The sequence below is a fragment of the Cucumis melo genome, chromosome 7 (assembly GCF_025177605.1).
Source record: "Cucumis melo cultivar AY chromosome 7, USDA_Cmelo_AY_1.0, whole genome shotgun sequence".
Classification (NCBI taxonomy): Eukaryota; Viridiplantae; Streptophyta; class Magnoliopsida; order Cucurbitales; family Cucurbitaceae; genus Cucumis; species Cucumis melo.
Window position 1 is genome coordinate 6,607,476 of NC_066863.1, and position 106,231 is coordinate 6,713,706.

The following is a 106,231-nucleotide window of genomic DNA, read 5'->3' on the forward strand; positions in this document are numbered from 1 at the left end:
AGACGGTATAACATGATGACAACAAATATAGCAAAGTCCATGAATTCTATACTGAAAGAACCTAGAGATTTTCCTATTGCTTCATTCCTTGAAAATGTTCGAGCTTTGCTACAACGTTGGTTTTGGGAGCGTCGAGAAGAAGGCATTAAAGTGACGTCTACATTGACCAAATGGGCAGAGTTAGTTATTCAAAAGAAACAAGAAGGAGCTTTGACAATGAAGGTCAACCCAATTGACTGTTACCAATTTCATGTCAAAGATTTAGATAAGGAGGAGATCGTAAACCTTCAGACTAAAGAATGCACTTGCAAGGAGTTTCAAGCTGAGCAACTACCATGCTCACATGCCATTGCTGCAGCACGGGATCGTAATATAAATGTTTATAGTTTATGTGCTAATTATTACACTAATGAATGTTTGTTGGCTGCATATGCGGAGGCCGTCTACCCAGTTGGGAATCAGTCAGATTGGAAGACAAGCGAAGACTACGTACATATGACTGTTTTACCTCCAAAAGTAGTCAAAAGAGTTGGTTGACCGAAGAAAAAGAGGATTCCAAGTGTTGATGAAGCTCCAAAATTGCATAAGTGTGGTCGGTGTAAACAAATAGGTCACAACACATTAACGTGTACCAATCCAATTTCATATACCGACAAGTCGAGCATACAAGATTAGAAATTTCTCTACCAATGTACTAAGTATTACACTAATTAATGAATGTTTGTTAATGATGTGTTTTCTTAATGATTTGTCCCAACATTCTTACTTTCTGTGCTTCCAGATGGATGAAGAAGACGAAAATAACAATTGACTTATTCATTTAAGAACACAAAAACTGGTTTTAGGATCGTTTAAAAATAACTAAATGTTCGTTTAAAAATATCTAAATGATCGTTTAAAAATAACTAAACAATCGGTTAACAACAACCAAATGATCGTTTGAAAACAACTAAACGATAGGTTAAACAAAACTAAACGATCGATTAAAAACAAGCAAAACATCGTGTAAAAACAACCAAACGATCGTTTGAAAAAAACTAAATGATCAGTTAAACAAAACTAAACGATTGGTCAAACAAAACTAAACGATCGTTTAAAACAACCAATCGATCGTTTGAAATTAACTAAACGATCAGTTAAACAAAACTAAACGATTGGTCAAACAAAACTAAACGATCGTTTAAAACAACCAATCGATCGTTTGAAATTAACTAAACGATCAGTTAAACAAAACTAAACGATTGGTCAAACAAAACTAAACGATCGTTTAAAACAACCAATCGATCGTTTGAAATTAACTAAACGATCGATTATAAAAAATTAAACGATCGTTTACAGAAACTAAACGATCTTTTGAAACAACGAAAGACACCCGCGAATTGTTTACAACTGCGATTCAACATTTCAAAAAAAGTACGCGAATTTACAATATTGCCCCTTTGGTAAAAACGACCGATATATACGTTCCGCCTTCTTCGTTCGTTTTTCGTCACTACGCAATACACAACCGCACTGATCACTCACCTTCGTTTTCTCTCAGTCCATTGTTCTCTCAGACCATTTTTGTCTCAGTCCATATTTTTCGTCAACGTTAAAAGGTATTTTCCCGAACTTTTCCTACTATAACGTTACACTTTTCCTTTCTTTATATTTCAAACGTTTCAACTTCTGTCTTCAAAAACTATCATTGGGTTCTTAAATTAAATTGTGAAGTGTTTAGGGTTTCGGATTCGACTTCTGTCTTCAATATAGTTCTCCAGATTGTTAAATTTATTACTTTTCGATTAACTATCATGCCAAGTGCACAAGATCGACAGTCTTATTAAGGATAAACTGACCAAGGACCAGCTGCAAATGTTCGAAAAAATAATTTTTGGTCCATTGCTGAATGTGAACATGGTCTTCAACGGCCAGTTGATCCATCATTTCTTGCTGAGACAGATACCTGAAGACGGTAACGCAGATGGAATCTGTTTCTCAGTTTTAGGGAAGAACGTCCGTTTTACCCAAAAGGAATTCAACATCATAACTGGATTGTGGCCAACAAACAATCCATTGGAGAAAGATTGCGATAGCAAGCGCCTACAAAGTCTTCTATTCGGATCAGAAAATAAGAAACTAATAACATGCTTGGAAATTTAGTAAATTTTCAAGAATTTTGAGTTTACAAATGATGACGATGCTGTGAAGGTCGCCTTGGCCGTCTTTATAGAAACTGTGATGGTCGGGAAGGATAAGAAAACACAATCTGACATGGATATTTTGGGAAGAGTTGATGATGAAGAAGCATTTAAAAGCTTTGATTGGTCAACTTTCTTCTACACTCGTCTGCTCAACAGTTTAAAGACAAGTCTCCAAGAAAAAAAAGAAGCATACGAGCTGAAGAAGACACGAAGTTCCAAAGCAGTGTCATACTACAACATCAAAGGCTACGTGCTTGCTTTTCAGGTGATTTTTATTTGTTCATACACTTTAAGTAAATGCCAATTGAAGATCAAAGTTTAACATATTTGTTTAAATGTTGTAGGTGTGGGCTTATGAAGTAATCTCAACTGCAAATGAGCACCTGGCCACAAGAAACAATAAGGGATTAATCCCTAGGATATTGAGATGGAATTGTACACAAGCTCCATCTTACAAAATGCTGCAAAATAACATATTCGACAACAAAAATGTAAGTAAAATCTGTTAGTCATCATTTAATATAATTACACAATCGTTTAATACAATTACATTGCAGACTGTTGTTCAACCTAAACTCAAGATGTCAACCCAAGAGAAGGCTTTCATGGAGAGTCGAATTGGAGGGGATGATAACATGCAAATGGAGGACGATGAATCCATTGGAGCAATGAACAACAAATCATTGGAGGAATCAGACTCATCTCCACAAAGAGAACAACTGTCACCCCAAAGAGAACAAAGTCAAACAGTGGCTGACAAGTCTGAAATGCATTCAATCACCAAGAAGAAACATTTCAGATCAAAGAAGTCCAATGACAAAGAAGAACAAAGTCATTCAAAATCCTACAAGAAACTGAAGAAGGAAATAAAAGAAGTTCGTAAGGATTTATCCACACTGACTTCTATAGTCTGTAGGATGGATGACACAATCACAAAGCAGTCATTGGAGCTGTATGAAATGAAGCAGATGCTGGAGAGATTGGTCCAGGTAAAATTTGTTTTCATAATACATTAGTTACACGATCGTATAACTTTGATAGATGATCGTTTATCAAAGTTACTCGATCATTTAACTTTGATAGACGATCGTTTATCAAAGTTACGCGATCGTTTACTTTTATATACACGATGGTTTAACAATACATTATTTTTTTAATTTTATGTTCGTTTTTATTTGTTTATTAAAATCAAACTGAAAATCAAGGGAATGATCATACTGATCAGAATGACAATGAGTATGTTGTTCAAGAACAACATACTGAACAACAACCTACTGAAGAACAACATACTGAACATCATGAGGAAACCCAAAGGTTAACATTTCATTCATTGTTTACTAGTTTATAAATACCTAACAATTGTATTTTTTTTTCTTATTCTCATGTTATTTCTCATTTTGTTTAGGGAACATCAAGAAGAATGTGGTAGTGATATAAGCATAGACGGTAGGGATGCAGACTTGCTAATGACTATAAGAGATATATCGGATAGTCTAAGTCATCAAATTCAGAAAGAAACAGACCTGCCACAAATGATTACTACCCTTCCATTTGTGAGCCAACCTCTTGCACTTTGTGAATTGACTCCATTGGATCAAACTGTACAAATTGTAAATGAAGAATCTCAACTGGTATGTATACACAACAAATTTGTAGTCGTTTGAATGAATAGTTTGTTACTTGTTTAATACGATTACATTGCAGGAAACAACAAAAAAACAGGTTGAGATTAAAAAAAATGATGAAGCAGTTACTTTGGTTGAAAAAGAACCAGTAACTATGTCTGATAAAGATGAACAAGAAAAACCAATAAAGAGAAGAAAGCTATGTAAAATAGCAAATAAAGAGGTGCAAGATGAAGATGAACAAGGTAATCCACCCACAACATCTGCTCAGATCATATCAGAATCTACAACACCTGTCCCAGATGTGGAAATCAGAGAAATAGATACATATAATCCGATGTGGAAAGTGGATCCAAAATTATGGAAGGAATACTTACAATGGAAAAGATCAAGAAAAACAACCCATGAACAAAGGAAAGTAGTCTCCACAACCAGAAAGAAAAACTTTTTCAGACAGCTTGAAGAAAACACATGGGTACATGGAGACGTAAGTACTCTTCCCAAACGATCGCTTATATTAACTAAACGATCGCTTCTATTAACTAAACGATCGCTTCTATTAACTAAACGATCGTTAAGTTAATATTACACGATCGCTTACTAAGTAAACGATCACATGTACATTTCTTAAGCGATCGCTTACTAAGTAAACGATCACATGTACATTTCTTAAGCGATCACTTATACTCTCCTTTCATTCACTAAACGATCGTTTATTTTTTCTTTGTAGACATTGGATTTGCTATTATCCCACTTGCAGAATAAAATGTTGCATCTCAAGCACCATTGCAAGCGTTCTTTTAGAATATTACATTCCTCGTTTCTAGTAAGTTGTTATTCTTTAATTTTTTTTTGTATAGAAGTTAAACTGCATCATTATATTCTGACTAAATTTATTGACTTGTTCTTGAAGCTTGGAATCAATAAATCAGACTGCATTGTTTGGAACCATATTTTCGATACTCATCTGGTGACACCAGATAATACGAAAGCTGAATGGACAGACCCAACAGCACACCTAACTATATGGACAGAAAAAGATGTGGAATACTATTTCAACACTGCTGTTGGTGATTACAACGACATACCAGGGTGGGGAGATGTCAACTACGTGATTACCTGCATCAACATAAAAGAACACTGGTTGGCTATTGCAGCTGATATGAGAAAATGCAGAATCTACGTGTTCGACTCAATGCCAAATTATGTTGAGCAGAAACTTATTGATGAAGCTCTTCAAATGCCTGCACGATGCATCCCCTCACTCGCGATTGCAATTGGAGTCAACCTCCATTCAGATCATTTCACATATGGCCCTTGGCCAATACGCAGATCGAAGGCCACATTACAGAAAGGGCGTTCATTGGATTGTGGAATTTTCTGTGCTAAATTTGTTGAATGCCTTGTAACTGCTAGTGACCTTGGTTGTCTAACTGTGCCAAACATGAAACTGTTTAGACAACAATATGTGCTGGAACTTTGGGCCAATAAATACTTTTGCTAAATAAAAAAATATATATTTCGTTCTTGTACTTTTGAGTTAATATTTGTATTCGTTTATATAATTTTTTATGTAATTTTTATAGAGAGAATAACATATTATAATTTTAAACTTTGTTATAAAATAAATACTTTGTGATATTTTCAATTAAACGCGACCAAAATTGAGAAAGAATATTTGAGTTAATATTTGTATTCGTTTAGATACATATCACAAAATATTCGTGTAGAGAAATACTCATCGCATACATATGTATAAACGATCTTCTTAATAAACGATTTCTAAACGATCTTCTTAATAAACGTCAAAATATTAAGCGATCGTTTAGTAAAGTCTAACGATCGTTTGGTAAAGTCTAAACGATCTTCTTAATAAACGATGTCTAAACGATCTTCTTAATAAACGTCAAAATATTAAGCGATCGTTTAGTAAAGTCTAAACGATCTTCTTAAAATCATAAAAAAATTAAGCGATCGTTTAGCTACAAGTAGTTTTGCAACATAGAGAATAATCGATACTACTAATTGAAATGTCAATTGATACTAATTGAAATGCAACATAGACAATAATCGAACAACCAATTGATACTTGTGATTTATGTTAATATTTCAATACATAGGAGTGTTGGTCCATAATTGAAATGCTAATTGTTTTTTAAAGTATGACATGTTTTCTTGACATAATGTATCTAAACCAACACCAGCAGCTATGTACTCAAAATACTTAATTGTGAATATGCCACAATCACTATTATTTCGTTGAAGTGGAATTGAGTCAACAATGACAACTGGCCAAGGTTCCTTGTATGTCGATGATCTACCTCTCCTATCAAAGAAGTCAGTACTATCTAACAACTTTGGCACCAACTGTCGAATGGGCAGTAATATGTTTGTCATCTCTTCGGCAGTTGTAAGTGACAGAAGCGAATCCCATACCTTCACTTGACAACTTACCAACCAACCTATACTCTTGCCCATGGACATTGAATGGAGAGTAAACGTAATCAACACTTGCCCAAGGATCTTGGAAGTCCTCTTTTGCCCGACAACATAGTCAACCAACCTATACTCTTCGTCCCAGTCAAACGGGCGATTCTCTTTAATACATTCTTTGTATAGGGGCCACTTCGAAACTAAAATGCGCTGCAAATAAAAACATACAAACGCAAATATCAGACCGAAAGATAAATATCAAACGCAAATACATACATAAAGTAACGCGACGATTCCAAACCATAAAGATTGTGTCTGCAGTTGTGAAGTTCTGAGAAGAAGGTATCCCGGCTGCCTTAATCTTCAAGCGAATGAAAAGAAAAAGTGCATCCAAATGCTAATAGAAACAAAAGTAAGCAGTAAATGTATAGAACCATAACAATGATAAAATTATAATTGCATAAATGATAAGATAATCCCATACCTCATCCGCCAACCACCGGCGACACATAAACAAGTCTCTGAAAAAAGCCTTCGATTTTTTCCCATGAAAGGTTTCACGCAGCTCATCGTCTGTACGCTTGTCTGTAATCCAAGCTCGAAGTCTATCTAAATGGACGTCAAGTATTTTGTGCATAGGATCATAAACAATTGCTTCATACTCAGAGGTGCTGGTGGTTGATGTCACTGACCGTTTAGGTAGAGTTGTGAATGGGGTTGATAGGTAAACACTTGCACGCTTCCTACGGGCGGGCCGAACGTGTGGTCGTTGAGTGAGAAATGGTTCTATCTCTGTGACGTCCTCATCGTCAACGACATCTATTGGCTCCTCTAAACCAATATCAACCTTCTTCTCCAACACATTTTCGTCGCCCTATGGAAGCTCATAATGCATTAGCGTGGATAATGATAGAAATTAAACATCAATATTAGCAAGAACATGGAATCAAACCTTCTTTTTAACTTCAATGTGTTCATCCTCCTTTGGCATCCTCAACCAATTAGGGGTACCGCCTGTGTCAACATCTTCGGTCTTAGCATTATCCACTTCTTTACTTTCTAATGTATGATCTACTAAGCCTTCGGACACCTTGTGGTCCCCTTCGTCACCCTATGGAACCTCAAAATGAATTAGCGAGAACATGCAACTTAACGTATGAGTAATTACCAAATATGAAACAACTAACGTCAATACACTTAACAGTTTCATTCCTAACCTTTCTTTGAAGTCCAATGTGCTTCAATATGGTTGACATCATGCCCTTCAATTCGTCAATATCTGATTTTATACTATTAAGTTGCCCTTCAACAACCGCTACTCGATCTTGGAGATTTCGAATAGCCTTTTTCATCTTAATCTTGGACTTCTGTTTCTTACTCTTTTTGAAGTCATCTTCATCATTAACAACTTCTCTTACTCTTTTTGAACCACCATTCTTCGACTGAATAATGGTAGATGAGCGGAAGTTTTCAAAAAGTTCACCTGAAGCAATTTTCAACTGCTCCTCTTCAGGTGTCATCTCAATGACCGCCTTAATTATAAACTGCAAATAGAAAAAGGCAAATGTATTTAGGACAAAGAAATAAGCACAAAATCACGCGATCCTTAAGTAAGTTACTATTGCTTGCTACTTACCATTGACGAGTCAAACACCTGGCTTATAGTTTGGGACTTTGGTGATTGTTGGCACACCCACCTCAGCATTCGTGGTATGGCATGATCGTTTACATTATTTACACCACATCCAATGATGGTTGGTATAGACTCATATGCCCAAACCTATTCGACATTTGACAAACAAGTTTAGGAAGTGCCACAAGATATATATAGATATATAAACAAGTGGTTATACAATCGTTTGAAAACAACTATACGATTATTTAACATAACTAAACGATCGTTAAAAAAACAACTATACGATCGTTTAACATAACTAAACGATCGTTAAAACAACAACTAAACGATCGTTTAAAACAACTAAACGATCGTTTAAAACAACTAAACGATCGTTTAAATAACTAAACGATCGTTTAAATAACTAAACTATCGTTTAAAATAACTAAATGATCGTTTTAAAGTTTTGAAGTAAGAAGTAAGAAGTCACATACCTGTAATGCATGCGGAAATCCATTGATAGTATATTTTTTTGTCTGTGTTGATTTCTTCTTTCCCTTGGCATATTGCTTGTCCAAGGCTCTTTTCAAGGCACTTAGCGTGCGTACAAAAACAATCCGACCCCAATCATAATTATTAAATGTATTCCAATCATCAGCAATCTTGAAAAAACCAATGTCCACTTTGGTTCGCCTATCTTTTCCCAACAAAGATATCTCTATAAAGTAGACTAAAGCTAATTTCACAATATCATCGTCATCACCCTCGTATTCCAAAAATATATCCTCTAAGTCGCTAACATAAACACACTCCTCATCTTTGAAAAACTTCTCCAACAGTCGACTATTCCCAACCAACTGAATATAGTCCTCTTTAGGACCCCATAGTCCAGTTATGATGTTAAACTCTCTCCTACCGAAAGTACAAACAACGCCCCCTAGTAAGAAACTTATAGAATCCTTTACTTCATCTTCCACCTCCCTTAACAGTAAGTAGTGGATGAGTGGCCCATTAAAGACAATATTTAGGTCCAAAAAGTTCCTAAATAAGGCTAATTGATCGGGTTTGAGTTTGGCCTTAATATTATGTGTTGTCTTTTCCAAATGAGACAAACAACTTACTAGGGAATAAAAATGATGGGAAGGATTAATCTTGTACAAGGATCCGTCGGTCGATGTCGAAGTCGATGTCATGATTGAAGCCTGAAGAAAAAGGAACAAATTCCAGCAAATATATTGAAAATGGGTTACAGATAAAACTCACTGAAATAAGAGAACACGCTCAAAGTTGATTCTTAGGTTCGAAAAGGAGAAGCGACGAAATGCACTGGAGGACTGACGACAGACGAACAATCAGAGTATCTTCGAAGAGCAGAGCGGGAAATTTCAAAAGCCAACGAAAGGAGATGTTTTTTTTTTTTACTTCAGGTGTTCTATGCGAAAGAGAAGGGAAAGCGAACGTGGGTAGGCGAAAAATCAATAGAGAGCGATAGAAATTTAATGAAGGGCATTTTTGTCCATTCACACCCAAATTGTCCTAAAAGTCTTTCTTTTGAAAACTTGTCCCAAAATTCATTTAAATCTCTTTTTTTAACCTATTTTTGGCAATTTCCCAAAGATTTTGTACCTGATCTAAGTGATCTTGTAGCTATCTAAATCATCATGTACCCTCGTACCCAGTCAAAACAATATTATACCAGTGTAAACGGTCTTGTAGATTTATTAGAGATAGTGATCTATCTATTTCTATCTCGAATAAACAACTGATCGTCTAGATATTGATACTCGATCTTTTGATCATATGCTACTGTTGTTTAAATCTTGTACCAAGAAGAAAAAAGAAGATGAGAGATGAAGAATAATGAAGAAATTATGTAATAGGAAACGAAGAAATCGCAAACAATAAGAAGTGGGAATATAAAAAAAAAAAGTAATACTATAAAGTGAAGAAGAATAAATTATTACAAATTAGAAGAAAAAGATGTGAAGTGAACTAAATTGTTATGCAATATTAAAAAACAACCAAAGGCAAATCTGAAATTTACGAAAAAAATAACGGTGGCTTCATGAATTCTAATTTTTCTATTACACGAACCTTAAATATTTTTTGGGTTTGTTATATTCATGTAAATTAACCCAACAAAAACTATAAAATTACAAATATAGCATAATATGTTAGGGGTTATTTGGCCCACGGAGTGAGCATTTATCGCACATATTATGCAATAACCAAAGGATTAGGGTTATTTCAAACATAACCCTAATCCTTCACTGTTCTCTTCTTTGTGACGTCGATTTCACTTCGTCTTCGTACTGTTCCTCACTCCCTCTCAACTCCACTTTCCACTTCGTCTTTCACGATCCACTTCATCTCCCTTCTCTCCTCCTTTTCGTCTCCCTTCTTCCAAATTGTTTTTGGGTTATTGTTCTATGATTCCCTTTGCCGCTCATTCTTCTTCGCGGCTCCAATTTTCTACCCAAAATATTTTCCTTTTGGCCATCATTCGGTTGTAGTCCTTCACGGATCCAACATAACTTAGTTGTTAGGGTTTGTGGACTTTTATTTGGAGCTTGGTAGGGATTTTGTGAGGATATGAGCAAGGTTAGGGTTCGAAGAGAGCATGGTATGGATGAAGATTTCCCATCCCTTTACGGTTTGTATCAATTCTCTTTGTTATTTTAGAAAAATCGATGATGAGGTCCATTTGTTTTTACTGATTTATTCATGAAATTTTGTATTCTTTGTATGTTCTTGAAGTCGATGATGAGGTCCCTTTCTTTATTTCACAGATTTATATTGTTCTTTATATGTTCTTGAAGCCGATTGGTGCCCGATTATATTTTTGATTGATTGGTCTATATTTTTTCGACCATGTGATCTGATTTCTTTTGCTTTACTTATTTTGTGATCATTGTGATCGTTGGTCTTCTACTGTAAATTTTTCTCTCCATGTATTATATTGTTGAAGCTGATTGATCTCTGTTTATTCTAATACATGACCATCTGAGGCTGATTTTTCCTTTGCTTTGTATTTTGTGACCAATATGATTCTTGTTCTTATATTGTAATTAATTTTCACCATGTATTTCATATGTTATATTGAATTGGTCTTGTATTGTAATTAAATTTTACCATTTCATTGGTTTCTCTTGGTTTTGTATTGTAATTAATTTTCACCATATATTTCATCTCTTGTATTGAACTGGTCTATGTTTTTCCTAATATTTGAACATATGAGGTTGAATTATTTTGCTTGTTTTTTTGTGATCATTGGGCTTCTATTTCATTCCGTTTTGTCATTCTTTGAAGAAAAACAAAGCATATTATTATCCATAAATAGAGAGGCACATGATCAGTACTTTTTTGTAACCCTTGAGCTATTGTGTGAACTAGTTACCCTATGAATTAGGTTCAGTACATCATTGTCATATCCCTTGTTTTTGGGATTAATATCTTGACTCATGTTAGGGTTGGGTTAAGACATATTCCTGTTTTCATGGATTTTTTTTATACTATTTTGATTCTCTGCAAAGTCACTATTGCACTTACAAAATTTTCAACATCTTCCCATGTACTTCATGGATCAACATCTTGAAGATGTGTTATGTACTTTTTATTTGGTAGTTTTGAGTCAACATCATGGACTTCTTCACCAAACCATTATAAATGATCTCAATTTAACTCAAGTATTATTCAACCTCATCCCATATCTATTTTCCGACCATTCCTTGGTAGGCTTCTTTGTTTTCCACTTATGTTTGCTCTCCAATTGTTTAGTATAAACATAATTACATAGCAACTTTTTTTGTCATTCTCTGTTATGCATTTGGTCTTTATCCCTCTCTGTTTTCTGATATTCCTTGCATTTGCTTGACACTAATTAAGGTTGGACCAATTCTTTTGTAGTTGTGTTCTACATTTTCTGTTTGTCTGTTCTATTTGTATGCAAAACATATTCCTCTATGTTTTACATGTTTTATTTCCACTTGATTCGTACCTAAAATGTCGTCAATTATACAAGAAATTCAAGTTCAAATAATCTAATGAATTTCTTACCTCTAAGGCTTGTCCAATTTTTTTTTCATCTTATATCCACTGTCCTACATTTATTCAAACTTTTTTTACCCTTCTTTTTTTTTAACCTTAAACGGGTGTACCTTGGGTTAAACAATAGTGGTATATCATCTTTCCTTCTACTTTTGTAATATTGTTAATGTGTATTGCAATTTGTTTAATGAATTTCGTGGCTAACATTTGTCTGTCTGACGTTTTTTTTGGTTGGTGAAGTGTAAGAGTTCGTTATTCGAGATTCGTACACCAATATTTTACATGGTTGAAATAGTTCTTCACCATCATTGGTTTGTCAAAAGCGTCTTATAATAGTAATTTTTTAGATGGCTCAATCTTGTTGGAAGATATGTAATTACAACCTTTTATATTCATTATAACTGCTGCTTTTCAACTTTATATTCATTTTATGTTGATATTTATTCACTTTAATTATTCACGAATGTATTGCTTATTTTAGAATCGTTGCCCATATTTTGCAAATATATTAGTAAATTTATGCAATTTTACCATGTCTTAAATATGTTTTGCAAATTGATTGAATTTATATGATAAAAAGAACATATCACACAATAGTGTGAATTGATGTTGTAAGTGCAATATCGAAAAATTGTGTATCGTCAACAATCGATTTAAAACTTTTATTATTATTTTTTCATTCGTAAAAAATGTATTTTTTTCATTCGTATTATAAATCCAATACACAAAAATTTGTATTGTATTTATCGAAATTTGAACTTTTTATCGAAAAACATGTTTCATTAGCTTCTATAAATACAAAGTTAATTATGAACGTTTTGTATGCAAGCTTTCCGTACCAAAAAATTAATTGATGTGTTATTGTTGAGTAATAAATTTTGACCAGTTAAATTCTGTCACGTCATCCAGTAAACATTGTGATAATTATAATTCGATTGGGTTTGGATAATTAAGTTTTCTCGTACCCGATCTAATTAAGCTCTAAATATAAATTAGGCCAAGAAATAATGGACCAAGCCCGTCAAACAAGTGGACCCAGGTATGAACCTAACAAGAAAATGGGCCCAAGCCCAGAACGCCAGGTGGGCTCAAGCCCAAGCTCAACAAGAAAATGGGCCAAGCCTAAGTCCAACAGACAGATGGGCCCAAGCCCAACAAGCAAACGGGCTCAAGCCCACCTAAAGCCCATAAAATTTCTCTATAAATAGAGACATCTACCATTCATTTAGGGGATCTTTTGGGGTGGAAGGAAGAATTGAAACTCTAAAGAATTGAAGACAAAAACTTCTGAAGGCTCTCAAGACGTGCAAGTTATCATCAACCTCAAAATCATCCTTCTGAAAGATCGAAGACTTGGAAGGTCAAACTTTCCTTGAATTCCAAAAGATTGAAGCTCGAATTGACTTGCAACTACAACTTCTTGAAGATCAAAGACCACGAAATTCTAAATTTTATTTTTTGTATTCGAGAGAAAGAATCAGAGGAGTAAATATTAGAGATTGTATCCACAACACCATATATCAATCAATATACAAAGTTCAATTCCACGAATTAAATTTCTCCTGAAATCTCGTGTGAACAATTTGACACGCCCAGTGGGACCATCTCTACCTTTCATCTCTTTCTCTTTTTTGAAGAACATCCAAAGAAAATCATGACATCTCAAGGCAACACTTCCAAAGCTCTCAGTGACATCGGCAAGCGGCCAAACACTCGTAGCTGCTCAAGGGAGATTCAATCATCTGAAGATATGCTTCCTTTTGAAGTTGCAAAGAATATTTGGGAGCAAATCTCTAAGCCACCAAAAGGTGGAATTGTAATCAAAGAGAATTCTGCAATTGACAAACACAACTCGTTGTCTGAGCACTCAAACGAGGAGGCGCCGCAACCAAATATAATGTTAGTTATGGTGACTGATGTGGATACAAGCGAAGCCAGAATGGTAGAGCTCGAAAAAAAGTTAATATGCTCATGAAGGCGGTTGAAGAAAGGGATTTTGAGATTGCATCGCTGAAGAATCACATCGAAAGTCGTGACACTGCTGAATCAAGTCACACACACCTATAAAAAATGTTAACAAAGGAAAGACAATTATGCAAGAAAGTCAACCATAAAATTCTTCCTCAGTCGCATCGTTGTCTGTCCAGCAGCTGCAAAAGATGATTGCAAACTCCATCAAAACTCAATACGGTTGACCTGCTCAAACCTTCTTTTTATATTCCAAGCCATATACGAAAAGGATTGACAATATGAGGATGCCACATGGATACCGGCCACCCAAGTTTCAACAGTTCGATGGAAAGGGCAACCTAAAACAACATGTTGCTCATTTCAACGAAACTTGTGAAACTGCTGGTACACGAGGAGATTTGTTAGTCAAGTGTTCGAACTCTCAAAGGAAACACCTTCAACTGGTACACCGACTTGGAGCCTGAATCCATTGATAGTTGGGAGCAGCTTGAAATGGACTTTCTTAACCGTTTCTACAGCACCCGACGTATTGTTAGCATGATAGAGTTAACTGCAACCAAGCAGTGAAAAGGTGAACCAGTCATTGACTATATTAATCGCTGGAGAGCATTAAGCCTTGACTGCAAAGATAGATTAACTGAATTATCAGCTGTTGAAATGTGCACTCAAGGAATGCATTGTGGGCTTCTGTACATCTTGCAGGGAATAAAACCCCGTACCTTTGAAGAGTTAGCAGCCAAAGCTTATGATATGGAGCTATGTATTGCTAATAGAGGAAAAAAATGATCTATTAGTCCCAGAAATTAGAAAAGAAAAGAAAGAAGTGAAGAGCACCCAGAAGGTATTGAAGGGTGCTACCAAGGAGGCCATGGTTGTCAGCACGACCCCTTTAAAGCTTGTCTCAAAGGAAAAGAAAATGGAAAAACGACAAGACGAAGGCGAAAAAAGATGTCCAACGTTGAAAGAGAGGCAAGAAAAAGTTTATCCTTTTCCAGACTCTGACTTATCTAACATGTTAGACCAACTACTGAAAAAACAACTCATTCAACTTCCCGAATTTAAACGACCTGTAGAAATGGGGAGAGTAAATGATCCCAATTACTGCAAATATCATCGGGTCATCAACCATCCCATTGAAAAATGTTTTGTGTTGAAGGAGTTGATTCTAAAGTTAGCTCTGGACAAAAAGATCGAGCTAGAACTTGATGATGTGGCACAAACAAATCATGCCACAGTAATCATACAGCCAGATAGTCGATTGTCTGTTGTAGGAAGTCTAATCCAATTTTGATCGTTGGAACCTGTTGTTATACATTCTTCACCGGAGGATTTACAAAATAATGACTTTCAGACTGATGGCCCCAAGGAAGAAGAAAAACAAGTAGATAATGTTGAAGAGGGATGGACGCTGGTAACGCGTCGAAAGAAACGCAAGCAAAGTTTTTCCCAAAAAAAATCTGGCTCGTACCGAAAATACAGGAGCAAGGGTAAGTCTCAAAGAAGAAACACAAGAAAGAACTCGAGAAAGTTTCTACCGATTATTGAAGAAAGTGAGGGGCTTTCTCAAACACGACGACCGATAACTCTAAAGGACTTCTTCCCTAAAAACTTTCCAATGAAAATAGTCTCGTGTCATACTACCAGTACGACGGAGGATGACGCTTTCCCCTCAAATGCGATGGAGGAAACACCCAAGCCAGAGGATTTGCTTCCTTTATGCATAAATTATTTGTTGACACTATCGCGAGAAGTTAAGGATACAATCATCGAGATATTAAAAAATGATGATTTCTCGACTATTGTTACATCACCAACGAAGGCATGTGATTCCTATTGTATGTCAATATCCTTCAGTGATGAAGATTTGCTACTTAGGTCAAAGCTTCATAATAAACGTTTATATGTGTCAGGATACGTTCGGGAGCAAAAGCTTAATCAAATTCTCATAGATAACGGTTCCGCCGTCAATATTCTGCCCAAGTCAACAATGAATCAATTAAGTATCTTAGTGGAAGAGTTATAAAATAGTAAACTGGTGATTCAAGGCTTTAATCAAGGAGCACAACGGGCAATAGGCACTGTTCGTTTGGAGATCGCCATAAAGGATTTATAGGCAAGCACAATATTTCATATGATCGATTCGAGGACTACTTATAAAATGTTATTGGGACGTTCGTGGATACATGAAAATGGAATAGTAACCTCCACACTCCATCAATGCTTCAAATTTTATAAACAGGGAATTAGGAAGGTTGATGCTGACTCTAGGCCATTTACAAAGGATGAGTCTCACTTTGTTGATGCAAAATTTTATACAAAAAGTGAAGACGTGAGTGAAGTCATATCAACTGAAGTTTCAGTGACTAAGGGCACTTTTAAGAACGAGCAAGAAATGATCACAAGTAAGAAATCAAATAAAGGGGATGCACTCAATGGTCAACAAAATGATGAACCAACGACCCAAACTAAGTCAAGGGCGTCAGAGGCTAAAAAGATAGCAACCTTATAAAAGGAAGTCTCAAATCCTCCTGTTTTACGTTATATTCCTTTGTCCCGATGTAAGAAGGGAGAATCGCCATTTGCACAATGTTCGAAAAATTTGACGGTAAAAAACACCGAGATATTAAAGGAAAATTTCACCGCGTCGCTTACCAAGATAGAGAAAGGAGAAGCGAAAAAAATTGAGAAAAAGGGCTTAGACGCATACTTTCTAGAAAGACGAACAGTGAAGGGATTCGATCCAAAGGCATATAAGTTGATGGCAAAGGCGGGTTATGACTTTATAACTCGTACTGAGCTTAAAAGCGTGAAAATATTTGACGAAAGGCCTGGGCTTTCCCCTACTCAAAAGAAGCTTCAGAAACAAGGATATTCTATACCTAATTCCAGAGCTGGAATTGGATATCAGTCTTCTGAACCAGTTCGAATAACTGGTAAAGGAAAAGCAAAAGTTGCTAATACATGCCACATTACAGTTGAAGAAAGCAAAGATTCTGAAGAGGGCGAAAAAGATAGAAGTCAAAGAAGTTCAGTTTTTGATCGCATTACTTTTTCTGCTATACGTCTTTCAGTCTTCTAGAGGGTGAGTACATCGATAGCGGAAGACAAAAATCAAGCTTCAACCTGCGGCTCCACTCGACTTTTTGCCTTTCAAAGGCTATTAAATATAAGATATTTAATTTAGCAATTAATTAATTGAGAGATATTCATTTAAATATGATTTAAATGAAATATTAGTTAAATATGATTTAAATGAAATATTAATTAAATATTAATTAATTAATTCAATATCCACGTTACCAGATTCTCTCTAACTTCTAGGAAGTTATAAGCACGACAAAAATCACATATGGTTTTTATAGATACTCTGCCTTTGCCTTTTTGTGTATTCTCTCGTAAGAAATCTCTCTAAAAAAAATTCTCCTTCCAATTTTTGGTTCCCACAAACCAAGATCTCTATCTCTTTATGAAGGTTTCCAAGTGGTGATGCTCTAATTTGGTGATTGGCAGATTCAGAGTCGTCAACGATGTAAATTCCCCTTTATTTCTTCTCTGTGTTTTTCAGAAGGATAACATGCTCAGCCTTACAATAATTTAGAAATTTGTTTATGTACTAGTACTTTTAGTTTTCAATTAAATTGAGTTTAAGGTATGCTCTCATCCCTTCAATCTTATCACCAAGTAATTTAATACTAATTATGTCATCCTATCGCTCCTCAACCTCTCTCAATAAGATGTAATGGCACAAAGGTCCATTGAACACCAACTTGACGTCCAATAAATGTTCAAAGATGGTTTCTCTAAATATATAAACATGCCTAGGTGTTAACTTATTTTTTATGTTTGATGCAATTTTCACTAAATGTGAACAACACGTCAAGCTTGTCAGGAAGAAGTCAGAACTGCGAATTCTAGTGGCAATAGGCATATGAAAAACAAAAAAGACATATAACATTAAAAATAAGTCTTATGTTTTAAATCTTGGTGCCATCTCGGGTCACCCTCAGCCAAGAATAACATGAACTCATCATGGTCTAAGAGCACCGAAATGTCATGAGATAAAGGTTCTATATGCATGTTGTGATGTATATCGGCCCAATCTCGGGCAAAATTGTCCACGAGATTACCTCACAAAATGCATATGAAACAAACAAATCTCTGAACTCATTCAATAAATCTTGAGGCAATTTCATCAATTTTGATCGATATTTTTCATCTACACGAGTTCAAATTGATGAAATTGTCGAGTTCATCAAATGACACCATCTACATTAAATTAAAATCTAGTTTTATATCCAACTACAACAAAAAAACTGATCGACTACATATTTTTCCATTTCTCTCATATGTCACCAAAAACACTATAAAACAAATTTATAAGTTTTTTGAAAGTATGCTACTCTAAGATGTAAAACTAAAAGTGTGTTACTTTTGTCAAGTTTTCTATATTTTCTCATATCCAATTTCACCGACAATATTAACCACACTCCAACATGAGATGAACTTGCATTCACCTACCTTGAGTTCAACTTGTGAGTTTTATTTTCTAGAACACAAAATTTTTACAAAGAAGATAAATGATTATAACAAATAATTATGTTACCCATAATTTATTAATAAATAACATGAGATTTAAATAAATTCGACTACTAATTTTTGACGTGGCGCAAACTTTGGTAATAGTTTCCAAGTTTTTTAGTCAAAATCTTGAATTCTAAAACAAATAAAGAAATAGATTGTGTATAATTATTTTTCGTTTGGTATGATGATGGCTGCATAGTGTCTTGAGTTCGATTGCGTTATAGAGAGATTACTCGAGAGGAGAGCCGAATCTGAAGGGCAATAAGGGAAGAAAGGTTTTATTTATGAACAAGTTCCAACATTGGTGGAGGCGTGACAACCATGACAAAAATGGAAAGGTTAACAAACCTCCTAATGAGTTATCCCCAACTTCTTTTGAATTTTATTTTCGTTAGATTTCTTGTTCTTTTCACTTCTAGAAATAAAAATTTCCAAACTTTCTAAATGTTTTATCCAAACAAAATTAAACGTTTTAAACAATACACATTTTCTCCCATTATAACTATTTGGTAATTGAAGGAAATGTATTAGATTTGAAAGTTTAGAAAATCACTGCCTATTTCAAAATATATAATACAAGAATTCGAAAATTAGAGTGACTAAATTTAATCTACTTTGAAGGCATTTGTTGCGCAAAGTGATTTATCGTAGTTTGCAAGTTATAATTAAATGTTTGTTGTTATAATTAAATGTTTGTTATTATAGTTTTTGTTTGAATAGCAAAGTATTATAATATGAATTATTATACTATGTGTTTGGGTAGAGATTATTGTATTCCAAATTATTGTAGTTTGTAAAATAAATATTGGATATCTTACCTCGTGTTTTTTTACTATTATTTTTTGTCATACATTTATTTAGTACATGAAATACTGTTTTTGAAAAACATAGTTCAAAATATAATTTTCATTAATTTATATATTTGCTACGTGAGATGCATTTGTTATGAAATTTTATAATATAAACCTTTTTTAATATTTTATAGATAGCCTCTTTTATAAATATTGATATTTGGTTTTATTAAACATTGTTAATTATGATGTTCGTTTAATAAATTTAATAATATATATGTGTCTGTATGTATTTATGATATTTAAATTTTACTAGGTAACATGCTTCCAAATTGAAATTATCTGGTATTTTAATCTTGAATTCAATGGTTGAAAACTACTATTTTCTTAATCAAATTATTTATATTTGAAGAATAAAAAAATCATAATTTTTTATTTTTTATTTTTATTTGACCGCTAAGTTTTTTACAACATTGTGACTTGTAAGCTTTATGTCTTTGAGCCACTTTAATTGACCAACAAAAAACCGAAAAATGCTATTATACTAAATTAAGGATTGTACATATATATAGCCTAAACGAATATACTTGATTTTATATATATAAATATATTAGTACAAAAAGAAGCATATATGTATGTGAAGTTTATTTGATATATATACTAGTACTATCCCCTAAAATGAAAAAAAAAACATCAGTTTTTTTTAAAAGAAAAAAAAAATTAAAAGAGATAACATAATAATAATTTATAAAAAATTTCAAAAAGAAAAAAAAAGATGTATTTTTCAAAATACTATTATAATTAAACTAAAAAAGTACATGGAGTGACCAACAAAAAGTTTTTCCAAAAATTCATTTTTGTCTAAACACATTGATAAGAAGTTCTTAAAATAAAAACACAAACGTGTTTATATTTTTTTTTTAAATATTTGTATACAAGTTTCTTTTATTTGTTATATATATACTAAAAATATATTTTTTAAAAAATTTCAAGGTTGATCGATAGTGATTGGAGGTTGGTTGTAATTGTCCCTAGAGTTGGTCGTTGGAAGTTTGCTGGTAGAGGCACTAAAGGTGGTGGTCAGTAGACACTACAAGAAGTAGGGGGTTGCCCGACGCACACATATGTCAGTAAAAATCATAAAACATGTCAGGAATGTTAATCTTGACGCCAAAAGCCACAAGGAGAGTGTCGGCAATATTGTGTCAGGATAGGCAAAACTGACGCGCAAACCCAACGACATCGGCAAAAGATTATTTCCGATGGGTGCTACGCCAAAAGCCTTGTCCAACGTCTAGTTAAAGCGTCAGCAATAGACGTCCATGCCCGACGTGTTTTATGCATCAGAAAAACTTTTTTATAATATATATATTTTTTAATTTATTGTCATTTAATTTTTCTTTTGGGATCGAATTCGATTTAAATTCAATCAAATTCTAAAAATAATTAACGTAAAATTAATAAAAAAATTATTAAAATACCATATCAAATTTATATTAAAATTAATTCAAATATTAAAAAAGTACACGTTTATAGGTTCATAAATTACATGAATAATAAAACCTAAAAACATAATGCTAAACGCCGCAGACGTCAGTTTTCCCAACTTCTACACATTGCCTCGGCATGACTGTAGCAGTCGTTGAAGAGGTTGTGATGTTCTTGAAATCATTAGACTCAGGAGAAAATTACATTTTCGAGGTGCATAAAACATTGCCAGAAAACACGTCGTGTGTGCATAAATTATCTCAACAAAGCATCCTCCAGTACTTAGGAAAGACAGGTACCTTGATCATGACATTCATATATTCATGACTAAACCTAGGTACTAAATGTCTTGGGATCATTTAAGCCACATTTATTTTAACAGACTGAATAGTAAAGCCATACACATACCATACCTGTAGTACGACATTGTGTCAAGTGCCACAAAAAACTCTATTTGCACATTTACCCTCCAAGATTGAGCATAAAAAAACATTGGTATAGTCTAATATTAGAAAAAGAAATTATATCAAGACTAAGGACTACTTAAATGCTATTTGACAATAAAATCTCTCGAGTACATGGAAGGAAGCATATATCAAAGACCAAATATGTTTACTGATCCTATTATAAGCTTTGTATTGAGTACGAAAAAACAAAGATGTTTTATCTCTCAAATTTCCTTGATTTGAAAGAGAATCAACTAGCTAGATCGAATCAATAAAGAATGCTAATATTGTTCATTTTCTTTTCTAAACAACTCTGAGCATGCTAATTAATAACAAACTAATTAACAGCTTTACTTAACATGGAACGTATAAGTATATAAGCAGAGTGAAGCAAACTAGCAAAGAAAAAGAATGGATAGCACTATGAATGTTTTTTTAATCAACCTCACAGCTTTTAAAACCAAAATGGTTATCATAACCCCACCTGTTACCACCAGCAGCTTTGGATCCTTGATAAATTACTAGAGACCTATCTTTAGCAGAAGTAGGCAATTCAATGCAAGAGTAAAGATCGTTTTTGTTTGAAGCAACCTCATATTTCCTTCGACACAACTCATAATAATGTTCAACTTTCCTACTAACAACACTTTAAATCGAATTTGATACTAAAACCCACAATTAATGCAAAATCTAAATACTAAAACTGATTTGAAATCTAAATATTAAAACAAAACAATAACTAAACTAAATTAAACCATTTACCGAAATGAAGAGTGGAGGCGGTAGATGACGATGAAAGGTGAGATAAGGACGACGCCGATTATTACGAGTTGCGTTGAAGGGAATATGGGGTGGCAACATATGACGAAAGTTCTCCTTCTCGGTCTCTCTCAACTCTATTGGCCTTCTCCTTTTTCAGTTCTCTGTGAATCACAGAACAAGGAGTGAGTTTTTATAGGGGAATTTCGACGCACTACAAAGACGTCGAGAGACACCCCCTATTTCCGACGTAATAAGTAAAACATCTGAAATAGTTTCCACCTCTCCCGACATTTTACTCATGATGTCAAGAATATGGTCCACCTCTTCTAATGCCTCTTGGATGGTGTCAGTGGAAGTTGAACAATTATTTTATTGTATAATTTTAGCCGACATAGTCAACATAAACGTTGGAAATGATTACACATTTCCCAACGCCATGCATAGAAACATCGAGGAAAATGCAAGAATGAAATATTAATTTATCTTCCCCGACGTTTTGAACCACAACGTTGGGATTACTTGTCTCTGCCGACATATATTTCTAGGTGTTGAGGATGAGCCTTTGTTTCGACGGTGCTTTCGCCGATGCCTATTTCTGCGTTGGGAGAGCCCCGATTTCTTGTAGTGAGAGATTGGCCTAAACCCTAAAAATGTTTTTATTAAAAATTTTCAAGGTTGAATCAATAGCGACTAGAGGTTGGTTGTCGACGATTGCATAGGGGTGGTGGTCGAAGATTGGTTGACGACAATCATCGAAGATTTACCTAAACTTTAAAAATATTTTTATTAAAAATTTTAAAGATTGATCGGTGGCAATATCCTTAGAGTTGGTAGTCGAAAGTTCGTCAGTGGAGTCACCAAAGGTAGTAGGGATGTTCAAATAACCCGAACAACCCAGACTATCCAACCCATATTATAAGGGTTGAGTTTTGGGTTGGGTTGGGTTGAATTTTTTATATTTTTTTGGGTTGGGTTGAGTTTAGGTTACATTTTTAAAAAATTGAGTGACCCAACCCGAATTTCTAATATTATTAAAAAAATATATTACAACTTATAAATATTATAATTCATACATATTATCATGATTTTTTTTTTTAAGTTTGTAATAGATATGTTGAATTTTGATATATAATATTAGAATTTCATTTGAGTTTTATGAAATTATAGTAATTAAAATATATTGTAGAAATGTATTTTAAGTTAGTAAATAATATACTTAAAAAAAAGAGAGATTTAGAGAAAATACCTAGTTTTGTTAGGAAATTTCACTAATTTCCTAAAATAAAATTTATTATCTTGATTAGGATTTCATATATTTTTAGGACAATTATAACATTATCATAATTATTAATTATAAATAATTTTTTAAACTAAATATAAAATATTTCCTTTTTTACATTGTATTGAATTTATTACGTAATTTATTACTCTCCTATTTATGTTAATAATTAAAATATAATTTTAATTATATTCAATATTATGTTATCGTTTATGGTAGATTTGCAATTATTATCAAATAAAATCTCTTTTAATATGGAAATACTTTATTTGTTAAATTTAACGTATAATAAATCATCAATGTTATTTTCATCACCACGTCAAACATCACCAATTTTCATCTAATTTTTTCACATTTTCATTCACATGTTTTATATTTTTGATATACCTATATTACTATATATTTTTTATAATATACTATATATTTTTTTTCATATACTCTACTATATATTTTTCATATACTTTAATTTGTTGACCGAAAACTACTTAATATACTATATATTTTTCATATACCCTAAAAAATTTCCGAAGCATGAACTACATAATATATTGTATATGTTTTATATATTCTAAAAAATTTTCAAAACATGAACTACGTAGTATACTATATATTTTTCATACACTCTAACAAGTTTTGTATCTAACCATAATTCTTACTCACCGAAAAAATTTGAAGGAGATGAACGGAATAAGAAACAATGGACGGAGAGATAGATCGGATGAAGTGAAGAATTTTTGAACAAAATCATCAAAATAAAAATAATTATAGACAATTTTTTATTATAATATTACCATAGTAGAATTAATCACATACCATATTTACATATAATATCTAATAAATGCAAATTTCAGTCCACTTTTCTTATTTCATTTAAATTTTTTTAATATATTATTGATAACAAAAATGGGTAGTTTAGTCTTTTGGGCTATACATTTGTGTAAAATTTAAGTTCATTGGGACATTTATAAAAAATTTGGCAATATTAGATCAAACTTGTAATAAGACATTCTATTTTAGGAGCTAAAACCCCTAAAAAAACAAATAAATAACCCTAAACTCAACCTAATCTGAATTTTGAGGGTTGGGTTGAATATCTTATTTGGGTTATTTGGGTTTGTCAATTTGACCAACCAAAATATTAAGGTTGGTCCAAAAAAAAATCTCCTCATCCCAACCCATCCCATTGACACTCCTAGAAGGTGGTGGATGGAGATTGGTGTTCGAATGTTAGTCGACAAACTTTTAATAACTTTAGAGTTGAAGATTAGTAAAGACGTGTGAGTTATTTTAAATCTCGATTCAAATCCCCAACTAAAACTAAATATTGTCCCAAACAAAAGGGCTATACCTCACTCCATTCAATTCTACTTCTATCCCTAAACATACCTATACTCAGTTTTTTCATATGGTTAAGTCTATTCGTATGAGTTTGATTGTTTTCTCAGCACATCCTTCCAAGAAACCAAATTACCCAAAATACTTAACCAAGATGAAATTCACAATTAAGCTTAAATTAATTTAAAAAACAACTATTTCGTAAAATTGAATCCCATTTTATCTCTGTTAGAATTATTAGAATTAGTGGGCTTAGCCTATTGGAAAGTTTTACCCTAAATATTCTTTCCTTTTTTATCTCTTTGTACTTTTCTATTTATTCCCTCTTGTACCTATTGTATGAATATCAGAAAAATAATAAAACAAAAAGCGTTGTGGTTTTTTTCCCGGTTTTTGAGTTTCCACGTAAACCGGTTTCTTGTTTATTGCTTTCAATATGGTATCAGAGTGAAGCAACAACGAAACCCTAAAAAAAAATTTAGGAATCACCCGGACCAAAACAGCCGCCACTGTCGCCTTCACGCACCGTGCATACCACCATGGAAAAACTACTCCAACGGATTCAGGCGTCGCTGATCTATCCAATGGGCCAAGCCTCGCTGCCGTCCGCGCAACCTTCCGGCCAGAAACGACTTCACGTGACGTCTCTGTCGAGCGCGTGGGCCCACGCACCGTTGTCCATTAATCTCACCGCCCATCCCATCTGTTTCTACTCCTCGTCGTCTGTCCAACCGTTTCACCCTTCCAATCATCCGCCGCCAGACAGAAACCTTTAAAACTGTCAAATCTGTACAATAGTGCAAATCTGTCCGTCGACCCTTTACAACAACCTTTCTTCTATAGGAACGAGGTTGATCAACACCATAATAGATCGGGGATTGCAGCTGGCGAGTCATCGGCACCCTCCGATTATGGACAATCATATGTTCGTGGTCTCGGGATTAATCAAACCTACATGAGAGCTGTTTTTGAAGTTAGTACATCCTTGGTACAGATCGATCTACCGATGTATTCCAAGAACCTGATAATTTTTCTTCCTCATGTGCCTTCAAATTATATAACTAACTCTGTTGCCTTTAGTGCTCAATCCTTGACCCATGATAATGGGAAACCAATTCTCGTTTGTAAGCACTGCAAGAAACAACGGCATACCAAGGATCAATGTTGGAAACTCCACCGTCGGCCCCCAAGAGGTAACAAATGCTCCTCTAACGAGCAACAGAACTTAGGGCGTACCGATGTTAAGGAGACTGCCAGCACTTCTCAGCCCATTAGCCTTACTGCTAGTCAGATTAGCTCTCCTACTCTAAGCGCCATTGCTTAATCAGGTATGTCTCAGTCCCTTAGCCTTATTAGTGTTGATGGGATAAATCCCTGGATTTTGAACTCGGGGGCCACAAATCACTTGACAGGTTTCTCGAAGCACTTTATCTCTTATACCCCCTGTGTCAGTAATGAGAAAATTTGGATAGCCGATGGCTCTTTAGCCCCAATTGCTGGAAAAGGACAAATAGTCCTCTTTGATGGTTTCTCCCTCCAAAATGTTTTTCATGTGCCTACGCTTTCTTACAATTTGTTATCTATCAATAAGATCACCCATGAGCTGCACTGTAAAGCTACTTTCTTACTAGAGTCTGTTTGCTTTCAGGACTTGAATTCGGGCAGGACGATTGGCACTGCCTGGCATAGCAGTGGACTTTACATCCTTAATGATGATACCTCCAATAGTAGTATCTCTATGACTAGTTTACTGTTTCTATTTTAGCACCTCTAAACATGACTTTATGTTGTGGCATTTTCGGTTAGGTCGCCTGAACTTTACATATATGAAATATTTGTTTCCCCATCTCTTTCTTAAAATAGATGTCTCCTCGTTATCTTGTGATGTGTGCATTCGAGCAAAACAACATCGTGTTTCTTTTCCTTCATAACCATATAAACCCACACAACCGTTCACCCTTATCCATAGTGACGTTTGGGGTCCCTCCAAGGTCACCACCTCATTTGGTAAAAGGTGGTTTGTAACCTTCATTGATCATACCCGTCTTACCTGGGTCTACCTTATCACCGATAAATCCAAGGTTTCCGCTATTTTCCAAAACTTCTATCACACCATTGAAACACAATTCCATAAAAAAATTGCTATTCTTCATACTGATAATGGTCGGGAATTCCAAAACCATAACCTCAGTGAATTTCTAGCCTCTAAAGGGATTGTTCACCAAAACTCATGTGCCTACACTCCTCAACAAAATGGAGTGGTCGAGCGAAAAAATTGTCACCTTCTGGAAGTAGCCCATTCCCTTATGCTTTCCACTTCCCTTTCTTCATACCTGTAGAGAAATGCTATTCTTACAACAACCCATTTAATCAATAGAATGTCTTCTCGTATCCTCCACCTTCAAACTCCCTTAGAATGTCTTAAGGAGTCCTACCCCTCTACTCGTCTTATTTCAGAGGTTCCTCTTTGTGTGTTTGGGTGTACCGCTTATGTTCATAGTTTTGGCCCTAATCAAACCAAATTCACCCCTCAGGCTCAGGCTTGTGAGTTTGTTGAGTATCCCCTTCACCAACGTGGTTATAAATGCTTTTACCCGTCGTCCAGAAAATACTTTGTCACTATGAATGTTACTTTCTGTGAGGAACGACCCTATAGGGAGAGTGTGAGTGAAGAGTCTAACAGCACCTTTGAATTTATCGAACCTACTTCTAGTACCGTGTCTGAAATTGATCCTCACCCTATAATCCTACCTACAAACCAAGTTCCTTGAAAAACATATTATAGGAGGAATCTCAGAAAGGAAGTCGAGTCCCCTACCAGTCAGTCACGGCTCTAGTCCAAGACTCCAAACCTCCTCGAGATCAAGGTATGAAAAATCCTACTGAGCCTTGCACTAATAATACAATGAATGAGAATGACAAGTCTGATGTTGCTGTTCTTGAAAATGTGGAAGAAAATAACAGTGATGATGAGACTGAGTTCAGAACAGAAACCAGTAACAATGAAGTTGAATAGGGTCATACAGGGAAACTTGACAAGTATGATCCTTCTCTTGATCTTCCTATTGCACTGAGAAAAGGTACTAGGTCTTGTACAAAGCACTCCATATCTAATTATGTGTCATACGAGAATCTCTCACCACAGTTCAAAGCTTTTACTGCCAGCCTTGACTCTACCACAATACCGAAAAAATATTCATATTGCTTTAGAGTTCCCTGAATGGAAGAATGTTGTCATGGAAGAGATGAAAGCTCTTGAAAAGAATAACACTTGGGAGATCTGCGCTCTACCCAAGGGACACAAGTCTGTGGGATGCAAATGGGTGTTCACTCTCAAATACAAAGTAGATGGAACACTTAACAGACACAAGGCAAGGTTAGTTGTAAAAGGATTTACTCAGACCTATGGTGTTGATTATTCAGAAACTTTTTTTCTTGTTACTAAGTTGAATACCGTCAGAGTCCTTTTTGTTGCTATAAACAAAGATTGACCTCTATATCAGCTGGATGTTAAAAATGCTTTTCAGAATGGAGATCTAGTAGAGGAGGTTTACATGAGCCCTCCGCTTGGTTTTGATGCCCAGTTTGGTCAATAGGTTCGTGAACTTCAGAAATCCTTATATGGTCTAAAAACCCAGAGCATGGTTTGACAGATTCACTACTTTTGTCAAGTCCCAAGGATACAATCAGGGACACTCCGATCACACTTTATTTACAAAAGTTTCCGAGACAAGGAAGATTGCAGTTCTGATAATTTATGTGGATGACATCGTTTTGTCTGGAGATGATCAGGTAGAAATCAGTAACTTAATCAGAGAATGGGTAATGAATTTGAAATCAAGGATTTGGGAAATCTGAAATATTTCCTTAGAATGGAGGTGGCTAGATCTAAAGAAGGTATCTCCGTGTCTCAGAGAAAATACACCCTTGATCTGCTAACCGAGACAGGTATGTTGGGATGTCGTCCCGCTGACATTCCTATTGAATTCAACTGTAAACTAGGAAACTCTGATGATCAAGTTCCAGTTGATAAAGAACAATATCAGCGCCTTGTGGGTAAATTGATTTACTTATCTCATATTCGTCCTGATATTTTCTTTGTTGTGAGTGTTGTCAGCCAGTTTATGTAGGCTCCCTATGAGGAACACATGGAAGCTGTCAAAAGAATTATGAGATACTTAAAAACGACACCTGGTAAATGGTTGATGTTTAGAAAGACTAACAAAAAGACCATTGAGGCATATACTGACTCGGATTGGATAGGATATGTTGTTGACAGAAAGTCTACCTCCGGTTATTGTACCTTTGTTTGGGGCAATCTTGTAACTTGGAGGAGTAAGAAGCAAAGTGTTGTGGCCAGGAGCAGTGCTGAGGTCGAATATAGAGTTATGAGTTTGGGAATATGTGAGGAAATTTGGCTCCAGAAAGTCCTGTATGATCTTCATTAGGAATGTGAAAATCCATTTAAGCTCTTTTGTGATAATGAAGTTGCTATTAGTATTGCTAACAACTCAGTTCAACATGATAGAACTAAACATATTGAGATTGATCGACATTTTATATAAAAAAAAGACTTGACAGTGGGAGCATATGCATTCCGTACATCCCTTCGAGCCGACAGGTTGCTGATGTCCTCACCAAGGGGTTTCTCAGACCAAACTTCAACTTTTGTGTTAGCAAGTTGGGCCTTATTGATATTTACACCCCAACTTGAGGGGAATGTTAGAATTATTAAAATTAGTGGGTTTGGCCCATTGGAAAGATTTACCCTAAATATTCTTTCATTTTTTATCTCTTTGTACTTTTTTTATTTATTCCCTCTTGTATCTATTGTATGAATATCCGAAAAATAATAAAACTAAAAACATCGTGGTTTTTCTCTCGATTTTCTAGTTTCCACGTAAGCTGGTTTCTTGTTTATTGCTTTCAATAATCTCTAATCTTAAATAATATATAATTATTTATTTATCGATTTAAACCATAAAATAATAGTTGCATCAATTTGGCTTTTGTTTAAATGGTTATTCTATATATATATGGATATTAGTTAAGTTAAGTTCATGTTGGTGGTATTCTATATAATATTACTCTAAATATATTCAATATTTAAAAGTGTTTACACATAAATTAATATGAAGTTTTTGTTACACGATTTTAAATTTGGTTGGTTTGAAGTACGACTTTATTAGACGAAATAGGCCATTTTTTTAGGAGGTTTGAGATAATGCCATGGACTACAATAGTAAACTTCATTATATATTGATACGTCGAATCAACCTCATTTAACATCAATGAGCGAATAGATGATTTAAGTTAAAAGGTGTCGATCACGTTTTGATTTATTATTTTCACGACTTAAAAAATTTATTATAGTCATCTTCTTTCCATTTTTCTCTCTCGTCGTTTCTCATACATATTTTGGTCTATTTGACTTTGTATGTGTATAAATTAAAGGTGTTGGTTTTTTAATATAAATTAAAATCATTTGATTATTCTTTGTTCTTTTAGAAGATTTTGTTGATATACGATTGTATTGTTTAGATTTGAATATTTTTTAAAAGATTTTTGGTACTTAAATTTGACTATTTTTTCACGATTTTGGTACATCATCTTCAATAACTAAATAATTGTTTGAAAAAAATAAAAAATAACATAAAAATTGTAACAATAATAAAAGAAAAATTACATAAAAGAAGAAAGAGGATGGAAAGTAAAAAAAAATTTATCGGTAGAAAGAGGATGAAAAGAAAGGAACATATATATATATATTTTTTTAAAGATTTTGAGTTGGGTACATGTGCCATAAATATTGGTTTTTATTTTTTATTTTTTTAATATTTATAAAAGTTTTCCGATATTATAACTCGAAAATAACTTTCAAATATTTGGATTTTTAGCCTTAAACACGAGGCTATTCAACCCAGCTCGAAAATAAGCTGCGGCTGGGAACAAAAAATGGCGACTGATTTACGCGGCAATGGTGGTAGCAATTGCAAGTACAAGTGCGACACCGCTGCCAATACTCTGCAATGGATAAAGGCCATCGCTGATTTTATTAAACCTTATTCCTTCTTGATCAATGCTCCCGTCGTCAATTTCTTCAAGGTTTGTTGATTTAATTCTTCATTCGCACGAGCTTTGGAATCTGCTTCGAGTGTGGCTTGTAATTTGATTTTGATTTCTGGTTTTCACTCGTGGATGTTCTTTTACGATTTCTTTTCTGCTACTGCTTGTATTTCATTCTTTTTTCCAGGATAGACTATGGGAAGCCGTTGATGAGGAATGGATGGAGTGCTTGCGCAAGGAACCAGTGGAAAATCTGCTCCTAATTCCGTCTGGAGTTGTCCAGGTGCGTCTCTAATTGAAGGACAATGTTATACCTGGACTTCAATTTGAATAGTTCGAGTTTTTTGGATATTTGAAACTTTGTTTAGACGCCACATTTGAGCTCGCAGGTAAGTTTTTTATCCACAAGAAAAGTATGCAGGAATTTTTAACACAATTGATTATTTCGCCTTCTCATTGATTCATCGCAAGTCTTTTTGGGATACTTTTACATGACGTGGTGATCTGTATGCATCGATTTTTGAAATAATTACCTGATTATCTGGATCGAAGTATAATATCTATCATAATATTGATTTCTACTTGTAGAGTATTTTAGAAATATTTGTGGAACTGAGATTGATAATTAGTAGTAGTAGCATTAATTTGTTTAATAAATTATTTAGTCTCTGTGCTAGTATATGGTTTGGATGGTTAGTTCTACGGAAGAATGCTGAAAATGTACAATGACAGATTGTATGAAAATTAATAAAAGGAGAAGAAGAAAGAATAATAATGGGTGTATGTGGAAAACCCTAGTTCGTGGGGAAAAAAACAATGTATAAGTCTTTTGTATACTTCTCTTATTCACATAAGAATACAAGGGATGAAATATTTATAGGCCATAATAAGTCTTGACAAAAAAGGAAATAAACAAGGGTATAAAAGATATTGCGAATATCTCTGGTACAATCATTTCTAACACTCCCCCTCAAGTTGGGGCATAGATGTCAATCAAACCCCACTTACTAATATATGAGTCGAAATTTTGCCTGAGTAATCCTTTAGTAAGAACATCAATAACTTGTTGATTTGACGGAATGTACGGAATACAGATACTGCCACTCAAGTTTCTCCTTAATGAAGTGTATGTTAAGCCCCACACGTTTGGTTCGATCATGTTGAATGGGGTTATTAGTTATGCTTATAGCGACTTTCTTATCACAAAGTAGCTTCATAGGTAACTCAGTCCTGGTGAAGGTTGAACATGACCTTCTGTAATCAAATCTCTTCACAAATTCTCAAACTCATATAGCTCGTTATTCAACTTCCACATTACTCCTAGCTGCAACCCCCTACTTCTTACTCTTCCCAGTTACAAGGTTGCCCCACATAAAGGTACAATATCCGCAAGTAGACTTTCTGTGAGTCACTGATCTTGCCCAATCTGAGTCGGCATAGGCATCAATGCACTTTTTGCTGGTCTTCCTGAACATCAAACCTTTTCTTGGAGTAGTTTTCAAATATCTCAGATACAGTTCATAGCTTCCATGTGTTCTTTGTACGGAGCTTGCATAAAATGACTCACTATACTAACTGCATAGGGGATATATGGTCTAGTGTGGGATGGATAAATCAACTTTTCCACTAACCGCTAATACTTTTCTTTATCAGTAAGAACTTTGTCAACAAAATTTCCCAGCTTTATAGTGAATTTCACAGGGGTATCAGTTGGATGATCTTTAGTCCTACCCATTTCCTGCAACAAGCCAAATGCATATTTCGTTTGTGAAACTGAAATTACTTCCCTTGATCGTACAACCTCCATCCCAAGGAAGTACTTTAGATTCCTTAGGTTTTTAATCTCAAACTCGTCACCCATCTTCCTTTTTAGCCTGGTAATCTTAGCAGTATCATCCATTGATAAGAAAATATCATCAATTTAAACAATCAACACAACAATTTTCCTAGATTCAGATCTCTTCGTAAACAATGTATGATCAGAGTGTCCTTAGTGAACCTTGGGACAAAACAAATGTGGTGAATCTCTTGAACCCAGGCTCGAGAGATTGTTTCAATCCATAGACATTTTCAAGTTTACACACTCGATGGTTAAATTGGACCTTAAAGCCTGAAGGGAAACTGATGTGCACTTCTTCTTCTAAATCACCATTTAGGAAGACATTTTTTACAACAAGTTGATGAAGAGGCCACTTCTTGTTGATTGCAATTGACAGAAGAACCCTGACTGTGTTTAACTTTACCACAGGTGAAAACTTCTCTAAGTAGCCTATTCCATAAGTCCAAGTGAACGCTTTTGTAACTAGTCTGGCCTTGTATAGGTCTAATATCCCATCTGATTTATACTTCAGAGTGAATGCCCATTTGCACACCACCGCCATGTGCCCTTTGGAAAGATTACACAAATCTCATGTCTTGTTTTTCTCAAGAGCACCTATTTCTTCCATGAAAACTGCTTTCCACTTAGGACTTTCCATAGCCTTATATATGTTCTTTGGTATTGTTGCAGCATCCAAACTTTTAGTGCAAGCCTTGAACGTTGGTGATAGACTGCTGTAAGATATGTAGTTACACATAGAGTGCTTCATGCACGACCTCGTGCCCTTTCTCAAGGCAATAGGCATGTCGAGAGAGGGATCGTAACTCCCTGGTTTATCTAAGTCATCCGAACTAGTCTCACCCAGTTGTGTTTAAACTCTATTTTCATCATATCTGGCAACCTTCCCTTTTTTTGGAACTGTCAGATTGTCCTCGTCTTCCTCAACCACATTAACAATATTATCCTTAACACACAAGTTATTGTTATTAGAATTAGTAGTACCTTAAGCACAGGTCGATTTATAGTCATGGACCGGAGCTGGCACAACAATAGGAGGCACCACTTCCTTTCTAAGATTCCTCTTATAGTATGTTATCTAGGGAACTTGGTTGGTAGGAAGAACTCTGTTGTGGGGAATGGGTTCCAAAGGCACAGAAGGAGCTAAAGGAATGAAGGAGAAAGAGTTAGTCTCTTCACTCACGTTCTCCCCTCAAAGATGACCAACGGGAAAAAAGGATTTGTTTTCCAGGAAGGTAACATTCACGAACACAAGTTACTTTCAAGAAGATGGGTGAAAACACTTCTAGCCTCTCTGGTGTAGGGGATACCCTACAAAAAGACACATGGGTGAGGCTGAGGGGCAAACTTGGTTTGGTAAGGATCGTAGACAAAAGTAGTGGATCCAAACACCCAGAGAGGAATATTAGGTATAAGTTGGGTGGCAGGGTAGAACTTCTTGAGACCTCTAGAGGAGTTTGGAGATGGAGAATACGAGATGAGCCATGACATTCGATTAATGAGACGAGCTGCAAAGAGAATAACATCGCTCATAAGTAAGACGGTAAAGAGGTGGACAACATAAGGGACCAAGCAACCTCAAGGAAGTGACAGTTTTTTCGTTGAACCCTCGTTTTGCTAAGGTGTATAAGCACGTAAACTTTGGTGGACAATCCCTTTAGAGTATAGAAATTGATGAAGGGAATGATTTAAGTATTCCTGACTGTTATCACAACATAAAATAGTGATTTTCGCGTTGAGCTGGGACTTAATGGTGGTGTGAAAACATTGGAAAATTGATGAAACTTCAGATTTATCAGTGAGGAGAAAGACCCAAGTGAGACGGGTATGATCATCAATGAAGGTAACAAACCAACGTTTCCCCAAGGTAGTAGTGATTTGAGAGGGCCCCCAAGCATCGTTATGATAGATAAGGGTAAAGGGTTGGGTAGGTTTGTAGGTTTGTAGGGTTGAGAGGGAAATGAGACTCTTAGAATTTAGGGGTTTGTTGTTTGTTGAAAGTGCTAAGGGTATTTATGTAAATTATTATACCCTAGTTTTCTTTCTTTTCTTGTTAAGGCTCATGTTGCCTATTTATTCTTCCCCATTATACTTTTCTATTTAATAAGAAAACAATAAAACTGTCTCTATTGTGGTTTTTCTCCTTGTACTAGGGTTCCCACGTATCTTGGTGTGTTCTCTCTTTTTTGTCTCTTTTAATATGGTATTAGAGTAAGGTGACGACGAAACCCTAGAAACCAATCTTGACGAAACCTGAACAGAGGAGCAAACGATGGAGGGCCCAAGTCCCCACTATCGGCGTTAGTGCCGCTGTGGACGTTGGAATTGTTGTTGCCATGGCGTGATGGTCTAGTTGCACGCGCTGCCTAGTGGCTTTTTCCTTTAGTCGCAACCACATATCACTCTACCAACCCTTACCCAGCTGTCGCAACAAACCCCAATCCAATCGCTGCCGCCATCACCCTTGTTGCTGAAAACCCTAACTTAGCTGCCACAACCCCTAGTTTAGCCATTACAATTTACACCATCCGAGCCAAGCCGTTATTCACCACTACTCGATCGGAAACTATATACCTTACTAGAAACCCTTTCAAATTGTCTCTTATAAAAAAAACCCTTTCCAATTGTCATCTCGGTGGTGGGGTAACCTCCATGCTTAGTCGAAATTTGAAGCTGGTGAATCCTCAGCTCAGTTTAAATCAAATGTATAAGATTTCTCATAGGGTACCACCCAACAACAAGCATGACCTAAATGTGTTCCATTGAGTATGTGATAAAGCATAGGAACTCTGGTGGAAAATCTCTTTGGACGATAGAAACTCATTAAGGATATGGTTTTGAAACTCACGACCATTGTCACTCTATAAAATTGCTATTTTTGCATTGAACTGCATTTCTACTGTGTGATAGAAGTCCGAAAATATGGAAGTGACCTCAGATTTCTTGACAATGAGAAAGACCTAGGTAAGACAAGTATGATCATCAATAGTCACAAACTACCGTTTTTCAGAAAAGGTGGTAACCTTGGATGACCCAAACATCATTATAAATAAGGGCGAAAGGTTGGATTGATTTAAAAAGTTGTGAGGGAAAGGAGAACCGATGTTGTTTAGTCCGAATACACACATCACAAGATAAGGTAGAAAGATCAACTTTAGAGAAGAGATGGGAAAATAAATGTTTCATATATTGAAAATTTGGGTGGCCAAAATGGAAATGCCACAACATACAGTCTTTTTCAGAAGTAGTAGTTAGGCTTCTGTTAACCCTGCAAATAAGTCAACCAAAACACACACACAAACCACACAAATATTCCTGCAGCACATAAAAGAAATATCAATGGAGAGAGAGCTATATATTCAATAGCAAATCACCAGCTACACAAAAGAGTTTCTAGATAAAGGGAATCAGCCAAATAAGAGGGCTGCACTCTCCACAATGAACAAAGTTCACTCAAAATGCATAATGAATAAGATGACCAGTCCCAACACAAAACACCAAATATATATTCCCATTTTCCTGCTGCCATGTGTTGTAAGGACCACTGGCCATCCTAACAACCATGTTATCTAGGTGGAGTTCCCCTTTTTACCCTTCCTTTTGTAAACTTGAGTGGTTGGAGGCCAAGCAATACCCCCATGAAGAAGAGCCACCTTGTCCTCAAGGTGGAAGTTTGGGAATTGATGCCTAAGCATTGCGTAGGACTCCCATGTTGCTTCATGGCTTGGTTGGTCCTTCCATTGGACTAAATATTCCCAATCACGTTTAGCCTTGTTCCAACAAAGTTGGGTCACGTTTTTCGGTTTCAGCACTAACTCCATTTGATCATTGAGTATTGCTATGTCTGGCTGGACTTGATGTTTGTCACCCACCGCCTTCTTAAGTTGCGATATATGGAAAAGCAGGTGTATTTTGGCAGTTTCTGGCAAGTCCAGCAGGTAGGTGACCTCTCCCACTCTACCCAACACCGTATATGGTCCAAAAATATCTAGAAGATAACTTTTCACAACGCTTCTTCGCTACTGACTGCTGTCTATAAGGCTGTAATTTCAAATATACCCAGTCCTCAATGTCAAACACCACGTCTCGATGGTGCACATCGGCAAATTTCTTCATTTGCTCTTGGGCATGCTGTAAATGCCTCTTCAAGGCTGCTAACATTTCATCTCGAGATTACAATTGGTACTCCACCGAATCATTCAGAGTTGTCCTGGTCTGGCCATAAGAAATTATAGGAGGAGGGGGCTGTCCATAAACTACAGCATAAGGGGTATTTTTGATCGACGATTGGTAGTTGGTATTGTACCAATACTCGGCCTGAGCAACATTATCGCTCCATATCTTTTGCTTCTCTTGACAAAAATATCTTAAATATAGTTCCAAGCATTTGTTAACAACCTCCGTTTGTCCGTCCGTTTGGGGATGGTATACCGTGCTTCTCTTTAGTTGGGTACCTTGCAATCGGAATAACTCCGTCCAAATATGGCTTAAGAACACTCGGTCACGATTCGATGCTATCAAACGTGGATATCCATGGAGGCGCACTACCTTCTTAATGAACACCATAGCAACTGTTTTGGCCGAGAACGGGTGGCCCAAGGTGATGAAATGAGCATTCTTGCTTACGCGATCCACTACCACCAATACAGTGTCAAACCCTGTACAAAATCCATGGATATATCCTCCCAAATACGGTTGGGGATGGGAAGAGGTTGTAGCAGTCCAGCTGGGGATAACGCTTGGGTCTTATTCTATTGGCACACAAGACATTGATCTACATACAGCTTGATGTCATTCTTCATCCTTTCCCAAAACAATTCAGCTGCTATCCGTTTATAGGTGCGTAACTGTCCCGAATGTCCCCCAATGACCAAGTCATTGAAAGTGTGTAAGATAGTAGGAATCAAGCTCGACGTCTTCGAAAGAACCAATCTGCCCCTATAAAACTGCTTGCCTTGTCGAACCATATAATGAGGAATGCAATCTGGGTTTGCCACAATTCTATCCAACATTGCTTTTAATTTCTTGTCCTCTTGCACTTCCCTTTCTACCACCTTGATATCCAGCAAGGATGGAACAGTAATCACATTCAACTCAGCCTTAAACGAAATGCGTGACAAAGCATTTGCGACCTTGTTCTCCGATCCATCTCGATAGCATATCTCTCCCACTAACTTTATTAACCACTTTTGTACACCAGGTATTATCTCTCTTTGTTCTAGGATATGCCTCGAGGCTTTTTGATTAGTATATACCACAGAACAATGACCCAATAGGTAATGTCGCCATTTTTCCACTGCCAAAACTATGGCCATTAACTCTCTCATAAACAGATTTTTCACGTGCTGTTTCCGAGAGTTTTTGACTGAAATAAGCAATTGGCCTCTTGTTCTGCGATAACACCGCACCCAAATCGAACCCCGACGCATCTGTTTCTACTTTAAAAGGCAGCTTGAAGTCGTGTAATGCTAACACCGGTAGTGTAACCATGGCTCTCTTGAGTTGTTCAAACACCTTTGTTGCCTCCTACGACCAACGAAAATTATTCTTCTTGGTCAACCTCGTAAGGGGTGTAGCAATTGTGCCATAGTTTGCTACAAATCGACGATAATACCTAGTCAGCCCTAAAAACTCCCTAAGCTCCCTTACATTCTTTGGTACTGGCTACTCTAACATGGCCTTAATCTTCTCCTGGTCAGCTTTGACTCCCTTGGCCGACACCCAATGGCCTAAGCATTCAATTCGATCCTTCGCAAAATGGCATTTCTTCCGGTTAGCAAAGAGACAATGCTGTCTTAATAGTTGGAATACCACTGTGAGATGCTCTAAATGAGTTTCCATGTCTTCGCTGTACACAAGAATATCGTCAAAAAATACCAGCAAGAATTTACGTAAATAAGGTCGAAAAATCTGATTCATAAATGCTTGGAACGTAGAGGGTGTGTTGGTGAGGCCAAATGGCATGACTAGGAACTCGTAATGTCCCTTGTGAGTTTGAAAAGTTATCTTCCTCACGTCCTCATCTTGCACCCTGATTTGGTGGTACCTGGATTTCAGATCTATCTTAGAAAAAACACTTGTTCCATTCAGTTCATCCAATAACTCATCGATCATAGGAATAAGAAACTTATCGGGTACCGTTGCCCTGTTTAAAGCTCTGTAATCAACACAAAAACGCCAACCCCCATCCTTCTTCTTGACTAGGATTACAGGACTAGAGAAGGGGCTGAAACTCGGCTGTATAATCCCAGAATCCAGCATCTCGTTCACTAGTTTTTCAATTTCATTCTTCTGGGCATGTGGGTAGCGGTAGGGTCGCATGTTGATGGGATCCGTTCCCTCCTTCAAATTAATTCTGTGATCAATTTATCTCATAGGTGGAAGCCCCGCGGGCATATTAAACACATCTTCAAATTCCAGTTGGAGTCGCTCGAATTCGGTTCAAAATTCTTCCACGGATTCCTTAGCCACTATTTGTCGTCACTTTTTGATATGCCCGTGGCTCTGAAATCGATCATAAACTCTTGATCTTCCGACTGCCAAGTCTTTACTAACATTCTCAAGGACACTTCCATTCTAGTTAGGGAGGGGTCTCCCCTTAAGATAACCACAAACGTCATAGATAGTTCTTTCCAGTCAACTGTCATAGCCCCTTGTTTACATAACCATTGCATTCCCAGCCCCATATCCAGGTTGCCCAACTCACGGTAAGAAGTCCTCAATTGTGGTCATAACTGGCAGCCCTACTGTGAAGCCTTTACACATTCCCCTTCCTTGAACCGCCTTTCTCGATCCTATAATGACTCCGTAGTTGGTGGTCTCCGTTATGGGTAGCTTCAACTCATCCACCAGCTTTAAAGAGATGAAGTTGTGGTTGTCCCACAGTCGATCAAAATTACAATTTCCAGATCCTCCACAGTACCTTTAACCTTGAACGTTCTTGGTGCCGTGAGTCCCACCACTGAGTTTAGTGACAGTTCCACTACCGGACTCACTTCTACCATTGCTTCTTCACTCGATAAATCTTCCATCTCCACGTCTTCCCAGTCGTCAGCCACTACGTACAGTCGGAGTTCCTTATTATTGTAGTGATACCCCTTGCTAAATGGCTCGTCACAATGGTAACACAATCCCTTATCTCGTTGTGCTTGCAACTTCGAATTGGTCGACCTCCGGAAGGTATTTTCTTGCCGGCCACTTCTTCCCGAAGTTTTCGTTTGCGAATGAATGGAGGAATTCGATTGAGCGTGGATTTTTTCAGCTAGGGTTACAACTTTCGTAATCTAGGTCTCCGTATTTTTCATTAAAGGTCTTTGGGCCTGTTTTGCGTCTTTTGTATATGGGCCCTGGCTGGTTCGAGCCATTTCAATCTTTTTTTCTGCTAAACGGGCAGCATCCATCATATCTTCCAGGCCCACGACCCGTATTGCGAAAACCTCAGTTTTGATCACCGTGTCCAACCCATTTGAAAATGTCCCTACTAAAACGTCTTCCACCATCTCCGGTAAGGGTGCCGAGAGTTCCTCAAACTTTTGCAAATAATCATTCACCGTTCCTTCTTGCTTTATAGCCAAAAAGCAAATAATCTGACACATCTCGTCCCCTTCTCTCTACAACGAAATCGATGATACATTCTCTCCTTCAATTCTTTCCATGAACGAAATCGCTTTCCATTTTCTGCCCAGTGGAACCAGCTGAGACCCTTCCCTTTTAGGCTGACTACAACGATCTTCAATTTTTCTTCCTCGTTTAGAAGGTGCAACTGAAAATAATGCTCTGTCTGGTAGAACCTGCCGTCCGTATCTTCTGCACTGAAGACCGACATCTTTAACTTTTTAAATTTAATCTGGTCTTGCCCCGTCCCTATTTCCACGCTCAAAGACGTCTCCCCTTCTTCTCTGTTTGCTTCCTCTTCGATCACATCCTTTGTGCTCATCTTCCGTTTTCCCGTGCTAGTATCGGTTAGCTCTGACCTGGTCAGATATTTCTGATGATCTTCATACAACTCTAATAACATCACATGCATTTTCTCCACATTCTTCTCCAGAATCGGCAATCGTTGAACCTCTTGTTTAATCACTTCGATTTCAGTTTCAGAAGCGGCTAAACGTTCCTTTATCAGTTTTTACGTCATTTTCTTCCGCCTCCCCAGAGTGTCGACTATCTTTGATACCATTGTTAGGCTTCTGTTAAACCTGCAAATAACTCAACCAAAACACACACAAATATTCCAGCAGTACACAAGAGAAATGTCAATGGAGAGGAGAGCTGTATATTCAATATCAAATCACTAGCTACACAAAAGAGTTTGTAAATAAAGGGAATCAGCCAAATAAGAGGGTTGCACTCTCTACAATGAACGAAGTTCACTCAAAATGCATAATGAATAAGATGATCAACCCTAACACAAAACACCCAGATATATATTCCCATTTTCCTGTTGCCACGTGTTGTAAGGACCATTGGCCATCCTAACAACCATGTTCTCTAGGTGGAATTCCCCTTTTTACCCTTCCTTCTGTAAACTTGAGTGATTGGAGGCCTAGCATAAGTATGAAGATAAAAAACTAGTCCTAAAGTGCTACTAGAGGAAGCATCATCATCAAGGAGGTAGAGTCCTTTACTTTGCTGAGTAGTGCTAATCATCCTCCTTGAGCTCGAGTCCTGAAAAGAAATAGAATCAAGTAAGAAAGTTGCTTTGTAGTTTAGCTTATGGGTAATCTTGCTTATAAATCGCAAACTATAAGAAATTTTGGACACACGCAACACATTACGTAAGGATAGCCGTTCAAAGGAAAAATTTGCCTTTTCTTAGCAATGGGGGACAAGGAGCCATCAACAATTATGATTTTTTTCATTACTGGCACACGAAATATAAAAAACATAAAGTGTAGAGGTAGGAAGCATTCTGATGCTTTGAGTATAATTTTTGAACAATATCCCAAATGTCCCGAGATGTAGCAGCGTACAACAATGGGTTTCCAATTTGAGGTTCCACACTGTTTATTAACGTACCGAAGAAGAGAGTCCTTCCCCTTCCAAATTCGTTCTTGAAGATCTCTCGACCTAGTTTCTGTACCTCCCCTGCCAAATACCCAAATTTATGTCATCCCTCAAGAGCTATCTCTATGGATTGGGACTAAGTGAAGTATTTCTGACCATTTAGTTTCTCCCTTGCAATTAAACTTCGAGTTTTCCACGGCAATTGAACCAAAGAAACAATTAGTTATTTGATGTAGGGAAGGATGCATGTTATCAGATTCTCTGAATACATTGGTAGGGCTGACAGAATAGCAGAATTCATGGAGATGGAAGCAGTTAGAGCTAGCTCGAGAGTAGTATTTGTTGCTGAAAATTCCTTTTTGGAGATTTGCTTGTTGAACCATTGTTAGGGAAATACCACTTTGACCATCCAAACGAGATTTACATTTATAGTGGATAGAAGACTCACTACTTTCTACCTTGAGATAAGTGTCGGTAGTCAAATTGAAGAAGTTCGTTGGTCTAGTAGGGATGGAAGTGTGGCTAGCGGTGGCTGCGGCTGAATGGACGACGACAGTTGTACGGATTGTACGAACGACGACGATTTTACGGACTGTATGAACATTGGTGGTAGAAGGCACCGTAGATACTGGTTGATAGCGGCTCCATTGGGATAAGCGGCGACGACATCGGTGAGTTTGGCGGCAACAATGATGGTGAGGTTATCGCTGGTGGGGTGAGCATGATAAACTGAAAGACCAAGCCCACCAACCAAATTGAAGTCAGTCGCTCAGAGAATGAGAGGGGTTAGTCGGTGTTCGCAGCAACAGTGGTGGTGAGGTTATCGCTGATAGGGGTGAGCATGATAAACCAAAAAACCAAGCTGACCAGCCAGACCGAAGTTGGTCGGTCGAAGAATGAGAGGGGTTGGTTGGTGTCAGTTTGGAAAAGTTCAAAACCGAGAAATTTCAAAAAATATTTCCTAGTGATAAACCCATCGATATTTACTCATCGATAGTCGAGGTTGGTTTAAACATTTACTAAATCGACCATAGTCAGTTCGGTGGTGGTTCTGTCGAAAAACCGACTTCGACCGATCAAGGATCATCCTTAATCGCCGGTGGTCAAGAGTTCCGTGATAGGGTTTCCCATTTGTTGACTTTCGTCAATGACAACTAGGGTTTTGTTATTCATGGCTCTGATACCATATAAAAATTAATAAAAGGAGAAGAAAAAAGAATACCACCAGTGTTTGCGGAAAACCCTAGTTCAGGGAGAACAAGCCACAATATGAGTCTTTTGAATATTTCTCTTATTCGCATGAGAATACAAATGATGAAATCTCTATAGGCCATGATAAACCTTGACCAAAAAAAGGAAATAAACAAGGGTATAGAAGATTACACAAATACCCTTAGTACAATTATTTCTGAACAGATTTCTTTGTATAAATTCAGTTTCAATTCTAGGAAAATCAAAATGTAATGGATTGAATTTTATTATTATTTTTTTTTTGGAACAGATGCTACAAAGATTTCTGTCTAACCTCCTGTGTTTGCCTGGTGAGCATATAAACTCGGTCATCAACGTCTCAACACGTATTATTGATTTATTGAAATTTAAATATGGATGATGATCATTTTCATTCACTAACTCCATATTTGACGGTTTTTAGTAAATTTAAAGTTTAAAAGTTGAATGAATTTTGTCATACTGTAAGTAAATTTCTTATTAAATATTGGTACATTCTTTATGTGCATATATGATGTCTTTGACTAATTAGATTAAACAGAATTATTAAAGTTATGAAAGGGAAAGAGTCTAAAAATGAAATATGTGACGAAATATGGCTAGCGTGAAAATGTTGATGATAGTTATCTGTGTTACTGACTTCGTGTGTTTTTAATATGCATCACAGACTCTACTCTGGATTATTTATTTAGAAATATCAGAGTCGATGAATGTTATTAGCATTGGCCACAAGGGAGTATTTTGTCAAGAGATATTTATTTAAGGAATTTTTGAAACTAATTGTTAGAGCCTTTCATTGTGTTTTTTGTTACGCGTGCACTAGAGTAAGGTAGTGAAAATAGATTTAATTTTCTGTTTTGATAAAATCATTCAGGAAAACTGGCCAGAATCACTAAAGAAATTTATCCGTACTTCAAAATCTCTTGCCTTTCAACGCGAACAAGCAGACTTGCAGATGGTAGTGCTTTTATGCTAAATAAATGTAATTTATGTTTGGTTGGCGGTTTTTGCTTGAATAGATAGATTTTCTACCTATAACAAAATTAAGAAGCATAAACATGAAAATGGCATACTCTGCATTATCCACTAGGGCTTATATGTTACAGAATTTAATTATTGAGAGAACGACATCTTTTATGATAGAACTAAGAAATTCCCTAATTTGCACTAAAAAGTATAGATCGTTTTTAGGAACAAGAGAAGAAGAGCAAATCATTGCGTCTCCAGAAGAGAATTTGAATCTCATAAAAGTTTCCTACTTCTAATTGACTCATCTTTGAGATCCCCGGGGGACTGTTTGTAACTAACAGTAACTAGGAGGATGGCAAGGGAAAGAGTGGGGGTATCTAGCAAACTTTTTTTTTTCCTCTTTTTTTTTTTGTAATTTTATATAAGAGGGAGGTATTCTTTTTCGGTATAGTACTGGAGCTGGGAGAGAGTACTCTTGAATCCTTTCCAGATGTGTTTATCCATGTCTTAGTGCCACATATGTGTATATTATTGCAGGTTCTGCCTGGCTGGTGCATGGCTTCGCTTAACACTGTTCTTTCTCAAGGCATGAATCAGAAGAAAAAACATGAAGTATGTTATTGGGTGATACATTTCCAAATGGAATAATTTATGCCTTTATCAATTTATTAACGGAGAGAATTCCTTGAATGCATACTATTATATTAGCAAGCCATTTAAAGTTAAAATCCAAATATTCTCTTTGTAACATGCAACCTTCTTTCTTTTCTAAGCTTGACTATGATTTCTAAATCGAGGTTTGAATTCTTATGATATTGTTTCCCAACATAGGAGGAAATTTTTCTAGCATTTATTATCAATTTGGTGCAGTTAGGACTTTACGAGGCTATGGCGATCATTAGTCAATTAAATGCTTATTTACTGAATTATGATAATTTAAATTGAATAGAATGCATCTTTAACTTTGCATCTGGATATGATTTATGCTTCGTACATTTTGTATGACATAATCTGTGTGTTTCATTGCTTGCAAGCATGGTGATTCAATCTACCAAATTGTGTCATGATATTTATGAACGAAACATTTTCTATATGATTCATTAGGAAAATTTTAATGCATGAACAGGTTGAAGTCCTTTCCGCCATTATTAGTTTAATTGCAAGTGACCTGGAAAGTAGTGCAATTGTTGATGTTGGTGCTGGTCAGGTAACTATTACTTTCATTACTATGTTCAAGATGGGTAAGTTTGATGCTGCATCCGAGCTTCCTTATATTAGCCTGTACTAAAAAAAAATCATTCCACGGGGATAGGCTTGAGTATCTTCCATGATTTTGGATCCATTAGGTTCTAATTTGTAAGCTACTGAAGAGTGACGAGAGAAACCTCAACCATATTTCATTTATCAATCTCATATCTCTAGAGGCCTAGACATTCACAGGAGTTTTGAAATTAGTAGAATGTAAAATTAGAACAAAGAGCAAATATCTGATATGTTCTTATAACTTTTGTCCATTGAACTGTTGATCACACTCTAGGCGCAAGGCAATGCTTCATCTACCAGATTTAGGTTCTTATCTCCTCAGAACTCAAGGATATAATTGTACAACCTATAGAATAGGTCCCATTCAAGTAACGACGTCTAATATGTTCTTATAATTTACGTACTTATGCGAATTTCTAATAATATTCATGTTGGAACACTCCTCAATTTAAACTGCATATGTTAATCACACCTAGTTTGTTATGTACAAACATTATCTATTCTTGCCCGTTTAATGTGTTTGCAAAGGGATTCTCAATTGTTTTCACTGTTTGTGAAGGCAACATTATTTTCTCTAGGCTTCTAATTTAAGCATTTTGTGATGAATCTTTCTTTCCTACATTGGGATTGAAATCCTACTCATATTTTTTCAATGATATCCTCCACCCTAATTAACATTCTTACTCTGTCGATCTGTTCTCTTTTCCATTAATGTTTCGCTATCTTCTTAAAGGAGTTAATTGTGCATATAATTTTTCATACAAGTTTTATTTAATTGTATGCTTTGTATGACGTTTGGCTGTTGCATCATGGAAAATAAGTAGTTGATTTCATACTTATGATCTTTTCTTGTTAGGGTTACTTAGCACAAGTGCTCTCCTTCCATTACAAGCATTCAGTTCTTGCAATTGATGCCTGTTCCCATCATGGAAATGTGACAAGTGCACGTTCAGCACGGATTAAGAAGTATTACTTAGCTCAAATTCGTAAAGCTGGGTAAGGGTCTGGAAAACAGGTTCAGCCAAGAAAATATTCATATGTTTTATTTCTCCTATTTTTATAATCTTCTTCTTCTTATCTTGCGTAAATGATCTTAGTTTTTTACTAGACGAAGATATCTTTTATGTTCCTACTTATTGTTTTTTAACTTAATATCTCAAGATTATCTCTGTATTTCTAATTTCCCTCCAAGTTTTTACAGGTTGGAAGCCGAAAATTTGAGACTGCCAAAGGCAATGACATTCCATGTGTTGTCCGTTGATGCATTAAAATCCCTTGCTAACATGTCATTAGAAGACGATCATGTTGAGAAGCCAAGTACGACTGGTGATGATCAAAAGAAAATCAACCAACAGGAGTCAAAGTGTTTGACTTTGTGCAATTCAGACCAAGAGCCTTCATTGGTTCTTGCTGGTCTTCATGCATGTGGTGATCTTTCGGTGATAATGCTTAGGTTAGAATAGCATGATATTGATGTACTCTTTTTATTTAAATGTGACAAATATACTCTTCTTGAAAATTCGAAGTAGGTATGAGTGAATTTTTCCATGATTTTTGGAGCCATTTGATTCTATTTATTTAAAAGTAATTATTTAGGTTTTTATAATTCGGAAACTAAATTTTCATTCATGGAATGAAAAGGGATCCAAAAGGAAAAACATGAATGTTTTATTGGAAAATTATTGTAAATGACAAAACCGAAAATATGTACAAAGTATAGCAAAATTTTAGAATCTATCAATGATAGACACTAATAGACATTAATCAGTGTCTATTAGTGCCTATCATTGATAGATACTAAAACTTTTTTATATTTGTAAAGATTTTGGTTCATTTTGCTGTATTTGAAAACAATCCTATTTTATTTCAAAATTTTGGATGAACTAAAAAGTTTATGTGGGGGTGGTAAGGAACTTTCATTTCCCATATTATATGAAAAGAAGTAACATGTTTTGAATCGGTTGCTTCACCTATATGTATTTTTACAGCATTTGAAGTTGAAAATAGGATGTGTATAATCAGGTATATGGGTTTTAAATTATTACATTTTTCCCAAAAGTAATATTTTTTGGAAGAAAAAATTGCAAATGCTATGGGCAATATTGGTGTTCTTATCTCTCTCCTCCCATTACAGGATTTAACAAATGTTCTATATTTCACTATATAAACCAGGACTTTTGTAGAGTGCAAGGAAGTAAAAGCAGTAATTAATATTGGTTGCTGTTACAACCTTCTCACGGAGTATGGATCTAACAATAAAGGTATCCAAAATGGATTTCCTATGAGCTTCGGTGTCAAATCTTCTAGCTTGTCTCTGGGGAAAAGTGGCAGAGACCTTGCATGTCAGGTCAACTTTTGACATTCTCCACAGTCATACTAAAAAACTATTTCATTTTGTTTGTTTGTCTTATCAAACTAAGTTGGGTTATCGTCTTATCGATTTAGTTTCCTTGATTCACCCTGCATGATAAGATTAAGAAAAGATTAAATGGACTTAGTGGACCTTCACTTGGAAAGGAAAGGAGAGAAATAAAAGTAACTTAATGCTCAAAGTACTTTTTGAATTAAATTATATGCAAGGTGTAAATAGCTGTGTCCAGTTGATTAAAAAACTCTTATTGTATTGCTCAAGTTGTTTACGGTTGATTAAAAGGCTTTTTTTCTATTGCTCAAGTTATGAACGTGAGGAGAAGGGCCGCTTTTTATGGCTTGTTGGGGTGTGTGATCTTATGGGCTTTGTGGGGTGAGTAGAATGGTAAGATTTTTAGAAGGGTGAATAGGGATCCTAGTATGGTTTTGGTCTCATGTTCACTTTCATGTTTCTTTGTGAGCCTTGGTTCGAAAAACATTTTGTAACTATTCCATAGTCTTGTAGAGGGACGTTCATATTTTTGTAGGTTTGGTTTGTTGTATACCCTTGTATTATTTCATTTTGTTCCAATGAAAGTTGCTTACAATGAATTTTAAGTGATAGAAACAAGATTTGGTTTTGATGCCAATTGTTGCATGGGGAGAGAGAGCCAAGGCTTGTCATTGTTTAGCTTATACACTATTACAATAAATGCCTTGAACAGATAAAATCTAACCGCAAGTCAAGAAATAAGTGCATTTAGAAATTTAATGGATCTATAATTTTCAATTTTTGATTAAAATTTATAACTTGTTTCTCTCTTTAGAGCGCAGAAAGATGGAGGAATTTGGAAAAAGAAGGTGGCCTCCACAATTTTGAGTTGCATGCTTTCCGTGCTGCTTTCCAAATGGTAAAAGCTGCAATCAATTGTAACTCATCATGTATATCTTAGTTCAATTATAATTTGCATTTACCTATAAGCATATTTTGAAAAAGATCTACTAAATTGATTTAAAATTTGATCCTGTCTCCTATCATTATTGTTTGTTTCTCTCTAGATTCAACTTGATCTAATAACCATTTTTGGAGTTCTTTAAGGCAAGTTACTTCATTAGTAACTGTTGTTTTTGTTGTAAAAACTTCAGTGAGCTTATGCAACTGGAAGTTTATCGATGTGTTCTGGTTAGCATGTAGGGTGTCACGAGCATGCTTGTCCAAGGCGTTGTTTGCCTATGGCCGCATGCCCGAATACCCCAAAATCACTTTGTCTTTATGTTTTGTATGTAGTTTAGTCTATTGCTTTCCTTTTTGTGTCGCCGAGCTAAGGCGTGACGTTTTGGCATTTTCATATGCAAGCTTGCCAAGGCTAAAAATGTTCAAAATGCTATAGGGGAGGCATAGTAGTTGAATCCCGACCAAGCCTTGTCGCACTCTTTGCAAGCTTAGCTTTTCTTTACAATTGATAGTCTTCAATGCTTTCATTTATGATGTTTTCAATGATTTCCTTTCTCTCTCACGTTCTATAAAAGAATTTTCTCAAGAATGTGAAGGAAGGCTACATCATATTGCTGATTTGTTGACGGAGTAGAACAAGTGCCACACAATCATGTTTTAAAGGCTACGATTATGACAAGTGGTATCAGAGCCGAATTGGCTAATCAACAATTAAGACAGAAACATGTTGACGACGAATCAGTCGGGCAAGGCTCAAAAAGACCGAGTAGTATAGTTGGAAGAGCAGATGCTCTACATAGTGGAAGTTCCCAACTCCATTTGCTTCTTGAAGTCCCATCTTGAAGAAATTTCTGAAAAAGCTGATACTATCGATGTCGATGTGGTGGCTGGCCGTGTTGAAGGATTACTTATACAAGAGTTGTTGGCAAGAGTCGAAACTCTAGAAGGAAAAGTTGGAAGAACTGGTAGCCATGAACGTGGGGACAGTTTGACGGGATTTGTTGCCCATATTGAGGAACGTGTCATTGAGCTTCTCTTAGAAGTCACTTTTAGAGATGATAAACGACATATCGAAGGAATTTCGAGCTACCCTTGATGTCGTTAGGAATGAATCGCAGATGTGAACACAGGACTAAATCTCACAATGCAAGCAATGACAAACCAAACTCCGATCAGAGGGGCAATTGTTGTTAGTAAAGTAAAGATTTCAGAACCCAAACCCTTCTGTGGGGAAAGGGATGCAAAGGCCTCAGAGAACTTCATATTTGATCTCGAGCAGTACTTCAAGGCCACAAACACAAACACCGAGGAAGCCAAAGTGACATTCGGGAGTAAGTTTGTGGGACTGATGTTAGACATATGCAATATGTCAAAGAAAGTTTTTTGTATTATCGAAGGGTTGAAACCGTGGGCAAAGATCAAATTATATGAACAAATGGTCTAAGACCTCACATTAGCGTATGCAGCAGTCCGACAATTGTTTGATCTTATCAGTGACTCTCAAGATGTGAGAACGTGTCGAAGTCTTTGAAGTGTGGAAGCAGAAGATCGATGAGTTCCAGCTTCGCCAGTTGACAGGGTTGTCAACTATTTAGGTGGGGGAGAATATCACGAGCATGCTTGTCCAAAGCACTGTTTGCCTATGGCCGCATGCCCGAATACCCCTAAATTACTTTGTTTTTATGTCTTGTACGTAGTTTAGTCTATTGCTTTCCTTTTTGTGTTGCCGAGCTAGGGTGTAACGTTTAGGCATTTTCATATGCAAGCCTGCCAAGGCTAAAAATGTTCAAAATGTACTATAGGGGAGGCATAGTAGTTGAATCCCCAACCAAGTCTTGTCGCACTCTTTGCAAGCTTAGCTTTTCTTTGCAATTAACAGTCTTCAATGCTTTCATTTATGATATTTTCAATGATTTTCTCTCTCACGTTTTATAAAACAATTTTCTCAAGAATGTGAAGGGAGGCTACATCATTTCGTGAGTTTGTTTACGACTTTCGGATTTTATACGGCTGACTTGTTGACGAAGCAGAACAAGTGCCGTAAAATCGTGTTTGTAAGGCTACGATTGTGACATAGGGTGCTTTAACACAAAAGATTCAACTAAAGTTGCAATAGAGATTTCACTATTAAATTTGGCTAACCATAAGTTACTGAAAATATATTTGAAATAGTACTTTATCTGCACATATGTTTGCAAAAATTTTATTTATTTTTCCTCAAGTGTTTCTTTCTTACTTTTTTCTTCCATTAAGGTACTCTATAAATATTATCCAGACGTGGTTGCAACTTGCCCATCCATTGGGCGTCAAGGAAAGGCATTGCGCCGTCAAAAGAAAAGGGAGGGTTCAGTATCCTCGCAGTGTCGTGAAGATAAGCTTGAGGCATCACAATCAGGTATGAGATGGTAAATACTACAGTGTCTCTAACTTTCTGTTAATTGATGGGATTCTATGACATCTTGGTATTCTGTGCTGGAATACTAATGCAATGTTAACCGTTTCCTTGACTAGTAAAATATCAAAATAACATTTTTCATCTACTTTGCTACCCTGAAAGTATGTTGCAGATCTTATTGGGGGGTTTCAAGTCAATGCCAACGCTTTTTCTCATACCATTTCAGACCATGGGAGTACGCCATGTGAACAGTCCAAATCTGTTGACAAATACCCTCTTTTTGAAAAGTTTTGTCACTCTGGATTAATTCGCCTTGGACTCCAATCTTCACAGGACACGGATTGTTATGGAATCTGGACGGACACTGAGCCTTTTACTGTATGTATACTTACTTAATCCTTATATCTTTTAAACAGATAGGACTGAGTTGTATACAAATTACTAGTTACAATAATATATAAGCTTTAGTCTGAAACAATTTAGTTGCTCCAAAATTTATGATTGTTCTTAATTTGAATCTCTTACTTCTTAGATGTTAATTTATTAGTTGATTTTCTTCAGAATTATCAACGATGGTCTTTGTGTATGTGTGACATCTAATGGTCTTTGTGTATGTGTGACATCTAATTTGATCAACTGAACGGTAGATGTTCAAGAATAGGACAGTTGTATTAGAATTTGAAGGTTAAATCATTCGATTAGAAAGTTAGAACCCAAGGGACCATTTCTTGGCATTTCTGTTATGGAGGATTTTGTTTATCTGATTGAAGTGCATGAGGTTAGTTGGAAAATGTTGCACTCTGGTCTCAAATGTTACAGATTAGATGATGTGACGGTAATTGCTTTGTTAAGATTGATTCTGGGTTTTCATTCTAATGGATCCTTGTATCATACAATGGCTTTGTTTATCTCATGCACTTTGCTATTAGGAATATGTTTAGCCTATCAATAATATGGTAGTAATTAGATAAAGAGTTTTTATCGCTAGAGAGTTTTTATGGTCTTCCGATATAAATAGGGAAGTGGAAATTGAGGAAGTTGGGCACTTTGTTAGATGGATTAGGATTAAATGTTCTCTAGAGAGGGAGGGTCCAAGCTCTTCATATTACTTGGTTTGTCTTGTAAGTTATTTTTCTTTTATATTGGAATATATTTTAGTTCTATTGTGCGTCTCATCAAATACTTGGTACGCATATGCATAGTTACACGATACAATCATATATGCATATACGGTTAAGTTAAGCGAAAGTTCTTTGTGAGCCCTTCCATTTAGTAGTGAATGAATGGATGTATTGGCCTATTGGGTATTCAAAATTGATATGATAGAAAGAAAGTGTAAATAGAAAGGTATCTTGCCTAAAACAAGATATCCTATATCAACTTCTGAAAAATCCTTACTTCATATTGCAATGAACCATGTATTGGAGCCTGGAAATGAGATAAAATGACCAGCCTTTCGACTGTGTATTAATTCTTTTGAAGAAAATGCTAGAGTTCTAGAAAAAACCTCAAGTCTCTGACAACCAATAGGAAGGATATGCCTTTTATGTAAATTTCGTATCCAAATTATCATAATGGCTCTTAAATATTTCCAAATGTAACTAATAAATCTTGTGCAGGAACTTATTGGGCCTTATTGGTCTCTTCGAGCTGCTCTGGGCCCAGTATTGGAAACATGTATTCTGCTTGACAGATTACTGTTTCTCCAAGAGCAAGGTGGATCCCTTGAAGCCATATTGCTACCTGTTTTTGACCCGGATTTATCTCCAAGGAATGTGGCTATAATCGCTAGGAAAGTTGGTACAACATAAGATTTATTGGAGGAAAGGTAAATACTAATGAATTTGGCTTTTTCCCAAATTTTGTTGCGGAATAATTTTCAATATGAGGAAATTTTGCTCCCGTAGAATTTTTATAGTTGTGTTGATGAAAGTGATAAGCAAATGTTTAACCTTAAACATTAGTTGAATGCTAGTATTGTTTTAGGAATTTGAGGGTAGAAAATTTTCTGTTCTTTAATTTGAACACTAAGAAGCACGGACATGAGATACAAAAACAACATGAAAAATTTAAGTGTACATCCAACAAATTTGATACCTCAAAATAGATAAGACTCATAAATTTGGTTGGGTTCAATTCTAGAGTTGATAAATATAATTAGATAAGTAATGAGTTGGACAATGGGCATCAGGTAAGGGTAGGGTTAAGGATTTTTCTTATTGAAGAAATTCAATCTAGTTTTTTAAGGTTGATGTGCCCCCTACGTGACTGAATGCGACCAAAATTGAAGGAACTTAAAATAAAATTGGATACCGTTTTGAGTTTAAAGTGTGTTTGAACGCATCTTTGTCCGACATTTGCTTGACACGGACACTTTTGTTACAACAAAAGTATCCGCACTTTCTATGCTATACATGTTTACCCAGAACTAGATACCATTTTATCTCTTCCTTACTTTTTCTACTCCCAACAGAAAATGATTAGAAAGTTTTCGACTTGGATTTATGAGTTTAAGAGAAATGGATAAAAAAAAAAAGAGATAATTTTGAAATGGGTTTGCTTTCTATATCCCGTGTCTCTTTTTTATATGAATGTTTTAGGAGGTTAGTATACATGGTCCTTTTTGTCTCTTCTGCTTTTGGTATTTTAAATAGTTTTTAGTTAATTTTTGAAATATTTGAAACTTGATTTACAATATAGTTCATTAGATTCCTTAACTTGTTTGATTTTGTTAACCAAATTGGCATCTTTTATTCACATATCTAAACTGTGGGGGATTATATGCTTATTTGGGTTTACTCTTAAGCAGGCTTGGTTTTTAACTTGGTCTTAGTGCTTGTATGTCTATATCTTCATATCTCCATAATTTTGTTTTCATTAGTCAAAGGCTTTTACAAAGTTGTTAGTTGGATATGGGTTGAAGAGTACCAGTAAGTTTAACCAGTTACATCTGTCCAAAAGTTGAGTCTTACAGATTTGGGAACTATAGTTTGGTCCAGTTAGTGTAACTTATCCATTTCTTTTTCTTTGGAATAAAAAATTGGCTGCTTGGTCATATTTTGCACGATCTTTAACAGTCAATGCTTCATATCTCCTCAGCTGACTGATAAAGTATTGGTTTGTTTAATGATAATGATACTAATTGAAATTTACCAGTCGCACAAAAAATAAATAAACAAATCAAGTATGGAGTGGGTGAGACGATATAATATTAAATTTATTAGCTTTTGAATCAACCAGTGATTTAAGATGATATCAAAGAAAGTAGTCTTTAGTGTTCTATATTCAAGCTCGTGTACTGTTATTTCCTCCTCGATTAATATCGATTTTCACTTGTTTGTTGGCAGAGGTGTTAGATGATATAAACTTAAATTTAACTTTATCCATCAGTTTAAGTTTTTGGGTTTATGATGATTTAAGAGGAATTAATACTAACTTATATGATAATCTGTTGTACTGGGTAGCAGGATATAATGGTTCTGGATTAATGTAAAGCTGGAGTGCTGAGGATGAAATATTTGATTCTTCGAATTCCGCAGAACTCATGGATTCCCTTTGCCCACAGTTTGTATTTCATTTCAGATTATTCCCTTTAACCTTTTCAATTTTGTCGTTTTTTGTCTTTTGTAACGTTATTTACAGCTTACAGGCATAATTTATATTGCCCAATTGTATTATTAGAAAGGCATATGCCTTTTATTTATTTATTATTTCTTTTTGGGGGGGCCTTAGGTGTCAAGGTTAGGATTTCATTGTTATTCATTTCCATTTTTTTTTGGTTTTGTTGCGTTGAGAATGAGAGATTGGATAAGAAGAATATCAATCAGAAATAAGTATTTTTGTATTTTATTAAAAAAAAGTCGATAATATCCCACAGTGCCAAAACCATAATTTCATTCAAAAGCCTCGTAGAGTTCTGAAAACAGGAAGGAACATCCAAAATTTAATGGTGACTTTCGCAGGACCGAGCAACCTCTAAAATAGTATTAACCTAACCATCCTGAGATGAGTTGGCCTTGAGAATAACAAAGGATTCCGGAGGGAATAAGTTCAAACTTCAAACTATGGTGACTGTCTATACCTGAGATTTTAGGTTTTACGAGCTTCTCTATAAACCAAATATAATTAGGTCTGGTAATTGTTTCAAAAGATCAGTCGAGGTCTTGTCCATGACCTTGTCCATTAACTCACTGAATATCATAAAAAAAGAGTAATAAATATTGACCTAAAGATTTTTTGTGGTCAGTGTGCCAAACAGGAACGAACGGTGATGAAGAGCAGAGAAAATCAAACGTCTGCATGAAGTTGACACCACGATGAAAATAAACAAATGGAACTGCAATTCAGGTACGGCTTCTTTAGTTAAACAAATGGCAGCTCCTCATTGTGGGGGAAGGAATACATATCTTTTTATTTTGAATACTAATTTGTCTTGTCATCGTACAAAAACTAGATGATTCTTCTTGTTGTTTCTATTAAAGATATGGGTAGTGGACATTTCAGAAACTGCTGCTCTTTGTCCTTTTTGATGGATCAATGAAAAGGTTGCTATCAATAAAAAGGTACGTCTTTCTCTGAGTAAAACAGGAAGATGGTACACTTCGAAATGGTTAGTGAACTTCTTACAAATGAACTTGTCAAAAAGGGTTGGGTTAGTTTATTATTTGGGAGGAATCTTTTTTTAGCTTTTGGGAAAGTTTTGAGTATATCTATAAGGAATAATGTATTCAAAGGTTTGAATACATTTGGATAATGGGATGGGATGGATGGTGATGTCTCTACCTCTGTCTCTGTCATAATCAAAATTATTAAACATTGGATTGGGAAGGGCTGCAATGTCGATTGAGTTTTAGATAGGGTTGGATTTTTTTTTTTTGAAAAAAAATAATGATTCAAAGGATGGTTTTAGTCATGGTAGCCACCTTCCTAGAATTCAATTATCCACTAGTTATTGTGACAAACAAGAGTCAAAATTGTGCCCAAGTTAATCAGTCGCCTACATGGCACGAGAGATTAACTTATAGTCTTCGAAAGTGGTTATCATTATATTTGAGTTTGTTCAAACACATGGACAATGCAACAGATTTGAACTTATAACCTTGGAAAGTAGTTATGTTAGGTTGAGTATATATATGAGTTTGTTTGTTCGGTTTTTTTTATAACATTTGACGGTTAAGAGTAGAACACATTTTTATTGTCTATAGTTGATCAATTAAGTTATTTTTTTCAAATTCTTTTCAAATTTGAAGCTAAAATTCTCAATCTTTTCTTCTAAAAGAAATTAATAAAAAAAATTATCAATTTTGTTGTATGAAAAACATGTTTTTTTTCACAGCTTTTAAATTATGAAGTATTTTCCACTCTTTTTCTTAGGTATATACGAAAAATTGTGACTAAGGTTTTTCTTTTAACATCACCGGTACTACTAGGAAATTGGTGGCGGAAAAACAATTTTTTCTTCCATAGGATTAAAATAAAATAAGATACAAAAAACTTTTTTTGATGAAGGAATTCAAGAGCTTGAATGCTTTCATTTTTAGAAAGAAGACTACAAAATCATGATAATGCTAAATTCTTTTGAAATGTCTTCATTCAATTTGCATAATTTGGTTTGTTGAACAGACAACTAGCTTAATAAAGAACTCTAGATTTTAGCAAATTTCTTGTATTTGAAGGGATTTGAAATTTATGGTATTCCCACTTTGGGATAAATTTCCATATCTTCCTATCAATTGAATTTTCTACCCATCTTTTAATAGTCATCTCTTCATTTCTTCCTCAAATATACCCTCATAGGATATAAAAACAACCTGAATAATGCGACGATCCATTCGAACCATATTATAAGAGTTGAGTTGAGTTGAGTTAGTTTAAAATGTGGGTTGAGTTGGGTATGAAAATTTGGTCTTTTTAGGGTTGGGTTGGGTCTCGGGTTGAACCAAAATTTTCAATCCAACATAACCCAAATTAATGGTACATACATTTTATTATTAATTGAAGAAAATTGGATAAAAAAAGGTTGGTTGATATTTAAGGATGACAGTCCGACAACCCAACCCAATCGGTATTTTAAGGGTTTGGGTTAAGAATACTATTCGGGTTGCCAACGAACCAACCCGAAAATATGGGTTCACAACCCAACTTGTTTACATCCCTATTTATAATTGAAGCTGTATATTGATCAGTTATCTTAAGCTTTTCAATTTTTATTCAATAAATTTACACTCTCAGTTATGCCCACACCTTAATCATTTTTTTCATCCATTTGTAGTTGAATGTCCCTTTTAATCCTTGATTGGTTAGAATCATTTGCAAACTTAGCCTTTAAAAATTTATCGAATCCATTAGTTTTTGATTCAATCTTCACATTCTACAAATGTCTTCAGATGTGTTCTAGTTTTGAATCCATAAAATTTTAACTCATTTGATCTGCATCTAAAAATGAATAGATATGAATTCAAATCTTATATTAGGGTGGAAATCGTTTTGAATTTTAAATTTTAAATCTAATAAGATTTAGAGGAATTTGGTTAGGTAGTAGATGGATACTAAGTTTATTCTCTCTAATTGAATTTTAATTCTAAACATTACAGTTGAGAGAGAAAATCATGGGATTTAAACAATCAATCACTTTTGATTACATTTGAGAGAGAAAATCATGAAATTTAAACAATCAATCACTCAAGAAGAAAACCTCACTCCTATAGTTGAGGGGTTTTTTTTAAACTACCAAGGGCATTGTTGAACTAAAGAAATAATAGATTATCTTATTAATTTTTTGTTTTGAGATTTTCCCAAATGCAACTCTAGAGGCATCTATATAATCAAATATCCTTTAAAAACTAAATTAGATTACATAGTTGGAAATATAGCAAAATCCGTGTAGAATAAGATTTTTAGCAAGATATAGTCGCACATATTTATGGTTGTCAGTTAATCCCGATTTTAGGTTATTTCGTAGGTTCAAAGTGCACTGTATTTTAGTTGGATCGTACTTTGCAAACTTGGTTATTTGGTTGTATCCTAACTTAATCTAGGATTTATTTGATGGTGGAAATTGCAGCAAACTGTCCCATATTAATGGAATATCTATCATTTAGATCCTCAATTAGTTATTCTATTATATCATAGTTGAAACTCAATCTTTAATAAATATATTTAATAAATTGGTTTTTTAAAAAATAGAACAAAGCGCGAAAATCTTTGCATCAAATAATATTGAAAAAGGAAAAAAAAGGCTACAAGTCCACAATATGAAAATAACAAATATCTCGTGATTAATGAGTTACACATGCATGAAATATTAAGCTCACATGTATCAAGTCTAAATGATCTTGTACCAAATCTAAACGATCTATTAGTGATAAGGTTTATTTTTGTCTATCTAGGATAGATAATTGATCGTTTAGATCTTATATCAAGAAGACGAAAGAGAAGATGAGATATGAAGAAAAAGAAATAAATTATAGAAGAGAAAATAAATAAATCACGAACAAGAAGTAGGAATATGATAGTGGAGAAGTAATAATATAAAGAGAAAAAGTAAATGATAAAAAAAAAAAAGAAAAATAAGTGGAGTGAAGAATGTCCTAATATTCAAATAAGACAAATTTGGAATTTATGAAAAATCAATATACAGACTGAATAATTGTGGATTTTGTTATATCTAGGTAAATTAATATTTAATAAACATTAATATATTTTACTAACATTTTGGAATTATATAGTTAACTAATATATAATATATACTTCTAATAAGATTTCAGAATTATATAATTAATTACTCTATAATATCTATTTATGTTATTTATTTTTATTATTTAAATATTGTTTTAAACTAACTTATAGAACATATCTTATTTGTTTAACATTATTTATACTACATCCTTTGGTAATATATTCGAAAAACTAGTGTATGTTGTACAATTAGAAGACAATAATAGAATTATAACGAATATGCTTTTGTTACGGCTTTAGAATGAGTGAATACTATTTTTTATGCTAGATTGAATCCTCCCAGTATCTCGATTATCATGTTGTTGAGGTATGTTTAATTTTCATCTTCGTTTCAAGAATTTGTAGAATGTATTCAAGGTAAACTTTTCCATCTTACAATCTTTTCGTGTCTCGTTTGACTATTTATTGGGATAATTGCAACCATTCCAACCTCATTCGAATTGTCGAGGATAAGGATGTGTTTTAGCTTATGTTAGATTTATCAAAATTTCTCGATAATGATTTACTTGTGGTTGTTGACTCTGTATCGGCTGGTGTTGCTGGAAGTACAACATTTTTTAACAATGAAGTACTCAGATCTCAATATTGACATCGTGATACCGAAATTATTGAATTTGATGCTTTTGAATCGTCGCATGTTAGAATTCCTATTAAAGTAGGATCAACGTTTAGAAGCGAATCAGTATTGACAAAATCTATTTATTTTCTTGCTGTGAACGATAGTTTTGAACTTAGTACTGCCAGGTCCAATCGTACATCGTTAGATATTCATTGTAAGAATTTGTCATGCCCTTGGTATTTACGTGCTTCTGTATTTAAAAAAAATGATATTTGGATAGTTCGTAAATTTACAAATACCCATCAGTGTGCTGTTGACATTATTAAAGTTGATCATATGCAAGCAACATCTTGGATTATTTTTTAGTGTGAAGTTATTTTTTTAAATGAATGACAGGGCTAAGGACGACGTTATTAATTATATGAAGATTTATCATAGAGTGAATATAAACTATGACAAGGCTTGGAAAGAACATTGAGATTGCTTTGAATTCTATTAAGGGTACTCTGAAGGCCTCATATGCCATGTTGTTAGCATTCTTGAATGCACTGATCCAAAACAATCCAAGCATACGCTATCACAAATATACCATAATTTAAGTGTAGTACAATTAAAGTTTCCAAGTATCTCATTTTTAATTTCATTGTTTGCAATAACATATATGGCTGAAAAAGTAGAAAACGAAGGTAGGTTTAAGTATTACTTCGTGGCTCTTGCTGCTTCCATTGATGCATTGAATTATCGTTCACCAATAGTTTCAATTGATGGTCCAGTCATGAAGAATTAATACCTAGGTATGCTAATTTATGCTTGCACTATTGATGGTAATTCTCAAATTGTGCTTGTAGCTTTTGCTATTGCTGGTTTTGAGAACGACCTATCATGGTCATGGTTTTTTCGTAATCTTAAAGTTATATTTGGAGAACATAATAAACTAGTAATTGTGTCTAATGCTCATAAAAGTATAGAGAATGAGTTCAATGTTGTGTACGAAACAACTGAACATGGGTAATGTGCATTCCACTTGTATAAGAATCTTAAAAAGATTCATAAGTCTCTTTCAATTGAAGATTTCTTCCATTGTTGTGCTAGAGCATATATACCTCTTGGAGTGTGAGTCCTGCATGCAACTTGATCTTCTTTCTCCATTCACTAGGCATGAGTTGGAAGAGGTTGAAAGATCTAGGGGGCTAGGGTATTTTTCAGGAGGAAAAAATACTCAGTTATGACAACCAACATTTCTGAAAGTGTGAATTCAACTCTAAAAGAAGCATGAGAATTGCTGGTAATTGGACTTCTTGAATCAATTCATAGTTTGGTTTAAAGATGGCTTATGAACGTCGTGCCAAATGGAGTTTTCAACGAAGGGAACTTTCAATATATGCAGAAGATATGATTTGAGTAGCACTAATGGAAAGTTGCGCAATGAATGTAAGTTGTTTGTTATTTGAATAATTAATGCTATTATTATTAAGGAATTTATTTGTACATGACATTTATTTTAATCTTTTGGCAGATATATCCTATAAACCAACATGAATTTGAAGTTTACCATCGCAAAAAACAATTTATTGTCGATATTGTAGATTGTACATCATGTCGTCAGTGGGACCTATAAACCAACTGTGTGTTTATGTTGTGTCGCGTGCCGTATTGCGAAGTTTAGGACTTGTGCGGAACAGGGGGTGACATTTAACTTGCAGTGGAAGGAGTCCATCGTTCCCACCTTGGTACATATTTCGAATTTGGTCGATATTGCCAATAGAACGTGTTCTCTTCTTGTATAAGTTTATCGAAGTGGAAACATGGTAAAACTTATTAGTGTACACATGCAAATGAAGATTCCTACTAGACAATGCAACACATGCATGGGAACAAGGGGTCATACCCAGGCCTCACTGACGACATGAGCATGTATGGCCTAAAATATTGACAGCAAATTGTTTCTTGCAATGGTGAACTTCAAATTCATGTTGGTTTATAGGATATCTACTAAAAGATCAAAATAAATGTTATGTACAAATAAATTCCTTAATAATGATAGCATTGATTATTCAATTACTAAACAACTTATATTCATTGCGTAACTTTCCGTTAATGCTACTCAAATCATATCTTCTAAATATATTGAAAGTTCCATTTGTTGAAAACTTCATTTGGTACGACTTCATTAACCAACTACGAATTGATTCAAGAAGTCCAATTACTAGCAATTCTCGTGCTTTTTTCAAAGTTGAATTCATACTTTCAGAAATGTTGGTTGTCATAACTCAGTATCTTTTCCTCGTGAAAAATACCCTAACCCACCTAGATCTTCCAACTCATGCCTAATGGATGGAGAAATAAGATCAAGTTGTCTCATATAGTACTCAAACTCCAAGGGTATGCTCTAACACAACTATGGAAGGAATCTTCAATTGAAAGAGACTTATGGTTCTTTTTAAGATTCTTATACAAATGAAATGCATATAACCCATGTTCAGCTGTTTCATACACAACATTGAACCTATTATCTGTACTTTTATGAGCATAAGACACAATTACTAATCCATTATGTTCTCAAAATACAACTTTAAGATTACGAAAAAACCATGACATGTCGTTCTCGAAATCAACAACAACAAAAGCTTTAAGAATTATCATCAATAGTGTAGGCGAAATTAACGTACCTAGGTATTTATTCTTCACGATTACACCAGGAAGCGGCGGGAGCCATGAAATAGTACTTAAAACCTACCTTCGTCATCTGTTTCTTCAGTCATATATGTTCTTGCAAACAGTGAAATTGAAAATGAGATACTTGGAAACTTTAACTGTACTACATTAGATGTATTTGTGATAGTGTATACTTGGATTGTTTCGGATTAGTGCGTTCAAGAATGCTGACAACATGATATATGAGGCCCTCGGAGTATCCCTAATAGAATTCAAAGCAATCTCACGCCCTCTCCAAGCCTTATGATGAATCTTCATATAATTAATAATGTCAGAGGACGACATGGAGGCCTTGTCATTCATTTTAAAAACTGACTTGCTAAAAAATAATCAAAGATGTTACTTGCCTACAATCATCTTTAAAGATGTTAATAGCACACTGATAGGTATTTACAAACTATCCAAATATCATTTTTTTTAAATATGGAAGCACGTAAATACCAAGGGATGTACTTTGAATACATTCTTGAAACGAAGATGAAAATTGAACGTATACCTTAACAACACGATAATCGAGATATCGGAAAGAATCTACCATAAAAAATAGTATTTACTCATATTATTGTCTTCTAGTTGTATAACATACACTAGTTTTTAGAATATATTGCTAAAGGATGTACTATAATAATGTAATTAATATACAAATGTTACACAAATAAGACATAGTCTACAAATTATTACCAAAAATAATAAAAACAAATAACATATATAACAACCTTTCAAAATCTTATACAAAGTACATATTTCTGGAATTTTTTTAAAAATAGAATCGAAAACTAACTACAAAAATCTATTAATAATTTCTGAAATATGCATTATGGAGATGTAAAAAATAAATATGTAAAGATACAATTTATAATAATAAAAAAGAAAAAGATAAAGAAACATAGTATCAAAACTTATCAAAATTACATTATTTCGAAAATTCAAATTTGCTGTGTATTTTCAAAATCTAATTAAAAATAGATACTATGGATTAATTAATTATATAATTCCGATATTTTATTAAATATATATATATATATATATATATATATATATATTATGTATTAGTTAACTAAATAATTTAGAAATGTTAGAAAATGAATATATTAATATTTATTAAAGATTGAGTTTCAGTTATGATATAATGAGAATAATTGAGAGTCTGAATGATAAATATTCCATTAATATAGGAAAACATTCGTTGTAATTTTGTCCAGCAAATAAATTTCAGATTTAGTTAGGATTTTACCAAATAACCAAGTTTGTAAAATACAGTGTTTTCCAAATTCGGTCACCTTGCCCCAAAATCAATTTGTTAAAATATATTGTACTTTGAACCTACGAAGATCTTCATCTCTAATATGTTGCAGTCGAGAAGGTTTTCATCTCAAATATGTGGTAGCTAAGAAGGTCGCCATCTCCAATATGTTACATCGAGAGGGTCATCATCTCCAATATCGACCATCGAGGGGATCATTCATCTTCAATGTGTTGCAATCTCGAGCATGATGATGATAGTACATCTCGGCCTCTAACTCTTCAAATGATGATGGTGCAACTCTAAGAGGATGATGATGGTGCAGCTCTATCTCCACCTCTCTAAGATGACAACGACGGTGCAGCTTTATTTCCACCTCTCCAAAAATGATGACGATGAAGCAACTCTGTCTTCGCCTCTTTAAGATGACATGATGATTCAACTCCACCTTTACTCTCTCTAAGATGACAATAATGGTGCAATTTTGCCTTCGCGTCTCGAAGATGATGACTATGGTGCAGCTCCGCTTCCGCGTCTCTAAGGTGACGATGGTAGTATAGCTCTGCCTCCCTCTCTGAGATGAAGATGACAATATAAGTTTGCATCTGACTCTCTAAAAGGACGATGGTGCAGCTCCAAGAAGATGACGATGGGGAAGCTCCACCTTCGGCTGTCCAAAAAGATGACGACAGTGTAGCTCTGCCTCGCATATCCAAGAAGATGACAATTGCGGTGCAGCTCTGCCTCCGCCTCTCTAAGATGACAATAATGGTGTAGCCTTGATTCTGCTTCTCCAAAGATGACGTCGACGATGCAGCTTCGCCTCCATCTCTCTAAAATGACGATGATGGTGCAACTCCATCTCTGCCTCTTCAATATAAAGATGATGTGGTTTTACCTCTTTAGAATGGTGACATAGTTGAGCGAATGTGTCTGATCGTTCCTATTAGGGAGGTAGATCTGATGGCAAATGCCCGATCGTCCCCTAGTAGAAGTTGGATCACTGACGGCGAAACAGAATGAAGATGCTTGATTGTTCCTAATAGGGAGATGGATTTGATAGCAAATATGTGATTGTCCCCTAGTAGAAGTTGAATCGCTGACGGCGAAGCAAAACGAAGATGCCCGATCGTCCCTACTAGGGCACTTGATTTGACGGCAAATGTCTGATCGTCCTCTAGTAGAAGTTGGATTGCTAACGGGGAAGCAAGATGAAGATGCTCGATCGTTCCTACTAGGGAGTTGGATCTGACGATAAATGTCTGATTGTCCCCTAGTAGAAGTTGGATCGCCGACGACGAAGCATAATGAAGATGCCTGATCGTTCCTACTAGGGAGGTGGATCTGATGGGAAATGTCTGATCGTCCCTTCGAATTTTATCTATGGTAGAAACCTTATCCTTATCTCAAATTAAAATTTGGTTAGTTCCAAATTTTATCCCAAAAATCAAATTTAAAATTTTATCCTAAAATCAAAGTAAGTTGCGGATAAAATCTTGAACTTTTCTAAAAATTAAGATTTGGCCATATTCGGCCATATTCCAACCCTTATTTCAAATTTAAATCAAATTCATGTACTAAATCTATAGTTTGGTTATTTTGATATGTCGAAATAAGCAAAAAGAAAAAAAAATGCTCGTATTTGGACTTCAAATTTATCATTTTCAAGATTCACCCACCCATATACGTGCATGTCTTGAAAAGGGGCATTTGTTGAATACGAAATTTTGGAATCAATCACAAATTCTCACGTCATTTACTAAATAATTGCATTTGAGATTAACTAAAAATTGGAATGTGACCCAAATTAAAATTAAAGACAAAATGATCCATTCTAATGATGCCACATGTCCTTATTATGTTATTTTGGTCCAATTAAATATTATTTACTTGGCTAAGATTCAATTGAATCCAAAAGTAATCTTAATTTAGACCAAAGGCTAAATATGATCACAAACCCATGTGGTTGAATACATAGGTCTGGTCCATGGACTAACTAGGCATAAATTCATAAAAGTCCACCAGAAAACTCTATAAATAGAGGACTTCTCTTTATTTGTAAAATTTAGAAATTTTTTAATGATTTGCGAAGCCATTAGAGAGAATTCTCCCAAGAGCTAGAAGACTCCCTAATTTCTGAAGCCAACAAACCCTTGAAGTTTGAAGTTTTGTTTTTTTTTTTAAGATACAAGCTCTACTTACTCAAATCAAGCGTAGACGTTCAACTGAGAGAGAATTAGAAGATCAAATACTAGAGATCGAACCACATCGTATCAAATCAACACAAACAAATTTCACTAGAAACCTCGTGTAAAAGATCAGTTTTACAAAATCAATTGTACTTAAATGTCCTTTGTTAAAGACACTACCACTACCCGTAGTTCCAAACTTAAATCTCTATAGTGATAATTTAAAAGAATTATAAATATAGTAAAATTGATTCGTGATAGATTATGTCATTGATAGATTTGTGTTATAATTATAAACTCTATCATTGATGAACTCTTATCTTATTAACGACATGGTCTTTATTGTCAAACTTGGATGAAATATGAATATAGATTTTGCTATTTTTGAAAATTCTATAGCATTATGTAGTATCTACAAATATCTAAAGTTTGATATTATATTTGCAACTATTCCTTCCAAATTTTGAACATTAGATATTCTTAATCTTTCTATTCTAGTCTACCTAGAGAGAAAAATACACCAATAACAAAAAATAGTTCATGACTTTTTATATATTTATTTAGGTGAGAATTTGAATATTTAACCTATTGATTCAATTTAGCATTTTTTTTTCAATACATCATCATGTATAATGCAAGTCAAAGTACATAATTAGTTTTCCTTTTTACAAGTTGTTGGATTGGTATTTGGTGAGGAGTTATAACTACTTTTGAGTTTTCATATAGGTTGAACTTTTCTGTACTTAATTTGTTCATGTTTTTAAAATTAAATATTGGAATTTATGAACATCAATTGGATGTTCATTTGGTTGTCCGATCAGAGGTTTGAATTCTTTTAGTTCAAATGGTTTTGCTTAAAGAATTATGAACGTTAATTAAAGTCACTACACCACACAATTTTTCATGTTCAAATTCCATATTTTTGAGTTTATCAATCTCAATTCTCATTCGACCTTACACCACACAATTCTCATTGCTTATTCTCTCCTAAACTTAATATCACCTTTTTATTATTTATTTGACATTTATATTCTCTCTTTCATTTTAACAAAATAATATTAATAATCTTCTTGTTACATATATATTATTTATTTTATTTTGGTTAGATTTTGTTTATTTTTAAAGAAACGTAGAAACCAACTTTCCATTTAACAAGCATAAACTAATTGTTCAAAACATTCCATGCATAGCATAATGTATCTTGTACACATAACAAATAGTTGGTGTAAGGTCGAGTTCTTGTCATGATGACTTTATCTCCATCCAAGAATTATTGAACTCGTAAAAAGTATTTATTACAAGTTAATGTAAAAAGATCAATTACGTTAATTCAAATATTGGATGGTTAATAACATATTAAAAGCTTACAAAATAGGAAAGAGAGAAATTTTGTGATGGCAGCCATGAAAGAAGAGTTAGCAGCCATAGATTAATTTAATGTTAGAATATTGAACAAGTTGAATGTAAAGATTGGTCAGATTCAGGTGCCAACTCTTATATAATCCAAATTTCTAATAATGTTGATTTATATATTCCAATAAATGCCAAATACATAGATGCAAATTTCCAAACACACCCTCCCATAATTCATCAAACCAAACCATATTGAGATTCTATGATCTCTCATCCATTTTTCAATTAACTAATTATACTGTATTTCCAAAAAAAAATCATTACAATACTAAATTAATAACATATATTGCATCATAATTTATTTATTTATTCGTCTTTTAAGTTGAGTTTCGAAATGTTATAATTGCTGTCCTAAGTGTTAGATTTTGTTTCAATTCAGTAGTTATATTTTAAGTTTTACAATTTTATTACTTTTAATCTTTTGTTTTGATTAAACAAAATCAAATTCTTACGATATTTCATCAAAATTAATAATTATATCAAATCAAATCATAAACTTTCAAAGTTATAATTTAAATCTAAGACTAATAATTCTATCAATTTAAATCATATATTTACATGATTTTATTATTTGAAATTCTTTACCTATATTTTATTTTAATAAAGTTAAGTATTTACAAATGAATGCATTTATGAAAGTATGGGTTTTCAAAATTAATATAATTATAAAAATTCATGGTTTAAATCAATATAATAGTTAAAAATTAATACAACCTTCAAAATTTATAGTTTAAATTGATATAACTAGTCTAAATTAATAAAATTCTTTAGTTTCTTCTTTCTTCTGATATCTAATTAATACAACCCAGAGTATAAATTGATATTTTGTCTAAAATCTATAATCTATAGAAAATTGAATTTTCTAATTAAGCAAAATTAAAGTTTATCCATGCCCCTTCCCTCATTTCCTACTGATCTATTAGAGTTTGGTCCCACAGACCAAAAAAAAAAAAAAAAAAAAAAAAATCCATAGTCTCCACAATAAATACAAATTAATTAATATCATCCATACAAATAATAATAATATATATATACTCTCAAATCAAATATTATACGTGTATATCTACGTATTTTGGTAGTATAGAGCTACCATTTTCTTCCTTTAATTAACATGTTGATCATCATATAAACTTCGTACTATATTATTATTCTTCATAATTCTAAATTTTTCCATCTCTTCTCTCTCTCTCTCTCTCTCCCCCCTATTTCCCTTAAAAAAAAAAGAAAAGAAAAGAAAAAAGAAACAATGGAAAATAATAATAATAGTAATATAAGCATGGTTGAAGCAAAACTTCCACCTGGATTTAGGTTTCATCCAAGAGATGAAGAATTGGTTTGTGATTATTTGATGAAGAAAATTGGGTCTGATTCTTCTTCTTCTTCTTCTTCTTCCTCCTCTTCCTCTTCTTCTTCTTCTTCTCTATTGATTGAAGTTGACCTCAACAAGTGTGAGCCTTGGGATATTCCAAGTAAGTGTCTATTACTATTTTTCCTATTTTCCAATTCTTTCCTTTTAAGTTATTTATTTATTTCTTTTATTGCTTTTTCCTTCTTCTTCAACTTCTCCTTTGTTGTGTTTATGAAATAAAAACAATTGAGGTTTAATTTTATTTAGTTTAAGGGTCTTGGCTTTTAATTTGTGAATTACTTGTGATCTTAAGTGAGTTTGAGTATATTTGCAAAGAGGATTTTTTAATACTGCTGTTTTAAGAAGTACGACGGATAGTTGTATGCTTTGAAAGACTGCGTAGTAATCTTTGACGGATATAAAACTTGTATTATTGATATTGGAGTTAGGGGTTATACTTTGATTTTTCCCATTTTAGGTATCCATAAAAACACAAGTATTAATTCGTTCGTTTTTATTGCTGTTTTTTACAGGTTCATAGGTTTAGTAAATTAAGAGGGTTTCTTAATAACGTAGATTTAACTCGATCGGTATAAAATATAAAATTTATATATTCCATTAGAAAAACTGAAAATTTTGAAGTACGTAATTATAACTTTAACATAGAAAGAAAAATAAAAGTTTTTTTTTTTTTTTTAAATGTTGGGGACTTCTTATAAAGGGGTTAAAATAGTAACTTTATATGTTTAGTTGTGAATAATATTTATTAAAATTGAGATATTTGCATCTTCAAAAGTGTATAAAAATATAATATATATGTATTATATGGTGGAAATTAAAATTTATTTGCTTTAGAAATATCATCACATCAACATCTTAATCTTAAGTTTCTTATAAGATAACTATTCTTTCCCTCTAAAAACTAATTAGGGGCCACGGTAATAATAAGATAATTTATTAAACAATAAAATCACAAATTTCCCATATCTCAATTAAAATATATATAGAGAGGTTATATTATCGATATTAGTTTATTTCATTAAATAAAATATTGAAAAGCTTATTAAAAATATTGATAAATATAAAAAATTTCAGAATTTATCGATAATAGACCTTGAGTGACATAAATACTAAAATTTTACTATATATTTTGTAATTATTTTAGTTCATTTTAATATATTTGAAACGACCTCTATTTTAAAATTTTAATATTTATTTTTTAAAAGATTGAATTATCTAAAAATGTGATGAGATAAGTTATGTAAGTAATGAATTACTTTTTAATACGTACACGTATTTATATGCATATAATTATATATATATATATATATATATATATATATATATTACAAAAACATATACCTATCTCTTTCTTTATATATTTATATGTAATATAAAAATAAGGTGAATAATTCAAAACTTTCCAAATTCATAAATTTATGTAGATGAATTTGACATTTTTGGCAGATTCTTAAAAAATGAAATAAAATAAATAAAAAGGAAAAAAATTGTGAAAGTGATTGGTAGCTACAAGCCAACAAATTCCAACCCTAAATATCATCAAGTTGTTATTTGTTCCCACCCAATAGCTGCCTTCAAAATATGTACATATTTAAAGCATATTTCAACCATTATTTCTAATTTGAAAAAAAAAACATTCTAAACGACGAAATATTTAAAACATTTTAAAAATACAACAAATTTTTAGGTTCTATCGATGGTAAATACTAGTAGATAGAAGTCTATCAATGTCTATTAATATAATAATAGAAATCTATCGATGTTTATCGTTAGTAGAATTTGAAAATTTGTTTTATTTTATAAATATTATGGTTGTTCATAGTTTTTATTATTTTTCATTTATCCCACTAATATAATTTTTGTATTCTTACCAAATCCATTAAGGGGTTGTCATTTTCATGCCTTTTTACCTTTGAAGATTATTGAATAGGAATCTTTAACTTGGTTTTCACCTTAATTTTGTAACTTTCAATAATTCTTCAAATAGTGATTGATATTGACATTTGAACTACACACAATTTTAGGATATGGTTCAAAATATATATGATGACTCATGCCCTCTAAGATTCTTTCTATTGCTAACTATCTATATGTCTTTTCATCTTTACTTTTAAATTACATATTATAGTTAACCAATCAAATTTTTGACGTATCCATAAATATTTAGGTGCACTTTAAACAATCTTCATAACTTATTTATGTTTTTATGTATCATGATAGACACGAATAATAATCTATCGTATCTATATAAGTTGGGATGTTTTATTATATTTATAAGCATTTTAGTAATTTTGTCGTTTAAATAATAAAACTTCTAAAAATACTTACAAATATAACTAAATATCACAATCTATTTGTAATGACCGAAGAATATAGACTGCTATTTGTATCAATTATGATATAGATGGAAATAAATAGTAGTCTATCATGGTATTCATAAACAAATTTAGTTGCTATATTTTGTAAATATTTTATTTTAGTTTTTTTTTTTAAATTTATTTTTAAAATTAATTAATTGACTGCAATATTGTATTGCAATGGGATGTATTTTTCCTTTGACTTATTGCTTTTTTCTAAAAAAATAGGTTATTCGAAGACTTTAAAAGGCATTATCGTTTAGGTCAAAAGATTTAGGTAGTCGATAGGAAATTTATTACTTAATTTCCTTTTTTTTTGTTTAATAAAAAAAGAAATGCCAGATTGAATTCAACTCTATTGAAATTAATTTAATAATCTATCTCACAAGATCATAGTTATGTTTCAATTTATAAGATAATTTATTAAATTTTGATTCTTTTTGTTTAATTTTTATTATTTTTTGTTATTATTGACTACACATAATATGGACATAATTCGTTAAGTTAATTTGAAACAACTAATAATTTGTCTGAATGGAAAATAACTTTTTCTTTTTTAATGATTTTTATTTTTGGATTAAATATTGGTATTTTCTAATCATGGTTTGGTAATAAACACTCGAACATTTTCAAAAATAACAAAATATTGAAACTATTTATAAAATATACCAAAATTTATCAACTCTCTGTAATTAATTTGAAATTTTTACTATATTTTTGTAAATAATTTTATTTTTAGACTATTCATAACGATTCATCTATCTTAGAACCATAAATTTGGTGAGTAATATGTGGCTTTCAAAATTTTAATTTAATGTCAACATGGGTGTAACTAACATGGTGGGCGTACTATCCATCTCAAGATTAGAGGTTCGATCTAATAATGTCTCGTTTAACGACCTCTTCACATATTTTTGTAATAGTTTTATATTATCCGCTTGGCACATAAACCTTGATTGTTTTGCTTATGGTATTACCTAGAAAGTGTTCTACTATTGACGATACTGAAAATTGATCGATAAAAATATAAATTGGACAATTTAAAGGACTAAGTCAAATGAGGATTGATTTTTGCATACATACTCAAATATAAAGTTTATTAGGATCTTACCTAACCTATTTAACCAGAGAAACTTTGGTTGCACTCTAACATTATTGTGCATACATACTTCAAATATAAGGCTTTAAAATCACAACATTTATATTAAACCTAAGTTCATAATAAAACTAACTCAACTTAATTTTAACAGTAAATATCATTAACTTTTACATATTTATCGAAAATTTTCGTCTCTAACCATTTAACTCAATATAATGCCCAGAACATAATCTTATAGTAACTAAAAAGTTTGAACTAAATGTTTTTTTTTTTATTTAAATGAAGTGTTTGTGTTTGAAGTTTGAGGTAAATGTTTAATTTATGCATTTGGTATGTAAAATTTGTGTATAGGAGAGGCATGCGTGGGTGGAAAAGAGTGGTACTTCTTCAGCCAGAGGGACCGTAAGTACGCGACTGGGCTTAGAACAAACCGCGCCACAGCCTCTGGGTATTGGAAGGCCACTGGCAAGGACAGGCCTGTCTTTCATAAGGCTAATCAACTCGTTGGGATGAGGAAAACCCTTGTTTTCTACCAAGGAAGGGCCCCTAAAGGCCGGAAAACTGAGTGGGTTATGCATGAATTTCGTCTTGAGGGTCCATTTTCTCCTATTACAGATCCATCTCCAAAGGTATGAACCAGAACTTAACACCACTCTCTTTCTATTTTTCTATTATCTTGCATTGCAAGTGTTTGTGGAAATACCCCTGTGAATTTGTTGGAGATATTTGTGTTATTTATTGTTTTGATCAACTTATTAGTGATGGATTAGCTTAGAAATGTTGTTTTTCAAAAAACAAAAAAGAAAGTCCTATTTCACTTTTTCTACCTTGCCCTCCCGGTGTTTGTTAAAATGCGTGTCTATGTGAATTTGTTGAGATTTTTTGTGTTGTTGTTTTCTTGAATATATGTAACGACCCAACTCCTTATGCTGAATCGAAGTCATTACTAAATATAGAACAAGTGGTTTAAGTCTAAAAATTTTATTAAAAGCATACGGTTCAAGAAATTCATTTATAAAAACATAAACAAGGTAGTCATGCAAAAATGTAAAAACGTTCTGAAATCCTACTCGGGCCCTATCTACATAAAAGATAGTGAAAAATAAAAAGTACTCAAACTCAAATGCTAAAATCTGAAATAAGAAATAAGCGGAAGCGGTAGTCCCTATGGCCCTCCTCGGTCTCACTTCGGGTCGCTCGCCAGCTTGCCCTTGCCCTTGCCCCGTCCTCTACCTGAAAACATAAAATGGAGAGAATGAGTATAAAAATACTCAGTAAGGGACCCACTACTAGTCCCACTAGGTGCCTGTTAACTTCCTGTTAGAGTCCTGATAACTGGTACCCAATCTCTGGCACGTTCCCGAACACGTGCAATCATGCGCTCCCGTAGGAACGTAACTCTGGTCTTCGGTGCCCGGGGACACCTAGGACAGTCGGGATGCGAGGACCCCGTCGAGTCACTCGAGTCATGTCTATATCATGCTAGACTGGCGTCCCGTCGGACCACACAGTCCTCAATAGGTGGTGTGTTGGGTTTTATGTCCTAAAACTCGTAGATAGTAAATATAATCAATTGACCGTCATTAATAAAGTATTTTATTATTTAATTTCAATAAGTGTTATTGATTATTTTATTAGTTTTGTCTTAATAACCCAAATCCAATAAACTAACATCCTAAGCTGTTTGATGAGTCTTGAACAGTATGTAGAGACATACAGGGATTAATGTTCCAAGATCAGCTTAAAGAGTCTATAGTATAGGGTTAAGGTTGGGTACCTTATCCTGTTAACACTATGGATACGGCTCACTTTGTATTTGATACAGACACATTGATCAAATGCGTTCATGTATGTGACATGCGAGTGAGGGTATCCTATGCAATGAGTTTGCATAAGACTGGACCACGAAATAGTAATCACTAGATGTAACTCCGTTAACTAGTTGGATTGCTATTTCATTAGGATGACCTAGGTAACTTAGTCTTAATCCTGAGTGTATTATGAACTCCTGTTTGCGAGGGATTGTCCTTTGATTTATACGAGTGAGAGTGGCCAGATTGCCGACTCAATATTCTTATCATTTTGGGGACAATACCGAGTGGAGAGCTGGGAACATAATCACACAAGATGGAATTCACTCCTTCCCACCTTTAGGGTAAGTAGATAAGTGTTCCCTTAAATGGTGTCTCCGAGACTTGAACAAAGGGCCCTACCCTCTTAATGGCACGAGAGGGGTTTCTGTTTAGTGGTTGGACCATAAACAGGTTGTTCATTAGAGGAGCACTGGTATTTAAGGACCAGAGGTAACCCAGGGGTAAAACGGTAATTTGACCCAGCTGGAGTTACGAACACTTGTGAAGGACTAACTTACTGGTATTGGTCTATATCCGTGGACACAGAAATATATCTACAGTGAGAAGAGTTCAGCTGTGAGTCTTTAGTGGAGTGTACACACAGTTAACGAATATTGATTAATGTGGTTAATGAGTTTAGCCAATTAATCTCATATCGTTGTAGCTTCTGATCTGTAGGTCCATTAGGTCCCCTTCCTAGCTCATAAAGAGTAATGAGATTTATTTATATTGGTTGTAATTTGAAATGTTCAAATTTACTTTGGGAATTAATATAATGTATATTGATACATTATAATATAAAGTTTATATTTTAATTAGACTTTATTATATAAATTTAATTTTGGATATGATTCAAAATTAAATTATGAGAGAATAAAATATTTGAATAAGTTCAAATATCAGTTTAATGTGAATTAGATTCATATTAAAACTATAAGTTAAAATTTAATGTGTATATGATACATATTAAAACTATAAGTTATGAGAGAAATTTATATTTGAATATGATTCAAATTATGGATTAAATTAAATATAAGATATTTAATTTAGAAATTAATTAATTGGAGCATTAATTAATAGTTTTGTTTAATTTGATTTAATTAAATTTGATTTAATTAAATTAATTAAATTAAAACTATAGGTTATGTGAGAGATATTCATTTAAATATGATTTAAATGAAATATTAATTAAATATGATTTAATTATTTAATTATTTATTTAATTAATATAATTAATATAATTAATTAATTAATTAATATTAATTTAATATTAATTTATTTAATAAGGAACGTGGGTGGTTTTCCCACGTTCCCAATTATTCTCTCTAACTTCCCTCTTCTTCCGACTGAAGAAGAGGGAATTTTTGCGTAACAAATTTTTTTCTCTCAAACGGGAGAGAGTTCTGCGAAGAAGTCTATCCATTCTCTCTAAAAAAAAAAAAAAAATCTCTCCATTCCCTTATTCCAATTTTGGTTCCCACAAACCATCTCAATCAGAGAATAGGAAGGTTTTCAAGTGGTGGTGCCCCAAAAATTTGGTGATTGGCAGATTCAGAGTCGTCAACGAGCGTAAGTTATATTCTCTGTAATTTTTAAAGCATGTTTAATCAATATTTTTTGCCAATGTATTGGTATTTTTAAGGTTTTAATTAAAATTGAGTTTCTGTATATTTTCCGCTGTAAAGGGTTTTCATCCCTTCAATTGGTATCAGAGCCATCTCAGTTTTAATTGAGAATTTTAAAAATTTGCATTGGTTAGGTGGGATCTCTGCATTATGAATGTGGTTTTTGCAATTGAATGTTTCTGTAATTTTGGCCATAGATTTACTGTTTTGATAAGATCAAAATGTAAAGGCCCCTGCGTTTTTGGGCATTTTAATTTGTAAATCTGTAATTTAGAGTCCAATTTTTGGATTCGGGGTGTTTTTCTGAGTTTTTTGACACCAAATTTGCCCAAAACGGACACCCGGAAGGCCATCAACGAGAGTTTTTCGATTCTGTACGAAAACCGAGAAAAAAAAAAAAAAAAAAAAAAAAAAAAAAAAATCCGCGGCTGGAGGTTGAAGAAGGGATGACGTCATCGTGACGTCACTGGATGTACGGACGGCTCCCGCGGCTCGGCTCGGCGGCACTTGTACGGACGGCTCGGGTGTACGGACGGCTCGGCTCGGGGGTGTACGGACGGCTCGGCTCGGGGGTGTACGGACGGCTCGGCTCGGCTGTACGGACGGCTCGGCGCGGTCGGCTCGGTTCGACTCCGATTTTTTCATATGGTGCCGGTTCAAGGGGTTTTGGGCCGGTTCTTCCTATTTTAGGCCGGTTCAAGCATTTTTTAGCCGGTTTGAAGTTTTTTGAAGGTTTTGAGGCCGGTTTTGGAGCTTTGAAAGCACTTTTAGGATTTTTTAAGGCTTTATTATTGTAATTATTGCTTTATTTTATCCTAGAGGCCAATTTTACAGGTTCAATTGTTATTTAATGCTTTATGGATGTCATTTAGATGAATCCCACCTTAGGTTAAGCATGTTCATGCATTTTTATATATTATAAATGTTATAATGTATGGTTTTAATGCATGATTATGAATTTCATGAGTAATTTAAAATATGTTGATATTTTAAATATATGAAATTGAATAAGCATGATGCATGACATTACTTAGTTAAATATAATTTGTTATATTTAAATTAATGTATTGTGTATGCTTGATTGTTTTTCATATTTTTTTTAATATAATTGTTATATTAATAAAAGATGAAAATTAATTTGCATTGTGCATATTACATCCATAGTTTAATATAATTGTTATATTAATATAATGTATGCATGTAATATGGTTTTATTTAATTATAATTTGATTTTAATTATTTAAACCATAGTATGTATGATTATATGGCTAATTAACTAATTTTATAATAGTTATAAAATTTGATTATTAGAAACCGTCAACCTATAATAAAGAGTTGCATGCAAACGTAGGATCTTAGGATTAATTTGGTTTAATTTTAAATTGTTTAAAATTAAATAGACCTAAGATCACATTAATTCTAATAGGATTAGAATTAAGTCTTATTTTTAGTTTAATGAAACTAAATAGGACAAATAGGATTTTAAGGTTATAAGGGAACTCCACCGGTAAAGTTCTGTCTAAGGCTGGGGGTACTTAAGTTGACGGTTTACGGAACACCTCCTACCTGGGAACTGACCCGGAACCGGCGTTGAATTAACCTTATTCCTATTAGCATAAGATGTCACTAGGTAAATTAAATGGTTTAATACACCTAGAAACTTTAGTGTAAAGTTTTATTATAAGTGTTATAATAAGAATAGACTTAGTTAGATTCATTTAGCCGGAATTTAGCTAAGTGCAACTAAACCTAAATTAATAGAACATTTTAGTGGGAGAAAAATGGTATATATGATATATCAATTTTTATTTTTGCTTTCACGTCCCTAAGAGTTCACACGTGAGATCCATACTCGGCTTCGTGTCGCCCTGGGCGCGGCCTCCTTTCGGAAAGTGTTTGTATGGGTCAATAACAAGGTGAATAGGGGAAATGTTCATAGTAAGTGGGAGAAGGACGCGTGTCAACGTATCCTACGGTCTCCTCCATTAGGTTGCACCGTGAGATTTCTATGATCCGCCTGCGTGTCGTCCTGGAGCGACCATCCCTTCGGAGGGCTTGATCATATAAGTCGGAACATCGCAAACTCCAGAAATGGATAGGATTTCTTAGGTTAATCTTCAACAGTTGTCTTTCCTAAACAGTAGCCTGTTGAAGCGTACCTCTGGGATCTGAAAATGGTAGGGTCACACTTACGGGATGAATTAAGTTAGTTAATGAATCCTTGACCGAACAACGATAGCTAAGAACTATAGGAATAAGAGTTATTCTGGTATTAGTAATTAGTTGAGATTGTCTCAATTCAGAAGAAGAGTAATTGATCACCCTTCGGTGATTTTTGTTCTAAACTTCTGAAGTATCGTTGCAAAAACTAAATCATTAGTTTTATTAGGGTTCTTTGATTGTTTGTTTTTGCTGAATTGATTGGATTGTTTTATGTAATGGGTTAAGACAAAGATAACTAATATGGTCAATTGTTTGCTATTTCAGCATGTCTTCCTCAATTATTGCATTGCTTAAAAAAGATCAATTAACCGGTGAAAATTATGCGACGTGGAAATCGAAACTGAATATGATTTTAGTTATCGTTGATCTAAGCTTCGTCTTAATGGAGGAATGTCCTCCTTTCCCCACTAAACATGCATCCCAAAGTGTTAGGGATGCATATGACCGTTGGACAAAGGCCAATGACAAGGCTCGCCTCCACATCTTGGCTAGTATGTCTGACATACTAAGCAAGAAACATGAGATCATGGTCACTGCACGTCAGATCATGGACTCTCTTAGAGAGATGTTTGGACAACCGTCCATTCAGATCAAACAAGAGGCAAATGTTGCCCATTCTAAGAGGAGGTTTGTACCTTCACCTTCTGGATCTGAGAAAATTCAAAAGAGGAAAGAAGGGAAAGGGAAAGGTCCTACTATTGCTGTTGAGGACAAAGGGAAGGCTAAGGTAGCCATCAAGAGGAAATGTTTTCACTGCAATGTTGATGAGCATTGGAAAACAAATTGCCCTAAGTACCTTGTTAAGAAGAAAGAAAAGGAAGGTAAATATGATTTACTTGTCTTGGAAACATGTTTAGTGGAAAATGACCAAAATGCCTGGATACTTGATTCAGGGGCCACTAACCATGTTTGTTCTTCTTTACAAGAAACTAGTTCCTTCAAGCAGCTTGAGGACAGTGAGATGACACTCAAGGTTGGAACGGGAGATGTTATTTCAGCTCGTGCAGTGGGAGATGCTAAGTTGTTTTTCGGAAATAAATTCATGTTTTTGGAAAACTTGTACATAGTTCCTAAAATTAAAAGGAACTTAGTTTCTGTTTCTTGTCTTATTGAACATATGTACTCAATTAATTTTTCTATGAATGAAGCGTTCATTTATAAGAATGGTGTACATATTTGTTCAGCTAAGCTTGAAAACAACTTGTATGTATTAAGACCTAATGAAGCAAAAGCAGTTTTAAATCATGAGATGTTTAGAACTGCTAATACTCAAAATAAAAGGCAAAGAATTTCTCCAAATAACAATACCTATCTTTGGCATTTAAGATTAGGTCACATAAATCTCGATCGGATCGGGAGATTGGTAAAGAATGGACTTCTAAACAAGTTAAAAGATGTTTCATTACCTCCATGTGAATCTTGTCTTGAAGGTAAAATGACAAAGAGACCTTTTACTGGAAAAGGTTATAGAGCCAAAGAGCCTTTAGAACTTATACATTCAGACCTCTGTGGTCCGATGAATGTAAAAGCTAGAGGGGGTTTTGAATACTTCATCTCTTTTATAGATGATTATTCTAGGTATGGTTATTTATACTTAATGGAGCATAAGTCTGAAGCTCTTGAAAAGTTCAAGGAGTATAAGACTGAAGTTGAAAATCTATTAAGTAAAAAGATTAAAATACTTCGATCTGATCGAGGTGGAGAGTACATGGATTTGAGATTTCAGGACTATATGATAGAACATGGAATCCAATCCCAACTCTCAGCACCTGGTACACCTCAACAAAATGGTGTATCAGAGAGGAGAAATAGAACCTTGTTAGACATGGTTCGTTCAATGATGAGTTACGCTCAATTGCCTAGCTCGTTTTGGGGGTATGCAGTAGAGACTGCAGTTCATATCTTGAACAATGTTCCCTCGAAGAGTGTTTCTGAAACACCTTTCGAGCTATGGAGAGGACGTAAACCTAGTTTAAGTCATTTCAGAATTTGGGGTTGTCCAGCACACGTATTAGTGACAAATCCCAAGAAGTTGGAACCTCGTTCAAGGTTATGCCAATTTGTTGGTTACCCTAAAGAGACGAGAGGTGGTCTATTCTTTGATCCACAAGAAAATAGAGTGTTTGTATCGACAAATGCTACTTTCTTGGAAGAAGACCACATGAGAAATCATAAACCACGAAGCAAATTAGTATTAAGTGAAGCTACTGATGAATCAACAAGGGTTGTTGATGAAGTTGGTCCCTCATCAAGGGTTGATGAAACCACCACATCAGGTCAATCTCATCCTTCTCAATCGTTGAGAATGCCTCGACGCAGTGGGAGGGTTGTATCACAACCTAACCGCTATTTGGGTTTAACTGAAACTCAAGTTGTCATACCAGATGATGGTGTTGAGGATCCATTGTCCTATAAACAGGCAATGAATGATGTAGATAAGGACCAATGGGTCAAAGCCATGGACCTTGAAATGGAGTCTATGTACTTCAATTCAGTGTGGGAGCTTGTAGATCTACCTGAAGGGGTAAAACCTATAGGGTGCAAATGGATCTATAAGAGAAAGAGAGATTCAGCTGGGAAGGTACAGACCTTTAAAGCTAGACTTGTGGCAAAAGGGTATACCCAAAGGGAAGGGGTTGACTATGAGGAAACTTTCTCTCCTGTTGCTATGTTAAAGTCTATAAGGATTCTCTTGTCCATCGCCACATTTTATGATTATGAAATATGGCAAATGGATGTCAAGACTGCTTTTCTGAATGGCAATCTTGAAGAGAGTATCTTTATGTCTCAGCCCGAGGGGTTCATAACCCAAGGTCAAGAGCAAAAAGTTTGCAAGCTGAATCGATCCATTTATGGGTTGAAACAAGCATCAAGATCTTGGAACATTAGGTTTGATACTGCAATCAAATCCTATGGTTTTGACCAGAATGTTGATGAACCTTGTGTATATAAGAAAATCAACAAAGGAAAAGTAGCTTTCTTAGTACTTTATGTGGACGATATCCTCCTCATTGGGAATGATGTGGGTTACCTTACTGACGTTAAAGCTTGGCTAGCAGCCCAATTCCAAATGAAAGATTTAGGAGAGGCACAATATGTTCTTGGGATCCAAATCATAAGGGATCGTAAGAACAAAACGCTAGCACTGTCTCAAGCAACCTATATCGACAAATTGTTGGTTCGATATTCGATGCAGAACTCTAAAAAGGGTTTATTACCTTTCAGGCATGGAGTTCACTTGTCTAAGGAACAGAGTCCTAAGACACCTCAAGAAGTTGAGGATATGAGACGTATTCCCTATGCCTCAGCTGTGGGCAGCTTAATGTATGCTATGCTCTGCACTAGGCCAGACATTTGTTATGCAGTGGGAATAGTCAGTAGGTATCAGTCCAACCCAGGGTTAGACCATTGGACGGCGGTTAAAATTGTTCTCAAGTATCTTAGGAGAACGAGAGACTACATGCTTGTGTATGGAGCTAAGGATTTGATCCTTACAGGATACACTGATTCTGATTTCCAAACCGATAAGGATTCTAGGAAATCCACATCGGGATCAGTGTTCACCCTAAATGGGGGAGCTGTAGTATGGCGTAGCATCAAGCAAGGATGCATTGCAGACTCTACAATGGAGGCTGAATACGTCGCTGCTTGTGAAGCAGCAAAAGAAGCAGTTTGGCTTAGGAAGTTCCTACATGATTTGGAAGTTGTTCCAAATATGAACTTGCCCATCACTCTATATTGTGATAACAGTGGGGCAGTAGCCAATTCTAAAGAACCTCGCAGCCATAAACGAGGGAAACACATAGAGAGGAAGTATCATCTGATACGGGAGATTGTGCAACGAGGGGATGTGATCGTCACCAAGATCGCTTCGGAGCACAACATTGCTGATCCATTTACGAAGACTCTCACGGCTAAAGTGTTCGAGGGTCATCTAGAAAGTCTAGGTCTACGAGATATGTACATTAGGTAACCTAGGGCAAGTGGGAGATGTGTAATGGGTATGATGATGCCCTAGTTTATTGTATTTGTATATATACGTTTTATGTAATATACTTGTACATTTTACCATTTCCAATGTTTGAGGATTACTCTACTATGTACATCCCATAAGGACTAGAGTTTTAGTCCAAGTGGGAGTTTGTTGGGTTTTATGTCCTAAAACTCGTAGATAGTAAATATAATCAATTGACCGTCATTAATAAAGTATTTTATTATTTAATTTCAATAAGTGTTATTGATTATTTTATTAGTTTTGTCTTAATAACCCAAATCCAATAAACTAACATCCTAAGCTGTTTGATGAGTCTTGAACAGTATGTAGAGACATACAGGGATTAATGTTCAAGATCAGCTTAAAGAGTCTATAGTATAGGGTTAAGGTTGGGTACCTTATCCTGTTAACACTATGGATACGGCTCACTTTGTATTTGATACAGACACATTGATCAAATGCGTTCATGTATGTGACATGCGAGTGAGGGTATCCTATGCAATGAGTTTGCATAAGACTGGACCACGAAATAGTAATCACTAGATGTAACTCCGTTAACTAGTTGGATTGCTATTTCATTAGGATGACCTAGGTAACTTAGTCTTAATCCTGAGTGTATTATGAACTCCTGTTTGCGAGGGATTGTCCTTTGATTTATACGAGTGAGAGTGGCCAGATTGCCGACTCAATATTCTTATCATTTTGGGGACAATACCGAGTGGAGAGCTGGGAACATAATCACACAAGATGGAATTCACTCCTTCCCACCTTTAGGGTAAGTAGATAAGTGTTCCCTTAAATGGTGTCTCCGAGACTTGAACAAAGGGCCCTACCCTCTTAATGGCACGAGAGGGGTTTCTGTTTAGTGGTTGGACCATAAACAGGTTGTTCATTAGAGGAGCACTGGTATTTAAGGACCAGAGGTAACCCAGGGGTAAAACGGTAATTTGACCCAGCTGGAGTTACGAACACTTGTGAAGGACTAACTTACTGGTATTGGTCTATATCCGTGGACACAGAAATATATCTACAGTGAGAAGAGTTCAGCTGTGAGTCTTTAGTGGAGTGTACACACAGTTAACGAATATTGATTAATGTGGTTAATGAGTTTAGCCAATTAATCTCATATCGTTGTAGCTTCTGATCTGTAGGTCCATTAGGTCCCCTTCCTAGCTCATAAAGAGTAATGAGATTTATTTATATTGGTTGTAATTTGAAATGTTCAAATTTACTTTGGGAATTAATATAATGTATATTGATACATTATAATATAAAGTTTATATTTTAATTAGACTTTATTATATAAATTTAATTTTGGATATGATTCAAAATTAAATTATGAGAGAATAAAATATTTGAATAAGTTCAAATATCAGTTTAATGTGAATTAGATTCATATTAAAACTATAAGTTAAAATTTAATGTGTATATGATACATATTAAAACTATAAGTTATGAGAGAAATTTATATTTGAATATGATTCAAATTATGGATTAAATTAAATATAAGATATTTAATTTAGAAATTAATTAATTGGAGCATTAATTAATAGTTTTGTTTAATTTGATTTAATTAAATTTGATTTAATTAAATTAATTAAATTAAAACTATAGGTTATGTGAGAGATATTCATTTAAATATGATTTAAATGAAATATTAATTAAATATGATTTAATTATTTAATTATTTATTTAATTAATATAATTAATATAATTAATTAATTAATTAATATTAATTTAATATTAATTTATTTAATAAGGAACGTGGGTGGTTTTCCCACGTTCCCAATTATTCTCTCTAACTTCCCTCTTCTTCCGACTGAAGAAGAGGGAATTTTTGCGTAACAAATTTTTTTCTCTCAAACGGGAGAGAGTTCTGCGAAGAAGTCTATCCATTCTCTCTAAAAAAAAAAAAAAAAAATCTCTCCATTCCCTTATTCCAATTTTGGTTCCCACAAACCATCTCAATCAGAGAATAGGAAGGTTTTCAAGTGGTGGTGCCCCAAAAATTTGGTGATTGGCAGATTCAGAGTCGTCAACGAGCGTAAGTTATATTCTCTGTAATTTTTAAAGCATGTTTAATCAATATTTTTTGCCAATGTATTGGTATTTTTAAGGTTTTAATTAAAATTGAGTTTCTGTATATTTTCCGCTGTAAAGGGTTTTCATCCCTTCATGGTGATCCCGAAGGACACCCATGCAGGTACGACTCTAACAGAAATCAAGCTAACAGGTACCCTAATTGCAGTAAACATACACATGGCATCAGCATATAACATGTCACATAAATCATTTCTACACTCTCCGTCCCGTCATTCGTCGTAACCATAATAGATCTTGCCACACATAACAGGCTATAGCACAACTATATCGTCATTTGCATCATACTAGCATTTATTTCAGGCATCATACTGTCAAATCCTCAATATGCAACATAGGGCATACACAGTCTCATACTTCAAACATGAAACTAGTAGTAGAATCTCTTACCTGGAGATCTACTTGTCGAGTCCTAACCGCGAGGCAGTACGCTTTCCAAGCGACGAAGTCCTAACTGTTTAATAAGTCAAAATTCGTAAACAGGTCGCCAACGACCAACGGTTCGAGACTCAATTGAATTTAACTTACCCTAGAAGGAGGTTGCAGTGCTCGAGCCCCTACTGAAGGAAATCCCGCGCTGCAGTAATTTCTTGGTCCAAGACGTCCCTTGAGGAAAATAATATAATTTAGATCCAAATTAATTTAACTAACGTCCGAGCATGGAGTCTTACCGGAAAAACCACAATAATTAATTAGCTTACCAAAATATAGGTGGATGGAGCCAATTTAGTCCTGGCGGCTCGGCTGGAAGAAGACAGGACCGGCTCGGCTTGGGCAGACGCGGCTCGGCTCGGTACAGGGATTTCGCGTGCGGCTCGGCTTGCAACAGGGGGAGACGCGGCTCGGCTTGCAACAGGGAGACGCGGCTCGGCTACACAAAAGCGCGCGGCGCGGCTTCACACGCGGGCGCGGCTTCACACGCGGGCGCGGCTCACGCACGGGTGCACGCGGGCGCGGGTCGGGTTTCCGGAGGGTGGCGCGCGTCGGTTCGGGTCGCGGGGCGGGTCTTCGGTCGGACCTTTGCGCGCGAGGCTTCGGCTTCCGGATCTCGGGTGGCGCGGCGGCTGCTGGTGGTCCGGCTACCGCGGCTTCGCTCGGCGACGGCTACGACTGGCGTTTCGGCTGCGCTTGCGTCGGATCGGAGCGGCGCGCCTCGGCTGGCTGACGGGTTGGCTGCGGACGCACGGAGGCGGCTTCGACTCGGCTTCGGCGTCCGACGGGCGCTCGGCTGCGCAGATCGGCTTGGACGATCTCCCGGCGCGGCTGGAAACTCGGCGACGGCTCGGTCGCGATTGCGGCTCGGCTGCGCTGCTGAACAGAGAAGGATGCTTGGCGGCTCGGGTTCGCGGCGGCGGCGGCGGCGGCGGCGGCGGCGGCGGCGTGCGGCGGCTAGGGTTTCAAAAGGAAAATTTTTCCCCCTTTTTCTTTCTTGAAAATTTTCCTCTTCCTCTTTACGCACGAGTCCCAAGGCCTCTTTTTAAAAGAAATAAAAATAATAAAAGAAATCTTTAAAACCCTCTTTCCTCTCTCCTCCAATAACCACCTTTGACCCTTTCCAAGGCCATTTATTTGTTAAGCCAATAATTTATTTCACCCCCTAACTTCAAAATTAATACATAAAAAAAAAACTTTACTTTAATACTAATAATAAACACACTTTAGTATTAATATTAATGGTCAAAACAAAAGGAAACCGAAATTGTTGGGCGTTACAATCTTCCCTCCTAAAAAAAAACTTTCGTCCTCGAAAGTTCTAATCCTCGAACAGCTTGGGGTACTGGGCTCTCATATCCTCTTCTTTCTCCCACGTTGCCTCTTCCACTCCATGGTTTTGCCAAAGGATTTTGACCAGTGGGATTTCTCGACTGCGAAGCTTCTTGACCTCCCTTGCCAGGACCTCGACAGGCTGCTCCTCGTAGCTCAGATTCTCGCTAACCTGCAGTGGCTCGAAGTCCACCACATGTGTTGGGTCTGCGACATATTTCCTCAGCATGGAGATATGGAATACGTCGTGCACTGCAGCAAACGATGGGGGTAGCGCCAAGCGGTAAGCCACGGGGCCAATCCGCTCCAATATCTCGAACGGCCCTACGAAGCGTGGGCTCAGCTTCCCCTTCTTCGCGAACCTCAGAACACCCTTCATGGGTGCAACCTTCAGAAAGACCATATCTCCCACTTCAAACTCGAGGTCCTTACGTCGTACATCAGCGTAACTCTTCTGTCTGCTCTGGGCTGTCAGCATACGAGCTCGGATCTTCTGTATGGCTGCGTTGGTCGTCTGCACTAATTCGGGGCCTAGCATCCTCTGCTCTCCAACCTCGCCCCAGCAGACAGGGGATCTACAGCACTTGCCATACAGAGCCTCGAACGGTGCCATACCGATAGTAGCCTGGTAGCTGTTGTTATAGGCAAACTCCATCAGATGCAGATGGGAGTCCCAACTTCCTGAAAACTCTAGTACGCAGGCTCGCAGCATGTCTTCTAAAATCTGGTTCAATCTCTCTGTCTGACCATCAGTCTGAGGGTGGAATGCCGTGCTGAAGTCCAACCTTGTACCTAATGCAATTTGAAGTCCTTTCCAGAACTTCGATGTGAAACGGGCGTCTCTGTCTGAAATGATGGATACGGGTACTCCATGTAGTCTCACAATCTCTGTCATATATAGCTGCCCCCACTTACTGGCAGTGTAAGTGGATTTCCCTGGCACGAAATGGGCCGACTTCGTGAGTCTGTCGACCACGACCCAGATCACCGTGTAGCCCCTTAGGGTCTTGGGCAGTCCCGTAATAAAATCCATCGACACACTCTCCCACTTCCACCCTGGCACACTCAAGGGTTGCAACAACCCTGCTGGATGCTGCCTAGGTGCCTTCACCTGCTGGCACACCAAGCATCTACTGACAAAGTCTGCCACATCCCTCTTCATGCCCCTCCACCAATAGACACTCCTTAAGTCCTGGTACATCTTCGTACTCCCAGGGTGCATGGTAAACGGGGAACTGTGAGCCTCAGTCAAAAGCTCCGTCTTAACTGCGCTGTCTTCCGGCACACACAGGCGTCCTTCAAACATAAGGCCATCGTCAGAGGATATGGAGAAGCCTTCACCTTGCTCTGTCTCTACCACGCGACGCTTCTCTGCCAAATAAGGATCATTCAGCTGAGCAGCAATGATCTTTTGCCTCAAGGTTGGCTGAACTGTCAACTGAGCCAACTGTGCGGTAACCTCACCTACTGAGACTGCAATCTCTGCCCTCTCAAAGTCCCTGAGTAAGGGGGTCTGCTTGGTGATTAGCGCTGCTGAATGTGCAACTTTCCTACTTAGCGCATCAGCCACTACATTCGCTTTACCTGGGTGGTATAGGATCTCGCAGTCGTAGTCTTTCACCAACTCAAGCCACCTCCTCTGCCTCATGTTCAACTCCTTCTGGGTGAAGAAGTACTTCAGGCTCTTATGATCGGTGTAAATCTGAATCTTCTCACCGTACAGATAGTGCCTCCATATCTTCAGTGCAAAGACTACAGCTGCCAACTCCAAGTCATGGGTAGGGTAGTTCTGCTCATGGATCTTCAACTGGCGGGAGGCATAAGCAACTACCTTACCCTGCTGCATCAGGACACAACCTAGTCCCTTCTTGGAGGCGTCACTATAGATTACAAAGTTTCCCGAACCATCGGGCACTGTCAGGACCGGTGCAGTCACTAGCTTCTGTTTGAGCTCCTGAAAGCTCCTCTCGCAAGCTGGGCTCCAGACAAAAGGGGTTCCCTTCTTGGTCAACTGGGTCAACGGGCTGGCTATACGTGAGAAGTCTTCCACGAACCTCCTGTAGTAACCTGCCAAGCCCAGAAAACTTCGAATTTCACTAACCGTGGACGGTCGGGTCCAGTTGGTCACCGCTTCAATCTTTGCGGGATCTACTGAAACTCCCTCACTGGAAACCACGTGGCCAAGAAACGTCACCTTCCTTAACCAGAATTCACACTTGGAGAACTTGGCATACAACTTGTTGGCTCGAAGGGTCTCCAAAACTTGGTGTAAGTGCTCCTCGTGCTCAGCCTCAGTTTTTGAGTAAATGAGGATGTCGTCAATGAAGACTATGACGAACGAGTCTAGAAACTCCTTAAACACCCTGTTCATCAGGTCCATGAATACTGCAGGAGCGTTAGTCAAGCCGAAAGACATCACAACGAATTCGTAATGTCCGTACCTCGATCGAAAGGCCGTCTTGGGGATGTCACCGTCCCTAATCCTCAACTGGTGATAGCCTGATCGCAGGTCGATCTTGGAGAAGACGGTGGCTCCCTGCAACTGATCGAACAGGTCATCAATCCTGGGCAAGGGGTAGCGGTTTTTGACTGTCACCTTGTTCAGCTCTCGGTAGTCAATACAAAGGCGCATTGACCCATCCTTCTTCTTCACGAACAATACTGGGGCTCCCCAAGGCGACACACTGGGCCGGATGAAGCCTTTGTCCAGCAACTCCTGTAACTGGACCTTCAACTCCTTTAGTTCGGCTGGAGCCATTCTGTAAGGGGCCCTCGAGATTGGGGCAGTGCCCGGCTCTAACTCGATAGCGAAGTCTACTTCTCTGGGAGGCGGAAGTCCTGGAAGTTCGTCTGGAAAAACGTCGGGGTACTCTCTTACCACTGGTTCGGAAGATAGGGAAACTTCCGGCTCTCTCACATCCACTACGCTTGCCAAAATACCCCAAGTACCCTGGCTGAGTAGTTTACTAGCCTTCATGGCTGAGATGACCTTGGGTATACATACCATGCCTGCCCCCCTGAATTTGAAACTAGCCTCGGAGGGAGGGTTGAAGACAACTTCCTTGCCATAACAGTCTATATTTGCATGGTTGGCTGATAGCCAATCCATGCCTAGTATCACATCAAAATCCTGCATGTCTAACACTAGCAAGGTCACGTCTAACATACGATTCGCTATCTCTACCCGACATGCCTTTATTTGTTCTTTGGATAACAGGACCTCCCCAGATGGAGTAGAAACCGACAAAACACTACCCAAAGGCTCTACCTCTAAACCCACATGCTGAACGAAAACGGAGGATATAAACGAGTGGGATGACCCAGAGTCAAATAGCACAAAAGCATAGTGCCCCAAAATTGGGAGCGTACCTGTCACCACAGTGCCAGCTCGCTCGGCCTCCTGCCGGGTAGTGGCGAAAACTCTCCCCTGCTGGGCCGCAGAAGGCTGGGGCGGTGTCGCCTCAAAGGGTTTCCGAGGACACATATCAGCAGTGTGCCCCGGCTGTCTGCACCTGAAGCAGACTCCACTCCCAGCCAAGCAACGACCTCCGTGGACTCTCCCGCAGGTAGTACAAGCAGGTAGCTCTCTCAGAGTCCTCCCGGCTGCTGCAAGCTCCCGTCGGTGTCTCTGGAAGACACCTCCTGACCTCAGTGTTCGCTGCGGTGCTACGTCAGGCTGCGTCTCAACCTTTCTCTTCTGTCCCAAGGCTGACCCTCTGCCGGCAGCCTTAGACGCATCGGCTCTCTCAGGCAGGCTCAAATCCAGTGCTATACGTAGTGCATCAGCATGCGTGGCTGGGCGGAGGGCTCTGACAATGCCCTGAAGGTCTAGCCTGAGTCCTCTAACAAATTTCTCCGTCCTGGCAGCCTCATCTCTTACCATATCGGGAGCAAAGCGGGACAGCATATCGAACTCGGCGTCGTACTGCTCCACCGTCATGTCGCCTTGCTCCAAGTTTAGGAACTCTTGCAGCTTGGCGTGCTTCACATTGGCGGAGAAAAACTTAGCATAGAAGTTCTCCTTGAACTGCTCCCATGTTATTTTGCTTACATCGCCCCCTAGCATTCTCTCCGCGGTCTCCCACCAGGCGGTGCCCCTGTCCTCCAAGAAGAAGACTGCACACTGCACCTTCTGGTCTTCTGGGCACTTCATGTACCGGAAAATAGTCTCTATGGACGTCAACCACATTTGGGCCTTTGTGGGGTTGTCCATGGATCCGTCAAAGGTCTTGGGATTATACTTCCTGAAATCCCGTAAGTGTTTCGCCTCGGCCGACAGTTGAACTGGTACTGGTTGAGCTTCCTCAGGGGCTGGAGGAGCGACGGCCTGAGCCTGAACAGGGGCGGCCTGGGCCTGAGCAGGGGCGGCCTCGGCCTGAACAGGGGCGGCCTGGTTCTGCTGGGCGGCAAGGAAAGGCGCCAAAGCAGCTTGCAGCATGTCCTGATAACGCTGCTCCATTGCGGCGAGATCCGCCTGGGTGACCGGTGCGTTTGGGTCGACTGCCGGTGCAACAGGTGGCGCCTCCGGCTGGCCACGACCGGCTCCTCTGCCTCCCCTACCACCTCCTCGGCGTGTACCTCTACGTGGCGGCATTCTCCCTAAAATTCACCAACAAACTTCTCACCACAAGAACTTAACACCCTATATCTAGGTCTTAGACTATTCAGGCAAAATTGTAATCTTAACATTAGCAAGGCTTTAGACATACCTGGCGAGTGCCGAAGGACCGTATAGCCATAGGGTGAAGTAAAACCAAACAAAAATGACTTACATCGTAGGTCAGTCTACAGAACCTAAAACACTGTGCTCTGATACCAACTGTAACGACCCAACTCCTTATGCTGAATCGAAGTCATTACTAAATATAGAACAAGTGGTTTAAGTCTAAAAATTTTATTAAAAGCATACGGTTCAAGAAATTCATTTATAAAAACATAAACAAGGTAGTCATGCAAAAATGTAAAAACGTTCTGAAATCCTACTCGGGCCCTATCTACATAAAAGATAGTGAAAAATAAAAAGTACTCAAACTCAAATGCTAAAATCTGAAATAAGAAATAAGCGGAAGCGGTAGTCCCTATGGCCCTCCTCGGTCTCACTTCGGGTCGCTCGCCAGCTTGCCCTTGCCCTTGCCCCGTCCTCTACCTGAAAACATAAAATGGAGAGAATGAGTATAAAAATACTCAGTAAGGGACCCACTACTAGTCCCACTAGGTGCCTGTTAACTTCCTGTTAGAGTCCTGATAACTGGTACCCAATCTCTGGCACGTTCCCGAACACGTGCAATCATGCGCTCCCGTAGGAACGTAACTCTGGTCTTCGGTGCCCGGGGACACCTAGGACAGTCGGGATGCGAGGACCCCGTCGAGTCACTCGAGTCATGTCTATATCATGCTAGACTGGCGTCCCGTCGGACCACACAGTCCTCAATAGGTGGTGATCCCGAAGGACACCCATGCAGGTACGACTCTAACAGAAATCAAGCTAACAGGTACCCTAATTGCAGTAAACATACACATGGCATCAGCATATAACATGTCACATAAATCATTTCTACACTCTCCGTCCCGTCATTCGTCGTAACCATAATAGATCTTGCCACACATAACAGGCTATAGCACAACTATATCGTCATTTGCATCATACTAGCATTTATTTCAGGCATCATACTGTCAAATCCTCAATATGCAACATAGGGCATACACAGTCTCATACTTCAAACATGAAACTAGTAGTAGAATCTCTTACCTGGAGATCTACTTGTCGAGTCCTAACCGCGAGGCAGTACGCTTTCCAAGCGACGAAGTCCTAACTGTTTAATAAGTCAAAATTCGTAAACAGGTCGCCAACGACCAACGGTTCGAGACTCAATTGAATTTAACTTACCCTAGAAGGAGGTTGCAGTGCTCGAGCCCCTACTGAAGGAAATCCCGCGCTGCAGTAATTTCTTGGTCCAAGACGTCCCTTGAGGAAAATAATATAATTTAGATCCAAATTAATTTAACTAACGTCCGAGCATGGAGTCTTACCGGAAAAACCACAATAATTAATTAGCTTACCAAAATATAGGTGGATGGAGCCAATTTAGTCCTGGCGGCTCGGCTGGAAGAAGACAGGACCGGCTCGGCTTGGGCAGACGCGGCTCGGCTCGGTACAGGGATTTCGCGTGCGGCTCGGCTTGCAACAGGGGGAGACGCGGCTCGGCTTGCAACAGGGAGACGCGGCTCGGCTACACAAAAGCGCGCGGCGCGGCTTCACACGCGGGCGCGGCTTCACACGCGGGCGCGGCTCACGCACGGGTGCACGCGGGCGCGGGTCGGGTTTCCGGAGGGTGGCGCGCGTCGGTTCGGGTCGCGGGGCGGGTCTTCGGTCGGACCTTTGCGCGCGAGGCTTCGGCTTCCGGATCTCGGGTGGCGCGGCGGCTGCTGGTGGTCCGGCTACCGCGGCTTCGCTCGGCGACGGCTACGACTGGCGTTTCGGCTGCGCTTGCGTCGGATCGGAGCGGCGCGCCTCAGCTGGCTGACGGGTTGGCTGCGGACGCACGGAGGCGGCTTCGACTCGGCTTCGGCGTCCGACGGGCGCTCGGCTGCGCAGATCGGCTTGGACGATCTCCCGGCGCGGCTGGAAACTCGGCGACGGCTCGGTCGCGATTGCGGCTCGGCTGCGCTGCTGAACAGAGAAGGATGCTTGGCGGCTCGGGTTCGCGGCGGCGGCGGCGGCGGCGGCGGCGGCGGCGGCGTGCGGCGGCTAGGGTTTCAAAAGGAAAATTTTTCCCCCTTTTTCTTTCTTGAAAATTTTCCTCTTCCTCTTTACGCACGAGTCCCAAGGCCTCTTTTTAAAAGAAATAAAAATAATAAAAGAAATCTTTAAAACCCTCTTTCCTCTCTCCTCCAATAACCACCTTTGACCCTTTCCAAGGCCATTTATTTGTTAAGCCAATAATTTATTTCACCCCCTAACTTCAAAATTAATACATAAAAAAAAAACTTTACTTTAATACTAATAATAAACACACTTTAGTATTAATATTAATGGTCAAAACAAAAGGAAACCGAAATTGTTGGGCGTTACAATATATCACCTTGCTTAATCAAATCATAGCTTGAAATGTTCTTGTTTTTTGGAAAAAGAAAAAGAAAAAAATTAATTGTACTCTATATTCGCTTTTTCTACCTTGCCCAGGTGTCTGTTGAAATGCCCGTGTGCATGCATTTGTCGAGATTTTTTGGTGTTGTTTTATTGAATATATTACCTTGTTTAATCAAAATATGATGGGTTAGCTTGAAATGTTGTTTTCTTTTTTTCAATTATTTTTAAATTGTAATCTATATTTCATTTCTAAACCTTGCCCTGGACGTTTGTTAAAATGCCTGCGTGTGAATTTGTTGAGATTTTTTGTGTTGTTTTTTTTAGTATATTACCTCTCTTAATCAACTCATCAATACTGGTGGTTTAGCAACTAGAAATTTCTTTCATATGTTTATCTACCACACCAATTTTCTTGACCATTCAGCCATGTTTCGATTGAGATATTGGTAAAGCTAATGTGGGGTTGGATTTTCTCCCAACAATGTATTGTAATAAAAAAGAGAATAATATCAGTCTAATCAAGGGAGAATATGAGTACTAGATAAAATATCTATCCATCGAATTCTGAAATTACCCTTCAAACATTTGGTTCTTGGTTTTCTAACAGTAACTCATTTTCTTTAATTTATATCTGCACTATTGCAAAACCTATTGGCTTGACTTATAAATATGCATAAAATATGAGGCAACCTATATTTTTGGATTTCCTTCTTAGTTGGTTTGTTTGTCTTGCACTGAAATCTTTTGACTTTATAAATTCTCCCTCACCATATAAGCCGACTTTGTCTTATTTGCCATGGGATGACTTTCTTAAAATATCTTAAAATAATGTTAGTAGCTGATGGAGAAAGATTTTCCTGTTCATAATAAACGATTGCATCAAAAGACCAATTAGTTTACGTATTAATAAACTAAATATACGAATAGAATAGCAACTTCTCTGAAACTTTGAATCATAATTCACTGTTGTTGTTTGTGCTTGTATCAACAGGAGGACTGGGTTCTGTGCAGATTGTTCTGTAAACAAAAGGAAGTTACCCCTCAACCGAGCACTGGAAGCAGCAGCTGCTACAACGACATCATTGCATCGTCGTCGTCTCTCCCAGCTTTAATGGATTCATACATCAGTTTTGACCAAAACCCAAGTAGTCATTTAAATGAGTATGAGCAAGTGCCCTGCTTCTCCATTTTCTCTCAAAACCAAACCATCCCAACTCTCACAAGCCTCATGCAAATGGAGGCAAACACAGGCAATAACATCAAGAACTTTAGCACCATGTTTGGAGGAGGAATGCCAAATTCAACCACTTGTTCTTCAAATATTGACCCTTTTGCTTGTGACTCTAAAGTACTTAAAGTTCTAAATAATATTACTAAGATGGAAACAAATGGAAATTCCTTCATTGGGCAACCTAGCATGGGAGAAGGCAGCTCTGATAGCTACTTATCCGAGGTCGGAGTCGGAGACGACATTGCCAGCTTATGGAACAGATAACACGGAAGGAAAAATGGAGAAAGGTAAAGTAAAAAGAAAGAAAAAATGCCAGAAGATTGCTGTAAAGATAAATGGTGATTGAGATTGAGAAGGAATGCTGTAGTTTTTCTTCTCTTTAATTTATAATCTTAAAAGATTCCCAATTGTAAATTTTATTGCATATGTGGGAAACTTTTTAAAGCCTAATTCATGGTTGATGAAGTGTAACACTGATCATTTGTGAGTGCTCATGGACTCCATGTTTGATTTTTCATAGTTAAACCAAAATGTTACTGTTAGAAACTTAAAAATGTGTTCTTTATTATTATTATTATTTTTAAATGGTAATTTGATTTATGGACGAATTTTTTTGAAGATGTTTTTCTTCGTCTTTGATATTGCAACTTACCTAAAGGTCAAAGAGTTTAATTGGTAGTCAAGTTTAAAAAATATAGGCATAATTTTAAAAACTACTTTGTTTTTCATTTTTAAAAGGGGTATTTCCTAAATATAGAAAAAGGATAGTTAGCAATTATATTCAAAATAATTAAGTATATAGTAATATTTTAAAAAAAATTGCAAATATAGCAAAATCTGTTAAAATCTATCAATGATAAGATATAATAAATATTGGCTTATCACTCATAAACCATAACTGATAGGTTTTGCTATATTTGCAATTTTTTTTAAATATTACTACATAATAATTATTCTAAAAATTGCTACCAATTATAATTACCCTATAGAAAAATTGACAAACTATATACTATTCATAAAACAAAATTATTAAAAGATAAAATTTATTGAGATTGATCTTTCTTTGAAGTATAAACATTTTGTCAAATATTCTATTTTTAACAATTTCTCTTTTAAATTATGGTTTAAAAAAAACATGAGTAAAAATTAAATAAATAACAATTTAGAGGTAGGTTACTTGTTGGCTTATTTTTCATAAACCAAAAACAAAAAACAAAATGGTTGTCAAATGAGGTCTAGTAATTCTACTTATTCAAGGATGGTTGCTTAGTTTTCATTTCATTAATGAACGCTAAAGATCACTATTTGTCATTCAATTTATAACTTTAAGGGGCCGTTTGGTAACCCAAGGGTCATCACTATTAGGTTGGGTTATGGTAACTCAACCCTTGTTGGAGGGAAGGGTTATCATAACCCTTGTTTAGGGTTATCATAACCATCTTTCCTCTCTCTCCTTCTTCTTAAACCTTTTTCAACTCCTCATAACTCTATCTCTTCAACTCTCCCATAAAGCTATTTTTTTAAACTCTTCCACTAAACACGTCTTATCAGAAAACTACATTTCTAAACTCTTCTCCCAAACAGATGTTATGTTAAAACTAGGTTTATCATAACACTACCCCTCCATAACCCAACCATTCCTCCAAACAGCCCCTAAGATTTTATTTTGGGCAAACATCAATGGATAGGATACTATAAACTTTGGAGGCTGTATCAATTAAACAAACTTTAATAAGTGTATCAATTTACATTCTATTCCAAATTTCATTAAACCAATATCATGTAACACATATTTAAGTCAATTAGATATCTAAATTTGAATTTTCATTAGTCAATAATATTTAGTCCATTCGTAAAGATTACTTTTGAAAATCATTTTGATGAATACGGTAGACATGCACAGCGGAAATATGTATCAATTTTACCTTAACTGCATCTAATCCTTATTAGAAATTAACATGCAATACTACCCTAATTAAAATGAAATTAGGGTTAATGAAATTCATACTTTTAAAGTTCTCGATCACTCGTGTCTCACACAAACGCGAACCCAAACCACCACTAGTGTTGACCTACTATTCTCTAAATTTAGAATTGAGTTGTGGGACTCGGTATGTAAAGAATTTCAAAGAAAGATATGGATGGAAATTGGATTAGGGTTCGAAGAATTTAACAAACTAAAAATTCACCCTTTAAATAGACAAAATACTTGCAACTCGAATGTATATAAACGCACCAAATCCAAATATCTCACATGCCATCAACTTTTAGTGGGCTTGGTGTCATCACCATGAGCTTCCACTTAGCTCACTAATGGGTTAGTGGAATTATGAAAAAAAAAACACTTTATTTTAGTGAGCTTGGTGTCATTACCATAAGCCTTCATATAGTCCATTGAGGGTGTGTTTGGGTTACCTTTTAAAATGTTTAAATTTGAAAAAAAACTTAAAAATGAAATTGAAAAATAATTTATTTTAAAGAAAACACCCATAATCAATTTTTGAGAAAATTATTTATATAAACACTTATAAAAAATCTAATCAAACATGTAAGTGTTTAAATTTTAACTTCATTTTAAAAAAATGTGTTTAAAAGAAAATGTAATCTTAAAAAATACTTTTTTTCCATGGATAATCCACTCTAAGAGTTAGTGGGATTGTCCAACAAAATATTGGATTTTCCCACTAACTTTAGTCAGTCAAAGGATAAAATGGTCATTTGATCATTCAAGTCAAAGTGAAAAGTAAACATTTTGACTTTTGGCCATTTTACCCGACTTGTTTAATTTTGACCTCCTGAGCATGAATCCACATTCATTTTTCCAAAATTCAAATCACATCTGAGTATATTGTTGGTCAAATTTTGACTTTTTAAAGCCAAAAGCAACCCTTTGACTTTTTACAATTTTGACCATTTTCATCATTTCCAAGCTTCTGAATATGAATCCGTATTTTTATAAAGCACTATCTCTAAACCGATAATCTACTACTATATCATATATATACTTGTCGATTTCTTTCTCCTTACCTAATTTGAACTAATCTAACATATGCTAATTTCATATGAGCTAGTAGGGGAATCTAATGGACCTATATATCATGGACTTCAAAGATTCGAGATTAACTGGCTAAACCCTTTTAAATCAAGCTAATCAACATTCGCTAACTAGAGGCGTTCAAAAAAATTGGTAACACCACTAACCTAGATTATCCAACCCAAACCATAAGAGTTGGGTTGTATTAATCTTTTTGTTGGGATGGGTTGGGTTAGAAAATTAGAGAAAAAAGTTCACTCGAGTAGCCAGGTCGGGCAAGCAAGGGGTTGGGTTGACCTGGGCTAACTCGATTATTTATATAATACACATAAAATTCTCTTCTCTATTTCCAATCTCGACTAAACTCGTCTCGAGATGGCCCAAGATCTAGGCTTCTTTACTTCTCTATCTTCCATCTCGATCAGAAAAGCATCGGGATTAGCCCGAGAACTCAATCTCTAAATCTATTTATCCTTCATCTTGGTTGGAAAACATCGAGATTAACCCCGGATTTAACTTATTTCTTTAATTTCGGCCGAGATTGCTCAAGGATGCCTTAGGATATTGTAGAATTAAAACCTAAAAGTAAACCTCTTTATATATAACCTAAAGTAAACCTCTTTATGTGTATATATATATCACCCTACATCTTGAAAGACAATTTGTTGACCTTGTATATTGAAAAACAATATGAAAATTTGTCTAACACTACAAGAAATCGGGGTGTTTCCTATGCAAAAAATGGCGTTGGAAGAAAATACGTCGGGAAAGACACATTTTCTCGATGTCGTTTTGTACAAGTCGGGAAACGACAATCACATTATTTTATTATTAACATCTCCCGACGCCGTAAATGGGTCATCGAGAAATAAGAATCCATTATTTCTGATGTCTGTGTGTAGGGCGTCAAAAATAGTTAGCAATTAAATAAAATATATATCTTTCTCTCAATGCCCCATGCATGGCGTTGGGAATTAGCACTCATGTTCCTGATGACACTTGTTATGCATTGAGAATAGTCACCCATGTTCCTGATGTTGTACATGGGTCGTCGAAAATATTCAAACATTAATTATGTTAGATCACAATTCCTAAACGTCCCATGCATAGCGTCAGGAATATATTTAGGCTTTTTCGACGCCATTAGTGCATGGGCCGTCAAGAACAGGGAGATTTTCCAATGTTTTCGTGGTACGTCGGGAGTTTCCTTATATAAACTCATCTCATTTCTGTAATTCACACAACTGAAATGAAGAGAAAGAAACAAAGAGAAAGGGAGGAGATCATTGTAGCAAAAACATCGTGAAGAAGAAGATTTCATCGCCGTTGTGCCTCTGTCAACGTCTGTCGCTGCTCATCCCTATTTCGATAAGTTCAAAATCCGTAAATGTTAGTTTTGCTTAGGTTGGATTAGATTAATTAGTTAAGAGTTTTGTTTTTTTTTAAAATTAGTTTAGGATTTTAATGGTGAATTAGTTTTCGGATATTGTTAGGAATAGATTTTGGTTTTGAAGTTGAAATTTTGAATGTGTGGGTTGAAAATTTGAAGGGAAAGTATTTGAGAAATTGAGTTGGGGAATTAAAAATTTGGGGGGGGGGGGGGGGAATGGGGTTTGAATTGAAAATTTGAGGAGGGAGGTCATATTAAAAACTATATAGGGGTAGGGGCTATTATTGTTTTAAATTTTTTGTAATTTGTGGTTGAGATTTGTTTTGGCTATCATGTAGTAATCGTAGCCTTTTGTTCAAATTTAGTTGTTTATTTCTCAGTAGTTTTGAAATCATTTGTTGTTGATTTGGGATGACTATCCTGCAGTTATGGTAGTCTTTTTTGTGCCAACTTAGTTTTGAATTTGTCAATATTTCTCAGGGTTTGAAGATGTGGTAGGTAGCTTGTAAAGTAACGTTGTTGGAAGGGATAGGTAGTATGCGAAGATTGAAGTTGTTTGTGGTTAATTAGGTTGTAGTGGTTATCCTACAATTGTGATAGCCTCTGTAGTTTAAAGTTAGCGTTAGTGAAAAGTTTGGGAGATTGTTATTGCTTATTCAGGGTAGTAAGTTTAAGGTGTTAGAGGAGGAATATACTTCTAACCAAACCTATTTATGTTTTAAGGGCTTTAACGATGGACAATGGTTGGATGAAACTTAGAAATAAGTTTTCCATTGAGTATAGAGAGGGAGTGACCCAAGTTTTAGATGTTGTCAAGTTTCACGTCGATAATTACGAACGAATAAGGTGTCCATGAAAGAAATGTATGAACTTAAATTGGAACTCATTAGAGGGTGTGAACAACATTTGCTTACTATTTGAATATCCCCCTACTACACAGAATGAGTGTATCATTGAGAGCTAGTTAGCTTGAATAGAGGTACAGAAAACTTTAATGGAGGAACTAGTAGTATCCCTTTTGATGAAAAAACTAGTAGTAGTCACTTTCATGAAGAAGATGATATGTTTGGTATTCTGAATGATTTACAATCTTCAATTGAACAGGAAGAGGAAACAGAGGAAGGTCGTTTGGAGGATGAAATGCTAAGGAATATTAGGGTAGATATAGAACAAGATACAATAAACATATTTTAGAACTTATTGAATGAAACACATAATGAGTTGTACCCCGATTATTCAGAATTTTCCTCCTTGAATTTTTTGGTTAAGTTGATGTACGTCAATGTTCTCAACGATTGGAGTAACAAGTCCTTCGACATGTTGTTAGAACTCTTTTATGAAGCCAAACGAAAACTTCATTACTTGGGCTTGGGATACAAGACTATTCACGCGTGTAAGTACGACTGTATATTGTATTGGAAAGATTTTGGTGATTTGCACATTGTCCTACATGTGGCGAGGTCAGTACAAAGTTAATCATAACGGAGGAAAAAAATTTCTGCATAAGGTATTATGCCACTTTTCGTTGGTACCGAGATTACATCGCTTGTTTGTCTAGCAGGAAAGGTCCGCTGGCATGAGATGACATAGGGATAAACATGTTGAAACAGATAATGTGTGGAGACATTCAGTTGATGCGAAGGGATGGAAGCACTTTAATTGTGAATTTTCTAATTTTTCTTCTAATCCACGGAATGTGCATTTGGGGTTAGCTTCTGATGGGTTTAATCTATTTGGTCATATGAGTATCTCGTATAGTATGTGGTCTTTTGAGTTAATAACTTACAATTTTCCACCTTGGAAATACATGAAAGATACAAATTTATTTATATTATTGCTCATACCCTGTCCTAGATGTCCTAGTAGGGAAATCAATGTTTATCTCCAACCATTGATTTACTGATCAGTTCTTTCAGCTACATGCAGCCTTGTTGTGGACACAACTAAGGACTTTCCGACGTATGGTGACCTATTAGGGTGGAGTACGAAAGGGTATCAGACATGTCCCATATGCATGGCTAATAGTGTCGTTCGGGATATGAGGTAAAATATCATTCATGAGACATTAATACTATTTTCCACAGAACCACGTGGGGTGTAGAAGTAGGCTACACGATGGAAAGGTAGAATGTAGGATTCCTCCAGTGGTGATGAATGAGCATGAAATACAGCTAGATCAGTTGAAGTTTACAGTTATGAGTAAACATCTTGTAGTAAAAGATAAGAAAAGAAAGAGAGCTCTTAATTAAATAAAGAAAAGTATTTTTTTCGAATTTCCTTACTGGTCGAGACTACGATTACATCACAAACTTGATGTAATGCATATTGAGAAGAATGTTTGTGACAACTTGGTTGGTACCTTGTTGAATATTGAAGAAAAAAACCAACGATACCACGAATGCTCGGTTGGACCTCAAGATCTGAAGATAAGAAAGGATTGACACCTTATAGAAGTTGGTAATCGATTGGTCAAACCACGCGCAAGCTACACGTTGACTAGCAACGAGCGACTTGAGTTTTGCAAGTTCCTGAAATCAGTTAAGTTTCTCGATTGATTTGTTTCTAATATTTCACGATGTGTGAATGAAAGAGAGGGAAAATACCAAGTTTCAAAACGCACGACTGTCATGTTTTATTACATCGACTGCTATCTATTAGTATTCAAGCATTCTTATCGAAAAACGTGTATATCGCTATTACCAAACTATGTAGTTTTTTCCATGACTTGTGCGCTAGAACGATAAGAATAAGTGATTTGGACAGATTGCAAGCAGATATCATAATCATACTTTGTAAGTTGGAAAGAATATTTTCACTTGCCTTCTTCAGCGTTGGTACACCTTGTCGTTCACTTACCATATGAAATCAAGGTTGCTGCTCCTGTTTCTTATAGTTGGATGTATCCCATTGAAGAAGTCTACACACTTTGAAACAGTATGTTCATAACAAAGCACGTCCTTAGAGCTCTATTGCAGAAACATATGTGATGAATGAATCGGGCACCTTTTGTTCGCGTTAACTAAGTGGTATTGGGATGAGCGAAATGATGATACCATTCCAAATAACGAGGTGATTGGTGAGTTCAAAATTTTAAAGCAGAAAGTACGACCATTAGGTGCATCAAGTCTTCAAACTTTATCACAGGAAAAGAAATGTCTCTTCCATTGGTACATCATGAACAAGGTAGACAAATATCTGAGTATCGCAAGTAAGCATTTCTTAACTTCGTATTTCTTAGCTACAGTTGTCGAGTATTTGTTATACATTGTTGTTCTCATAATCATCGCTGTCAGTAAACATTTGAGCTTAATACGTCGGTAGGCTCAAAAAGCTACTGATTTGTATAAAAGACATCAACGAGAATTTCCTGAATGGTTCTAAAATCAGGTATATAGCGTGGACGCATTTGATAGCTGACATGTATGCACTAACCTATTTGAACGTGAATGTATATAATCATTGTCACATGGATTTCAGGTTATAAAATTGCATGAGACCGAAAATATATCTCACGATTTCTTCTCACTTGAGATGGAAACATTAATAGATGCAGTCGGTGGGGTGAGATTTCACATGTCAGAACGTGATTCCCGACGCACTACACAAAACAATGGAGTGATGGTAATCGGTGAAAGCAATGCCAGTGGAAGTGGCGACAACAATTTCTACGGTGTTTTAGACAAAGTGTTGCACGTCCAATATCTGATGGGAAGAAGTTTTTGGTTATTTAAGTATCAGTGGTATGACACCAACAGCAACAAAAGCCAAAGGACACATGTGGAATTAGGGTACAAAGCTATCAACACGTCCCGTTTTTGGTACACCAAGGAACCGGTCATTCTTGCGATGTACATATATCAAGTATTTTACCTAGAAGACCCAAAAAATTGTAGTAATTGAAAAGTTGTCCAAGTGGTCCAGAATAAGCGTATATGAGACGTGTCCAAAGTGAACGATGTTGAGAATGAGCAACTGAATATACTCGAAATTGTTGTCGGCCATCGATTGGATGAACACATTGAGGATGACACTCTGTGTAGGACTGACGTTGATCCTACAATCGTTGAAAGATCGATTGTGTGTCATGTCGCTAACGAATTCATAAATGATGGTGATGAACAATTGTCAAATCAAAGCAGATCAAGCAACGACAAATGATAGTGACGTACCACGTACCCATATATTTAGTTAGTTTGTATTTCCAATATGAGTAGGTATTTGTATTCTCTTAATGAATGTTTATTTCTTTATGTCCATAAGTACTATGTCATCCTTTTCGATTGATTTCGAGGAGACAGATGTGATATTCCTCGAGTTTCACTAAGATCTAAACACTGCGGAAGGGTCGTCCTTGGTGGACGACAATTTGGGTGAGCCTCTCGATATATTAACTCATAATTATTTTAACTTGTTTCTCACATTAATTTGTTGTTTTATTCAGCACAAACTACTCAACCATCTCCGATTCCTAGAAGACGTACGTAGTCTCGACTCTCAGAGTTGGAGAGGTACGTCTACGCCAATGACAGGATTCCCATGTCCATAGCCCTTGGTGCGAAGAAGCCCATTTCGCCACATGTTGTTTGTTTCAGCTAGGCTATTGACGTATGTGTAAGGAAAACATTTCCAGTCTGCTGCCTTAGGTGGGATGACGTTGGAAGAGAATATATCGAGGTCGTCAAAGGCGATCTACAGGTACATGCAATACATAATTTTATTTTCATTTGAAACATACTTAAGTTGACCAACCTAATGTGTGGTGTTCTATAATGTGTAGCGCTTTTTCATGCTTCATTTCAACGATCATGCTATGAATATATTTGTTGAACATCAAATGCTCACTTGTTTCAAGGAGTTCATGGGCGACTGTCACAGATACTTCAAGACGTGCATTCCTGTAAGCCTTTATATTTTGTAATGGTTATTTCACTGAACTTTTTATATGTATTCGTAAAAAATTGTATGGATGCAAAAGCAATCATGGATGAAGAAGACTGCTAGACAAAAGCAGCCTTACAACCATAGCAAATGGTCAAAGTCGTTTCTTCAACAACAGCACGAGCTCGCTTAACAACAAGGTAAGCTAGTCGACCGTGTAAAGTTATTCAAGTAAACACACGTTCGAGATGGCATGTTCGTATCACAGGCCGTTGAAGATGCACATGAAAGTTCAAGCAATACTTCTGTCCTTATTATTTCATTTTTATTTGTGTTTTACTAACTTAATTGCGAAATTTGTTGCAAAATCAAATGTTGGAACTCCAGTCTCAGCCTACTCCATGGGGTTCTCAATCACTCTCTAGGGACGAGATATGTGAGACTGTTTTGGGTAGACGATCGGGCTACCCAAAAGGCCTTGGTTGGGGACTCAAGCTTAAGTCCTACAAGACGGTCAGTGCTAGCAATTCCTCGACCTTGTACTCGCAATCCACGGATCTCCAATTACATCGAGCTTCATGAAGTTAAACGGGCGATTGAAGAACAGAGAAAGATACCAGAGATGTTGGCTTCACAAGTGGAACAAATGCGGAAGCTCATAGAAGACATGAGTTGGGCACAGAGAGGATCATGATCCCTTGTAGTACGTATATATGTTTCCACTCTTAAGTTTTTTAAATTACATTATTCAGTGGTTATAAGCATATATACTAAACTTAGGCACTTTTTTATTATTGTAGGTTCCGTCGGTATAGCATTACAAGAAAAATGACATTCTACGATAGTTCATTACAACTCAAATTGAAAGGAGAAAAGGAAAAAATGCCAAAATTCACATTTTTGGCTGATGCTGTTTTTGGATTATAATTTTCAGTGACAATTATTATTTGTCATAAAAAGGTAAAAACATTAAACCCGGTTCATTGAAGTTGGAAAGAACCAAAAACATGAACTGGTGATATATACTCTTAAACCCTTAAACCTAAACGCTACTTCGTCTTCCTCTTCCTCATCGATTTCCTTCCCCTTGCCTCCTTTTGAAGCCCTATTTCCTCTGCCAAGTTCTTACTTGTTAGGAGACGTACATAGTTTTTGGATTTCTATGTATTTTTTTTAACATTTACTATTTTTTTAGTTAGTGTATCACCTTTTGGAACCGTAAACATATGAAGTTGAACTTGAATTTGATATTTTATATAATTGTTTACTAATTTATTGTTTATTTTCTATAATTAACTATTGAATAAATCGTATGAGAGTTGAAAACGAATACTACAATTGAACAAACATTATTTTAGAAAAAATAATTAAAAATATATCTATTTAAATGATTTTTCGACGCACCAAAGACGTTAAAAATCAGAAATCTATCTCGACGTACTCCAAAAAGCGTCGAAACGACGTCGAAGGTGGTATTTTTCGACATTCTAACTGATGGAAAAAAACATCAGAAAAGCATGTAGCGGAAGACTAAAGATCATGCTTTACTCTATATGCATCTAAACGATTTAGAAATTGACATGCAATTACTACACGATAGACCTAAACGAAGAGTATAAAAGGTAAACGATGAGTTTACCTTTGTAGTTCACAACTTCTTCTTTGTTCCAAAAAACTTCTCTGCCTGAAGATCATGAGCAACGGACAACTACTAAGTTGACCTATTAATCTCAGGATCAAGAACCAAGTTGTGGGACTCGTTGTTGTGAAGGAAATCATTTAAAGAGAAGCAAGGTTGTAGGTGAATCATTTAGAGTTTTTTTATATGAGTATCATCATCATTTCTCATTTCGCATGCAATTTATTTCATATAAACTCAATACCTAATTCATCCATTAATTATTAATGGAATTAGTGGCTTCTAATTGCATTACAAGCTGCCACATTTCCCACTAACATTTAGGAGAAAATATATTTAGTCAAAGGGCAATTTGGTCATTTTGACCAATTTAAGTCAAAGTCAAATTTTGACTTTTCTTAGTCAAAAGTCAACTTTTTTGACTTTTTGCTATTTTACCCGTCTTGACTAATTCTAACCTTCCTAGACTGAATCCGCATTTCATTTTTCTAAAATTCAAATCACGTTTGAATATAAATCCGGTCAAAGTTTTGTTTTTCAAAGTCAAAAGTCAACATGTTGACTTTTACAACTTTGACCGTTTCAAAACCTTCCAAGCTTTTAAATATGAATCTACATTCACATTTCTTTAAATCATATTTAAACACAAAGTTTAAAGTTTATATCTACCAACTTATATCTTATATACTTGTCAGTTTCTCTCTCTTTTCCTAATTCAAACAATTCGAATTATTCCAACATATTGTTCTTAGTTGAATTCATATGAGCTAGTAGGGGAACCTAATGGACCTATAGATCATGGGCTCCAACGATTCGAGATTAACTGGCTAAACTCTTTTAGACCAAGTTTAATCAACAGTCGTTAACTAATGATTCATTCCACTAAAGACTCATAGTTGCACTCCTCTCACTATAGATATATTTCTGTCCACCTGATATAACCATGATGAGTAAGTTGATCATTCACAGGTTGTTCATAATCTTGGTTGGGTTAAAATACCGTTTTACCCCCGAGATTACATCTTGCTCCTTAAGACCCACTGATCCACTATTGAACAATTAGTTTAAGGTCCAACCTATAAATCTGAATCCTTCTCGGGCCAATGAGAAGGCGGGGCCCCTTGTTCAAGACTTGGATTTTGTCCTTACGGAAACAACCTATCTACTATCCCAGAAGTGGGTAGGAGTGAATTCCATCTTACACCCTATGTCCCTAGCTATCCACTCGGTCTTATCCCTAAAATGGGAGGCTTATTGGGCCAGCGACAATGAGTTGCCCTCACCTATGTATATCTAAGGATACTACCGAATGAATAGAAGTTCATAGTTAGATTAGGATTAAGATCAAGTTACCAAGGTCATCATAATTGAAATAGTCAGTTTATAGTTTACGACGTTATAACTAAAAGTGACTATTTCGTGGTTCTAGTCTTATGTAAACCATTTACATAGGATGCCCCCACTCCCATGTCTCTACATGAACGATTCAGAATTATATCTTTTGTACTAACTACGGAGCGGGCCGCATCCATAGTGTTTTTCCAGAATAAGGCACCCAACCTTATTCATACGCTGTAGACTATTTGGGCTATTAACTTGAACTTAATTCATGTTTATGTCTCTACATAAAGTTCAAGTGTATTGACAAACTCAGTAAAATAGCCTCGGGACCTTAATTTATTGCTTTTAAGATTATAGCATTCAATAATAAATTTTATTAAATCAAATAACAAAGTACGAGTTTTAAGACACAAATTCCAACAAACTCCCACTTGGACTAAAACTCCAAGTAAGTTAGAAGTTTATAATGAGAGGAGTATATATATGAGTACAATAAACATATATATATTAAACTAGGGCATAATCTCAATAAGTCTCCTACTTGTCCTAGTTTACAAACAACGTAGACCTAAACCATGTAGGTGGCTCTCAAACACTTTAGCCGTAAGAGCTTTTGTAAACAGATCAACCATGTTTTGCTCGAAGGAGATTTTTGTTACTGTAACATCTCCTCAATGTACGATTTCCCTGGTAAGATGGTACTTTCGTTCAATGTGTTTTCCTCGTTTATGATTTCTAGGTTCTCGTGAATTTGCAACTGTACCA

General features: G+C 35.8%; 2 protein-coding genes across 24 annotated transcripts; both read left to right on the top strand.

Annotated features, from left to right (window-relative positions):
- The first annotated feature begins 30,434 nt into the window (after window positions 1-30,434).
- Window positions 30,435-56,857, top strand: LOC103487650 (uncharacterized). Of its 22 annotated transcripts, none has more exons than XR_001762408.2 (15): window positions 30,450-30,661; window positions 30,810-30,905; window positions 43,567-43,650; window positions 44,199-44,273; window positions 44,788-44,868; window positions 45,781-45,920; window positions 46,117-46,377; window positions 47,097-47,271; window positions 48,108-48,184; window positions 50,482-50,623; window positions 50,786-51,001; window positions 52,243-52,451; window positions 54,091-54,187; window positions 54,870-54,970; window positions 55,105-56,857. XR_001762408.2 is itself a non-coding variant. In XM_008446061.3 (14 exons), the coding sequence occupies exons 4-13, from the start codon at window positions 43,648-43,650 to the stop codon at window positions 52,432-52,434; spliced, it is 1,362 nt and encodes a 453-aa protein (XP_008444283.2). In that variant the 5' UTR covers window positions 30,608-30,661; window positions 30,810-30,905; window positions 42,964-43,003; window positions 43,567-43,647; the 3' UTR covers window positions 52,435-52,451; window positions 54,091-54,326. The 22 variants fall into 22 exon arrangements, 14 of the variants coding, with proteins under 14 accessions (XP_050944108.1, XP_008444278.2, XP_050944106.1 ...); XR_007822710.1 differs by having other exon boundaries at window positions 55,127-56,857; XR_007822711.1 differs by having other exon boundaries at window positions 46,126-46,377; window positions 48,101-48,184; window positions 50,796-51,001; window positions 55,127-56,857.
- A 10,761-nt stretch (window positions 56,858-67,618) lies between these two features.
- Window positions 67,619-93,738, top strand: LOC103487649 (NAC domain-containing protein 21/22-like). Of its 2 annotated transcripts, none has more exons than XM_017044350.2 (3): window positions 67,619-67,948; window positions 71,656-71,933; window positions 92,945-93,738. In XM_017044350.2, exons 1-3 carry the CDS (start codon window positions 67,726-67,728, stop codon window positions 93,446-93,448), a joined length of 1,005 nt encoding a protein of 334 aa, XP_016899839.2. In that variant the 5' UTR covers window positions 67,619-67,725; the 3' UTR covers window positions 93,449-93,738. The 2 variants fall into 2 exon arrangements, with proteins under 2 accessions (XP_016899839.2, XP_008444276.2); XM_008446054.2 differs by having other exon boundaries at window positions 71,659-71,933.
- The last annotated feature ends 12,493 nt before the right edge of the window (window positions 93,739-106,231 follow it).

Coding starts and splice junctions, on each gene's coding strand:
- LOC103487650 (XM_017044378.2), top strand. CDS start 30,512: ATGGCGACTGATTTACGCGGCAATGGTGGTAGCAATTGCAAGTACAAG. Junction 45,921..46,116: donor GCTCAAATTCGTAAAGCTGG/GTAAGGGTCTGG, acceptor TTTCCCTCCAAG/TTTTTACAGGTTGGAAGCCG. Junction 51,002..52,242: donor CGGACACTGAGCCTTTTACT/GTATGTATACTT, acceptor AATCTTGTGCAG/GAACTTATTGGGCCTTATTG.
- LOC103487649 (XM_017044350.2), top strand. CDS start 67,726: ATGGAAAATAATAATAATAGTAATATAAGCATGGTTGAAGCAAAACTT. Junction 67,949..71,655: donor TGAGCCTTGGGATATTCCAA/GTAAGTGTCTAT, acceptor ATTTGTGTATAG/GAGAGGCATGCGTGGGTGGA. Junction 71,934..92,944: donor TTACAGATCCATCTCCAAAG/GTATGAACCAGA, acceptor TTGTATCAACAG/GAGGACTGGGTTCTGTGCAG.